Source organism: Myxine glutinosa, chromosome 11, assembly GCF_964187855.1.
Source record: "Myxine glutinosa chromosome 11, kmMyxGlut1.1, whole genome shotgun sequence".
Taxonomy (NCBI): domain Eukaryota; kingdom Metazoa; phylum Chordata; class Myxini; order Myxiniformes; family Myxinidae; genus Myxine; species Myxine glutinosa.
The window spans coordinates 82,138,798-82,282,976 of NC_136271.1; positions in this window are offsets into that span (position 1 = coordinate 82,138,798).

Consider the following 144,179-nt stretch of genomic DNA (forward strand, 5'->3'; position numbering starts at 1 on the left):
AAAAAAAGACACGAGGTCCTAGAGAAGCGGCCATCTTCTTCTCTCTCGCCCAGCTCCGACGCGAGCGGTGTCGATATTGATTAGCGTTGGGAACGTTGAGTTTGAAAAGCCCGTCTGGCGAGAGGAGTTACCTGCGTGGGGGGGATTGCCTGTTACGTGTCAGGTTGCCGTGGCTTCCTGGAAGGAACCAAGCGTCCGGCACTGTTCGCCTCGACGCCTCCGAGGGTGTGTACGGGTCGCACCTTGGGCCTCGCGTGCTTTGCGAGCCGCGCTTTGCTTTGTCCGCTTTGCTTTGCAAGGAGGTGTGCGCTGCAGCAGCTGTTTCCGGTACGTGACGTGCACGTTTGGAGCACGTCAGCCAGGGGTCCGTTCAACCGCCCGTGTGCGGAGAAGTCGACCTTCACCTTGGTCTGGAGGGGCCCAGAGGCATTGTGAGGGACAGTGACTATTGAGGGGTCGTGAGTGGGGAAAGGGGGGAAATATATGAGATGGCCATCTGAGTAATATTGTTGATTGATTGTTGATTGTTGTTGATGGATTGAGAATATATTATTAATTAATCCGGATCCTTGGTGTGGGGTTGCTTATTGACCTGAATTGTTTGTGTCTTTCATATTGATTGCATTACGAAAGCGTATAAATCATATATCTTTCTGGCGGGGTCCTCCCACGGTCCGGGGGTCACCAAGACCAGGTAGTTACCGGGAGGACCACGTAACATATGTAATTAATAGACACAAAAAGTCTGCCTCACACGCACAACTCTTCCATTTATAGTAGAGTAGCCGAAAGCACCCGGCGTTGTCCGGGTACTTTTTGAATGAATTTAATACTATAATTCAGGTTTTACTCGCAGCCGTAGAAGATTGACTACTATAATTCAGCTCAGCTTTTAATTGTGAAATGGGCCCAGCCCGGCCGAGGTGGCCTCGACCGGCCTCGCCACCTAGCCTATAACCTTTCCAGGGTCCGTCCCGACATTTTAAGTTATTTTTGAATGAATTTACTACTATAATTCAGCTTTTACTCATGGCCGTAGAAGATTGACTACTATAATTCAGCTCAGATTTTAATTGCGAAATGGGCTCAGCCGGCCGAGGCGGCCTCGACCGGCCTCGCCACCTAGCTTAAAACCTTCCCGGAGCTCGTCCCGACATTTTTAGTTCTTTTTTGAATGAAGTTACTATTATAATTCAGCTTTTACTCGCAGCCGTAGAAGATTGACTACTATAATTCAGCTCAGCTTTTAATTGCGAAATTGGCCCAGCCCGGCTGAGGCGGCCCCGACCGGCCTCGCCACCTAGCCAAAAATCTTCCCGGAGCTCGTCCCGACATTTTTTGTCTCAGAGGTTTCCTCCTATCTTTCCTTGTTCAGGAGATTAGCACGTGCAGACAAACAAACAAACAAACAAACAAAAACTTTCTTTTATAAACAGTCACGTGAAAAAGTAAGTACACCCGATGTAAAGTTATTACTTTTTCAACATATTTCAACATACAGCTATTTGATCTTCATTTCCACAATATTGAGAGATAAAGGTGATATAATATAACAAATATCATGACATTTACATTTTGTAGTCCATTGTATAATTTAAATAAACATAAATGCAAATTTCGCATGTGGAAAAAGTAAGTACACCCCATGAAATGTTTTTTAAATCTCTTTAACATATGTGGACATATCAATATTTGATCTTCATTTAAACAGTATCTATAGATAAAGGTGATCTAATTGAACAAAAAAACAATGAAAAATTGACTTTGCAATAATGTTTTCAGCAAAAAATTGATGCACAGCATGCACAATTGCATGCACAGCTCGTTTCAAATCCCCCCACAACATCTCGATGGGATTTAGATCCGGGCTTTGACTTGGCCATTCCAGAACCCTCCATTTCTTTCTTTTCAGTCATTCTTTGGTGGATTTACTGGTATGTTTAGGGTCATTGTCATGTTGCAAGGTCCACCTTCGGTTGAGCTCCAGCTTTCCGACAGATGGCCTCACATTATCCTCAAGCACCCTCTGGTACAATGAAGAATTCATAGTGGATTCTATGATGGTGAGCTGCTCAGGCCCTGATGCAGCAAAGCTGCCCCAAACCATAATATTTCCACCACCATGCTTTACAGTTGGTATCAGGTTCTTGTGGTCAAATGCTGTCTTTGGTTTTCGCCAAACATGTCTTCTGGTACTGTGGCCAAATAGCTCTACCTTTGACTCATCTGTCCAGAGCACATTGTTCCAGAAGTGCTGGTCTTTGCCGAGGTGTTCATTGGCAAACTTGTCTTGCCCTGATGTTCTTTCTGGACAGCAAAGCTTTCCTCCTGGCACACCTCCCATAGAGATAAAATTTGTGCAGCCCCTTTCTAATGGTAGACTCGTGCACTTTGACATCAACAATGGCAAGAGCTACCTGTAGGTCCCGTGATGACATTCTGGGGTTCTTAGAGACTTCTTTCAGCATCTTGCGGTCTGCCCTCGGGCTGACCTTGCTGGGGCGGCCTGGACTGAACAAGTTGGCAGTTGTTTGGAATCTTCTCCACTTGTAGATGATCTTCCGGACAGTCGAATGATCGATTTCAAATTGCTTGGAGATCTTTTTAAATCCCTTCCCAGACTCGTAGGAATCTATAACCTTCTTTCCGAAGGCCTCAGAGAGCTCTTTTGATCTAGGCATGGTGACGCCGCACACTTCAACAACAAAGAGCAAACCAAACTAAATGTCTGAGGTTTAAATAAGACAGGTTCCTCCAAGATCCTCTCTAACGATGTTCTAATCATTTGCACCTGAGCTGGTGCACCTTATTCAAATTTTAAGTATTTGAAGTAGTGATAAATGTAGGGGTGTACTTACTTTTTCCACATGCGAAATTTGCATTTATGTTTATTTAAATTATATAATGGACTACAAAATGTAAATGTTTCATGATATTTGCTATATTATATCACCTTTATCTATCAATATTGTTGAAATGAAGATCAAATAGCTGTATGTTCAAATATGTTGAAAAAGTCAAAACTTTACATGGGGTGTACTTACTTTTTCACGTGACTGTATATACAGACTTGGCATTTAATATGGAATATATATTTTTTCTTGACTTGGGTTTACTTTCTTAACTCAGTATATCAATCTGGTGAGTTTCTTTTACACTTTGGTGATTTATTTGTGAAAAGAACCATATCACTGATTGTCTGTCGCAGCAAGAAGTCAACAACAGGATTATCTCACAGGTGGCGTGGCAAAATGTACGGACAGGTGCATTTGACGATTGGCTTCACAATCGGGTATACAAGGGTTGTTTCGTTCTGCATTAGTGGAAAACAACTGCTGCATGTCTCCAAAAGTTATTGCCGCTTCCTCTGGAGATGGTCCGTCAACTCGACAATGCTGTTTGTCATGGAGTGGTGGCTTTACGAAATTACAGCATGAAAGAGCGTGCTATTGCTCGGCAGTATGGCATCACTCAAGGTCAGGTGTCAAAGATCCTGAAACGAAATGCTCAGAGGGGTGTCCCTACTCCAATACCGAGGCCAGCACGTCCCCGTAGAACCCCAAGGAGGGATGATCACCAGCTGCACCGGTTAGTCCGCAATGGCCGTACCAAGTCAGCTAATCGGCTTAGGGCTGAGTGGCAGCAACTGACAAATGTGCCTGTATCCAGAAGGCGAGTCAACCAACGACTGGTTCAAGCAGGCTATCGTGCCAGGCGTCCCCTGAGAAAGCCATGCCTGACCAGACAACACTGCCAGCGCCGATTGCAGTGGGCCAGAGAGCACCGTCAATCGCAGCCAGGACACTGGAATCATGTGATCTTCAGTGACGAGTCTAGATTTCTGGTCTATCGTCAAGATGGCCACGTCCGAGTGCGCAGACAAGTGCATGAAGCCTACAACAAAGATTGCATAGTGCCAAGAGTCCAAGCTGGAGGTGGTGGGGTGACCGTTTGGGCTGCTTTTCATGCAGGGGGCAAAACTGACCTGGTTGTTCTGAATGGAAACCTGAACCAGTTCAAGTACAGGGCCATTCTGGAAGAAACATTGCCTCCATTTGCTCGTGCAGCCTTTCGAGGAAACTTTGTCTTCCAAGATGACAATGCACAGCCTCATCGTGCTCGCATGATCCAATACTTTCTTGCTGACCATGGTGTAGAGCATATGGAGTGGCCTGCCATGTCCCCGGATATGAATCCGATGGAGAACCTGTGGGCAGAATTAACGCATCAAATCGACCACTTGGAGCAGCAGCCGACCTCTGTGCGTGAATTGCAGCAGGCTCTTGTCACTGCATGGCAAGAGATTCCTGTCCAAACCTTGGCAAATCTCGTGAACAGCATGCCTCAACGTGTACGTGCTCTCCTGAATGCTCGTGGGGGTTACACGAAGTACTGAACTGTAATTTTACTGTCGGTAATCCCAGTCGTAATTAAACTTTTGTTTTTGTTAAAAAAAAATTTGGCTAATGTGCAAAATAAAGAGATACTTCTGGAAAACGTACCGAAGTTTAACACAGTACTGTCCATGAATTGAGTTCGATATCAGTTTACATCACTTTCAAGGATCAATTTATTTGTTTCGAAATGTCAAATGTGGTTTTTGTTTCTTTTAAAGGTTACATTAACAAAATCTAGAATAATTTCAACATAATTCCAATGAACTTTTGGTTCTAAGACATCTTGAAAAGTAAGTTCACCCCCACAAAAAAAATATTCCATATTAAATGCCAAGTCTGTAGATAGATGAGACCAATGAAAATGATAAAATTGGCCCAAAGTTTAAGAAACTGGTTTCAATATGGCCTCTCAGAAGTGGCATTAATGGGGAGAACTGCCATTATTTTAATGGATTGCATAGCTCCCCTCCTTTTATTACCAAAAAAATGAAAATGAAATTTACAGTTTTTATGCCTCCACAGCCGAAAGGGCCAGAAGCATGTTTTAGGGTTGCCCATCTGGCTGTGCATCTATACATAGCAGATTTTTAACCTGTGCATCTGAACCGAAAAACGGGGTTAAGCAATTGGTTAATGTCTGTCCGTCTTATCAGTTCATGATCATCAGATTATGATCGAGGAACAACTTAATTAAATCGATTGGTATATTTTGAACATGAATCAGGAACATGAATAGGAAGACAAGTTTGGTGTAATCTTACTATAATTCACCAAATGTCCGTCCGTCTGTCTGTCCGTCTGTCTGTCTGTCCGTTCGAAGGTACCGCAAAAACAGCTAAACGGATCGCAACGATATTTTGGGTGGGTAATCCTGGGATCTACAGGAGTAAAATAGGCTATTTAGTTTTCCCAATTTCCGCTTTGGTCTCCAGCATTCTCAGGATTGGACTCCCGCATAACATTCATGTTCACATAACGTTCATTGTGACGATGTTGTTTTCCCGGGTGCCACACAAACTGCTGCACCGGTCGCTGCATGGCTGCACCGATCGGACTCGCTGACCTCGGACAAAGACCTTTTGTAAGGACACCGGTTGAATCTCTGCTTGAGAGAATTCCATTCCCCTCCCCGCCATCACGGCCGTCTCTCCAACTCACAATCCGATGAGATATCCACGAGATTTGCGGAAAGGACGACCCAAAACCAATATAAACATCATTAAACACCATTCGTATATAAACATCATTAAAAGTAAATAATGACCTCGGCCAAAGTTCAAACGACGTTTAATCTCTGCATGAGAGAATTCCACATAGCTATTTGGGCGGTGAATACGCTAACAGATCGCGATCACGATTTGAAACCCGATGGAATAATATTTACCGATATGAACAGTGATGTGGCTTTTATTGAAATTCTAAAGATACTGTTTAGATTTTGATGATTTGCGTGTGATATGATTCAACGGATGTTTATATGAATCGTTTAAAATAAAAAAAGCCTTCAATTTCTGATATTTTGCCTTTTCATTTGGGCCTCCCAATTGAAGCCCCGCCGCAGGGCGGGTACCGTTGCTAGTTAATTGTAATTTGGCTCTGAATCTGTCCCGATCACACATGCACAGAGAAGAGCGAGATAATATTTTTTACACTGTTTGTCTGCTTGGCAGTCAAACAAAATTGAAAATCATTCTCAACAGGAAAATTACTGTTTTTAAGGATGGCATGAAGGAATCAAGAGGCATGCACGAATAACTAATGTGACGTGTTTGATAGGGTGATGTAATACCCACTGTGTAAAACAGCGGTAAAACCCAAATTAATTAATTTATATGCCTTTAAACCCTTACTAAACTTGAATTTTATACTTGAACACTGCATAACACAAATCACCTTCATAATACTTCCAAGAACCATGCTATCGATCATAATATTGCTACAGCCACGGGTTTTGGTGTCTACTGTCCAGGAACTCCTTTGTCCAGGCTGGAGTTCCTCAAGGCCAAAGTGTTCTGGGCCCTGTGCTTTTTCTGGTCTTCATAAATGATCTCTCCGACTCTGAAAAATCCTCTATCTTTTTGCTGATGACTACACCCTCTGCCGCTCCATTCCTCATCCTTCAGATCAACAATCTGCAGCGTCTTCACTCTCTGCAGACCTGGACAAAATCCCAGACTGGTCAAACAAGCGGAACATGTCTTTCAATCCTGACAAATCTCACACTCTCACTATGTCTCTCTGAAAAGACCGACTGGAAAACCCTCCCATCTACATTCTCAACAATCCTCTCCAAGAAGTTCTGTCACTCAAGCTTTTGGGTCTCACTATCTGCCATGATCTTTCCTGGGAAAACCACATTTCCAAGCTGGCCTCCAAAGCCAGTCGCCGACTGGGCATCCTCCGTCGTGCAAAGTCCTTCCTTGGCACACCTGAGCTCCTCACCACAAGCAAGGCTTTCATCCGCAGCTCAATGGAATTTTGCTCTCTCCTCTGGCCTGGTGCTCCTGCCTCACACCTAGCTCGGCATCACGCTGGAGAAACGAAGGCTTTTAGAATCATTGGTATCTACCACGATGAAGCTGATTCTTCAGTCTTTTATGCAAATTCCTGTGTACAGTGGTGGTTTGGTCATCACAGTTCTCTGGATTCATGTTACATTAATTTTCTGGAACTTCATTGAAATGATTCACACACTCGTTCAACGTCTGCTACACTCGTCCTTGATCTACTGGTACTTTTCTGTTTCTTGTAACTTCCAGTCTCCTTCAACCTCTTGTACCACGCTCTGATACTCGTTCGCGATGGCAGATTCCTTACATACATTGCATGGAAATTACACTGAACTTGTGTGTCAAAGCTTGGCTCGATGAACCATTTGATGCATGGGCTTTCTGGTATTGTTGTATCATTTGTGGTACCAAATATATTAACAACCAAAGTTGTCCAGACCTTTAGGAATACTCTGTATAATAGATTGTGAATAAATTAATGCATTCCTCTTCCTCCCAGCGATTCTTGCTTTGTACAAACAATACAAGAATAAAATACACTTTTGATAGATACTTCCACCTACACAGGCACCAGACTACACCCACAGCCAGTGTCACATTGAAGGTGATGAAGCAAACAGTGTTGGTTCTCACTATCTACTTATTGCAGTTAGATTATGCTTTCCTCCAATTTGGGAGGATATTTGATGTCTGCGCAGTCTCGGAAGAATACAATGGTGGTCAAAACATTGGTGAACCAGAGCATTGCTTTATGAGCTGCTACACAAGTTGGTGGTGCCTTATATTTTGAATTTAGATCTTAGTACTACAGCTAGTTTTTTGTGAACGTGCTTCCTATCATGTAGATATAAAAAGATATATTATGGTATATTTGCATTATATATTTTTATATTATAGACCCGGTAGATAAATTAAATAGGATGTGTATGCGAGTTTTATTTTGTTCAGTCTATTTGGTGTTCCCATCTGAGCACTTGCCACACAATGTTGTTGACCCGAAGTTCAAATCCCATATACAGCACGATGATTTGCTAATTTTCCACCAATGTCCCTGCTGATGGTGTTGTGTGTGGTGTTGATAAAAGTCTTTTGATGAGCCATTTGATGTTTCTAGACGAGAAGCAGAATGGCTATCTTGTTGCAGAGGCATCTTTTCCATCAGGAATCTGGGAGCAAGTTGCTTTGATTTCCCCAGTAGACTGTTCTCAAATTGTCCACAACACTCCTGAATCTTGTTGGCTGGGGAGCTTTTCAATACAGAAGATATAGGGCAGGGCACTGTCCACTCCTTAAAATAAACTGAATGTTGCTTGGACTTTTATTACCGGCCTCTGGCTTTGTCAGGCTTTTTTTTGTTATCTAAATATTTTTTGATCCTTGCCGGGAGCGCCCGGATGACAGATTTTTTTTTATAATTTCAAATTGTTTTTTTATTGGAAAAAAATTTTAACAAAAAATATTTGAAAAGTAGTAGGTTAAAAAATTCAGCCAATTAAAAGCTTGCGTTAAAATTGGCCAATGATCACGATTCTTGCGAGATAGTACCAGGATGGAAGTTTATTGTTTAGGTGTAATGTTCGTTGGTTTAGGCTGACAAAAAGATAGATATGCTTGGCATAGCAGAAAAATACAGCCCAACACAACTTTCTTTTGAAAGCTTGAAAAGATTTATTGTCAGTGAGAATGCAGGCTTTCTGTTTATACTCGATAAAGCAACTGAAGTGTTTAGTTGCAACTGCAATTGTGAAGGCTTCTCCTTCACATGGAAATCACGTGACTTGCCATCCACATACTTTTTTGTATGTGGTGTCGAGGCTCATGGAGCAACTAGAACAAAGAACAGATCAGGCTGTAACATAATTTAAATAACAGCAGAAAGAGAGGGGGGGGGGGGGGAGGAACATGGCAACATCATGGCAGAGGAACAAAATAAAGGGAAACTTGGAGAAACAACTCAGAAAACTAGAACGGCACTCAGTAGAGAGCATATAGTACAGCGGCTAAGCTCTCATATTTTAACAAATTGTGCATTTTTTGAGAAAAGCATGAATTTTCTAGCATAGTTAGTATATACCATAATGTATATTTTCAGATGTGGAGGGAAGTCAGATTTGACCTCTGAGGACCGTGAGAGGTCAAATCCAAAATGGCCGCCAGTCCACCGGGTCTAATATTCAAACGCGCTTATAGGTGTCATTTCCAACTAAATTGGGGATGCCCATTCATTTGGTGATACTTTTGAGATCGCCAGAACTCAAGGACATGCATTTAGGTCACGGTCAAGGTCAAATTACGTTAAATATCGATTTCTATGATACTGCAGTTGGAACTGCTATTGGAAAAAGTTCATTTGAACTTTTAAAACTTAATTTTTTCAGGTACAGGGATAGGTACAGAACACCCAAAGACCAGAAATGATGAAAAAAAAGTGTTTACACTGCAAGGAATGATGCAATAACCTCTGAAAAAATAACTGTAGTTAACCAAGTATGTAAGCTTCACCAAAGCTTACATTAAATCAAGTGCAATGATGAAAATTGGTAATGATCTAAATCTAACAGTCTCCAGAACAGAAGCACAGTGCAGTGCACTTGAATGCAGCTTTGGCACACTTGCAGCGTCCAGTGCACCCTTTCTTGCAGCCACAGTCGATCAATTCATGGCACGATTTTGATGCTTCAGGAAGAGTGGTCCAAAGATGCTGCCACCCAGTTGTCTCCTTTGTCCAGCCCCAGTCAGGTGGGTCTGGCATCTCTGGATCCATGACCAATGCCTGGTTACAACAGTTGGCCTGGTAGCAAGTGCGCTTGATGTGCTGCTTGAGTGTTGCCTGGGTTGGAGGAATGTTCTCTAGAGTTCTACACTTCTGTGTGAAGAGCTGTTTCCTGGCATCATTCACTTCCGTGCTCTCACTGGTTCTATCGTACATCAGCACCACAAATCGCTCTAGCAGTAACATTGAGCCTTCACTGACCTCACTTGGCATGCCTTGGAGTTCATTGAAAGCATCATTCACCTCTGGGCATCCCCAATTTAGTTGGAAATGACACCTATAATGTTTTTCTACACTATTTGGTTCCAAAATTAAGCGCGTTTGAACATTAGACTCGGTGGACTGGCGGCCATTTTGGATTTGACCTCTCACGGTTCTCAGAGGTCAAATCTGACTTCCCTCCACATCTGAAAATAAACCTTATGGTATGCACTAACTATGTTAAAAATTTCATGCTTTTCTCATAAAATGCACAATTTTTGTGTTTATCTGCTGCACTAATACCTCTGCCAGGTGAACAGTTTACGTTTTCTTTCCCAGAGTAGACCAGAAAATCACAATACAGAATCACATTTAATCAAACTCATCCCTCCACAACTTTTTGAGATATCCTGCTTTGTATCGTTTTTGGCTCTATCTTCCAATGTTGAAGAATCACTTTTTTAAAAAATTCTCACATCCGAATCCATATTCAGATCTTCACCAAAATCAAATCGAATCGTCATTGTCAGACACCCAACCTGTCCATCAAGTTTCGTCCAAATCCGTCCACAACTTTTTTGAGATATCCTGCATAATCACTTTATGTGTTTGATGTTCCTGAGTTGTTTTTTGATAGATACAAATCTGCCATGGGGTGCCGTGCACCATTGAGCCAAGCAAGAATACCGACCCTATCGGTTTTGGCCCTTATCTCCAAATGGGGAAGAATCACTTAAAAAATTATAGTAGCCGGATCCAAATCCTGATCTTCACCAAAATCTAACCATTTCATCGGTGTCACATCTCTGCCAAATTTCGTCTACTATCCATCCACAACTTTTTGAGATCTTTTGACAGACAGAGACAGACAGACAAACGGACAGACAGATAGACAGACATGGGTGAAAACATAACCTCCATCCACCTTTGGTGTCGGATGTAATAAACATAAAAGACAAAAAACCATGTACGGATGGAATCCCCTCCCTGCCCCCCCCCCCCCCCAAAGAACACCAAACAAGTAGGAACGAATGACAGTTAGTTAGGTTCCTACCTTGTTATTCCTTTCTTGTCGTCCCTTCCTACCTTGTTTGGCTGTTTTTTGGGGATTCCACCCCTGCATGTTTTTTTTTCATTTAAAAAAATTCTGACTTATTAAACTCTATTTTTCCTGATCTGGATGCCAATGACGTTATCCAGTAAATTACTTTAAAGGGTGTTTACATGTGAAACCTCTTTCAACGATATATCTCATGCAAGTCCCTTCCCTAGTTCCCTTAATATCCTGTCCAAAATTCCCGACCTTTCTTTCTTCACTCAGACATTCTGCTACCCTGTTGTTCTTTACTTTTGACGTCATCTATTTATTTTATACGCCAACATGGCAGAATTTTCTTTACCCTCCCACTCTCCTTTCTCTGCTCCTTCTATTCTATTCCCATACTCCTATATTGTCCCTCTATCCCAAACTCTTCTTCCCTCTCTCCCAAACTCTTCTTCAGGAAGAGTGGTCCAAAGAGGCTGCCACCCAGTTGTCTCCTTTGTCCAGCCCCAGTCAGGTGTTTCCAAGCTGGCCTCCAAAGCCACATTTCCAAGCTGGCCTCCAAAGCCAGTCGCCGACTGGGCATCCTCCGTCGTGCGAAGTCCTTCCTCGGCACACCTGAGCTCCTCACCACATACAAGGCTTTCATCCGCAGCTCAATGGAATACTGTTCTCCCCTATGGGCCGGTGCTCCTGCCTCACACCTAGCTCGGCTTCACGCTGTTGAAACCAAAGCTTTCAGAATTATTGGAATCTCCCGCGATGAAGCTATCTCTGAGGGCCTTTCACTCACTCACCGCAGGCAGGTAGATGGTCTTTCTGTCTTCTACCGACTCCTCTCCGGCCTTGCATCCCCAGCTCTCTCTGTGCTCTGTCCCCCAAATATTCCTACAGGTCGCACAAGATCTGCCAGCCACCCTCTGATGGTTAAACTGCCGAAATCTCGGCTCTCTGCTCACCTTCACTCTTTCATTTCTCTTTTCTCCCGCCTCTGGAACAAAGTCCCTCACTCCCTTCAATCCCACTCCTCCCTCCAGGTCTTTAAAACAGCTGTTCACCACCATCTCTTATCTTCCCCCATCCAAAACCTTGATCTTTTCTACCCCCGCTAATTCACCCCAGATCCACCTTGTTTGAAATTCCAACTTCTTTCCTGGAAGTCCTGGCAGTGTCCATATGTTTTATACCTCTCCCACCACCCCCTTCCCATGCCCCTCCCCCCCCAAAGCCCTCGCCCTCTCTCAGATCTCTCGATGTCTCCATGTCTCTCGGTCCCTGCTCTCAAATGTTGTGTTTGTGTCCTTCCCCCTCTCTCCCCATCTTGTCTACCGCTCCCGATGTTATATGTTTTATGTGTCGGTTTGTCTTTTTGTGTGATTAATGTTCGCTCTTTCACGAGCCTCGATCTTGTATACAAAAAATAAAAATAAAAAAAAAATAAAACTCTACTCACCTCCTTTCCTTCTCCTACCATCATAAATTATCTTCTTTACCTCGACTTATTCCAAACGCAGCCACAACACTGCAGCCGCTGAATGGGTTACTTGCTACAGGTAAGCACCCTGAATGTTCCGATGGTTGGAGCCAACCACGTCAGCCTTCCACACCATCAAAGATGCACTAGCTTATGCCTCACTCATGATTCATCCAAAGCCAGAGGTGCCAACATGCCTGGTGGAAGACACGTCTGAGGTTGGTGTGGTGGCCCTTCATCAGTTCATTGATGCCAACTGGCATCCACTGGCCTTCTTCTCTAGAATGTTGTATGCCTCACTCCTGATTCATTAAATGCCAGAGGTGCCAACATGCCTGATGGTAGACACGTCTGAGGTCGTGGTCAGTGTGGCCCTTCACCAGTTCATTGATGCCAACTGGCATCCACTGGCCTTCTTCTCTAGAACGTTGAAACAAACAGAGCGCAAGTGAAGCAACTCTGATTGGGAATTACTTGCTATATACCTCACTGTCAAGCACTTCCTCAACTTCTTAGAAGCTAACCCATTCTCTGCCCTAACTGACCACAAACCTTTAATCTTTGCTCTATCCACCCATTCGGACTCTCACTCTCCTCGCACACTTAGCTAACTCAGTTATACCTCGCAATTCACCACCGACCTCCGGCTCCTCAAAGGAATCACAAACTCGGTGGCCGATTCTCTCTCGCACATTGAGGTATTGGCGTTGTCCTCTACCAACATACACTGACCATTGGTTTTAATGCATTTGCAGCAGCACAATGGGAGGACTTTGAGCTCCACCATCTACTGTCTGCGACAGGTTCACTTACATTTCGCAAGGTACCACTCCCAAGGATAAACACCACTCTTGTGTGTGATATATCAACAGGACAGTGACGCCCTTTCATTCCTGCACCATTCCAATCGTACAGTCTTCAATGTTTTTCACTCACCCACCTACTCGGTTATTCGAGCAACCCAGCGACTCATCACAATGCACTATGTCTGGCCACACATCATGCCGATGTGCACCATTGGGCCAAGCAATGTCTTCAATGTCAACGCTCCAAGATCCAATGACATACGGCGGGCGTACCACTCGGTAGCTTTTCAACACCATATAGGTGTTTCAACAGGGTCCATGTGGATCTTGTTGGTCTCAAATCACCTTCAACTGGGTACCGCTATTTACTGAATTGTGTTGATCACGTCACCTCTTGTCCGTAGGCTACACCAATAGCTGACAACAGCATATTTTGGTGTTCCATCAACCATCACTATGGAATGTGGTAGCCAGTTCGAATTGGCTCTATTTCATGAGCTGACTCAAATCCTGGGTAACGACCGTGTACAAACCACTGGTTACCACCCAGCAGCGAATAGTATGATTAAGTGTTTCTACCGCCAACTCAACTCTCCCCTGAAAGCGCATGACAACCACATGCACTGGATGGATGTCGATCATATGGTCATGCATGGCAGCTTCTAGCTGCTCTAAGTTACGACCTTGGATGCTCCACTGCAGAGCTAATGTATTATGCACTGTTTGTCTCCCAGGATAACTCTTCTCGGAATATGATTTGTTTGGGGTCCAAACCACCAAAATCCCAGACTCAGCGGATGCTCTCACCCTACAACACGGTGTCTGGTTATCAATCAGTACACAGAAGCCTTTGAAAACACAACACCAAAACCTGAAGTTTTGATTGCAAAGAAACAGAAGGTACAAAATCCCACCTTACCATGGTATGAAATATCACTTGCTGTTGACTACAAAATAATTGGATCTCCCGATCCTTCTATTTTGTCCCTCACTAAAGCTGTCTCTGGGAGTATCACTTGCACATCATGGACATGAGGTTGTTCTCTTTGTCTTCTGCCACCTTCTTTCTGGTCTTGCACGCTCTGCCCTTGCCGTGCTTCGTCACCCTCTACCGCCCGAGATTTCTGTGGGACACGTGTGGTCTGTCAATAACCCCCTTCTGGTGAAACCCCCAAAATCCAAACTCACGCTTCACCTCCACTCATTCATTCTCCTTTTTCCTGTTTGTGAAATCAGCTTCCACACTCTTCAATCTCATTCTTCCCTCCAGGAATTCAAGACAGCTGTTCACCACCATCCCAGGTCATCTCCGATCCACAACAATCATATTCTGTATCCCCATTGTTACATATTTATGTGAATGTATGTGAATTACCATCCAGGTCTTTGCTTATCCATGTGTAGTAGATTAAGGGTTGTTGTGGTTGGAGGGTCAGGAGCCCTTCTGAAAAGAGGCCGGAAACGGAAGAGGAAAAGACACGAGGAAGAAAAGCGACGAGGATTCTTCTTCCTCGCCCCGCTCCGACGAAAGGTGGGATTGATTGAGCCGTGTGGAAAAGCGGCGTTCCCGAGCCCGTCTGGCGAGAGGAGTTACCGGGACGGATACCTGCCCGGTGGACGTCAAACTGTCGTGTGGCCGTGCACCGACCCAGCGTTTGGCACCGTTCGCGACACCGTCTAAAAAGACGCGTACGGGTCGCACGTTGGGGCCTAACACGCCTTGCAAGCGGCGTGGGGCTTTTGGCTTGCTTTCCCGTACCCGCTTCGCGTGGCCACGAGGGGCTGCAGCCGTGGTGCCTGGTACGATACCTGCCCGGTGGAAACACGTCCACCCGGGGTTCGTTCAACCGCCCGAGTGCGGCGACGCCGACCATCATCTTGGTCAGGAGGGGCCCAGAGACATTGTGCGGGACCGAGACCAAAAGGGGGTCGTGAGTACCAACGGGGACACACATATATAAGATGGCCATCTTAATCATATAGGGAATTGATTGTGGATTGGGAATTGTTGATGGTTGTTTGTTGTTGATTGCTCGGGGAAAATCTCCGTGGTTGTATCATTGAAATTGTATGGTATCATTACCATTGAAATATATCCTTGAACATCAGTTTTCTCTTGGGTGGAATTCATATGGATTGCGTGGCGAAAGCGCATATATAATACAACTTTCTGGCGAAGTTCCTCTCACGGTCCGGGGGTCACCGAGACCAGGTATTCACCGAGGGGACCACGTAACAGAATTGGGGGCTCGTCCAAATTACGATTTGCGGCTTCGCAATTGGGTCTACGTCCGGGATTTAAAATTGTATAACATAATAAAATAATAGTTTTTTATTAATTAAAATTTATTAATTAATTATTAATTGGTAAATTTTTTGAGAAATTGGGGTAAAGTCTTGGGTGAAGGTTAACAGGTGTTAACGATAGGCACCATGGCGTTTGTGGCACAGAACTTTGTGGTAACCCCGAGTGAGGCACAGTTCCGAGCGTTACTAAAGTCGGACCTCTTGAAATTGGCCAAACATTTTAACTTGGAGGTCCGAACTAATTTGAGGAAGGCAGAGTTGCAGACCACGGTGATACAGTCTATGGTGGGATTAGGAACATGGGATGAGTTAGCCTGGGAGTGGCTACCCGAAGAACCAGAAGACGTTGAGCTCCGGAAACTGGAGTTGCAATTACGGAGCCAGGAACGGATTAAAGAAGAAGAAAGGAAAGCAGAAAAGGAAAGAGCAGAAGAAGAAAGGAAAGCAGAAAAGGAAAGAGCAGAAGAAGAAAGGAAAGCAGAAAAGGAAAGAGCAGAAGAAGAAAGGAAAGCAGAAAAGGAAAGAGCAGAAGAAGAAAGGAAAGCAGAAAAGGAAAGAGCAGAAGAAGAAAGGAAAGCAGAAGAGAGGAGAGAAGAGAAACAAGCAGAGGAAAGGAGAGTGGAACGAGAACTCCAGGAAAGGTTAGAAGGGAGAAAAGCAGAGGAGAGGAGAGCTGCAAGGGACCTCGAAGCAGAGGAGAGAAAAGCGGAAAGGGAATTAAAGGAACGTGACATGGAGCTTCAGCAGGAAATTAAATTCAAGGAGCTGGAGTTAATGAGAGAACGGGGAGAGGTACCACCCTTGCTGACGGGGTCGACACCTAACCAGAAAACCTGGGATGTGGGCAGACATGTGAGGCTGGTTCCACCGTTCAGTGAAAAGGAAGTCGCGAAATTTTTTCCACACTTTGAGAAAGTGGCTCGACAATTAAACTGGCCGGAGGAGGCCTGGACCATACTAGTGCAAAGTGTGCTGGTGGGAAAAGCTCAAGAGATTTATTCGGCGCTACCAATGGACCAATGTGCAGATTATGAGGTACTGAAGAAACACATCCTCAAAGCCTATGAGTTGGTTCCGGAAGCTTACAGGCAAAAATTCAGGAATGCCAGGAAGAGGGAGAGTGAGACCCATGTGGAATTTGCCAGAGTGAAAGAAAACATGTTTGATCGGTGGTGTGAGTCAAAAGGAGTCGGGAAAGACTTCGAAACATTGCGTGACTTGATCCTGGTGGAGGAATTCCAGCAGTGTGTCCACGAGGACATCAAAGTGTACCTGCAGGAAAAGAAAGTACCAAAGTTGTGGGACGCAGCCACCATGGCAGATGATTATGCCTTAACCCACCGAATAGGGGTCCACGAACCTAACTCCTCGCCTAGATCTCCGCAGGGGAGGTGGGGAACAGCAGGTGTGGAGAACGACAATACATGGCGGCGACCTCGAGAGGATTATGGGGACAACGCGGATACCCCACCTGTTCGAAATCAGAGGGATGCGGGCCCAAGACAAACTTATATTTCGGGGGGCCCAAGGCAGACCACGAGTTTTTCCTCCGGGCCTACTTGCGCTTTTTGCAAGAAACCTGGACACTTGATGTCCAGTTGTTACCGCATGAAAAGGGAAGACCCAGAGCGGAGTCCGACTATTACGACTCCAAATGCAATGGCCATTGTGAGAAATCGCCATCAAAAGGGTTACCAACCATTCATTTCAGAGGGGTTTGTGTCACTGGATGGAGCCTCGACTAACCGGAGACCGGTTAGGATATTGAGGGACACAGGAGCACATCAATCTTTAATGCTTGAAGGCATTTTGCCATGGTCCGAGGAGACGGCAACGGGGGATAGTGTTCGTTTACAGGGGATCGGGGGCGGTGTTAGTGCTCCACTTCATGTCATCCATTTGGAGTCCGATTTGGTGTCAGGACCGGTCACCGTCGGTTTACAAGCCACACTTCCTGTAGAGGGTGTATCTGTGGTTATCGGGAATGATTTGGCCGGGGGTCAAGTTTATGGTAACCGGAGGGTTGGTAAAGAGCCCAGCAGGGAAAATAACACCACACCAGCTCGGGATGGCGACAAAAGTACCAAGTTATTTGTAGGGGGACTGAACTTCAAAACAGAGGAAGAAGTTCTGACCTCTGTCTTCAACAGATATGGGCCGCTGGTGGAAGTGCGGTTGGTAAGAGACAGGGAAACGCAACAGTCAAGAGGGTTCGGCTTTGTCACGTTTGCAAGCACAAAAGACGCCAGAGAGGCAGAGAAGAATTGGAATGGCAAGGATTTGGAGGGTCGGACCATAACAGTAGGGAAGGCATTTCGTAGGCGTCGAGAGGTCTACAGGAGAGTACCACTGGGCGGTAGTTTTGGTGGTGGCCGCAATCAATATTATTATGGAGGCTCCCTGAGTTACGGCAGCTCCCGAAGGAAGGATTGTCAAAGTAGTGGCCGAGAAGGAGACCGCTATTCATGGGACTACAGTGACAAGCGGTCCCACCATAATTATTAGGGAAGTTCTGAAAAGCTGAAGCACTGAATGCGGCAGAGCCGCCGAGCCAAGATTCCTACACGGATTAACCGTGAACGCCACGTTCCTAAAGGCGTCCAGGTAGTGAGCTTTCATGCATGGACTAACCGTGAACTCCACGTTCCTCAAGGCGCCCATGTAGAGAACTTTCCTGCACGGACTAACCGTGAACTCCACGTTCCTAAAGGCATCCATGTAGTGAATACTCGGCTTGGCCTCCCGGAAAAAGTGCTATCGAGTTGCTTAACTTTGGATCTTTGATCAACCCCTTAACCTTCATTCCCAAGAAACTGACAGTCAAAGTCAGAGGGTCATGAGATGGAGTTTGGCTTGGCAGGAGTCCAATGGGAGATTGAACATGTAAAGGGCAGGGACAATGTCGTGGCTGGTGCTTTGTCCAGAGTGAATTACCTTTGAAAATCTCTGGGGGTTGAGTTATCTGGTTTGTTTCTCCAAATTGGCCGGCAAAGAAAGTTTTCGCTGGGTTCAAACTTTCTTTCTTGAAGGGGGGGAGTGTTACATATTTATGTGAATGTATGTGAATTACCATCCAGGTCTTTGCTTATCCATGTGTAGTAGATTAAGGGTTGTTGTGGTTGGAGGGTCAGGAGCCCTTCTGAAAAGAGGCCGGAAACGGAAGAGGAAAAGACACGAGGAAGAAAAGCGATGAGGATTCTTCTTCCTCGCCCCGCTCCGACGAAAGGTGGGATTGATTGAGCCGTGTGGAAAAGCGGCGTTCCCGAGCCCGTCTGGCGAGAGGAGTTACCGGGATGGATACCTGCCCGGTGGACGTCAAACTGTCGTGTGGCCGTGCACCGACCCAGCGTTTGGCACCGTTCGCGACACCGTCTAAAAAGACGCGTACGGGTCGCACGTTGGGGCCTAACACGCCTTGCAAGCGGCGTGGGGCTTTTGGCTTGCTTTCCCGTACCCGCTTCGCGTGGCCACGAGGGGCTGCAGCCGTGGTGCCTGGTACGATACCTGCCCGGTGGAAACACGTCCACCCGGGGTTCGTTCAACCGCCCGAGTGCGGCGACGCCGACCATCATCTTGGTCAGGAGGGGCCCAGAGACATTGTGCGGGACCGAGACCAAAAGGGGGTCGTGAGTACCAACGGGGACACACATATATAAGATGGCCATCTTAATCATATAGGGAATTGATTGTGGATTGGGAATTGTTGATGGTTGTTTGTTGTTGATTGCTCGGGGAAAATCTCCGTGGTTGTATCATTGAAATTGTATGGTATCATTACCATTGAAATATATCCTTGAACATCAGTTTTCTCTTGGGTGGAATTCATATGGATTGCGTGGCGAAAGCGCATATATAATACAACTTTCTGGCGAAGTTCCTCTCACGGTCCGGGGGTCACCGAGACCAGGTATTCACCGAGGGGACCACGTAACACCATCCCCATCAACCCTCGCCAAGTCCACATCCTTTCGTTGTATCGATCTTGTTAAATCCCTGTGTCTTCCTCTTGCTCTCACTCTTGCCCACGTGCAAAGTCCCCTTCTATATTGTCCCTCAACCTCACCAGGTTGGTGTGTCCAATCCTCCCCTCTCTTTCTACTATTGTTGCCCTCGCCAGATGAGAGGGTATTGCATTTGAGTCCGTTTGTCTGTCTGTCTGTTTGTCTGTCTGCTTGTCTGTCTGTTTGTCTCTGTCTGTCTGTCTGTCTGTCTGTTTGTTTGTCTGTCTGAATGTTTGTCTGTCTGTTTGTTTGTCTGTCTGTTTGTTTGTTTGTCTGCACAGAATAAATATGATTTTCTCTGCATCCGTTGGTCCGATTGACAGGAAATTTTCACCATAGGGGCATCTACATCTGTAGAATTTTGTAATGATTACTATGACGCCATAGGTCACGTGATACGGACGCCATCTTGGAAAAAAAAGAAAAACTTTGCACCTCTAAATCAATAGCTTCAAAAGCGCTGCATATAAAATAATTGAGACATGGCTCATTGTAAAGAACTCTCCATGCGGAATAACACATGTTAATGATGATGTCATATATGCCTCCATTATGGAGTCATAATTAGACAAGTACAAACCTTCATCCGATCAAGATGAAATTTCTTTGAGCGTCATCTGGGGATAAATTGGGCGAGACAAAAAAAATAACGATGACGTCATCGGGCACGTGGTTCGGCAGCCATATTTGTTTTAACACAAAAGCCTGAAAAACCATAAAAACACGTCATGGTGAGGGTCTGCAATCTCTGATTTATCTTTCTTGGTTTACTTTGATTACATCCTGATACATTCGGTGTTCTATTTCCTCCATGAGCCAATTGACACTGTATACAAAAATAATGAAAAAAATTGTGTATGTTGGAGCAATGATTTTTCAAAATTTAGAGTCAAATAAATGGCATTGCTAAAGGTTGTGATTTTCTTTTCTTTAAAAAAATTTGAATGAAGTTTTTCTTTCAATTGTTATTTCTATTTGCATTATAATATTGTTTGTGATCAGGTATCTACTTACACTACCTCTGTGTCTCCATTGTCCTTCATCGCTTGCTCTTGTCCTTTAGGTAATAAAAATATAATTATCAATGGGATGATCTCCCTCCGGTGAGATATATTTGGTTTTGTTTATTTGCTCATTCAGCTCTATTGACCTCCTGCAAAAAGATGATTGATGCATTGGTTGGCTTAAAAGAGATGAGATAAATTATATTATTATGAAGTGTATTGTAATCTATCAAAAGTGACAAGCGGAGGCTGACATGAGGCCTGTAGCTATTAGTGCATTGAGCATACTGATGTTATGTGGTTGATTTTCATGAATGGGTTTGGGAGGGGCAACGGGAGCTGCCATCGTTATTTCGTAAAACTTCTCAAACTTTGATATAATAATATGAGATATTGTGAAATCATCATTATCATCATCCACAGGTCATTGGGGGCACCTTACTGGCGTTTGCATGGTTGGAATATGTCTCCTGGTTGGAATATGTCTTTAGGATTCTGAAGATAACTCAGCCTAATTTCATTGAAATACATTGAGGAAGTTTTAATATCCACTTCAAATCAATGCTTGCAGGTTGTCCAACAGGATTGTGAAGAGGTAGCACACGCACTTCCTATATGTAGTCCTTTGATGTGGGTAATCTGGGTTGGAACTTGGGTTACTGACCCGACTAGAAACCGTTAGTTTAGTTACTTTGCAGTCAGGGCACTTCATCACAAAGTGTGCCATCCATTGAATATATGTTAAACTTGGTATCCCGTCTTCCCACGAGTAGGTGAGTTATCTCAGGCACCCTGAAAATTTAAAATTTCATGCCCAATCGCATGAATCGTCAAGCAACCGATCTTACCAGCCTTTGGCCAAAAAAGTGAAAGACTTTGGCCAAAAATGCTCTCCGGCCAAGCCAACAGGAAAGTGTGATTAATTGAGGCTGTTAGTGAAGTGCATTCCATGGGTCACGAGCTTAATTTATTCACTGTTATTATATTTTCTCCTTAAACAGTTTCCACCTTTTCCTCCAAGTATTTTCTCGTCAATTTATGTTATCTTATTTTTCTTTGTCCTCCTCTTCTTTATCTGCCTCTTATCCTCCCATCTCTTCGATTTCCACATCTCATTCTGCATGTTGTTCAACATCAACTTCTTCTTCTACATTTTGTTGTACACAGCTCCTTTCATATTCCATCTACAGGCGCTGCATGACGTCATCGCCAGGCACCGAAGGGGACCCGTTCACTGAAAGGGAGTATGCAGTTTTCACTTTGTTTGTCCGGGCGATATCTCAGCCATCCTTTGAGCTAGGAAGCTGGAATTTTGACACAATAGTGAACAAGTGCTTTGTCAAAAACGGTATTTTTAATTTTGGATTAATAAGTTAATTGATTAATGATTAATTATTATCGATTTATTAAGTATTTATTTATTTTCTTTCTCATCTGTGCAATATCTCAGGCACCTTTTGAGCTTTGAAGCTCATGTCCATACACGACAGTGACCAAGTGATTTAGCTATAGAGGGTATTTTTGATTTATTGATTAATCAACTAATCAATTAATTATGTAATTTTTCGATTCATTAATTAATTTTCAAAAGGTTACAGATTCGGATGAAACAGTGGTGGCTTTGTATGCTATGCTATTAAACAATTTATTAAGAAATTAATTATATTACGATTATTATTTATTTATTTTAATTACGCTATTTATCAATTAATCAATCAATTGTACGCCCTCTCCATTCCAATTCAGTCTCCATATGCTGCTTGGTGGGATCGCTAGGTGCTGTAGGAGCCCCAACAATGTCGCGCGCTGGAGGATATGTTATTTCTTTATTTATTTGGCAAGGGGGTGGTGTACTTTGAATGTATCTGTACTTGTTCTCATTCTGATTTCCCCTCTTCTTATTTCCCTCGGAGTTGATCAGTGGCACAGACAGACTCTGACTTGCACTGAAATACCCAAAACAAGGCTACGCTGCAAACCAAAACATTGATTTATTTTATTTTTTCTTTTTTCTTTTCTTCCTCCATAATTGTTCAATTTTTTTCCAATTATTCTGCACCCCACCTTTTTTATAATGCTGATTATTTTATTCTGCATCCTTTATCTCACTTGCTTGAATTCTAAGTTTTACTAGCCCCCCCTGTTGCAGCGTTGCTTCTCTATATACACTGTTTTTGGTTTTGTTGAATATTGCCATCTGAATTCTGAAATTTCATCTGGAGCAGCCAATTTCATCTGAAATATACATCTGCATTCTGCTGGTGACATTTCATTGGGTTCTGTGGGGAGCTAAAACATATAGTTGGCCATGTGTGAAAACTGGATCACGCAGTACACGCCAACTCTTTGCAAAGTTTGATCTTGAGCCTTATTAATGTCATGTCAAATGCAAGCTGTACTGGGAACTGGCGTCATTGCCAAATAAATGGGAAGGACTCCTCAGTTGGCTGTTTTCAATTTCTGAAAATTCTTCAATCTCCGACAATGCTGGAAATTAGCACTGTTATGTGTGGTCGTGCAATTGTTGCCTGCAGTCGTCGTTCGTTGATGATGACGGGTGACCCTTCTGTAATTTCGCACTGTTCAGCCTTGAGAACTCAGCGTTGCTTGCTAAGTTATGATATCTCCTGATGCGTATGCCATCAGTGATGTATTACAATCGGCCCATTGCAGCATTTATTGGAAGGTTATGAAAGAGTGGTCAAAAACTATGAGTGCACCATTCATTGCAGTCATGTGTAGAGAGAGGTACTGCTACCGTTTAGTCTCGAGCGTTTTTGTGCCGAGAAAATATTTGCATGGGCATGAAGGAGACCTGTGTCAATGTCAACAGAATGCAGAATGATTTACAAAACTTCTTTGTTAACCACCATTTTGTGTTGATTCCACATTCATCTGCAATTGCAAAGTGAATGTTGCATGCATGACAGATGTAAGATGCGGCGACATATAGCTGAGCATGTGTAAATACGGGCTCACACAAGTGCACTCCAATATGCTGTAGTGTTTGGCCCTGAGACTTGTTGATGGTCAAACTTGTTTGTTGTTGATAGTGAAGGCTAAGTAAACCGGAAACTGTCGACTCTGCCACTCAAACGAAAAGGTGTCATCAGTGGGCTTCAGTGCAATGCATGGGATTAATGTTCAGTCTTGTTTGTGTCTGCAATTGTTGCTTGCAATTTGGTGGCCATTGATTACTTGTTAATCCAAAAGTAGTGTGCGATTACAAAGACCATCATTTGGCACCAGATTACAGAACAGCATAATGAGCATTCCTGGCTTAAACCAGGGCATGTGAGGAGGAGGCCGAAAACATCAATTGAATTCAGGTACTTGACTGGGATTGATACATTTTTTGGCCTTCGTAACAGTATCATCACTCAAACAATGCCACTCTTCACCTGTAAACTGTGCAGCAACCTGGTTGTTGACCTCGTTGGTCATTGCATTTTGTGGTGCCAGAATTGCTCGCTCAGTCATCCATTGTGGGTTGCTCCAATTGTTAGCGAGGTTAGGGAATGTCCAATGAATGAGGGTAGCAAGACCCAAAGGTCAAATTTCCTTTGTGTTTGAGGGAAGCGGTTCAGTTTGGCATTTTTAATATAAAATAGGCAAAGCCTAGAAACAAACAAAATCCATTGGAATTACCCTTTAGAACCCTTTAGAATTATCCTTTAGAACCCTCTAGAATTGCCCTTTAGATCCCTTTAGAACTCTTTCGAATTCCACTTTAGAATGCTTTAGAATTAGCCATTAGAATTACCTTTCAGAACCCTTTAGAATTAGAACCCTTTAGAATTATCCTTTAGAACCCTTTAGAATTATCCTTTAGAACCCTTTAGAATTGCCCTTTAGAACTCTTTCGAATTCCACTTTAGAATGCTTTAGAATTACCCATTAGATTTACCTTTCAGAACCCTTTAGAATTAGAACCCTTTAGAATTATCCTTTAGAACCCTCTAGAATTGCCCTTTAGATCCCTTTAGAACTCCTTCGAATTCCACTTTAGAATGCTTTAGAATTAGCCATTAGAATTACCTTTCAGAACCCTTTAGAATTAGAACCCTTTAGAATTATCCTTTAGAACCCTTTAGAATTATCCTTTAGAACCCTTTAGAATTGCCCTTTAGAACTCTTTCGAATTCCACTTTAGAATGCTTTAGAATTACCCATTAGATTTACCTTTCAGAACCCTTTAGAATTAGAACCCTTTAGAATTATCCTTTAGAACCCTTTAGAATTGCCCTTTAAATCCCTTTAGAACTCTTTAGAATTCCACTTTAGAATCCTTTAGAATTACCCATTAGAATTACCTTTCAGAACCCTTTAGATTTACCCTTTAGAATTTGAACCCTTTAGAATTACCCTTTAGAAACCAGAATTACCCTGTAGAACCCTTTAGAATCACCCTTTAGAACCCATTAGAATTACACGTTGGAATCCTTTAAAATTACCCTTTACAAACATTTAGAATTACCCTTTAGAATTACCTTTTATAATGACCCTTTAGAATTACCCTTTAGAACCAATTAAAATTACCCTTTGGAATCCTTTAAAATTACCCTTTAGAAACCTTTACAATTAAACACAGTGTGTTAGGTTCATCTTCTTCATTTTTGATGGATGGATGAACAAATGGAAGGAAAGACAAAAGCAAATATTGAAGAGGCTTCACAACTTAAAATACATAATAATCAGGTCACAGGAAATACAGATCAGAATTGAGCATTTTAAAAGATGGATGGCCACCTTTCTTGAATATTATATAATTATGTACATTACTTTCAAACTAGAAAAAAAATGACAAAGATTTTTCTTTTGACTTCTTTTTGAAAAACCGATTCAACTATAATTCCACATTTCACTGAAATGTTTGTAAAATTGGTATGTTTTTGCAAGATTAAAATATGGTAGAGCACTGTGGCTCTCTAACAAGCTGTTGTGGTGTTGCTAAATTTGATGGCATTGTCTAGAAAATATCAGATGAATCTTGAAGAAAGCACTACATGTCACATTGTGTCGTGAAACATTTCAATTGTCAGATTTTGAGAATTCCCAACTTGACATTTTAAGACACTTGAAAACAAAAACATTGTGAACTTTTCATCACTATTTTTAGCACTTTATCTTTTGCAAAAATGAGCAACTTCACACAACGTGTTTACATGAGTGTCTACCCTTTAAGAAAAATGCATGGGCTATGATTATCAGAAGAGGTCAATTAATGGTTTTCAATCTTCATCATCAGAGTCCATTTCTTCGTCATCAGAGGCCTTGTCAAATACATTTTTGCATTTGGTACATTTGCATCGTTCCGCGCAGCCCATTCCAAGTTCGCTGCAGCAGCTTGTTTTTTTTGCTGCCGTTCTCACTTCCAAACTTGGTTCTAGCCTGCCCTTTCCTTTCCTGCACCTGCACTTCATTAGTTCCTAAATTTCATCAGGAGCTGGTGAAAGACTACATCAACCTAGTTGGAGGGTTGAAGGTGTGGTTGGAAGATTTTCAATTTTCATTTTTAACTCAACTGGACTACCGTACAGTTGAGTTCATCACATACTGATCCCTCCGGCGTCCGTCGAATGTCGTCGTCGTCGTCTGTCATCTGTCGTCCGTTAACTTTTCGACGTTAACCCAAGGACCAGGTTGGTATTACATTTCAGCCCGATCCGTTGAAAAATGGCGGACTTAGGTGACCATTTTGTTTTTGGTCATGAAAACGACGTTAACACTCTAGCGTCCACAAATATCAACCGATTCTGATAAAACTTGACATGCAGCATCCTTACCCAAAGGATCAGGTTGGTATTACATTTCAGCCCGATCCGTTGAAAAATGGCGGACTTAGGCGACCATTTTGTTCTTAGTCATGAAAACGACGTGAACACTCTAGCGTCCACAAATATTAACAGATTTTGATCAAACTTAGAATGTTTAACCAATACTACACAAGGTATGTTGCTATTGCATTCCAATCCGATGGATGGAAGGAAGGAAGGAAGGACATAGTCGAATATTGAAGCGGCTTCACCACCTAGAAATCATCTCGCTCTCTGTGCATGATCGGGATGAATTCTGAGCCAAAATGCTGCTAAACTACAGGTTTGTTTTTCGATTTGTGTTTAAATGAAAATATCATTCAATTGAAATTAAGTTAGTCCTCGATCATAAACTGACGTGTGTAGACAGACAGACAACGTGACCCAATCGCTTAACCCCACTTTTCACTTTGCGTGTATGGGGTAATTTTGATCTACTGGCTTCGAATGAACTTTCTCTGCTCGCAGCATTTTACAGTTGTGGGTGGAGTCAGGCCAGCTATCCAACCAATGGGGTTTGAGCGGAAGGCTTCAGAGCACACAGCCATCTTCTGTCGTATGTCATCACTAAATATGGCTGCCGTGTGGATTACCCCACCAGCCATTTACCTTTGCAACAAACCAAAATTGTTGCAAAGAGGAGAGAATATTTTTAAATGATATCCTTTGGAAAACCTTTCATATTTTCCAGGAGAACCTGGTGGAGTTATTCCAAGCAATCACGAAAGAGAAATAATTAATAGACATAGTTAAGGTCCAACTCATGCTCAAACAGTACGTAATTAATTGACATATGCGCAGAGGTAGATTAAGACCTCAACTCGACGAGGGTTCACCGTCGACCAGTGTTTTTCAGTTTCATATACGTACAGTATTGACAAAGATATCAAGTAAATCGGTTGAAAATTGACGATTTATGTGACCTTGACCTTTGACCTTCTGACCTATCAAAACATTAGGCTTCCAGCTTATCACTTCCTCCACCAATTGATGAAGTTTCGTGGAGATCGGAGTAAAAATGTGACCTGATGGTGATTGTCATACAAACAAACTGACAGACAAACACAAAACACTGACAGACAAGACCAATCAATACACTTGTAAATCTCCGACTTTGCAAGTACCAAACAGACAGACAAACAAGGCTGAAAACATAACCTACGTCCACCTTATGTGGCGGAGGTAATTAATTTTAAATGCCTAAGTCTATTTACCAAAAGGTGAATCCCGCCAATATGATTAACTACATGGAATTTGGAGTAATATAGAAAATTGCAGCAATAATTATATTTGTGATTGCAAAAGGTTTACTATATTTAACTTTCTGCAAGGTCTTTCCTTCCAGCTTCTTCGCCCTCCTTCCCTTCCTCTTCTCAAACTTTCATCATTTTTCTTTCTGTCTGTAGATCTTCTTCTTCTTTTTGGTATACAAGATCGAGGCTCGTGTAAGAGGACACATAAAACATACAATCAAGGGAGCGGGAGACAAGATGGGGAGAGAGAGGGAAGCACACAAGTACAACAGCAGAGAACAGGGACATCGGGAGATCCGTGGGAGGGAGAGGGCTTGGGGGGAGGGGCATGGGAAGGGGGAGGGGCATGGGAAGGGGGGTGGGGGTGGGAGAGGTATAAAACACATGGACACTGCTAGGACTTCCAGGAAAGAAAGAAGTCGGGATTTTAAAAAAAAAGTGGATCTGGGGTGAATTAACGGGGGTAGAAAAGATCAAGGTTTTGGATGGGGGAAGATAAGAGATGGTGGTGAACAGCTGTTTTAAAGACCTGGAGGGAGGAGTGGGATTGAAGAGAGTGAGGGAGTTTGTTCCAGAGGCGGGAGTAAAGAAGAAGGAAGATCATTCGTGTCGATCGTGAGATTTGATCTCCTCAAACATAATTCGTGTATTTACATCTTCTTTTCATACGAGTCAAGTGAATAAACATTTTTGAGCATTGCCAAGAAACCAGAGAAAACTGCAATCCTATCAGCAAAGCGAGAGTAGAAGTTACTCAGCAATACTATTCTACCAAGGTAAAGGCCTCAGATTACATGACATCAGGAAATGATAGGTGGGTATCGGAGCACTGGCCCAATGTGGAGGGAATTGATCCATGGCAATGTCAAATGTTTCTTGGGAAGGGTGGCAGCTAAGGCCTTGATGTCACGGAGGAATAAATCACAGTGATTTATTTGCTTGTTTATTTGTTGATATATTTATTTATTTTTTGCTTTCAGGTGACCAAAAATGCATAACATTAATAAACAACCAATATACTTGATACATTTGACCTATATACTTGATTCATATTTTTTTTATATTTAATTTAAACTTCTGCAAGTTGCATTCAAATATTTCACGAAATGATCGTTATTCATAATTTTTTTCGAATCAGATTATTATTATTTTATTATCAATAATAATATTAGTATTATAGACTGGAACACAATTCACAAGGTGCAAAGGGAATCACAAAAGAAAGATGTAAATGCAAATATACACAATTTGTCGTCCTCCCATGATATGTCGTCCTCCCATGGTGATGCATAGAGACCCGGTATGTCGGTATGTACCTCGGTCGGTATGTCGGTATGTATGTATGTATGTATGTATGTCGGTATGTACCCGGTATGTACCTCCCATGATATGTCGTCCTCCCATGATATGACGGCCTCCTCTCAATGACTCTTTCTGCCGCTGCATGTGTTGCAGACCCTTTTTTGGCTCTGGAGAGGCATGTAAATGTATGATCACATGTTCGATGTAAATATTGTGAAATTGCCATTAAGGCCCAGCCTTATGACGATGTAAAAATATAGAACAACAAAAACCGTTTAAAATGACATTCATTAAGATTTTGCGTGCAGCCTGTGGCTGCTGGTTTGCAACTGTGCCACTGATGAAACGCATTTCGTGATGAAATGCACATCTGCATACATAATAAATAGATAGCCTAAAATTAATTTTATATTGTGTGTACAACCCAAATATAAAGCATGATAGATGTTTCAATAACCATCATCAATCACTTCAATCCAGATTACTCAGAGTGGCATACATGTGGAATCGTAGCTCGGATACAGAGATTGGACACATTCACACATTGTCTTTTCCATGATCAATGGGTGGAGGGATGGATGGATGGATGAGAGGAAGGAGGAATTGATGAGTGGAAGGAGAGATGGATGAATGGAAGGAGGGATGGATGAGTGGAAGAAGGGATGGATGAGTGGAAGAAGGGATATGCGCTTTGATACTATGCAATTGCATCATTTCAATTGGACGTTGGATTTTACAGGTTAATCGGCTGTTTATACCCGCACAACTAAAAGGATGTTAATCTCCCTTCATAAATTGCTATTTAAAAGGGTAATTAGCTGTGCACGTACAACGATGTTTTTGTCAGAGTTTAAGGGTTAGACGTGTGTTACCAAGATGCTCGATAAATGCCTTTTGTAAATTCAGCCCACAGTGTCTGGGGCTGCAGTCGTAACCTGAACTGAGAGATTGGGAAAATTAGAATGGAGACCTTGAACATTGGTGGACCACACTGTGAGGGAGAGGGGACGGGAGTAAGGGATTAGGAGTAGGTGGTGCATAAGGTTCAGCACATAGTGGAGGCAACATGACATGTAGTGGGGGTAGCGGAGCACATTGTCTGTGTGAAAGGGCATTTTATTGTAGCAGAGAGACACACATTTGGGGTGGCAGGACACAGTGGAGGTGGTGGGACATGCAGTGGGGTTAGCGGGAGTGGCGACAACGTGGTGGGGACAGCAGAATCCACAGTGGGGAGCTCTGTGGGAAGCATGTGGTGTACAAGCAAGAGTTAACGGGTCGTGAACTGGCATTCTCTACAGACCAGATTTATCTTGTGGATTCCCAATTCTGCCAGATGTGTCCAGGTAAAGACAGACCTTAAGCCAAAACATCATTAACACCATCGATGGCCTGCATCATCTTGGTTTTCTCCAAACACTGCGTTTGGCCAAGGAGGAAACACCCCTTGGGGAGGTAGGACATTATTAGTATGAAACTATTACCATTAGTTTTATTAGAAGCGTCCTTGGAAAAATGGCATGATAAAGCTATCTTAACACGGCTATACACCTCAACACACACCCCATTGATGGGTAAATCCCCCTTGCAGAAGGGGTCAAATTAATTCGCTACAACCTCCATCGTGTGACCCTTAGCTCTGCTGTCAAGTTTGGTTGAGTTTGGATAAGTAACGACCAAATGCATCGCGATCAAAAATCGTCAGACAGACACCAAATTGCGTATTTTTGTGCGATATCATGTTGAGAGCTTTGGATTCCCTAACATCCATGAGGATGAAAGGTGCCAAATGGAGGCATGATCCCATATGGTCTCCAATTAACACCAAACAATTGAACCAGTTATTATATTTTAGAAAGCAAACTTTATTACCAATGGCACAGTATGTCAGGGCAGTGAAGCTAATCAAAATAAGAGGAACTTTAAAAAAAGGTAACCTCATATTCTGCACATCATTCAAATGTCAAAATAAACTGTTATGGTGTTGAAATGTTTCATTATCAATTTTAATCTTTTCACTCATTTTGTTGATATCGTAATGTTTACAGGCACGCCACATAAAGTGTTCTAAAGATGTACAATTAATCTCGCTAAAGATTTAAAGTGGATTGACTGTCCTCAGGGTAGGAGAGATAAGCTATTAAACTAACCAACCAGTACTCCGCCAGGCTGTGCAATTTACTTTCCTGAATACTTCTGCAGGTAAATGTTCCAAGCTTTATTGCAGCATTCTCCAGAAACCCTGTATCACTTTATCCTCCTAATAATTCATCTTTGCACAACAGAACTAAAGAATGTCTAAAACAACTTTTTAGATGTCAAGTTCAGTTCAATACGTAATAAATCGAGCAAGACACAATGAGAATTTTATCCTTGCTTTTGAATTCATTTTATCACTTCTCCTACAAAAGGAATATTTCTGTTCTTCTCGGAGCTCGGGAAATATTTGGGGTTTTTTTAAATTAAAGGTTTCATATTGAAAAAAGATGCCCACAGTGGAACGATGAATTTATTCAAGACATTGTCCTTTTATGACCTCGTTGAAGGTATTGCAATATGAATGGGTATTGTTCACCAGCGTACAATTTACCAAAGTTATGAATTTTCTGGTGTGAAATGCAAACATGATGTAGCTACCGTGGGGGTTTTGTCACTATAAATTTTATTTGCTCGCTGGTGATCTCTATCCACACTTGAAAAGTGAAAATCCAAAGCTGCAAGGTGATTGGGTGAAAATCCAAAGGTGAAAATGCAAGGTGAAAAATCCAAAGCTGGAGAATGCTGCAAGGTGATTGAGACAAAAGGTGCCCAACACGTTGTAAAACTACTGACCTTTTGAGATGCATCATGCTAACAATGAGAGTTATCTTTCATAAATAACTACTTCCACTACTATTTTAATTACCGCGATTACCCCGACATTTAACGTTCGACTGAAGGTGATTCGGGCAGGGATTTGTAATTTGTTCAAGGTTTCAATTATAACTCACCTACTCTTCACAAAATACCCTTTGGAACCTTTATCATCCACAAACACCGCCGGGGATATCAGACAGGTTCTCCGGCTTAATGTACTGATAGATGCCTCGCTCTGCATACGAAACACCATGGTGGCAGATTGTAGCTGGGCTGAGATTCAAACCAGTTTAGACAGCTAAATTGCGAGTGTGCATACCTCTAAACGATCTTTCTGAAAAGTCAGAAACCTGCCAGAAAGACTGAAAGTTGTCTTTCTGAAACAGGCCTATTTTTTATGTTATGGTTTGCAAACCTTTTGATATTGTATCCAACCAAACCTTGCTAACGAATTAAGGCCTTGTTACGTTAGAGGCCAATATCTCAGATAAGACAAAATATATCAAAATTTTACGTATAAAAAAGGAAGATAAAACAGTTTTGAGTTGGCTTTATCACAAAAAAATTCAAAATAATATTTTACTGTTAGAAGTATAGACCGATCCGGCGAGGGGGCCTGCTCGTCCTTATCGGATCGGTCTATACTTTTAAAGATCTGCAATGCATTTTTAGGGTGTCATGTTTTTTGACTGTGTATGTGCAGTGCATATGTGCAGTGCAGTGCATATGCACACATATGCAGTGCCTACATTGCTCTAATTTATAACTTGTACAGTTAGTGTAGGTCATGTTTTTTAGGTTTCAATTTAGAAATGCTTCCAAAGAAAGAGAAGTTCCATGTGATGGGGATATTAAAAATCGAATTGCTTTTCTTCGTCAAGTAGGCAAGACATATTCTGAAATCTACAAGTTTCTGAAAAAGGAGAACATCCCTGTTTCTCTGCCTACCACAAAGAGAATAGGTCTACAGTTCCAGAAAACTGGTTCTACTGCAAGGGAAAAGGGATCTGATAGGCCTAGAAGCACGACAAATAAAGATGACAGGCGACTGAAATTCTTAGGTTTCCAGGAAAAGAAAAAAGCCTGCAGAAACTGTCAGAGGAGTTCAGAGCTGCTAAAAACAAGACTGTTTCCAGAAGGACCATCACAAGAAGGTTTACTGGTACTGGTTTTGCCTCACGATGTCCTGAGAAACCTTCATTCTCGAAGAAAAAACTTTCAGGAAAGATTGTACTTTTTGGCCGAATATGGGAACTGTGATTTAGACTGTGATTAAAGGGGAAAGATAAAATAACATGAACTGTTTCAGCTTTGGTCTGCTGCACTCAGCTCTGGTCCAAAATGCGCTTGGGGCTTGATGGCCGCCGCAGCCCGTGCAGCCACCCATGCAGGAAATGCTTCGACAATGGCGCCGAAAACGCCCAGGCGTGAGCAAGCAGTCAAACCGCCCTTTCTCTCTTCTACTACCAAGCACAACGTGGCTCCAGGTGCCCCGAAAAGCACCACAGTCCAACTACACCCACTTCTCCCACATTGCAAAGGTTCCACAAAGCTCTGAAACGTCTACTCACAAGCGCACCCAGGACAAAAGCAGGCGAAGGTGAAAAACCAGACCAAGAGAGACCAAAATTGCCTTTTTTGCTATAATTGTAAAAACATAGGGAAAAACCACCAAGGGCAATCACATACTGGGGGAAAACTAGTCTCAACCCCTATTTAATTACCATAGGTTCACCCCTCTTGTGAAGACACATAAACAATCTCAAGCTCCAGTTTCCCCACTTAATACATCGAGATCTCTCGTACGCATCCACGGTCCATGCTACACCTAAAAAATCCTGCCTCCACTTTCGTATTTCAACATCTACCCCCACAAATATAACAATATATATAGATATATAGATATACCATTCTTGTGGTCAAATGCTGTCTTTGGTTTTCGCCAAACATGTCTTTTTTTTTTTTTTTTTTTTTTTTTTTGTATACAAGATCGAGGCTCGTGAAAGAGCGAACATTAATCACACAGAAAGACAAACCGACACATAAAACATATAACATCGGGAGCGGTAGACAAGATGGGGAGAGAGGGGGAAGGACACAAACACAACATTTGAGAGCAGGGACCGAGAGACATGGAGACATCGAGAGATCTGAGAGAGGGCGAGGGCTTTGGGGGGGGGGGGGGGGCATGGGAAGGGGGCGGTGGGAGAGGTATAAAACATATGGACACTGCCAGGACTTCCAGGAAAGAAGTTGGAATTTCAAACAAGGTGGATCTGGGGTGAATTAGCGGGGGTAGAAAAGATCAAGGTTTTGGATGGGGGAAGATAAGAGATGGTGGTGAACAGCTGTTTTAAAGACCTGGAGGGAGGAGTGGGATTGAAGGGAGTGAGGGAGTTTGTTCCAGAGGCGGGAGAAAAGAGGAATGAAAGAGTGAAGGTGAGCAGAGAGCCGAGATTTCGGCAGTTTAACCATCAGAGGGTTGCTGGCAGATCTTATGCGACCTGTAGGAATATTTGGGGGACAGAGCACAGAGAGAGCTGGGGGTGCAAGGCCGGAGAGGAGTCGGTAGAAGACAGAAAGACCACCTACCTGCCTGCGGTGAGTGAGTGAAAGGCCCTCAGAGATAGCTTCATCGCGGGAGATTCCAATAATTCTGAAAGCTTTGGTTTCAACAGCGTGAAGCCGAGCTAGGTGTGAGGCAGGAGCACCGGCCCATAGGGGAGAACAGTATTCCATTGAGCTGCGGATGAAAGCCTTGTATGTGGTGAGGAGCTCAGGTGTGCCGAGGAAGGACTTCGCACGACGGAGGATGCCCAGTCGGCGACTGGCTTTGGAGGCCAGCTTGGAAATGTGGTTTTCCCAAGAAAGATCATGGCAGATAGTGAGACCCAAAATCTTGAGCGACAGAACTTCTTGGAGAGGATTGTTGAGAAAGTAGATGGGAGGGTTGTCCAGTCGATCTTTTCGGAGAGACATAGTAAGAGTGTGAGATTTGTCAGGATTGAAAGACATGTTCCACTTGTTTGACCAGTCTGTGATTTTGTCCAGGTCTTCAGAGAGTGAGGAGGCAGCAGACTGCCGATCTGAGGGAAGAGGAATGTAGCGGCAGAGAGTGGAGTCATCAGCAAAGAGATAGAGAGGATTTTCGAGAGAGTCAGAGAGATCATTGATGAAGACCAGAAAAAGCACGGGGCCCAGAACACTGCCTTGGGGAACTCCAGCCTGAACAGGAAGAGGAGATGAGAGAAACCCATTCAGGGCCACACGTTGACGACGACTAGAGAGGAAGTCCGCCAGCCATGCGTGGAGATTTCCATGGATACCAAAGGAGGAGAGTTTGGTGAGCAGAGCGGGGTGCCAGACCGTGTCGAAGGCACGTGATATGTCGAGGGAGACAGCTCTAATTTCCTGTTTGGCATTGAGGACCTCCATCCATTGTTGAGACAGCAGAAGCAGCATGTCCAGAGTAGAGTGACCTGGTCTGAAACCAAATTGATGATCAGAGATCAAGCCATTGGAGAAGAGTAAAGATTTCATATCCGAAGCAATGATGGATTCCATGACTTTGCTGATAATTGGGAGAAGGCTGATTGGTCTGTAGTTGCTAGGATCTGTTTTTGCACCTTTTTTGTGCAAAGCGGTGATGTTGGCTGATTTCCAAGCAGATGGCAGTTGACCTTGAGCAAAAGATAGGGTGAAGAGAACAGAGAGAGGGTGAGATAGAGCAGCAGAGCAGGATTTTAGGACCCGTGGGCTGATGCCGTCGGGTCCAGTTGCAGAATCAGAGTCGAGGGTTGACAGAAACTTTTCCACCTTGTCAGGAGGAAAGGACACGGAGTCCAGGAGCAGCAGGGTACGACTGGGTATGGTGGGTACAGAGAGGGATGGGTTTGGGACACAAGATTTAGAGGCAAACACAGAGTTGAGGCATTCAGCTTTTTCACGTGCGGAGTCAGCTGTGTAGCCGTTTGAGGTAAGGGAGGGGATGGAGGGGGAACAAACACCAGAAACGGATTTGACCAGACGCCACCAGGATTTGGAAGAGGGAGACAGATAAGAGAGTTCGGTCTTGAGAACGGAGAGATATTGTTTCCTGGCTCTCCTGAGGGTGGACACACACTTGTTTCGGGCTTTGTGAAAGGAAATGAGATTTCCTTCCATTGGATTTGCTTTCCAGGAGACGAAGGCAAGTTGTTTCTGGGCAACAGCCTCACCACAAGATTCCGTGTACCATGGACGGGAGGAAGGGTATGACAACTGAAGACGAGATGGGATAAATCTGTGCATGAGAGAGAGCAATTTACTTTGGAAGAATTCCCAGGATGAGTTGATGTCAGAGGTGGTAGAGATGGGAGACCAGTCCAGATGATTGATGGCTGCTTGAAGACCGTGCCAGTTGGCCTGAGTGAAATGCCAGACTCGTCGACGCTGAGCAGGCTCCCTGAGGATGGTCAGAGAGATGTCCACTTTAACAAGGACATGATCAGATGATCCGATCGTAGCAGAAGAAGAGCAGCAGACATTTTCAGGGAAGTTAGTCATAACCAAGTCCAGAAGAGAAGATGTTCCGTTGACTGAGATCCGGGTCGGGAAATTGACAGATTGTGTCAGTCCCAGTGAGTCGCAGAAGTCCTTTGCTGAAGAGCCATGGCTGGTGAGAGAGGTACCCACACCCAGCCAACTGGCATGGTGACAATTGAAATCACCACATATGAGGAAGAGAGAGTTGGGATGAGTAGATAGAAGTTGGTCCATATCATCAGACAGCGAGATGTAGATGGAGTCATCACTGTTTGGTGGACGGTACAACACACATATGAACAAGAGGTGGGAGCGAAGGGGAACCGTACCCAGAGGTATTCCTGGGGGTGAGGTGGAGAGAGTGCAGTGCAGGGCGAGTGAGGAAGAGAGTTTTTGATAAAGATAGCAACCCCGCCTCCAGGACGAGGCTCAGGTCTATCATACCGGAGGAGGGAGTAGCCCGGGAGAGATACTATGGAATCAGAGACATCATAAAGGAGGAAAGTTTCTGTTAAGCAGATCACGTCTGGTTTGACAGAAGCAACCTGTATGGAGAGATCAGTTAAGTTTGAACGAAGGCCCCGGATGTTTGAGGTCCATACCGTTAATGAAGAGGAAGGGGGAGCATCAGATACAGAACAGGGGGGAGGAGGGGTAGGGTAAGATGTGGAAGAGGTGGAAGAGATAGGGAGAGCTGTTGAAGGTGTGTCAGAGATTTCAGAATAGCTCGGAGAAAGGGAAGGATGGGGCGGACAAAAGGTTTGATGGTGATTGGGTGAGCCACAATGAGGTGTTATTTGAGGAGGGGGAAGAGCGAGGCAGAAGGTTGGGGGAGATGGAGGTGAGAGTTTGAAGGGGGAAGAAGCGGGGAGGACGCTTTGAGGAGGGGGAGTGAGAGGGGGGAAATTGAGAAGCAATGAGGGTGGGGAGATTTGAAGGGGAGGGGTGAAGGGGGAGTTTGGGAGGGAAGGGACAAGGGGAGGGATTTGAAAGGGATGGGATATGGGGGAGATTTGGAGGGGAGGGGTGAGGCAGGAGTCTAGGAGGGGAGGGGCGAGGGGGCGTCTTGGCGGGGAGGGGTGAGGGGGTAGTTTAGGAGGGAGGGGGCGAGGGGGGAGATTTGAAAGGGATGGGTGATGGGGAAGATTTGGAGGGGAGGGGTGATGGGGAAGATTTGGAGGGGAGGGGTTATGGGGAAGATTTGGAGGGGAGGGGTGAGATTGGATTTTTGAAAGTGTACGATTTATGGGAAACGAACATTTATTGCAAAATGAGTTTCTTGTGCCCTTCGAGTTAAAAATACGTTTAAGGACGCTGGATGGAGGATGGAGTGCAGGAGAGTTTAGGGAATGTAGAAAAAAGGCACTATAGGAGATGGATTTTTTTTTTGGGATGAATTGATTTGGTGAGCAAGTCGAAAGCAGCCTTTTAAAGAAGAAGAAGAAAAAGGTGTTATAAAATATGATGGAATACATAACTTGAGGGGAAAGTGTAAACATTGAAGGTTAATGAGTGAAAACTATCTGGGGAAATGGGGGAGAAACACGTGGTCGAAGAACGAACGAACGAATAAGAATGAATAAACGAATGGGAACAGAGAAGGAAATGTTTTTTGTTTTTTTTTGTTTGTTTTTTTTTTAGTTGAGATTTACACAAGGAAGTAGGCTATGGGTGAAAAGCCTGGGAATACAGAGAACGAAAGTTATTGGATCACAAACGACGGACCGCTGAGAAAAACAAAGCCTCAAGGTTGTACAGTGCACACTGTACAAGGCCTCAAGACACGACACGGCAAACAGACGATCAATTTATGAAAGATAAACACCGAGAAACAACCAAAGTTGCACACAATAACTTCACACACCGAAAGATAAATACAGTTTCGACAAAATACAATTGTGAACAGACTTAACTTCGAAAAACGTGGAGACCGTGTGGAGCTTCGAAAATCCCTCCTACCGTCTCCGAGATCTCGCGAGACCTCTTCTCGTACTGTGGCCAAATATCTCTACCTTTGACTCATCTGTCCAGAGCACATTGCTCCAGAAGTGCTGGTCTTTGCCTAGGTGTTCATTTGTAAATTTTAGTCTTGCCCTGATGTTCCTTCTGGACAGCAAAGGTTTCCTCCTGGCACACCTCCCATGTAGACCAAATTTGTGCAGCCTCTTTCTAATGGTAGACTCGTACACTTTGACATCAACAGTGGCAAGAGCTACCTATAGGTCCCGTGATGACATTCTGGGGTTCCTAGAGACTTCTTTCAGCATCTTGCGGTCTTCCTTCGGGCTGAACTTGCTGGGGCGGCCTGGCCTGAACAAGTTGGCAGTTGTTTGGAATCATCTCCACTTGTAGATGATCTTCCGGACAGTCGAATGATTGATTTCAAATTGTTTGGAGATCTTTTTAAATTCCTTCCCAGACTCGTAGGCATCTATAACCTTCATTCTGAAGGCCTCAGAGAGCTCTTTTGATCTATGCATGGTGACGCCGCACACTTCAACATCAAAGAGCAAACCAAACGAAATGTCTGAGGTTTAAATAAGACAGGTTCCTCCAAGATCCTCTCTAATGATGTTCTAATCATTTGCACCTGAGCTGGTGCACCTGATTCTAATTCTAGGTATTTGAAGTAGTGATAAATGTAGGGGTGTACTTACTTTTCCCACATGCGAAATTTGTATTTATGTTTATTTAAGTTATACAAAGGACTACAAAATGTAAATGTTTCATGATATTTGTTATATTATATCACCTTTATCTATCAATATTGTTGAAATGAAGATCAAATAGCTGTATGTTGAAATATGTTGAAAAAGTCAAAACTTTACATGGGGTGTACTTACTTTTTCACGTGACTGTATGTCTGATAGAACTGCATTGTCACTGCATGGCTTCAGTCTGCAGAACGTGTTCTGGATGGCATGGCTGTCTTGGCAAAATCGGTAAATAATAGCGCTATGATAAAGTCAGAACAGGGTTTGCGAATGATAAATGGCCTATCGCCTCTTGCTTAGAAACATTCCAAGGTTCGTTCAGCAAACTTTGACCAACCACAACTCAGTTGCTGAGCATGTGCTGCTGGCAAAAATGATGATGTGAAAATCATAATCTCAGAATATAATAATCTCATAATCATAATCTAAGAAAAGATGGAGTTTTGCAGTCAGTGCATCAATTTTACATTGCAGTTGAAGAACGTATGGGTTTTTTTTGTCAATACCATAAAATTACAATTTTCAATCACAAAATTCCACAGGCTGTGAATGCAAATACACCCACACATGAAATGCTGCAAAACAAGATGACATTGTCAAACTTTTTTTTTCTCAACATGCTCATCATGTTCTACAATAAATGTATATGTATGTATGTATATATATATATATATATATATATATATATATATATATATATATATATATATATATATATATATACATACATATAGTTATATACAGATATATATACATATATATATACATCACATACATATATACATATATATAGTATATATACATACATCAGTATATATATATATATATATATATATATATATATATATATATATATATATATATATATATATATATATATATATATATATATATATATATACATATATATCTATATAATTATAAAATTGAAATCTTGCGTGTTTGTGTGTAACATTCGATCGGTCCGGGGGCGTGGCTTACCCCTTTGAGAGAGTAGTAATATCCACCATTTTATTAACTCGCATAGCTTTGAGACCTGTTTTGTAGGCCCGTGGTGTCTTGCTCTCTCTCTCAGTTTTATTTCAAATCAAATTCGATATATCATTTCATTTTTCACAGTCGCTAACATAGTTTTAGACTCGGTTGAAAAAAAACGGGAAGAAAATCCGATGAAAGTTTCCGTTTATAGAACGAAATGAATTCTGAAAGGCTTGTATCTTCAAGGCCATTGAGTCTGTTTCACGCCTTTATCTTCAATCTAAGTCACCATCTGATTTCATTTTTATCGATGGTTTTAGACTCGGTAAAAGAAATAATTGAGAACATTCACGCACACACGGGAAATTGCAGAGATATATTTTTAAAATCGCGCCACGTTGATATACGAAAATACACCGCCTAAAATAACAGGCATACAGTATATATCTTCGTCATTTCATTCAACATTATTACCCGAAAGTAAAATATGTTTCAGGAAATTACCGAGAGATATTTCTTCGATTTTTTAAATTATTTATATGCGCATACACTTTAAATAGGTTTATTTGAAATCTTTAATTTTCACAATGTAATTTATTTGTCATTTGATGATCGGCAAAAAGGGGGGGAAGTGGAGAGGGTAGGGTGGAGGGGGAAGGGAGGGTGAAGGGTAGGGGGGGGAGGGGGAAAGGGAGGGGGAGCGGGAGGGAGGGGGAGGAGGGAAGGGGAGGGGAGGGATATAGATGGTTACTGGCAATTGATCACATCCACAAATGATGTAATCCACACAATTTATGTACTTTACATAACGTTAATAGGAATACATGGCCGTGTAGATGGGAAATACAGTTTGTTTGAAATAAATCACAAATATCAGATGAAAGTGAAAAAAAACCTATGTGGTGTGAATGGCAATGTTCCTCGCTGAAATGTGAAAAAACTGAATTACGTGCGAACGCATAACTGTGAGATTATGGCGGCAAAGTTGGAACATCACGTGATCCTAGAAGAAGTACCCGGCATTGCCGGGTGGGGGAGGGGAGACCCGTACATTCCCAACCCATACATTCGCCCTCTCGACTCAAGCTCGTATTCGATTCGTATTCGAAATCGAAAGGGGAAAGGGGAAATCCTTCGTATTCGAATTCGTAAACAGGAAATATGAATTAAAATTTAATTCATATCGCACAAAATCGACACAAAACACGGTCGCATAAAGGTGAAAAACGCAATGGCTTTTCGCCCTGAATTACGTGCAAACATGTGACGTGTGACGGGATGGAACATCACGTGATCGCTCTGAACGAATCAGTGAGCTGCTCGCACTGGCTGAGTTTAGCGGGTACTTCGCTGAAATGCGCTGAGGTAAATATGAATAAAAAATATGGATCTCGTCAAATATTGTCTCGGCCATGTTCGTCCAGGGCTCAATGGCCATGTCAATGCCAAATATCAAGCACGTGAGCCTCTCCGTTTCGGAGTCTATCGGTAACATTACACACACACACACACAAACTGTGTTTTATATATATAGATATATACAGTCACGTGAAAAAGTAAGTACACCCCATGTAAAGTTTTGATTTTTTCAAGATATTTCAACATACAGCTATTTGATCTTCATTTCAACAATATTGATAGATAAAGGTGATATAATATAACAAATATCATGAAACATTTACATTTTGTCGTCCATTGTATAATTTAAATAAACATAAATGCAAATTTCGCATGTGGAAAAAGTAAGTACACCCCTACATTTATCACTACTTCAACCACCTAAAATTTGAATCAGGTGCACCAGCTCAGGTGCAAATGATTAGAACATCGTTAGAGAGGATCTTGGAGGAACCTTTCTTATTTAAACCTCAGACATTTAGCTTGGTTTGCTCTTTGTTGTTGAAGTGTGCGGCGTCACCATGCCTAGATCAAAAGAGCTCTCTGAAGCCTTCAGCAAGAAGGTTATAGATGTCTACGAGTCTGGGAAGGGATTTAAAAAGATCTCCAAACAATTTGAAATCAATCACTCGGCTGTCCGCAAGATCATCTACAAGTGGAGAAGATTCCAAACAACTGCCAACTTGTTCAGGCCAGGCCACCCCAGCAAGTTCAGCCCAAGAGCAGACCGCAAGATGCTGAAAGAAGTCTCGAAGAACCCCAGAATGTTATCATGGGACCTACAGGTAGCTCTTGCCACTGTTGATGTCAAAGTGCACGAGTCTACCATTAGAAAGAGGCTACACAAATTTGATCTACATGGGAGGTGTGCCAGGAGGAAACCTTTGCCATCCAGAAAGAACATCAGGGCAAGACAAAAGTTTGCCAATGAACACCCAGGCAAAGACCAGCACTTCTGGAACAATGTGCTCTGGACAGATGAGTCAAAGGTAGAGCTATTTGGCCACAGTACCAGGAGACATGTTTGGCGAAAACCAAAGACAGCATTTGACCACAAGAACCTGATACCAACTGTAAAGCATGGTGGTGGAAATAATATGGTTTGGGGCAGCTTTGCTGCATCAGGGCCTGGGCAGTTCACCATAGAATCCACTATGAATTCTTCATTGTACCAGAGGGTGCTGGAGGATAATGTGAGGACATCTGTCGGAAAGTTGAAGCTCAACCGAAGATGGACCTTGCAACATGACAATGACCCTAAACATACCAGTAAATCCACCAAGGAATGGTTGAAAAGAAAGAAATGGAAGGTTCTGGAATGGCCAAGTCAAAGCCTGGATCTAAATCCCATCGAGATGTTGTGGGGGGATTTGAAACGAGCTGTTCATGCAAGAAACCCCTCAATCATCGCACAGCTGAAAGAATTCTGCATGGAGGAGTGGGCAAAAATTTCTCCCAGTCGATGTCGGAGACTGGTAGACAGTTGTAAGAAACGCCTACTTGAGGTTGTTTCTGCCAAAGGGGGCAATACCACCTATTAGAGCCAAGGGTGTACTTACTTTTTCCACATGCGAAATTTGCATTTATGTTTATTTAAATTATACAATGGACTGCAAAATGTAAATGTTTCATGATATTTGTTATATTATATCACCTTTATCTATCAATGTTGTTGAAATGAAGATCAAATAGCTGTATGTTGAAATATGTTGAAAAAGTCAAAACTTTACATGGGGTGTACTTACTTTTTCACGTGACTGTACATACTCTTGGGTAAAGTGCCATGTGGCAAAGTAGAGAAAAAAAGGGACATTCTATTGTTTATAGAAAATGTTGAACAATAGAAAAGAAGGGACATTCAAAAAATCTCGTGTGCATGCTGTACTACCCTTGTGTTCGTAGGAGGAACAAAGTAATGTTCGAGAAAAGTTAATATAAAGGGGCGCCAATTTGATTCATACATGTGCATAAAGAAGTAAATGTATTTTATTTGCCAGATGTAGGGCGCACCTTTATATGAACTTTTCGAGAGCATTACTTGGTGGATGAGAGTCCCGTCGACTCCAACTGCACGGGCAGAGAGGGTGAATTCCCCAACGGCCAGCATAGAGACGGAGAGGAGTGGCGACCCCCCATCTATACCGCACACTTACCGATGTGTACCAGCCATTGAAAGGCAATATGATGGCACACGCCATCATTGCCCGAAGAGACTCGACATCATCATCATCATCATCATCATCATCTCGAGGTCAAAATCATGCACACGAGATTTTTTGAATGCCCCTTGTTTTGTATTGTTTGGCATTTTCTACAAGCTTTGAATGTTCCTTCTTTTCTATACTTTGCCACATGGCGCATCCCATATAAAAGGGCCGTTTCTATGCCCCTGTCATTTGATGCATTTTATATACGAACAAAATGCATTTGTTCACCATACAAGACTTTATTCAAGATGGTATAAAAGACTTGAAAAAGTTGGGCCAGCACATGCTCATCATGTCTCAGTGTATATAGATTTTATATATTTATTTATGTATATATATTTATATATATTTAATTATAAAGCAAAAACTATAGCACTTAGGTGGAATTTGTTTCGAAAGCCATTAACTAGACCTATTGGCTGAAGTATATTCCAGGTTTCCGATAGTTTCAATGTATAGTCCTTGAGATATGAGCGCCAACACATTTTGGGCGGACGGACGGACAGACGTGATTTTGAGGGTTTTTGACGTTTCTTTACAGTTGTAAGAAACACAACACAAACGTGACTTTTCTTGCATGCACGTGACGTGCACCAACGTGATTTTGAGGGTTTTCTAAATATAACTCAAGATGGAAGTTGTTGAAATTTGGAACATATTACATCAATGCACAAAGCATTTACTTATGAAATTTGCAGCCGATTTTGTCAAGTATATTTGTCAAGATTATTCAAGTATATTGGTTGGTCTTGTGAGTCATTCGTCTGTCTGTCTGTCTGTCTGTTTGTTTGTCTGTCTGTCTGTCAATCGCCTACAGGTCACAATTTTAAACTGATCTTCACGAAACTTCACCAAATGGTAGAGTTTGTCATTAGGAAGAGGGCTATTGATTTTTGAGGTCAAAGGTTATCTTCAGGTCAAATTTCTAAAATTGACATTTTTCATCCAATTGACTTTAAAGTTTAAAAATATTTGCATATTGAGTCACTAAATTGGGAAACCAACTATTTTGGAGATCAAAAGGTCAATGCAGAGTCAAACTTTTAAAATCATCAATTTTCATCTGAAAAATTGTCACTTTTAATTCGATTAACTTGTAAAATGAAACAGCAATTGCATAGTGCTTCATTCAACTATAAACCAACTATTTTTGAGTTCAAAAGGTCAAAAGTCACCTCGAGATCAAACTTCGTAAATCATCAATTTTCAGCTGAACAATCATACATTTTCATTCTATTAACTTGAAAATTTAACAGCAATTACATCGTGCATCAATGAATTGGGAAACCAACTATTTTTGTGGTCAAATGGTCAAAGGTGAAATAAAGGTCAAATTTCTAATGTAATCAATTTTAATCTGAACAAGTCAGGAGACGACGATGGTTCACGAGCAATCACAGGGTAATCAATGACGAAGCATGGACTATAACCGAAACAGGCCCAGACAGGCCAGGCCGGGAAATGTCAAAACGAAGGTTACTGACCTTGAAATGAGATAGAAAATAATGTATAATCAGTTATGAGGTTAATTAGCTACACAATACCGAAAATTCCGTTAAAAATGAAATGAAATAAAAAATATTTAAAAATGAAAAATCGAGCTCTGTGGGGCTAGACACATGACATTGGCCTAACCAAATATCGAAACCCCTGTCAGATTCCACCAAACCCCTCGGAGAAGATGTAGCTTGAACTCGATTACCCCCTAAAAAGACATCTTTTTCGGGTGTGGCTCCGCCCATAATGGGCGCAATACGCCCACTCTAGGCAGGACACAACTAGATCATGATATCAACCTCCCACCCAAGTTTCATCAAGATCGGATGATATCGGGTAGTTATGCTGTGGACAGACAGACACACACACAGACAGACGCACACACATGACGAATATAGTGGTCACTTGATAACTCGTGAACCAAAAATCATCAATTTTAATCTGATTGACCCAAACTTTGATTAATATCTTTGAAATGGACAATTTGATGTATCCATGGCAACTTTTTCTTTTGGGGAGGGGTGGATTTCGCAAGTATCGTGCTCTGCATGATGTCTTCTTGTTTGTTTGTTTGTTTGTTTGTCCACACAGAACGTGAGAATCGATATAATAATAGCGTAAGGACTCGACTTTGTTATCCCTTTTACGCCGCACCCAGTGACCCGATGCCCACGGCATTAATGGATTTACGATCTACGAACCACGCTCTTTGTTTATCACGTACAGCCATACTCGAAAAATCTGAATTAGCCGACGTTGGGGCCCAAAAGCATCCGATTAACTGCCGATACGACGCCATCTTACGACGCCATCATATTGGCGTCTGCTGGGCGAAGGCGAAGCAAGCCGTCCGCTGATTGGACAGTCGAAGGCGACAGCAAGCCGTCCACCGAGTGGGCAATCCCAGAGTGGTGCTATGCCGATTCCTATTACGAATCCATTCATTTTTCAAAAGTATATCGTAGCGTTGTCATTTAAGTAGATTGCAATAAATACGTTGTTCATATACGCACTCTTCATTCTCATCTTTCTTCCTAACTCTTACTCGGACAAGCAAATCCCCTATGCCATCCATAATGGTACACTCTATCCATACATCACATCCTCCCTTCCGTGGATGTTCCACGGGTTTCGGCTAGTGTGTATTAATGACATTAGAGCCTTTGCAACCCGAAGAACTCTTTAAGACCCTTTAGACTCTTTACAACCCTAAGATCCATAAAGACCATGAAAACCCACGAAGGCACTATGACCCCTGAAACTCTTAAGACCCTCCGAGATCCGTAATACATTTAGACCCTTTAAGTTTAGAACCATAAGACCCTTTGAGACCCCTAAGATCCTCTATAACTTGACCCACTACCATTTAAGACCCTAAAGACCCTTTCAAAACCTAAGATCCTTTAAGAACCCGAACACCCTTAAGATTATTTAAGTCCCCTAATACACTCTAAAACCCCTAACACCAATAAGACCCTTTAGACCCCTAACACCTCTTATGACCACCAATACCTTTTAGAACACTAAGACTCTCAAGACACTTTAGACCCCAAAGACCCTTAGACTCCTTTAGACCCTTTAGACCTTTTCGACCTTTTAATACCCTAGCTGTAAGTCCTCTTCGACCTTTAGGACGTTTTAATATGTTTTAGGACCCTTTGGACACCTTCAGACAATTTCAACCCTTTAGACCTTAAATTATTACACCCTTTAGAACCATTTGAACCATTTGAACCTATTACGACCCTTTAGACACTTTAGACCATTTCAACTCTTTAGACCCATTGAGACCTTTTCATACCTTTACACCTTTCAGCCTTTAGACCTTCAGACCATTTGACCTTTACAACTTTACAGACCTGTGACCATTACACATTTACAACTAGACCATTTAGACTTTTCATTTGCAATCGACAACCTTTCATTTAGTACATCCTTACATTTATTTGCCACACAAAACAAGTCCTGGCAACGGTCTGCAATCTCTGCTTGCCCTTCTTGTATCAGTCGTGTAGTGGTTTGGTTTTGCCAAATTGATTATTTTGTTCATTTTTGGTCACCTTTTTGATGAAGATTTAGCGGCATTCGAGAGAGCTTATAGTAGAGCTACGACCTTGCATAATGGTTCCAGAGATGAGGTTTTGATTCTCAGTGCATCATCAAATCAATCAATTGATGTTTGAGGACAAAACAAATTGACTTTTTCAATTGATTCCAAAAGCTTATATTCTGCTGTAATGCTTTTTCTTCAGAGGAATATAAAGAAAAGAAAACTACTCCAAGTTGTTATTTCTCGCGTTTTGTTATTATGTCAGGTCAAAACCTTTGACAAAGTAAAATCAGACACAGGTAAAGGCATCGCTGCCCCAGGCAGGCGGCACCATGTCTCGAAACTGAAAAATAAATCCCATTCATGTGTACACAGCACCAACCTATTAGTTGTAACCGATTTTGTGGGCTTGGCTATGCTACCTTCAAGGAAATATAAGGAAGCAACGCAGGACATTTGGCTCATAATGTCAATACTAAATCAACACTTTATCAACCTAAATTATCTGGGGGAGTCAGAGCAGGAACAGTGGGAAGGAGAACAGGGGGGAGGAAGGCAGAAAGGAGGGGTGGGGTGGAGAGGGGGAGGGATGGAGGCAGAGTGGTCGTGGTGGGGGAGGGGGCTCTGCGCCGTTATATATATACACATATTGTGGCAGTTTTGGAGACATACAGTTCCCATAGAAAGTCTACACCCCCCTTTCAAATTTTTCACCTTTTGTTGCCTTATAGCCTGGAACGAAAATCCATCAAATCAGACTTTCTACCTCTGCCACCGAAGGAGGTTATGTTTTCACCCTTGTCTGTTTGTCTGTCTGTCAACAAGATTTCTCAAAAAGTTGTGTACGGATTCGGAGGAAATTTGACGGAAAGGTAGTATATGTGACAAGGATGAAATGAATACATTTTGGTGAAGATCAGGATCCGGATCCAACGAGGTGAATTTTTTAAGTGATTCTTCAACATTGGGAGATAGGGCCAAAACGATATATAGCAGGATATCTCAAAAAGTTGTGGACGGATTTGGACAAAATTTGGTGGAGAGGTTGCATAGTCACGTGAAAAACTAAGTACACCCCATGTAAAGTTTTGACTTTTTCAACATATTTCAACATACAGCTATTTGATCTTCATTTCAACAATATTGATAGATAAAGGTGATATAATATAACAAATATCATGAAACATTTACATTTTGTAGTCCATTGTATAATTTAAATAAACATAAATGCAAATTTCGAATGTGGAAAAAGTAAGTACACCCCTATATTTATCGTTACTTCAAATACCTAAAATTAGAATCAGGTGCACCAGCTCAGGTGCAAATGATTAGAACATCGTTAGAGAGGATCTTGGAGGAACCTGTCTTATTTGAACCTCAGACATTTAGTTTGGTTTGCTCTTTGTTGTTGAAGTGTGTGGCGTCACCATGCCTCGATCAAAAGAGCTCTCTGAGGCCTTCAGAAAGAAGGTTATAGATGCCTACGAGTCTGGGAAGGGATTTAAAAAGATCTCCAAACAATTTGAAATCAATCAATCGACTGCCCGGAAGATCATCTACAAGTGGAGAAGATTCCAAACAACTGCCAACTTGTTCAGGCTAGGTCGCCCCAGCAAGTTCAGCCCAAGAGCAGACCGCAAGATGCTGAAAGAGGTCTCTAAGAACCCCAGAATGTCATCACGGGACCTACAGGTAGCTCTTGCCACTGTTGATGTCAAAGTGCACGAGTCTACCATTAGAAAGAGGCTGCACAAATTTGATCTACATGGGAGGTGTGCCAGGAGGAAACCTTTGCTGTCCAGAAAGAACATCAGGGCAAGACTAAAGTTTGCCAATGAACACCTAGGCAAAGACCAGCACTTCTGGAACAATGTGCTCTGGACAGATGAGTCAAATGTAGAGCTATTTGGCCACAGTACCAGAAGGTATGTTTGGCGAAAACGAAAGACAGCATTTGACCACAAGAACCTGATACCAACTGTAAAGCATGGTGGTGGAAATATTATGGTTTGGGGCAGCTTTGCTGCATCAGGGCCTGGGCAGCTCACCATCATAGAATCCACTATGAATTCTTCATTGTACCAGAGGGTGCTTGAGGATAATGTGAGGCCATCTGTCGGAAAGTGGAAGCTCAACCGAAGGTGGACCTTGCAACATGACAATGACCCTAAACATACCAGTAAATCCACCAAGGAATGGCTGAAAAGAAAGAAATGGAGGGTTCTGGAATGGCCAAGTCAAAGCCCGGATCTAAATCCCATCGAGATGGGGGGATTTGAAATGAGCTGTGCATGCAAGAAACCCCTCAAACATCACACAGCTGAAAGAATTCTGCATGGAGGAATGGGCATAAATTTCTCCCAGTCGATGTCAGAGACTGGTAGACAGTTATAAAAAATGCTTACTTGAGGTTGTTTCTGCCAAAGGGGGCAGTACCACCTATTAGAGCCAAAGGTGTACTTACTTTTTCCACATGCGAAATTTGCATTTATGTTTATTTAAATTATACAATGGACTACAAAATGTAAATGTTTCATGATATTTGTTATATTATATCACCTTTATCGATCAATATTGTTGAAATGAAGATCAAATAGCTGTATGTTGAAATATGTTGAAAAAGTCAAAACTTTACATGGGGTGTACTTACTTTTTCGCGTGACTGTATGTGACAAAAACGAATTCATTCAATTTTTATGAAGATCCGAAACCAGATCCGGTTCAGAGATTTTGTTTTGTGATTCTTCACCATTGAGTGATCGGGCCTAAAACCGACATATAGCATGATATCTCAAAAAAGTTATGGGCAAATTTGGATGAAAGTTGGTGGACAGGTTGGGTTTGTGACAAGACCGAATCGATTCGATTTTGGTGAAGATCTGAATATGGATTCGGATATGAGAATTATTTAATTTTAAAGTGATATTTCACCATTGAGAGATCGGGCGAAAAGCGATATATATCATGATATTTTAAAATGTTATGGACTAGTTATGACTAAACTATGTGGATGAGTTGATTCAGTGACAAGAACAAGCCAGTTTGATTTTGGTTCAGGTCCAAATCCAGATCTGGCCCATCAGTGGGATATAAAACGTAAACTGTTCAGCCTGGCGGATGTATGTATGTAATTACACATCATAACCCACAACTTCCAAGTGAAAAACACAATTCTACAAATTTCAGAAAATTTATTTAAAATACAAAACTAGAATATATTGGTTGGATAAGTGTCAACCTCCCTTTTAATAGAAATTGTGAGTAAATTAGCTCAGATGTAACCAATCACGTTCAAAATCAAACACCAAGTTAAATGGCCTCCACCTGTGTTAAATTGTAGAGATTCTGATTATTTCAGAATAAAATCAGCTGTTCCTGTAGGTTTCCTCTGCTGGGTTGTGCATTTCACAGCAAAGACTCAACCATGAGTGCCAAGGAGCTTTCAAAAGACCTCGGAAATAAAGTTATGGAAAGATACAGATCAGGGGATGGGTATGAAAATATTCCAAAGGCCTTGAATATTCCTTGTAGCACAGTCAAGACGATGATTAAGAAGTGGAAGGCGTATGGTACCACCAAGACCCTGCCTACATCAGGCTGTCCCTCCAAACTGGATGACCAAGCAAGGAGGAGACTGATCAGAGAGGCCACAAAGAGGCCAATTGCAACTTGGAATTGGCAACAGGCCTTTATGTCAAAGACTGGTCACTGTGTGCATGTGGCAACAATATCAGAAGCACTCCACAATTCTGGCCTGTATGGTAGGGTGGAAAGAAAGAAGCCATTACTCAAAGGAACTCACCTTGAGTCCTGTTTGAGGTATGAAAAAAATACTCAGGAGATTCTGAAGTAGCAAAAACGTTTTGTGGTCTGACGAAACCAAGATGGAGCTTTTTGGCCTAAATGCAAAATGTTAACATTTGGCGCAAACCCAACACAGCACATCACCCAAAGAACATCATCCCTGCTGTGAAGCATGGTGGTGGCAGCATCATGTTATGGGGATGTTTTTCATCAGCAGGGACTGGGGCACTTGTCAGGATAGAAGGAAAAATGGATGGAGCAAAATACAGAAAAATCGTAGAGGAAAACCTGCTGCCTTCTGCAAGAAACCTGAAATTGGGACGGAATTTCACCTTTCAGCATGACAATGATTTGAAGCACACATCCGAAGCTGCACTGGAGTGGTTAAGGAACAAAAAGATAAATGTCATTGAGTGGCCCATTCAGAGACCCGACCTAGATCTAATTGAAAATATTTGCATGACTTGCACTGATGGATAACAATCAAAAATGATTGTTGTCCATCAACACTCCCCACACAACTTGACTGAGCTTGAACAGTTTTGGACAAAAGAATGGGCAAATATTGCCCAATCAAGGTGTGCAGAGTTGGAAGAGACCTATACCAACAGACTCACAGCTGTAATTGCTGTCAAAGGTGCTTCCACTAAGTATTGTCGTGTGATTCCCCTCTGTTAATACCAATAAATCACGGATGGCAATCGAGCTTACTCTTAGGCGACGATCAATGGCAGATTTCCGATACACGCACGAGAGGAGGAAGGGGAGGAAGAAGAAGTGGGAATTTACCTGACGGTCCTGAGCAGTCTTCAAACCTGCAAAAAGTAACTCAGCCATAAACGGATTTAGAATGTACAAAAGAACAAGGCTTTAATGCCACAGATGCCGATAACAAGAACGCGACGGTAAAAACTAAACCCCTATATCGGGACGTCCCCACACCCTACTTCTACAACGGATACAGGAAGAATTAATAAAAAGCAATCGTTGTGTTCTGTGTAGTGTGGCTTATCTCTGTCTGGATGCAGCATCTGTCAGGAATTGTCCGGGATGGTCAGGCCGATTGTCCAGATGGTCAGCACAGTCGTCCAACAATGGCTCCGATTGGTGGGAAGAAAGGCCTCGAATGTCCCCCCGTTCACCAGGCCTCGATAATCCCTCTCGCTCACGCGCTGCCGGTCCAACGTCCACCGCTGCCCGGCAAGCCTCGCATCCCTGCATGATCGCTCGTGAGGTCCTGTGCGTGAATAACCAGGGAGGATAATCGTCGGCGCTCCAACGTTCATCATCGGCCAACAAGCAAGGGTCTAACGTAAAGAGAAGGCAAGAAGGGAAGAGAAAGGCGGAGGTGAAGATAGGCAGAGGCGAAGGGGCGAAGAGAGGAGAAGGAAGAGAGAAAATGTCCGTCTCCGCTCACTTCTATCAAACGTCCTCTGACGTCACTAGCGCTTCCCTTCCAATGAGCGCGTCACTTCTTGGTAGTCCTTCGCGCCCTACGCACGTCACCAGCACTTCTCCTCCAATCAGCGCATCACATCTTGCCTGTCTTTCGCACCCTCCTCAATGATTGGCCTCGTGCCTCGCGCCTTTGGTGTTGGTGTCATCGGTCAGTGGCCAATCAGTGTGGAACGTCCTTCATCTTCCCTACTCTACCAGTCAGTGACCTGCTCATTACTCGCCCCTTCCCTGGCAATCACGCGTCCTTCTGGGCGTGGCTTTCGGCCCACCTTCTCGATGTTTCATTGCCATTGTGTAATACTGTGTGGCCGCTTCCGGTCTGTTCTTCCGTCAGTTCCTTTGTTATTTAGTGTGGTGCGCTATTGGGCCTAACTAATGTATATGAGTGCATTGCCATACGGGACACTGGAATGATCACAGGTTTGACATACCGGCGAGTTAGCATAATCCCTACTCTACCTATCACAGGATCATCCTTGTATGATCACAGATATACACTTAATCCAAACAAACCGCCTAAACAAACTTATTACAGGTAAGGTTCCCTATCACGACAGCTGGAGCATAATACCTATGCACTACCCTCAGGAGTGCCAGGAAGCACTATCTCTCCTCACTCAAGAATGAACTCTCAAACCTGTCTCCTTCCTCCAAATCCTGGTGGCGTCTGGTCAAATCCGTTTCTGGTGTTTGTTCCCCCTCCATCCCCTCCCTTACCTCAAATGGCCACACAGTTGACATCGCACGTGACAAAGCCGAATGCCTCAACTCTGTGTTTGCCTCAAAATCCTTAGTCCCAAACCCATCTCTCTCTGTTCCCACCTTTCCCAGTCGAACCAAACTGCTCCTGGACTCTGTGACCTTCTCTCCTGACAAGGTGGAGGAGTTTTTGTCAAACCTCGACTCTGATTCTGCAACTGGACCAGATGGCATCAGCCCACGGGTCCTAAAATCCTGCTCTGCCGCTCTATCTCACCCTCTCTCTGTTCTTTTCACCCTATCCTTTGCTCAAGGTCATCTGCCAGCATCCTGGAAATCAGCAAACATTACCGCTTTACACAAAAAAGGTGCAAAAACAGATCCTTGCAACTACAGACCAATCAGCCTGCTCCCAATTATCAGCAAAGTCATGGAATCCATCATTGCTTCGGATATGAAATCTTTCCTCTTCTCCAACGGCTTGATCTCTGATCATCAATTTGGTTTCAGACCAGGTCACTCTACTCTGGACATGCTGCTTCTGCTGTCTCAACAATGGATGGAGGTCCTCAATGCCAAACAGGAAATCAGAGCTGTCTCCCTTGACATATCACGTGCCTTCGATACGGTCTGGCACCCAGCTCTGCTCACCAAACTCTCCTCCTATGGTATCCATGGAAATCTCCATGCATGGCTTGCGGACTTCCTCTCTGGTCGTAGTCAACGTGTGGCCCTGAATGGATTTCTCTCATCTCCCCTTCCCGTTCAGGCTGGAGTTCCCCAAGGCAGTGTGCTGGGCCCTGTGCTTTTTCTGGTCTTTATCAATGATCTCTCCGACTCTCTGGAAAATCCTCGGTATCTCTTTGCTGATGACTCCACTCTCTGCCGCTCCATTCCTCTTCCCTCAGATCGGCAGTCTGCAGCCTCCTCACTCTCTGAAGACCTGAACAAAATCACAGACTGGTCAAACATGTGGAACATGTCTTTCAATCCTGACAAATCTCACACTCTTACTATGTCTCTCCGAAAAGATCGACTGGACAACCCTCCCATCTACTTTCTCAACAATCCTCTCCAAGAAGTTCTGTCGCTCAAGCTTTTGGGTCTCACCATCTGCCATGATCTTTCTTGGGAAAACCACATTTCCAAGCTGGCCTAAAAAGCCAGTCGCCGACTGGGCATCCTCCGTCGTGCGAAGTCCTTCCTAGGCACACCTGAGCTCCTCACCACATACAAGGCTTTCATCCGCAGCTCAATGGAATACTGTTCTCCCCTATGGGCTGGTGCTCCTGCCTCACACCTGGCTCGGCTTCACGCTGTTGAATCCAAAGCTTTCAGAATCATTGGAATCTCCCGCGATGAAGCTATCTCTGAGGGCCTTTCACTCACTCACCGCAGGCAGGTAGGTGGTCTTTCTGTCTTCTACCGACTCCTCTCCGGCCTTGCTCCCCCAGCTCTCTCTGTGCTCTGTCCCCCAAATATTCCTACAGGTCGCACAAGATCTGCCAGCCACCCTCTGATGGTTAAACTGCCGAAATCTCGGCTCTCTGCTCACCTTCACTCTTTCATTCCTCTTTTCTCCCGCCTCTGGAACAAACTCCCACACTCACTTCAATCACACTCCTCCCTCCAGGTCTTCAAAACAGCTGTTCACCACCATCTCTTATCTTCCCCCATCCAAAACCTTGATCTTTTCTACCCCCACTAATTCACCCCAGATCCACCTTGTTTGAAATTCCATCTTCTTTCCTGGAAGTCTTGGCAGTGCCAGACCAGCATCCTCCAGAGGGTGCCAGACCAGACCGTATTTGAGCGTTAAGGAGCACCAAATACGTCAAATACCACCTACAAAATCTCAGGAGAATTCCATTACTCCCAATGTTCTACTTCCTTACTTCTTCCATAGCTCGAAGGAATGCAGCCTTCTTTTGTGGTTGGTTGAGGAAAAGGTTAGCCCAAGTTTTTCACAAACCTGACAGGCCTGACATTTGACTGAAGGTGATTTGGGCAGCAAATGTAATTTGTTCAGAGTGCCTGTGATAACTCGATTACTTTTCACGAAAGATACTGTTGGATACATTATATATTTATTTATTTTTTATATAAACCATCGAGGCTCTTGCAAGAGGTATAGCAGAATGGAAGGCAACAAAGTGGAAAGGGGGAAGTACCAACAGCAGATAAGAAGTGAGAGTGAGATCAAGGGGGTGGAGAAGGACACATGGGTGTGGAACAAGCTGCACACAATTTGATGAATGAAACACATCAATAAGAGGAGTGTGGATGAAACAGAAAAGGAACAAATCAAATGAGGATTAACAAAAGAAAAGGGGTGAGTGAGTGCAGGAAACAATCACAATAACCTGGAGTTCTAGGGAATGGGATTATTTTTGGGGAGAAGAGATATTGCGGATGACCTGGAGTAGTAGTTAACAGAGAAAGGGACTGAACAGACTGGGGAAGTTGGTTCAACAAGCAAGAGAAAAGAAAAACAAATGAGAGAAGTTGAGCAGTGAGCCTGGGTTTTGGGAATTTAACAAGAAGAGGGTTACTGGCAGATTATCTGCGCATTGTAGAAACCTGGGAGGGACAGATCTTCAATGGCTACGAGCGTATAATGCTTATAATGGCTACGAACTTATATATATATATATATATATATACTAGCAGACAGAACACCCAGCTTAATACCCCTCTGGTGGGCAGTGTACTTTGATATAATGCCCTTCCTGCCAAGCGCCAATTTGACAGTTTTAGCTGAGTCTGCAATCAAACACAGACTTGATGCTCAAAGCTCTACCATACTGTCAGACTGCGCTACTTGATGCATTGCCTCTTGTAAATGAAGGCCGCAATTTGGAATTTGCCTCGGTTACAGGTGCACAATGATCCACTCTTTTGGAAACGCCTTGTTAAATCTTGAAAGTTCACAAGCAGATGTGAAATCTGGATTAACGTTCTCCTTTTTATGACAGCGCACTCACCGACCGACACAGCAGCTTTCCTGCAAAGCACTAGGCCAGGATGACAGTTCATACTCGGGCAGGGAATCAAATCCAAACGAGAAAGCATCTGAGAATGCAAAGCCCTTCCATGTCCGATTGTATTCAGATGTCTTCTTCTTCTTCTGTATGGTCAAAATAACGAAAACAGTTTTAAAAATAAATACAAAATGAAAATTTGTGATTTGATGCAACTTTTACCTTTGAGCTTTAGATCTAAAAAAATAATCAGCTTCGAGCTTTTGATTGGTGAACCAATTCAGTGACCCAATGTGCAAATTCTTAAAATTTTAGGTCATTCGGATGAAAATTGATGATTTTATGTGACGCTGACCTTTGACCTTTAAACCAAATTATTAATTTGTTTTCTACATATACTCAAAATATAGGTTTGTTGAAATTTTGATGAGAAAAGTCAAAGGGTAAATTTAAATTTCAGGTCAATTAGATGAAAATTGATGATTTTAGGTGATGCTGACATTTAACCTTTTGACCTTTGGACATGATTATTCATTTGTCTTCTGCATATTATCATAATAAAGCTTTGTTGAACCTTTGATGACAAAACTCAAACGGTGAATTGAAATTTCAGGTCAATTGGATGAAAATTGATGATTTTCTGTGACTTTGACCTTTTGACAAAATTATTTATTTGCCTTCTCGGTATTATAATAACTAGGGCATGCCCGTACTATATATATATCTAAAATTATATCCCCCCCCTCTATTTACATGAAATGGTTTGGTCCATTCGCAAAGCCAAAGCGAACGGCTTGCGAGTACGGTGACAATCCCCCCCCTCTATTTACATGAAATGGTTTGGTTCATTCGCAAAGCCAAAGCGAACGGCTTGCGAGTACGGTGACAATCCCCCCCCCCTCTATTTACATGAAATGGTTTGGTTCATGAAATGGTTTGGTTCATTCGCAAAGCCAAAGCGAACGGCTTGCGAGTACGGTGACAATCCCCCCCCCCCCCCTCTATTTACATGAAATGGTTTGGTCCAATTCGCAAAGCCAAAGCGAACGGCTTGCGGAGTTTGGTAAATAAATCGCCATAGCTCGGTAACTACTTCTCCGATTAATATGAAACCTTGAAAAGGCACATCCTCAGGTCCCCAGCAATATACCTGGCAAGTTTCAAGTATATCGGACCCGTGGTTGTCGAGAAACAGCGGTCACAGACAAACACACACACACACAGACACACACACACACACAGAGATTACTGGAATTATAGATAGATAAAGCTTTGATGAAAATTTGATGACATTAGCTTAAATGGTTAAAAAAAAAGAAGTTATGGCCCGGACACACTCACACACACACACACACACACACACACACACACACACACACAGACACACACACACACACACACACTCACACACATGCACACACACACACACACACACACTCACACACACGCGCACACACACACACACACACACACACACACACACACACACACACACACACACACACACACACACAGACACACACACACACACACACACTGACACACACACACTCACACACACACACACACACACACTCACACACACGCTCACACACACGCAAACACACACACACACACGCGCGCACACACACACACACACACACACACACGCACACACACACACACACATACACACTCACACACACACACTCACACACACGCACACACACACGCGCACACACACACACACACACACACACACACACACAGACTCACACACACACTCACACACACGCACACACAGACACACAGAAGTGATTACAAAACCCCATCTCCTGCTGTGCATGGGACATGGTAACGAGACAGCTCAAAACCGAGTCAAAACACTCACTCTGGGCCACACTGTCCCCTCTGTCAAAATGTGTCCTTCATGACACCAGCTGAATTTTTTGCACTGCAATGAAATCATCTTTCACCCAAATTTATGATTTTTTCCCCCACCTAACCTAAATGAAAGAGGTATCTGCAGCTAATATAATTTACTGATAAGCCTTCGGAGTCCTCTTTGAGGGGCTCTGAAGAAGACCCCAAATAGTATTCCAAGCCTTGCAATCGCAAGAAAGCTTCCCTGTTCTTTTTCTCCGTGAACGTAAAGCTTACAGCAAGGATTTCTTCAATTTCAATACCTTCCCTATTTGTTGCAGCTTATTTATGTTCCCTTCTTCATTTGTGTTAGGTTTTTTTTCCCCCACCGTTCCGTTGTGTGAGTTTGTTCGCTGTCCTGCTGTGCCTGCATCTGGCACCAAACTGTTGTTGGAAAATGAAGAGAGCCGTGCTGTAATTAAGAACTGTACGCCTGCACCAAGGGTGGCAAGACAACCTTCTGGTGAAATGTTCACCACTTGTCCACGCCTGTGTGTCTGAATGTACTTTTTCTGTATAACTAACTTCCATCTTCTTTTTGCATATAGACTGGGATGGGAAGTTTGTGTTATCTTGTCCTAAAAGAGTGTACACGTTATTTCAGTCTTCTCTGATGGTCAAGTACCTTGATTGCTTTGAGACAAAAGTGATGAAAGACGAAGTCAGAACGTTCCACTCTGAATTCGACAACCGCAGTGTCATCATGAGATGCAGACGACAGCAAGACGATTGGCAAAAACTGACCCCTCTCTTGAGTTAAGTGCACTTTAATTGAGCAAACTTACATTTTATTGCTATTTCGACATGAATGATTGGCATTTATGATGTCAGAAAATGTTTTTTACTCCTAAAAACTCAACAGCTTATTGCATTTTCTTCTATAATCTTCTATAAATGTTATATAATATAAGTAATGTAATTTTCTACAATCTTCGAAACCATTGATGCACTTTACCACTTTAACAAGGACGCTATATTTTTGAGATCTAATTTGGACAGGATACCCAAATGTGTTGACCATGCTATGCGATGTTGTATAGCTCAGCCAGTAGTGTGCTCACTTTTTGAGATGGATCAGCATGATGCTTCACTTGCTTCCCTTTGGTTGTTATCTCCATTTGCAGGTTTCAAAGGTGAAACAGAGCCCTCAAAGTATCTACCTGTGTGCATGCATATATATATATATATATATATATATATATATATATATATATATATATATATACAGTGCATTCAGAAAGTATTCAGACCCCTTCACTTTTTTCACATTTTGTTATGTCGCAGCTTTATGCTGAAATCGTTTAAATTCATTTTTTCCCTCATCAATCTACACTCAATACCCCATAATGACAAAGAGAAAACAGGATGTTAGAAAGTTTTGCAAATTTATTAAAAAGGAAAAACTGAAATATCACATTGACAAAAGTATTCAGACCCTTTGCTATGACACTTGAAATTTAGCTCAGGTGCCTCCCATTTCTCTTGAGCATCTTTGAGATGTTTCTACACCTTGATTGGAGTCCACCTGTGGTAAATTCAATTGATTGGACATAATTTGGAAAGGCACACACCTGTCTCACAGCTGACGATGCATATCAGAGCAAAAACCAAGCCATGAGGTCGAAGACAGGATTGACAGGACAAGATTGTGTCGAGGAACAGATCTGGGGAAGCCTACAAAAAAATTTCTGCTTCATTGAAGGTTCCCAAGAGCACAGTGGCCTCCATAATTCTTAAATGGAAGAAGTTTGGAACAACCAGGACTCTTCCTCGAGCTGGCCGCCCGGCCAAACTGAGCAATCGGGGGAGAAGGGCCTTGGTAAGAGAGGTGACCAAGAACCCGATGGTCACTCTGGCTGAGCTCCAGAGATCCTGTGTGGAGATGGGAGAAACTTCCAGAAGGACAACCATCACTGCAACAACTCCACCGATCTGGGCTTTATGGCAGAGTGGCCAGCCGGAAGCCTCTCCTCAGTGAAAGACACATGACACATGATGAGGGAAAAAATGAATTTAAACGATTTCAGCGAAAGGCAGCAACATAACAAAATGTGAAAAAAGTGAAGGGGTCTGAATACTTTCTGAATGCACTGTATATTAGGTGTGTGTGTGTGTGTGGGTGTGTGTGTGTGTGTGTGTGTGTGTGTGTGTGTGTGTGTGTGTGTGTGTGTGTGTGTGTGCATGCGCAAGTTGCTGTTGTTGGTTGTTATCTCCATACGTGGATGTGTTTCAGGAGATGGATCGTAGTCTTGCTAGGTCTCAAAGTATCCACTTCCCTTATTGTGATTACTGGTGAGTACTATTTTTACGGTGAGTGCATCCATGGAGCAGGAAGTGCCACGTCATGGACCATAAATTCATTGGGGATGTGTACTTTCTTCATTTATGAAGCAATAAAATAACATGTTTGTATCTCTCACAGGAGTAAGCCTCTGGGCAGGTAACATGGCCACATGTGGATCCTTTGGGTTATTTGTGCATTTAAGTTTCTTTTTTCCAATATTTGCCCCACTTACCCGCAGGCCTTGAATCACCAATATTGAGCTGTTTTAGCAAGTGTTTTCTTTTCGTCAATGTCTTTATTTCGCATTTGGAGAAGTCGTTTTTGATTCTAACATTAAAACAAGCCCGAGTTCCTAGGTTTTGTCATAATATTCACGTTTTCATATCGACAAAAATTCCTAAGCAAAGCTCACAAAGCGACTGCTGCCAATTGGATCCCAAAAGCATGACCCTGAGTCGATTAATCTTACTCAGATCATGCCTTTGGTTCTCTCCCTGCATTAATTATCCCATGCGACACATCACGCATTTGGCCAAACCTTTGCAAGGTTAACTCGGACAAGTTTGCAGCTTGCTGCAATATTCCATTTCTTTGATTTGTTAATCAGCATATAATTGGGCAGATTTACTAGGGCCAATGGCTTATGAACCGGGCTGATAAACAAGGAAACATTTCATGTAAGTACATGAGCAAAATGAAACCTCGCTTTGTCCTTGGCTCTCTGATCGCTTTCACGGAGACATAAGTTATTCTCTGATGTTAAAGGTGCAATAAGGAAGAAATTTGACGTAAGAAGCCACATTTATTTCCAGATTTAGTGTGTTTACAAAGGCCTGCCAAATGGTAAACATGTGTCTCTGCAATGTTAATTGGGTTTTCCGGTACTAGATGTTTATGCGATAGATTCATAGAATTACATCCATCGTCAGTGAATGAATAAAATCTTAATTGGATTAATCAAGGGAATGGTGAAAATGCTCAAACGCTTCTTGCCCATTTGGAGTGCATTCTGAGTTTCTATTTTGCAGTGAGATGCAGAAGACTCCGGCCTACCGACAAACTCCTGCACACTCGCAAACTCCAGCCTCGAGCACAATTACAATAATATAACTGAACTGTGTTTAGCCCCCGTTAGATTTAGTCCGAAACGGGGGCTTTTGGATTTGGTCTCATCCATCCGTCCGTGCATCAGTGCGCCCTTCCGCAACCATATGTCGGACATACATGGACCGATTTTGTTCATACTTGGGACAAAGACAATACATGATGGTATACATAAACACATAATTTTGTTTTGCGATGCAATCAAATATGGCCAACTGGCGGCCATTTTAGTTGTAAAAAACCCGATGTTGACCACGTCCACAACCATTTCTCGGACATGCATTTACCGATCTTGTTCAAACTTTGCACACAGATAACGAATGATAGCTTACATATGCACGTCATTTTCTTTCGAGGTCACATTTGAGATAGCCGCCTGGCTGCCAATTTGTTACTTAAATGTGTCCCCAACCATTTATTGAACATGCATGGACCAATTTTGTTCAAACTTTGCACACAGATAATGAATGATGGATTACATATGTACGTCATTTTTTCCGAGATCAGATTATTTTTTGTAATTTTTTTGGCAGAAGCATGGTACATGAAGGCATACAAGTGCACCTTACTTTATTTTGCGATTTGATCAAAGATGGCCGACTGGTAAACTTGCGGCCATTTTGTTACTTAAATGTGACCCCAACCATTTATTGAACACTAGCAGATTTACCCGGCGTTACCCAGAAAATAAATAGTCAGTCACGTGTGTGTAGTGGGCTTTTTAATAGTCAGAGGAAGCCACGTCCCGCTGCCACACCCCTAGTCTAAATCTGATGCGCCCATGTTTTATGTCGTGAAAAGTTACCCCCCATTGAGCCCCGCTTCCCTCTCCCCTCTCTTAGTCACTTCCTTAGGCTGTCCATGAGGCACAACTGAACAAACAGACGTTCACAAATAGGGTTATAGATGCATGGTCTGATTTTGTTCAAATTTGGCAGAACTACAGCACATGACGTCGTGCACGTGCACTTTATTTTGTGATCTTATCAAAGATGGCTGACTGGCAGACTGGTGGCCATTTCTTTTATAAAACTGGTTTTGATCACATCCTCAACCATTACTCGAACATGTATTTACCGATCTTGTTGAAACTTGCGGACAGATAAATGAATGATGGCTTACATATGCACGTCATTTTGTTTCAAGATAAGATCCAACATGACCAACTGGCGGCCATTTTGTGACTGAAATATGTCTCCAACCATTCCTCAGATATACATGGACCGATTTTGTTCAAACTTGGCACAAAGACAATAAATGAGAGCATATATTGTTATGTCGGTGGGGTAGAGATACTTTAGACCAGGTATATTTGTGTAGGTAACATGCTCCGACTGTCATGAAGAAGAGGAACCACCACCATGTAATAGGTAGAAGACCTGTTTCGCCCGAATGTCGGATTAAGTTGTATATTTGTGCCCATTATGAGCAATGGGGCATGTTAACTAGTTATAGGGATTATGTTTACTACTGCCGTGTTCGTCATTTCATATGTAATTGATCCTTTGTACCTTATGGCATGGCAATAGACACCAGTGAGAATGGCAATTAAAGCACACTAAATGACAATAAGAAAACCAACCGGAAGCCAGTTCTGAGCACTGCCGATTGGATACCACCAGCTACACCACCACGAAGGTCAGGCAGGCTGAGAGCCACGCCCTGAGGAGCCATGATTGGCCAGGGCCGAGCAAGAAGGCACCGACTGATTGGCAGAGAGAAAGGTGAGCAAGAAGTGGCACGCTGATTGGTGGAGAGCTGGACAATGTAGTGGTGGCCTGCGGACAATGGTGGAAAGAAATAGATGACGTCACGAGAGGGTCAATAAAAGAACCATCGGACCAACATTTTCTCTCTTGCCTTTTGCCCTTGACGACCTCTTGCTCCTTTGCTCTTCTTCCTCTGCTCTTGTGCCTTCTCATGCGTCTCGTGCTGGATGTGGAAAGAGACGGTTGAGCGCTGACGATTCTCCCCCCTTGTCTTCATGTTCTGGACCTCGGTGTGGGCGGTAGTGTGCCGAGACCTTGATGGGGATTGTGAGAAGGCTGAGTTGCGAACGAAGAGCTGGGAATGAGGAACGGCGCAACAACTCCTGTTCGCTTCGTGCTCGACGGGCCCTAGTGGCGCGCGAACGGGCAGACTGCGGTCTTCGTCCCGCCAAGAACAGAACCAGGATCGGACTAGCGCTTGGGGTCGACGGCTCTTGACGAGACCCTGCCCACCAGTGATCGGAGCTAAATGCAAACACACCCCATTATTTTCCAGTTCATTTGATCTCTCGTCTGTGTGTAAATCTGGTGTGGGGGACGTCCCGTTTAGGACTTTAGTTTCACCATCGCGTTTTTCTTGTTACCGGCATTCCGTTTAATAAATCTGTTATTTTATGTACATTTTTAATCTCGCCTCGGTTTAAGTTTATTTTTTGCAGGTTGAAGACTGCCCGGCAGGATCGCTCAGGTAAGACTCTTCATCTTCTCCTCCTCTTTCTTCCTCCCGTATATATATATATATATATATATATATATATATATATATATATATATATATATACATATATATATATATATATATATATATGTATATATATATATATTGTTACGGAATTGGGCAACGGCACTCCCCTTAGCAAGGGGGGGTTAATCCCCTTGTCTTAAGCTGGCCGTCTCCGTTCCTGGGGGTATGACTTCACGCCCGGTCAGTGCTGAATAGGGTATTAGGCCAATCCTTCCTATGACCTAAGTACCAGCGCCTTCCAGTACGCGAGGAAATACTCCCGCCCGAGCCGCAGCGTAATGGATAGCGAACGAAGCGACTGCGGCACGGGCCGTTAACAATGACTAACCCGATTATAAGCGGTTCTGCCGAAATCGCGCCATAGGTACTCAATTGGGAAAAGACAAAGACGATCGGATGAGAATGAAAACCAAGAATAAGGAGGAACATGTATTTATTAACTAACTATACACAACCAAAGAAACCAAAAGAGAAACAAAAGCAATATACAGAAGAAGAAGAAGAAGACACAGCGCAAATCCTTAGAACAAGCTTATATTATACCCAGGGACAAGACGAATATAACAAACTCACGTACACTAATGGGGAATTGCAGGCAGGAATGAATGGCTGGAAGGAGAAGGTTCAGGTCCGTGCAGAACGGCAGGGCTGGAAGCGAGCAGCTGCCGACTCCCCGCACTCGGGTTCACACGGCAGGGCTGCTCGAAACAGCGTGTCAGCGCTTCACGCGGCAGGGGCTGTTTGAAGCAGCGTCTCGTAGCTTCACGCGGCAGGGGCGACTCTATGGAACCTTCTTTGTCCAACTCCAAAAACCTTGCGCGTCTCTCAGTGCTCCTTTCTCATCCGCTTCTGAAGCTCATCTCCTTGTCGTGCCTCCTCCTTGCTCATCTGCGTAAGCAGTCCCTTCTTTTCCTTTTATTGACCTTGGCCGTATCAAGCCGCCGGACCTGAGGACACGCCTGCCTGTTTGCTCACCTCGGCGCTGGTTGGCTGGCAAGGGCTCTTTTGCTCCACCTTTGGTGACGAGGTGAGGGCCACGCCCGTACTCTGACGGCTCCTCCCCCCTCCTTGGCCTCGTGCGTAATGGAGTTTGGGGCGATGCGAGCCAGTAAACACCCAATGCAACGGTGGCGAACGCTGCCTTACTGGCACTTTTAGGAGGCCACGGGGATATTTCAAGGGATCCTATCTTATTTGATTTGATGCAACGCAGAGTCAACTATTGGGAACAGGTCCTTAACTGAAACACATAATAATGATATAACTATTGAGAGGTCCTATGGTGTCCTATGTATTGTACATGGACTAACTAAGGTGCAATTATTTCAATTAACAGCCAATTAAGGGGAAATGTACACAGGGGTTATTTATAAGGGAATTTACTACTAAATTTACATGTGAAGGTTCTAAAAACCGCAACAATATATAAATCCGCTGTTTGAACTGAACGCTCAGGAGTAACGCTCATTTGCCTTCCGTGACTCTCATGGTGTTAACTGAGAGCAGTCACACGACAATATGTTCAGAAAATATTGTTTTGTAATCCAATTAAAGATGGCCGACTGGTGGTCTTTAACTCCATACAGCAAAATTACTAAAACCATGGGGGCTGTCAGACTTTATTCTTAATAAAGTAAATGTGAAAAAATGCTTAACATCGACTTATGTTCAGTGTTTGGCTTATCTCCACATTACATCCTATATCAAAACCTTGGCAGACGTGCAAATACAAGAACATATCTAAACTTTGGCTGACCTTCATGATACGGCTCTCTGTACCAGAACCATTCTGTTTATTAAACACACATTCTAATGTAATTATCCTGACAAAATGTTAATTTCTAACATGAATAAAATCCACCCAGAGTTAACCTTGACTGAATTCTGGTAGGTCGATTGTATATCTCGGAATAAATTTTCTTTTGATTTGGAGTTACTTGTGCATTTTTCATGAATGTAGTATTTTATGTTAATTGCATTTTTATTAGCAAATTCGACTCACAGCCACAACATTTCTGGTACTTATAATATTTACCATACATCGTTAGTCTGTCCAATACTTGAAGTCTCTGATGAACCGCTATTCTTTTATTGGGTCAACATTAACTTAGAAACTACCAAAGAAGAACCAATTTGTCCTATGGGGCTCTTAAGTTTAAAGCAGTTTCAGAGTTAATTGACCTGAATTCAAAGGTGGACATTAACAATGAACTGTATTCTTCAGAATATCAGAAGAAAAACATTTCCTTTGGTGTTCTTCATTGTTCAAAAAAGAAGTTGTGATTCTGTTTTGGAATATTTGATTCAATAACCACTTCAGCAATGCAGCTTTGACATGTGTTGCCAACTTTGTTATTTATACAGACATTTGCTTTTTCTTTTCTTTTTTTTTGTATACGAGATCGAGGCTCGTGTAAGAGACAAACATCATCACACAAAACATCACAAACATCAATCACAAAAAAACAACAACAAACGGACACACAAAACATACAAAAAAGGGAGCGGGAGACAAGATGGAGAGAGAGAGGGAAGCACACAAGTACAACAGCAAAGAACAGGGACATAAGGAGATCTGTGGGAGGGAGGGGGATTGGGGGAATGGTAAGGCGGGGAGGAGGGGGGACACTGCTGGAACTTCCAGGAAAGAAAAAAGTTGGTATTTCAAAAAAAAGTGGATTTGGGGTGAATTAACGTGGGTAGAAGAGATGAAGGTTTTGGATGGGGGAAGATAAGAGATGGTGGTGAACAGCTGTTTTAAAGACCTGGAGGGAGGAGTGGGATTAAAAAGAGTGAGGGAGTTTGTTCCAGAGGCGGGAGAAAAGAGGAATGAAAGAGTGAAGGTGAGCAGAAAGTCTTGATTTTGGCAATTTCACCAGAAGAGGGTTGCTGGCAGATCTTGTGCGACCTGTAATAGTATTTGGGGGACAGAGCACAGATAGAGCTGGGGGAGCTAGGCCCGAAAGGAGTCGGTAGAAGACAGAAAGACCACCAACCTGCCTGTGGTGAGTAAGTGAAAGGCTAAATAAAGTGAAAGGCTTCACATACAAAAATGCTATTGCTTCAGTGATGAGTAACAATGAATGACTTTAAATGATTTCTTCAAATATATTCCCAAAAGCAAAATTGGTGCAAATTCACCTGAGCAGAGAGCAGAAACCAAATGAGAATGAAAGAAGGATGTTGTCTGTCTCTGAAGTGCCATTGAAAGCATTCAGGCGGCAAAATAAATTTGATTCAAATGGCTTTTTCCCACAAGAAAAATCTGTTTCGAAATAAGACAGTCTGTGTTACCTCGTGATCAACCACAACAAAAAAGGTAACGTTTTCATTGTGAAACTTGATGGGTAATGGTAGCTACAGAAATGGATAAGCTTCGCCTCATTGTGCGTTGGTCATTGCATTATAAGCGACGTTAAAAAGAAGGGGAAAAAAAGTATCTGGAGGGAGATGGATGTGGACAGGGATGGGAGAATCGGTGTGTGTGGAGCTCATTGAGCAGAGGGCAATGAATTCCTTTGACCCAGGGAGAATGCAGGACAGTTTCTGGCAGAATGCCGTTCATCACACCATGCATCCCAGCCATCATTACTGAACTATGCTTTCTGCAGAGCAAGAAATATGTGTGGACAATGCATGGCTGTACATTAAAATTATATAAGCAGTCTATCAGCACAACACTTCAACATTTGGTCAAAATTGGAACTAAATTATCTTCAGTGAACATATTTATATATACATTGTACATGTATGTATGTATATATATGTATATATATATGTATATATATATATATATGTATATACGTATATGTATATATATATATATATATATATATATATATATATATATATATATATATATATATATATATATATCATATATATATATATATATATATATATATATATATATATATATATATATATATATATATATATCATATATGTATATATATATATATATATATATATATATATATGTATATATATATATATATATATATATATATATATATATATCATATATATATATATATATATATATATATATATATATATATATATATATATACATATATAAATATATATATATATATATATATATATATATATATATATATATGATATATATATATATATATATATATATTATATATATATATATATATATATATATATATATATATATATATATATATATATATATATATATATATATATGTATATACATATATATATATATATATATATATATATATATATATATATATATATATATATATATATATATATATATATATATATATATATATACAGACTTGGCATTTAATATGAAAAAAAAATTTTGTGAGGGTGAACTTACTTTTCAAGATGACTTAGAACCAAAAGTTCATTGGAATCATGTTGAAATTATTCTACATTTTGTTAATGTGACCTTTAAAAGAAACAAATACCACATTTGACATTTCGAAGCAAATAAATTGATCCTTGAAAGTGATGTAAACTGATATCGAACTCAATTCACGGACAGTACTGTGTTAAATTTCTGTACGTTTTCCAGAAGTATCTCTTTATTTTGCACATTAGCCAAAAAATTTTTTAACAAAAGTTAAATTACGACTGGGATTACGGACAGTAAAATGACAGTTCAGTACTTCGTGTAACCCCCACGAGCATTCAGGAGAGCACCTACACGTTGAGACATGCTGTTCACGAGATTTGCCAAGGTTTGGACAGGAATCGCTTGCCATGCAGTGACAATAGCCTGCTGTAATTCATGCACAGAGGTGGGCTGCTGGTCCAAGTTGTCAATTTGACGCGTTAATTCTGCCCACAAGTTCTCTATCGGATTCATATCCGGGGACATGGCAGGCCACTCCATATGCTCTACACCACGGTCAGCAAGAAAGTGTTGGATCATGCGAGCACGATGAGGCCGTGGATTGTCATCTTGGAAGACAAAGTTTCCTCGAAAGGCTGCATGAGCAAATGGAAGCAATGTTTCTTCCAGATGGCCCTGTACTTGAACTGGTTCAGGTTTCCATTCAGTACAACCAGGTCAGTTTTGCCACCTGCATGAAAAGCAGCCCAAACGGTCACCCCACCACCTCCAGCTTGGACTCTTGGCACTATACAATCTTTGTTGTAGGCTTCATGCACTTGTCTGCGCACTCGGACGTGGCCATCTTGACGATAGACCAGAAATCTAGACTCGTCACTGAAGATCACGTGATTCCAGTGTCCTGGCTGCCATTGACGGTGCTCCCTGGCCCACTGCAATCGGCGCTGGCGGTGTTGTCTGGTCAGGCATGGCTTTCTCAAGGGACGCCTGGCACGATAGCCTGCTTGAACCAGTCGTTGGTCGACTAGCCTTCTGGATACAGGCACATTTGTCAGTTGCTGCCACTCAGCCCTAAGCCGATTACCTGACTTGGTACGGCCATTGCGGACTAACCGGTGCAGCTGGCGATCATCCCTCCTTGTGGTTCTGCGGGGACGTCCTGGCCTCGGTATTGGAGTAGGGACACCCCTCTGAGCATTTCGTTTCAGGATCTTTGACACCTGACCTTGAGTGATGCCATACTGCCGAGCAATAGCACGCTGTTTCATGCCGGAATTTCGTAAAGCCACCACTCCATGACAAACAGCATTGTCGAGTTGACAGACCATCTCCAGAGGAAGCGGCAATAACTTTTGGAGACGTGCAGCAGTTGTTTTCCACTAATACAGAACACAACAACCCTTATATACCCGACTGTGAAGCCAATCATCAAATGTACCTGTCCGTACATTTTGTCACGCCACCTGTGATATAATCCTGTTGTTGACTTCTTGCTGTGACAGACAATCAATGACATGGTTCTTTTAACAAATAAATCACCAAAGTGTAAAAGAAACTCACCAGATTGATATACCGAGTTCAGAAAGTAAACCCAAGTCAAGAAAAAATATATTCCATATTAAATGCCAAGTCTGTATATATATCAGTCATTATGCGACTTCATACCATCAGTGGGGAACCGCCAGTAAGGTGTCCCATAGAGCTGCTGCTGCACCTTACTGTTGGGGCTTCAATTTAAGATCCATAATTCAAATCTGAATTTAAGATCCATAATGATGCACTGCTGCATGGCTCCCCTGGAGCTCTGCAGGCAATGTGGACATGCATGGCGATGACGTCATGACGTTCGCTCATTAGGTTGGAGAACCGAATTACAGATACTAATATATATATAGCTCCCAAGTAACTCCCAAGCGCATCCAGGTCGACTCCATATAATGAGTGGATACCAGAGATAATGTTGCCGTGTGGCAGGCGGTGCTTATCACTCCCAGTAAGGTGCAGCAGCAGCTCTATGGGACACCTTACTGGCGGTTCCCCACTGATAGTATGAAGTCGCATAATGACTGATATCAAACCCGAAAGGTTTTCAGAGTTACAAGTGTATGGAAGGCTCACTGCTTTGCCCTGATGAAGCCCCAACAAGGGCGAAACCAGGTTGTTAACTGTGGGTGTTGTATGCACTTGTGACAGTATCTGAATTTAAGATCCATAATGACGAACTGCTAGATGGCTCCCCTGGATCTTTGCAGGCAATGCGGACATGCATGGCGATGACGTCATGACGTTCGTTCATTAGGTTGGAGAACCGAATTACAGATACTAATATATATATATATATATATATATATATATATATATATATATATATATATGTATGTATATATATATATATATATATATATATATATGTATATATATATATATATACAGTATATATATATATATATATATATATATATATATATATATATATATATATATATATAGATATATATATGTATTATGGTGGTGCTCAAAATAATTTTTTTAAATTATTTACTGGGACATGGCTTTATGCTGTTCCTTTTGTTCCAAAATGAAAAGACACCAAATATGAAAGCAATCTGATTTTATTTAGGGGTGCCACATCAGCCTTCAAACTAAAGGTGTCTACAAAACTTTTCTATATATGGATCGAAAGCAAAACCAGAAGTTTGTTTTATGAAAATCCACCCTCCACTCACTTTCTTTGTATTCTAGCAAACACAAGTTACAATAGCTGCACAAATAGCACTATATTGCTATGAAAACTCAAATTCAATGATAACAATCCAAATGTTCAGTTCATAAAATGAAGAGACACCATATCACATAATATTAAAAAACCCAAATATAATGAGAAATGTAACTCCTATTTCTGGGCCTGTTTCACCACTGTTGCCTTCTTGGCATCGGGGTACATCTTCCTGCGAGCAGCAACAACTTGGAGCAGAGCTTGCTTTTGCTCTTCATCCTTTGTAAGGAGCTTATTGTAGTCTTGTATCAATGCGACACCCCTTTCTGCCCTGTCGTTCACCACGACTAAGCCACTGGCGGCTTTCTTTGCTTCCTGAAAGCTGGTTTCTTGCTCCCATGAACCAGGATCCTTATCCATCCAATCAGTTGGGGTCCCTAGGATGTTGAAGAAATGCTTGGTGTGTTTTGTTATGAGGCCAGCGATTGACAGGGCGGTTCCTCGTTTGATAGCTGGTCTCTTTGGAGAGGGGTTTTCACCGTCATTTTTCAATGCTTCAATCATATTGATCTTGCTTTCTTTGTCAATTCTGGTGTCAAAGAATGCAAATGCCACTAGTACTGGGCTCATGTACCACGTGTGGCGGCCAAGTGCCTTCAAGGCTGCCTGAGCCATCTTCTGATTGATTTGTTCAAACTTTTCCAACTTCTTGAAGAGGTTAATGTCATTCAGGGGAGCCTCAATAGCTTGTGGAGCCCGAAACCAAGCCTGTACATACATACACAAGGCAGACAAAAATGTTGAAGGCTCGGAGTTCTCTCGCCTCTCGAAGTGTCAAGTGGAACTCTGACCGAAACATGAACACCTGTAGTGAATATAGTGCTTTTGCCATCCATCTGGCTCTGTGCATTGCTCCTGGAGCCATGATCCGGATTCCACGAGGTGGGATTCCTCCCATGTAGATGACAGTCAGTTCTAGGAGTTCACGATAATCATCTCGTGGCTGCTGATCTTTCAAACACACAAGAGCAAATTCCAGAGCTTCATCCATCATGTCATTGTTCTGTGCAAACTCAGCTGCCGTATCAGGATCTGTGAATCCATTTTTTGGTTGGTGTTGGGCAATGGACGGCCACTCCGCCTGAAACCGCTTAAAAAGCTCGATGTCAGGGCCTGATGAAGGACCGAAAAGAGTGGTGAAAACATCTCCCAGAATGATTTCGTGCGCATGATGGTGGCAAGCCAAATGAATTAGTTCAGTCTGTTGCTTCTTTTCAATGAGGACAGCAGCCCCTCCACGAACACCTGAATTGCTGGCCGTTGTGTCAAAAGACAAAGCCTTCACCTTGCCCACAAGGTTCCAGCTCTTCAGTGTGTCCACTACAGCGGTTGCCATAGCTTCTCCTCCCCCGTCAGGTAACTTGGGAACATTCAACAGCTGCTCCATTCCATGGTACTGGTTGGACACAAGGATTGGAAGACGATCCACCTTCACATGCACAAAATCTCCAGTGACATCGGGAAGAAGCTTTCCATCCCAATGGACCACTAAAGGACCCTGCACATTATGATGAAATGCTTCTTTTATTTCGTCCATGGTTTTGCATCGATGCATCATGCGATTCTGCCGCACTGTCCATCGGTTCAGTGCCAGCTCTGCAGGATCCCATCCTACTGCTCTACAAATGGATGCCAAGTTGTGGACAGCCATTCGGTCACTTGTTTTCGTACGATCCAAAGAAGCTGCGACTTCAGGAGTGACAATGTTGATAGGCCTTCTTTTCTTGGGACGAGATATCCCACCATCAGATGATGAAGAACCAGCCTGTGCCGTGGTCTCAGAGTCAGAGTCTGAGTCTGTGACTTCCATAGCAGTAGCACCCTTCATGACCATTTCCTTTCTCTTATTTTCCTTCTCTGCCTTAGTCTTCTCCTTTTCTTCCCTTTCTTTCTTTCGCTTCGTTTTTGCTTCCAACACAGTGTCTACAGATCCCATTGAAACCTTCCTCTCTGAGAATTGATCGTGAAGAAACTTCCTGTCCTCGGGGTTGGTGATTATGGCCTCCGAATCTGCATGCCTAAGATCAAACGTCTTCTCCAAGGAGGCCTTGAAGGATGCTTCCTTTTTCTCTTGGGTCGCACCACCCCGCTTTGCACCTTTTTGGAGGCTCCTCCATTCTTCATATAGCCTCTCCAAACGATGGATGCAGTGCTGCTTCGTCGTTGTAGGTAGGTGAGCTTTTTCCCAGAACTTCACAACCTCTTCAATGGTGAGGGTTGCACTCTCCCGGGCAGTGCGATTCTCCTTCTTCAGGTGATGGAAAAACAGGACAAGAGATTGATGCACAGTCGGGAGCTTGGCACCTTTGATGGCATCTCCAGAAGTGGACCCAATGAGATACACATTATCCTGAGCCCGAGTTTTCAATGAAACACTGGTACTAGCACATGCCATATCTGCAAAATACGCAAGAATGTGGGTAAAATCCTGTTAATTCTTACTCCACAGGGTCACTCTCTACAAAAGAGCCACAGTCAATAAGTTAGGCCTACATATTACACACTAAAAAAGCGTACCCCTGACCCCAGGAACCTGTACAAAACATGCATGAAAATTGCCCAGATAGTGATCATAGGAAGTCTCAAAACTGTATGTATAATATATTGTAAAAAAAATAAAAAATAAAAAATAAAAAATATTGTATATTGTATATAACTATATATAATGTATAATGTGTATTTATGTATATTTATTATTTAATGTATATTTTATGTATAAATTTAATGTATATTTAATTATAATGTATATATATTGTATAACTATATATTTATTTATTATATTTAAATTTTAATATATTATATTTATTTTTTATATATTATTTAATGTATTATATTTGTCTATATTTGTATAATTGTCTATCGTATAATTGTATATATAATGTATAATATAATATATATTATTATTATTTAATGTATATTTACTATATATTTATTTTTTATATTATATTTAATGCATATATATAATTATGTATTTATTTTGTGTATATACAGCCCAAAAAATGGGAATTCCTATTTTTGCATGGGGGAAAATTCATCACTGATGTGGCACACCTAAATATTATTGGATTCCATTCAAATTTGGTGTGGTTTCCTTTGACACCAAAAGGAACAAAAATAGACCATGTCCCGGAGAAACTCTGCATTTTGATTTTTTGAAGCCCACCCTAATTATATATATATATATATATATATATATATATATATATATATATATATATATATATATATATATATATATATATATAGTATGTTTGTGTGTGTGTATTTGTATGGATAAGTGCAAATCGATTTTTGCAAACCATTTTAACATCACTAACTGAGTGTGGAATAAAAAGAACGAGGATGTGTGCGAGGATGTGTGAGAGAGTGGCCCAGGGTTGCCTTTCATGGTGCCTTGAAAGGCTCACTTTGGATTTGGAGGAAGTTTACGGAGGCAGGTAAAATTGTGTAGGTTGTGGATGACTGGGTGGTGGTTCTTTCAGCCCAAAAGGGGTATGGTAGTGATTGAGTGTGGAAGAGAATTAGTAAGGGCATTTTATGAGATATTTCACAAATCTGTTAACTAAATTGTTACCAAAAAATTTCTTCACCAATATGTTTGTAAAGGTGTGTAATAACATGTGTTAAAATGTTGAAGTTCAACTCCCGTGGGAAACCCAGAAAAAAAGCTGTTGAATTCGGGTACCGAAAAATTATTTTCGAGAATTTTTTTTTTTTTTAATCGGCCCTTAAGTAACTTATGAGGGGTCAAATAAGGGTTTTTCATGATTCTGAGTTGATTGTTAACATTTATATTTTCACTTTTACATTTACACACAAAGTAGCTTTTATTTCACATACATATATAATACTCAAGAGTTATTTCTCATTCACAATGTCAGAAGTTTCAACAGTCATTGTCTATGTCTTCTTCAGACTCAACAACATCATGACTGCAGTTTCTGCATGTAATGCCATTACAGACTCCACAGGCCGAGATGCACATGACCCCATTCTTCTTGCAGCTGCATCGGCGGTTGCTGCAATCTCCATGACAATTACAGCTCGTGAACTGCAATAGCTCCTCAGGAGCCGTGGGGTCCAGTGTTGGAACTGGCTCATACCCATGCTCATCGTTCCTATCTGTTTCCTGTTCGTAAATGGAATAATCTTTACTTCAGTTCCTCTCAGGATCTTAGCTTTGTCGAGTGCCTTCAACTTCACCCGGGGGAAAGCTGCTGTTGTCTGTGGATCTGGCAAAGGTGGTGCCGGAGAGGTGACTTCGATCCAACCCATTGAGTGAAAGGGAGTGTTTCCGTGAATAGAGACAATGTTTAAATCTATATTGTCTCCAACAAACTGAGTGACTGCATTGTTTGTTTCCCCAACCTCCATAAAGACCACCTGATCATTACTTGACAATTCACTTTCACTGGCTGGCACTTTGGCTGTCATCACTGATTGATCCTCAAGCGCAGCATCAACCGCAACCTCATCATTGATCTGTTCATCGGTTTCCTCCACAATGGTGTCAAGAGTGCCAGAAGTATCTGGAACATCATCTCCACTCCTACTATTAAGGAAGCAGTATTTGTAGTTTTGTGTCTCCGTGTAAGACTCAGTGTATCCCAGCCGGTGGAACTTGTTGAGCATCCATTTTGACCCAAATCTATGATCAAGTTGTATGGCAAGCCCCATTTGGTGTGGCAATACTCCAGACTGAGGTCGACAGGCCTTAATAAAATTCTGCCCCCAAACGGCAACTCTTTCGTCTGTCTTGACAATCGGTCTCAAGAACATCTGAAGGCTTGCAGGAACAAGTGTCAGCTGACTATCGATGTCAGTCATACTGTGTGTGGTGGGGTATGACTTTGGACCTAAATCAATCAAGGCAATATCATTGGATATGAACTTGAGTGCCGTCTTTATGATCTGAGTCTTCTCATCTCCATGGTCAAGATTAGCATGATGCTCTCGCAGAATATTGTCGGTGCCATCTTTGAGACAGAGTACATCTGCCCTTCTTTCCTGTGTTGTGAAATACAAGGTGTCTTCGTATTTCTCTAGAAGTTTTATCTTTAGCCAATGCTTTGAATAAGAAAGGCTCTTCTCTGGTGACTGATCAAACTCCTGCAGCTTTTCATCGACTTGGTCCATGTTCATTACCCCATGCTCTAATTCTGAGTCTAACCATTCGCAGAATTCAATAAAAACTGCCTCTCGCTCCTCATCAATACTCCTCTGTCCTCTCTTCCTTTTTCCTTCCTCATCAGTCTTGGACAAACTGTCACCTCTCGCAAACATAAGTTTGCATCGCAAATGGTACAGTGTTTCTTCTGCTACCAAGTCGTTGATCCCTTCCAGGCGTCCAGTGACTTCAGTGTCCCAGTCATCCCCGCGACTCCGTGCTGTCTTCAGCAAGCTTGCCTTCAGTGTATCTGCAGTCAAATTATCTGGCACTCTGTATTTCTTTCTAGCTTGTGCTGGATTATTTTTGTAGAGCTGGGCTGGTTGGTTGCAAAGAATGCATACATCCTTATACAGGAGGTCAACTGACTGTGATCTTCTAGAACTGCAGCCAGTTGATGAACTGAACTCACAAGTAGTGCGTCTTCTCTTCAACTTTGATGACTCTTTCTCTGCCTTTGATGCTTGAGCTGACTTCTTGGTGGTTGCAACAAAGTTGTTGTACAGATCATTTTTACACTTCTGGTGGTACCTCAGTTTTCCTTCCTTTTGAGCCTCCTTCATACGTTCCACAACAGTAACATTTTCGACAGTTTCTGCTTGTTTCAATAAAGTTGAGTATCCCTTTGGAGTTGCCTGTATGAGCCTTTCAGCTGGTGTATCCGAGCGTGCACAGATGAAGCAATTGAGCACAGGTGGAGTAACGTCTTCATCCATATTGCTGGACTCCATGTCCTGCAAAGTAGAAAATGAGATATATTTAGAAATTATTTTTCCACAAAGGAGTGTCTGTGGTGAAATATAAATGTTAACAATCAACTCAGAATCATGAAAAACCCTTATTTGACCGCTCATAAGTTACTTAAGGGCCGATTTAAAAAAAAAAAAAAATCTCGAAAATAATTTTTCGGTACCCGAATTCAACAGCTTTTTTTCTGGGTTTCCCACGGGAGTTGACCTTCAACATTTTAACACATGTTATTACACACCTTTACAAACATATTGGTGAAGAAATTTTTTGGTAACAATTTAGTTAACAGATTTTCATATGTTTCCCTTACTAAATGGAGATGTGCCTATGGTTCTTTTTTTGAGCAGTGTATGTTACAAGGCTAGTTGGTTGGTTGTGTGTGTATGTGTGTTTTGCATTCGTGTGTTTTTGCGTGTGTGTGTTCATTTTGCATGATACATACAGTATACTATATATTGTTGTGGTTATGAGAACCAAATAAATCCTCCCATAGTTAAAAGCAGTTATTTCATAGTTATATTGTTTAGTTTAACTGTATAAAGTCTGTGTTGATAGATCTACCTTGCAATTGTGTCGTAAGGAACTTCAAATATCATTTTTAATCATTCCATTTTTTTTTTTTTAATACTCAGTCGAGGTTCAGGTGGCAGCTAACACATATAATATACTAGTACCCGACTGCAAAGCCGCAATGAGCCGGCGAAGTCAAAGCCTCTTGCCACTATTTTACCCATCACTATGGCATAAGTAGGTTAGGTAGTTGGTAGTAGGTAGGTGTAGTAGGTACTGTAGGGCAAAGGGGGGCATTAAGCTCCAGGGGGCATGAGACTCCACTACATTGTAAATCTTGAAGGTAAATATAATGCATTTACAATGTAGTGGAGCCTAATGTCCCCTGGAGCTTAATGCCCCCCTTTTCCCTACCTGGTAAGACTTGGTAAAAGAGAAGAGCAGACAGTCCTCCCCAATACCTACATACAATAAATGTCACAAGAAGCTTAAGGAAGTAACTATACGATGTGTTAGCTTCGAGCCTATTTTAAGAAATTTTAACTGGGCTTAACATACGTTTTCACAGTATGTAGTCCATGGGCCCAGACCCAAAATTTCACGTATCGGTACCATCTGGGTGGGCAAATTCTAGTTGCCATTTTTTAATAGTTCAACATCCCTAGATTATGTTTTGATATGATAACCTTGCCAGAGAGGTAGCTTATTAGTAATTATCATTGCTTGAATGGGCACACCCTCTGGCAGAACCAAAAATGCACTTTCACCGGGTATAATCTTTTACAGCTTTTACAGCTTTTACAATCTCCCCCAAAAGTATGATATTTCTGTCTCAAATGTGTTAGTCTGTTGTAGAATACATTTACATTGCATGAAATTCAAGAACAACATCAGACATTTCCACATTTTTACTCTTTGCCTTCAAAGCACACACAAAATTAGGGTACATGTACATGGTAGTGGATTGCATTGGTGAAATTCTATTCCCAGGATAGGCCAACTTCCATGTCAATTGTTTCTACTGCAAGGCATCATGAAATAGAAGTATAGGTGCTGTGATATTTATAACTGTCTCTTATTCGCAGAATGAAATCATAGATTCAATCTCCATTGCATCACTCATCATCACCATCATCGACATCGATATCTGTTAGTTCTGCAACCAGTTCTTCCTCAATTGGTTGGTTTCCACAGGTTTTTAGTTTGCACATGTTTGTGCACTTCAAACCATTGCTGAGACATGGGCACTAAGGTAATTTGCAAGACTTCATACATTGACAGGATAAGAACTGCAATACAGCTTCTGGTGCTGGTGACCCACGCATCCACACGATGGCCAGTTTGCCATCATCATCTATGGTCCATCCATGGTCCTTGGGACTTGGTACAAGGAGTTGACATTGTAAAGATCGTCTCCAGATGGCAGCTTGATAGTTGGCACGAAGACCATGCATGTACAGGCAATCTTCACAATGTGGTAGTTGACTGGACTCTAGTTGACCATGTCTGGTGCAGAAAAGTTGGTAGCGGAGTGTATTCACATCTGATGTGCTTGTAGAAGGCACATACATTCGACAAGTGATTTCTTGCAGCTTCTGAAACTGCTCTGCAGATACATCCCATGACTGTCCAAGCTCACAGAAAACCTTCTGGTCGGTCTTTTCAGACTTCATTTGCTTTAATGTGCCCATCTTTCCACGGCCTGCAAAGGCACTGACTGTATCACAGCCAGTGAAGGCATGCATACCAATGATTGCATTGCAGACACTATCTCCCAGGAACTGACCTAGCTTAGTAATGTCAAGGAACCTTGTCCGGTTTTGGGTTCCACATTTCTGGTACATGGGACATGGTATTTCTTTTCTGAAGCCCAGACACAGAACAAGCACATCTGTATCTTCAGCAGTGATGACCACTGCCTTCTAGCCAGACTCTGCTGCATGAAGAGCATGCAAAAGCATACGGGTATTTGCTTCTTCCTGGGTTGATTTCAACTCTTTGAGCTCCTCCCAGTGTTCCTCACTGATTTTAAAGCAGGTCTCCTCACAAGTAACATACAAGGTTTTGTTCTGAAGTTTCTCTCTATATTTGTGTTCCTTCCATTCATTCACCAGGAACTTGATCAGACTGGCTTTGTTGGAAGAGCTGCTTAGTAGTTTTCTCCACTGCTGGATGTTATGGCCAGGTGCAATGCTCCTAAACTGGATGCCTGTATCTGCACCTCTGCTAGCTCTTTCAGCGTCCTTAATAGATGTCTCTTGGTAAACATCAAAGACAACATCAATTCGTTGGCTCTTGGCTCCTTCATGCAAAACCTTAGAAAAAACTGAATCTGCCAGCTGGGAGAATGTCCTGTCATTCCCTTTCATCTTCTGTACTAAGCCCATCCCATCAATAATAGTTGCTGATGATTCAGGGATGGCCTCTGCTGGTGAGACACACTTCTCCAGCTCTCGTGCTAGAGCTGCTTTGTTAGTCTTACGCAGTGTTCCATCACCATTGGCAAGAGCCCATGGCAAAGATCCAAGAGGGTGAGCTGATACTGAGTGGATACATATGATGTCCATGGTGACAGGGTAGGACTGATTAATTACTGGGGCTGGAACCCATACTGATGGACACAGTTGACCTTATAAACCTGAAATAAATATCTGAAATAAACAAAGGCTTATACTTGTCTTCCACATCCCACCCAATTCAGTTTACTGCCTGAAAACAACTTAACATCTACATCCTTACAATATTTGGAGAAAATCTGGAAGTAAATATATGATTACAGGCTAACCTCAATATATCACTATTCAATATATCACTATATTGGATATTTCACTTTTATTCAATGGATCCCAAATTGCCCATTTCCTTATTATTAGCATATAGAATCTCCCTATATATTGCTATTCACTTATAGTGTGGACCATTTTCATGGACCCCGTCCATAGTGATATATCGAGGTTAGCCTACATTATGGTAAAATAACCATAATCAGTGACTCTTGGAAATATTCTGTTAGCTGGAAATATTATTAACTTATTATGGATGGCTTTTAATGGAATATTTTCATGATATATGACTTTGCTTAATTACAAAAAAAGCGCCAATTGGCCAAAATGTTAAGATGGAAAATAAATGGACTAAGCTACTCCTGTGGAAAGGTTATCATATATTAATTTGTTCATACTGACCCCACAAACATTGTAATACCACTTAAGTTTTGCCCCAAATTTGGTACCGATTTTCTGTCTGGCCCTTGGACTAATGTGTGCAGTCTTCTAACTTCAGTCACTGTCAGGGCTGGTTCTCTCTGGGTACTGCGGCTTCTTCCACCACAAGAAGTTAGCTTGCAGTAAGATCAGTGCCGACAGATCAAACGATAGCGCCGTTTCAACGGCAATGTGTGACTGTCGTTAATCAAACCGAGCTTTCTTTCTTTATGTAAACCGCTTATACCGGTAGGTGCAGGACAACATCATAAATCAGACAAACCTACTGAACAGGGGAGCAAGGGATTGAAGCCTAATTCGGCTTTTTAGGTCTACCACTAAAGAAGAGAAAATTTTCGAAAATGCCCCAGAGTCGCGACTGTTGTCGCAAAGGGTGCACTAACCGGAAGTTATGTAGTTCCGCAAGCGCCTATTGAACATTTTCGCAATTTTTTATGCATACTTCCGCATCTGCAAGATGGCGGCCTCCATGGAGCGATTTGGTGCGTCAAAGCTTCGAAATTCTCAAAGGATCCAGCAAAATCTAGCTTTTCAACATAAGATTGTGAATCAAAAAAAGACCGGTGAAACAAACTCCGATTGAACTTTTTCGCAATTTTTTATGCATACTTCCATATCCGCAAGATGGCGGCCTCCATGGAGCGATTTGGTGCGTCAAAGCTTCGAAATTCTCAAAGGATCCAGCAAAATCTAGCTTTTCAACATAAGATTGTGAATCAAAAAAAGACCGGTGAAACAAACTCCGATTGAACTTTTTCGCAATTTTTTATGCATACTTCCATATCCGCAAGATGGCGGCCTCCATGGAGCGATTTGGTGCGTCAAAGCTTCGAAATTCTCAAAGGATCCAGCAAAATCTGGCTTTTCAACATAATATTGTGAATCCAAAAAAGACGGGTGAAACAAAGTCCTATTGAACTTTTTCAGAATTTTTATGCATACTTCCGCATCCGCAAGATGGCGGCCTCCATGGAGCGATTTGGTGTGTCAAAGCTTCGAAATTCTCAAAGGATCCAGCAAAATCTAGCTTTTCAACATGAGATTGTGAATCAAAAAAAGACCGGTGAAACAAACTCCGATTGAACTTTTTCGCAATTTTTTATGCATACTTCCATATCCGCAAGATGGCGGCCTCCATGGAGCGATTTGGTGCGTCAAAGCTTCGAAATTCTCAAAGGATCCAGCAAAATCTGGCTTTTCAACATAAGATTGTGAATCCAAAAAAGACGAGTGAAACAAACTCCGATTGAACTTTTTCGCAATTTTTTATGCATACTTCCGCATCTGCAAGATGGCGGCCTCCATGGAGCGATTTGGTGCGTCAAAGCTTCGAAATTCTCAAAGGATCCAGCAAAATCTGGCTTTTCAACATAATATTGTGAATCCAAAATAGACGGGTGAAACAAACTCCTATTGAACTTATTCGCAATTTTTATGCATACTTCCGCATCCGCAAGATAGTGGCCTCCATGGAGCGATTTGGTGCGTCAAAGCTTCGAAATTCTCAAAGGATCCAGCAAAATCTGGCTTTTCAACATAATATTGTGAATCCAAAAAAGACGGGTGAAACAAGCGCCTATTGAACATTTTCGCAATTTTTATGCATACTTCCGCATCCGCAAGATGGCGGCCTCTATGGAGTGATTTGGTGCGTCAATGCTTCGAAATTCTCAAGGGATCCAGCAACATCTGGCTTTTCAACATAATATGTACGCGTTCATTCACAACACCGGCTTTGCCGGGTATAATAAAGGGAGCGGGAGAAGCGCTGACAAAAGTTCGCGGCATAATTACATACTCGGAACTGATTCGTCTCACAAGTGCCCTGAAGGCAGCTGAGGGCAGCTCAATGTTTTGTGCCGTTCTTACTGATTTGGGTGCTCAAGGAGGTTTCTCTTTTAAAGTTGAACCAGTCCTCTCAAACTTCTGATCCCATAACTTGATAGCACGAACAGACGACACATTTCCATGACGTTGAACATTGAAATGGAGTTTGAATTGACGTTGTGCAGCAGTTGCAATATCATTATTCTTGTAAAAATCTTTGATAGGGAAAGCGCGTTCTTCACCCGACCAGTTCCACATGGTCAATCAAGAGTTTTGCCTGCAAAAAAAACAAAAACGAAATCAGTAAGAAAAAAAAAATGCATGTTATGTACTTCAATATCATGAATGAATTTATTTTGAAATACAATTTTTTATTTCCTTCACACAAATTTCAAAAATGACCATATTTATGGCTCACCCTGTATATTGTGTGTATGGATGTGTATATGTTTGGATGTGTATATATATATATGGATGTGTATATATATATATATATATAGTGGGGTCACCCGTGGGAATCCCACGGGCATGGTCGTGTGTGACATTTCGACATATTGAGTTAGATGCTGCACCTGCACATGCAGTTTCACAATAACACACACACACACACACACACACACACACCTCGTTTTTTCATTTCTGTATCTCACAATTCGGTCTCTCTCTTATTCACACACCCACACAAACACACACACACACATACACACACACACACACGTACACCGACACACATACACATATACACACATATACACATACACACACATATATACACACACACGCAAACACACATACACATCCACACACACACACACACGCACACACACATGCACGCACACGCACACACACATGTACACCGACACATGCATATACACATACACACATATACACATACACATATGTATACACACACATGCACACACATACACTATATATTGTTGCGGATATGAGGATTGAGTTTTTTTTGATTGTGTTGTATTGTATACCAATTGTTGTGAATATTGCTTTAGTCTGGACCCTCCTGCCTCCAGTGTTGTATAAAGGTCAAAGGGCGTTCCCATAGTTAGTTTAATAAAGCATACATGAAGGACACTATAATATCCCTGTTCAGTAGTTTATTTCCTTATTCTGTGTATTAGGTTAAGGCTTTGTCTTCCATTAAAATGACACTCCATTGCACCAAGTGAAATAAGATAGATTCCCTTCATTCTTCATTCCCATTCCCAAAACCTCCATTTCCCCTTTCGTCATGGCCAAGCCTCGATTGCCGATTACATCCCCTCCAAAACCACCATTGAACATGTGCTCGGGTCGGGGAAGAAAGGCGTGCCCGCCCGTCGTCATCAAGGGCGGAGCCAGAGGGTCACGCGACCAACCAGGGCCGAGGTGAGCACACCGATGGGCGTGTCCTGAAGACCGGCGGCTTGATCGCCGGAGGCGCTATAAAAAGCGCGCGCGCAAAGTGGTTGCGTTGAGTGGTCAGTGGTTGCGTTGGGTGGTCAGTGGTTGCGTAGAGTGGAGTAGTTGCTGAGTTGTGTAAAAAGATCATCGAGAGAGAACCAACTGTAAGAGAACCAACTGCGAGAGTACATTGAGATCACCCAAGGAAGCTTTGTACACAGCAACGGCTGATCAAGTGGACCGATGTTTGTTCCTGAGCTGGTGCTTTTCCGAACAGAGTCCGAGGCTGGCATGTGAGCAAAAGAACATAGAGAACATTAAGGAGATCATCATCCAGGGAAGCACAAAGCCTGTTGTAGTCCTGGCAAAGCACGCGACGTCCACAGCAGCAGCAGCAGCGGCGGCCACAGCAGCAACAACACTCAACAGCCGCTTGGGGCCTGGACGGCGGTTTTGAGCAGGACCGCGAAGGAACGGCGGCTGCCAAACGCGCCGGTCGTGCTGCAGTACCAGTGGACCTTCCTTTCCCTCCAGCCATCCACCTCCTGCCTGTCCATCCTTCTTGTGTACGTGAGTTTGTTTTGTTGTTCTGTCCTGGGTATTAATTAAGCCTGTTTAGATAAGCTAGCGATTTTCACTGTGTCTCTAATATCTTCTGTATATTATTTTATTATCTTTCCTTCTTCCTTGGTTATTTTGAGCCTGTAAATAGCAAATAAATTATATTCGTATTTCCAACCTTTTTTTCGTCGTCTGCTTCTTCTTCTTCACATCCGTGTCGCCTTAGTCTTTTCCCTATTGAATATCTGTGGTGCGATCCGGCCAACGTTCGGGGATCGGGTTAATCGGGGTAACTGTTAGGCCGCGGTGCCATCCGCTCGGCAAACCAACATCCTTAACCGCGGGCCGTAACAATTGGTGTCTGGGAGTTGAGATACGAGGCCCGAACCAAATTTTTAAAACATCTCGAAAAAAATTTGGTCAAAATTTGGAGCGGCCGAAATTTGGTTTGTTTTAAAGAAAAACCCGAATTTTGAAATCGCGCCATGGCTAGTCCAGGCGATCGGATGCAGGTGGGTGAACTAGGAGAGGGGTTAGGAGTAACCCAGGATCAAATGGAGGGGAGCAATGAGGAGGTGGTTGAGGAGGTTTCAGGCACGCAAAATGGCGCTCTCGCGCACGTGGTTGAAGGGTCCCAAAATAGCGGCTTCCCGTACGTGACGGCGATAGCCGGGCCCCCAGTGCAAGACTGGGTGAGCATTAAACTATTGCTAATCCAGATGAATGCAAAAATGGACGCCATGATAGACGAAACAAGGTGTGATCGGGGAAAATTGGAGGGAATAAATGACCGGGCCAAAGAAGTAAATGAGGGACTGGTGAGGGACAAGGCCAGGTATGAGGCAAAGTGGGTGGAAGGGGACATTGACCGCGGGGTGGGCGAAAAGGTCCCAAGGGTGCACGAGGAGGTAACGCGGGTCGAGAAGCGCTGGTTGAGCGAAGCGGAGAAAAGCGCGGGTACAATGACGGGGGTAGAAATTGCGACACAGGGTTTGGAAAAGCCAGCGACCGATGAGGTAGAGGGAAATTTATTAAAGCCAATGGTCGTCGAGGTGAGTAAAGAAAAAGTGGTAGTGGGCATTGAAATTGAAGAGACTTAGAAAACCCCGGGCGGGGACTTAGAAAACCACTCGCGGCGGGAGGAAAAGATGGAATATGTACAAAGTCCCTGCTCAAATCATGATGATGTACTTGCTAATCCAAATGGAAGTTTGCAGGTGCGCGTGGAGAAAAGGATCCCCCAGGTGAGTCGTGCTGTATATTGTGCGGGTAGATTTTGTAGAAGGATGTTTGACGACAAGAGAATTGTCGCGCGATTGGGGTCAAGGAAGCACCCGGGCATTGGTGAAGGGTCGCATGTCGAAAAAAAGTGTGCGTCAAGGGGTGAGCGTGTTACGAAGCGCGAGTGTGATACCGAGTGCGAGCGAGAATGCACGTCGGGGTGTACGGAGTGTGACACAGGGAGTGAGAGCAATACGAAGTGTGCGTCAAGGGGTGAGCGTGTTACGAAGCGCGAGTGTGATACCGAGTGCGAGCGAGAAAGCACGTCGGGGTGTACGGAGTGTGACACAGGGAGTGAGAGCGATACGGAGTGTACGTGCGAGGGTGAGTGTGACACGGAGAGTAAGGTGGTGGTGGAACGTGTGCGAGGAAGCACACCTGAGTTGGTCGTGGCGCGGGTGTGGGAGAGCCCATCTGAGCGCGGTTGTGGGTGGATGCAAGGGTGCACGCCCATGGTGAGTGGTACGGAGTACGTACCGAGGGAGAGTGCGCAAGACGGTGCACGAGGTGTGTTAAGGGAGTGTGCGAACAGCGAGTGTGCGCGAGAGGTGTGGTGTGTAACAGGGAGTGCGTTGGTGGAATGTACGGACGGCGTTGGAGCACCGAGCTCGGTGAGGGTGAAAGGGGTAGCGTATGCGTGTGAGCATGCAGGTGAAGCATCGACGGTAACCGGGTTAGCGGTTAGGGCGACGGATAGCCGATGCGAGCACTCGGGGCGCGGTGTGCTTTGTTGGATGCCAGGCCCGGCGCGGATCGATGCTGCGTCGCTTCTCTTCGAAGCGTCGTTGCCGATTCGGGCTTGGCCCCGCCCTGCACGGTCAAGTCCGGGCTTTGTCGGGCGAAGCGACCGGGCCGGTTCAAGGGCGAGTGGGAGGAAGCGGAATGGTGCCCCCTGGTGGGGGCGGGGTTCCGATCGGGCGAGCCTCGCTCATCGGGCCCGGGACTGCAAGGTGCCGTGCCGAGATGGTGCGTGGAATCTCGGCCCGACCAAACCACCTCCCTTGAACCGAAAGCCGGACGGATTCACCTGCAGGCGACCAAGCCACCCGAATTCATTGCTCGGCTTTACGAAGCCGAGTTTAATGATGTCATGACGCACCGAGGCTAGGATATAGCGGACTGTGATGATGGTGATACTGATAGTTTTTTTGATCCGAAATTTAGAAAAGTGAATAGAATTGACAGGAATTGGAAAATTTTTGGTTGGTTGCAATAGGTGAGCAAAATTGATAGTAGAAGATGCCCGATGTGGTGGGATGGCAACTAGCCCGGGAGGGTTAGGATATAATGATAGGGGCCTAGAAGATGACATTAGGTAACGTTAAGATTAGTTAGTGACAATGATACCGGTAGTGGGGACGCAGGTAGATTAGAGTGGATGATAATGACGTGGTATGTGCTTAGTTTAAAGGGAAGACGGGGAGCACTACGTTAGCAGGGCAACAGGTAGATTAGATGATGCCGTGTGAGTGTTGGAGGTGTATTCAGAAGTGTATTGTGAAAAGTGTGTGAGGAACAGGTGTGATTGCACAGGTGTGCAACTGGACAGGTGTATGGAGCAGTGTATGAGTGATTGATGGTGATGAGTGTTGTAGTGACCAAATGGTCCAGGAAGGAAGGAGGGTGCAGGTGGCACCAGGTGTGATTGCACAGGTGTGCAACGACAGGTGTATGGAGAATGGTTGTGTGGAATAAATGGTATGGAGTATATGGAGTATTGGAATGGATGGTCGTGGAGTGAGTATGGGGGAAACTGTGGAGTGGAGTGGATGGTGCGAAGGTGTGAATGGGGGAAGGATGGACCCCCATCACGAATACCCGGGGCGGGTAGTGTAAGTGTTAGGTAGAGGGTACAGGTAAATTGTGGTTGGATATTGGCATCTGTGGTGCGGGTGAAAGAATGGTGTTTGGATGGGTGCATTAGTGTTGTGGAAATGGCTGGGCGTGTAGCCTGTTAGTGTGTGTAGTTGGTTTAAGCACTCCACCACTGTGAGGATGTCAGCCAGGTGAGGCCGCAGGTGGGCTCTGGGAGCCGGTAGAGTTGTTGTGGATGGGGCCCGAGGATCCGGAGGACGGACCCGGGTAGCCCAGTGCCAGAGGGCACTGAGGGGTGACAGAGCCAGGAGGGCCTTCCCCAGTTAGATAGGTTAGGTAAGGAGCAGGTAAGCTCAGAGGCAACTACAGTGGTGGAGGTGTGCAGGTGGGTAGACCTGCTGGGAGAGCTACACGACCCAGCCCGGAAATTGTGCAAGGGCACCGGGAGATGAATCGGGGGAGTGAGACCCCAAATTGAGAAGCACCACAGTTTGGGCAATGGGAATTGGTTTTTTAGAACCCAGAGTGTAAGTTGGCCAATGGATTGGCAGGGAAGACCCCGGGTAGTGTAAAGTGTGTTAAAGTCATTAAGAGGATAGTTAGGATTGAAGTCTCCTCGCACCATCTGCATCCACTCACCTGAGATGACGTACCTCCACACCATGCCATGTTTTATTATTTTTATGATGCAAATGTTTGGAATGTGAGACGCATCATGACGTGGGTGCGACATTGTGCTTTGTGTTCCATCTCTACCTCCTTATGAGGATTGATGATGAATTGGGTGATGGCAAATTATGGATAGAGGGATTGTTGTGACGAATTTGGTATAGAAGAGATATGGGGAGACGTGACAGTAGTGACGAATTTGTAAATGTGTAGATTTTGTACATATGGGGTAAGGGCAAGGGTAGTGTAGGTGACAGGGGGGGTGACGTACGGTAGGGACGAGCTTTCTCACTTCGCTCTCCGTACGCATTTCGCCTTGCATTGCCTTGATTGATGTGTACCCTTGTGACCTTACCCCTCGCTCATCTGTCTCTCCCCCACCTTTGTCTCCCACATGAGGACCTGTGCGCCACTGGGCGCCGAGGGGAGCGTGCGTGAGTCCACCATTGTGCGCCCGGAACTCCCAGAACCAGCTGTCTGCATTGATGCACCACATTATGGACCACATGTCTGTGGCCGAGCACCACTTATGGACCCCATGGATTGGGGCATGGCCCCTCTGCTGGAACCGGCCATGAAGGCCCGAAATCTTGCTGGCGGACCTTAATCACAGGGCACCGATGCCCCACAGGTGAACCACACTAGTCGGCCCTGTGGACCATAAATAAAATAAATAAAATTGGACACGTTGGGTGCATTTTAATAGTGCAAATAGGCCGCCAGCAAAGGAAGATGACAACACCAGGAAAATAATAATAGCCAGCAGAGGGAGCCGAAGAGCAAGAGACCACCTGCAGGGTTAGGGGTTGTTGGTTTATTTTTATTGATGAACAGTGATGACTGTGCACCGATTGATGCTTGAGGGTGTATTGGTGCGTTTATGGGTGCTTTCATGGTGCATTGATGCAGAGCAGACTGTCTCCCCCCCAGAAAGAACAATCACAGGTCCTGGGTTAGTTTTGTAAATAAAGTAACGTCATTGTAAATAATGCTCCCCAACGTCAGTGTATAGTTTGAAGACCATTCCGCAATTCGGTTAGCTGTGGGCGTGAGTCTGTTAGGTAGGGTGCAATGGAGCAGCGGGACATATTTATTTACGTTTTAAAACTGTCGCACTCAGGGTCAGGTTAAATGTTGAGGGAACTACACCTACGTGTCACACTAAATTAAAGTTATAGGCCCGGGACGTGCCTAAGAAGAGGAGGGTGCAGTGTTGCGGAGGTGAGGATTGAGTTTTTTTTGATTGTGTTGTATTATATACCAATTGTTGTGAATATTGCTTTAGTCTGGACCCTCCTGCCTCCAGTGTTGTATAATGGTCAAAGGGCGTTCCCGTAGTTAGTTCAATAAAGCATACATGATGGACACTATAATATCCCTGTTCAGTAGTTTATTTCCTTATTCTGTGTGTTAGGTTAAGGCTTTGTCTTCCATTAAAATGACACTCCATTGCACCAAGTGAAATAAGATAGATTCCCTTCATTCTTCATTCCCATTCCCAAAACCTCCATTTCCCCTTTCGTCATGGCCAAGCCTCGATTGCCGATTACATCCCCTCCAAAACCACCATTGAACATGTGCTCGGGTCGGGGAAGAAAGGCGTGCCTGCCCGTCGTCATCAAGGGCGGAGCCAGAGGGTCACGCGACCAACAAGGGCCAAGGTGAGCACACCGATGGGCGTGTCCTGAAGACCGGCGGCTTGATCGCCGGAGGCGCTATAAAAAGCGCGCGCGCAAAGTGGTTGCGTTGAGTGGTCAGTGGTTGCGTTGGGTGGTCAGTGGTTGCGTAGAGTGGAGTAGTTGCTGAGTTGTGTAAAAAGATCATCGAGAGAGAACCAACTGTAAGAGAACCAACTGCGAGAGTACATTGAGATCACCCAAGGAAGCTTTGTACACAGCAACGGCTGATTAAGTGGACCGATGTTTGTTCCTGAGCTGGTGCTTTTCCGAACAGAGTCCGAGGCTGGCATGTGAGCAAAAGAACATAGAGAACATTGAGGAGATCATCATCCAGGGAAGCACAAAGCCTGTTGTAGTCCTGGCAAAGCACGCGACGTCCACAGCAGCAGCAGCAGCGGCGGCCACAGCAGCAACAACACTCAACAGCCGCTTGGGGCCTGGACGGCGGTTTTGAGCAGGGCCGCGAAGGAACGGCGGCTGCCAAACGCGCCGGTCGTGCTGCAGTACCAGTGGACCTTCCTTTCCCTCCAGCCATCCACCTCCTGCCTGTCCAACCTTCTTGTGTACGTGAGTTTGTTTTGTTGTTCTGTCCTGGGTATTAATTAAGCCTGTTTAGATAAGCTAGCGATTTTCACTGTCTCTAATATCTTCTGTATATTATTTTTATTATCTTTCCTTCTTCCTTGGTTATTTTGAGCCTGTAAATAGCAAATAAATTATATTCGTAATTCCAACCTTTTTTTCGTCGTCTTCTTCTTCTTCACATCCGTGTCGCCTTAGGCTTCGTCTTTTCCCTATTGAATATCTGTGGCGCGATCCGGCCAACGTTCGGGGATCGGGTTAATCGGGGTAACTGTTAGGCCGCGGTGCCATCCGCTCGGCAAACCAACATCCTTAACCGCGGGCCGTAACAATATATATATATATATATGTATATATATATATATATATATATACATACATATATATATATATATATATATATATATTGTCGCGTTCCTGGCTATTAAAATATTTCCAAAGAACGGATAGCCGAACAAGCTGTTACTCCAAGGCGTTCATCAAATGTGGCGGAGTTAAAACACGCGGGGAGGGGAAGGGGAGGGCACGAATTGCCAGACACGTCGACACTGAGGAGGCTCTCTGAGAATGGCCAGAGAGATGTCCACTTTAACAAGCAAATGATCAGATGAACCGATTGGAGCAGAAGAAGAAGAGCAGACATTTGCAGGGAAGTTTGTCATAACCAAGTCTCGAAGAGAAGATGCTCCATTGACTGAGATCCAGGTCGGGAAATTGACAAATTGTGTCAGTCGCAGTGAGTCGCAGAAGTCCTTTGCTGAGGTGCCATGGCTGGTGAGAGAGGTACCCAGCCAGCTGGCATGATGACAGTTGAAGTCGCCACATATGAGGAAGAGAGAGTTAGGATGAGTGGATAGAAGTTGGTCCATGTTGTCAGACAGCGAGATGTAAATGGAATCATCACTGCTTGGTGAACGGTAAAGAACACATATGAACACATATGAACGTGGGAGAGGAGGGGAAGCCGTAGCCAGAGGTACTGCTCTGGGTGGGGTGGAGAGAGGGCAGTGCAGGGAGAGTGAGGAAGGGCGTTTTTGATAAAGTTAGCAACCCCACCTCCAGGATGAGGCTCAGGTCTATCATACCAGAGGAGGGAGTAACCAGGAAGAGATACTGTATTAAGGAATCAGAGACATCTTGAAGGATGAAAGTTTCTGTTAAGGAAGTGGGAGTATCGGATACATGACAGGAGGGGAGGGGTAGGCAAAGATGAGGGAGGAGAGGGGGAGGTGGGGAGAGCTGGTGACAGTGTGTCATAGATTGCAGGAGAGCAAGGAGAAGGGGAAGGATGAGGACGACAAAAGGTTTGAGGGTGATTGGATAAGGCACAGTGAGAAGTTGTTTGAGGGGCAGCAGAGTGAAGTAGAAGGTTGAAGGATATGGGCAGCTTTGTGGAGGAGTGAAGAGGAAACTTTGAGGAGGTGGGGTTAGAGGACTAAATTAAGAAAAATGGTGAGGTGGAAGTTTTGAAGGGGAGGAGTGAGGGGAGATTTGAGGGGAGGTGTGAGGGGGGAAATTTGAGGGTGTGGGGGGAGATTAGAAGGGGAAGAGTGAGTTGGGAGGTTTTAAGAAGAGGAGTGGGTTGGGAGTTTTGAAGGGGAGGGTTGAGATGGGAGATTTGAGGGGGAAGGGTGAGGGGTGAGTTGGGAATTTTGAAAGTTTTGAATGATTAATATAAATCTAACATTTATTACAGACTGGGTGTCTTGAGATATTCAAGTCAGAGGTCCATTTGAAAACGTTTGAGGAGGGGTGGAATGAAGTTGTGTTTAGAGAATGAAGAAAGAAAGAAATGTACGTGATTGAATTTTTTTTGTGATTGAATGATTTAATGAGCAAATTGATGACAGCCTTTTGGACAGGAAGAAGAAGAGTGAGTTATAATATACAAAATAGTACAGCATGGCAGGGGGAGTTTAAACATTTTTAAACAAAACCGTGAACCGTCTGGGAAACTCTTGAAATGCAGAAGAATATGAGATTAACAAGCCAGGGGAGCAGAGAGCGAAGGAACCGGGAGGTGTATAAGCAAGTTCATAGTGCGGAAGGAGAGGCCGCGTTTTTATTTTCTTCGTTAATATATATATTTTGAAGGTTAGGTGAAAGCGGATCTTCACTGGAATTTCAACTTGGAAATTAAATAATTCTCGTATCCGAATCCATATTCAGATATTCACCAACATCGAATAAATTCGTCCTTCTCCCACATCCAATCGATCCACCACGTTTCGTCCAAATCCGTGTGTAACTTTTTGAGATATAGTGCTATGTATCGGTTTTAGCGCTATCACTCAATGGTGAAGAATCACTTGGAGATTAAATAATTCTCGTATCCGAATCCATATTCATATCTTCACCAAAATATAAACGATTAGTCCTTGTCACACACACAACCTGTGCACAACCTTTTGAGATATCCTGCTATATGTCGGTTTTGGCCCTATCTCCCAATGGTGAAGAATCGCTTAAAATTTTTACTAGCCGGATCCGGAACTTCACCAAAATCTAATAATTTCATCCTTGTCAAATACACTACATCTCTGCCAAATTTTGTCCGAATCCGTCCACAACTGTTTGAGATATTTTGTTCACAGACAAACAGACAGGGGTGAAAACATAACCTTCGGTGGCGGAGGTAAAGATGACCTTCTGTGCTCTTGTCTCGTAATCATCATTTGATCTACAATCTAAATTTCTTGAATATATCGCAATAATAACAAATTTGACTTCACCGTTTCAACACTTATGGCGGGCACTGTATTTGCGGTTATAGGCACATGTTGATTTAAACCTAACACTCAGAATTTATTAATTTTCTTTTTGTTGAATAATTTCCTTAGAAATATCGAAATTGTGGTGCATTACATTTCATTCGATGTCATTTTTATCTCGAAAAGAAGAAGTTATTTCAAGGACAGTGGCTAAAAACGTCGAGAATCTTCGTCCTGGTCGCCTTGCTCCCACAATAAAGAATCTACTCCTCCTATATTGCTTTGCAGGATGAGTGCAAAACGGCAGCCAGTGGGCTGCACTTGTTGCTGGAATATCACGCTCAGGTATCAGGACAGTTGTCGGGTGTTTTATGGCGCACAGTTATCAGAAAGTAACAGGCCCAAGCGCTTTGCATTGCTAGATTAATATATGAGCGGCTCTTCACAGTGTCATGCATTCTTCAAGGCCAATTACACATAACAAGCACGCAGTATATTTCACGATGTTCTCTTGATCCTCGGAGCAGGAGTGAAGGTCACTCGGGGATGGAGACACGGGTGTTCTTATTGTCGGGTTTATCTTGCTTTGGGGGAAAAAAGTCGTAGGCAAGAGGTTTTTTAATTTCGACAGTTGAAGCATCCAGAATGCTTCGAACATGTCAAATGGAGGAATTTCCTTAGGAAGCTGTGTGTACAGTGTTGGTTGGTATTCCTTCTTCCTTCCGTCCTATCATCGGTGCTCATTCTCAACAGTTCGCTTTCCCTCTGGGTCACGTTGGGAGATTTGGCATGGACATCTTTTGGCACAGTTTGGAGATAGTAATCGCTTGATAATATGCGAAGCACTGAGGCCCATCGGAATTGTCGGAGGATCCCTGTGCTAATAGGATTGAAGCCATTTTGAAAGTCATAGCACAATCTCATGGCCAGTGACTCAAGCTTTTAAGTTTTGCAACGAGCGTTAAAGTGTTCCCTGGGCATTGCACCTTCGTGCCAAAAGCTTTTTGTGGATGGGAATGCAGACAAATTTATTTTGTTCCTTTAAAGTCAGCAAATTGCTCTGCACTGGGAGATGACTTCCCATCTTCTTTCCAAGCATAATAATAATATTGTTTATTTTATTTTAAGTCTGTGGAGGGCATTCAAAAGCTTGGGACTCCTGATGATGTGAAAAATATTTGCTTTCCTGCTGGCTACAGTCGTTATCCCTGAACTCGTAAAACCATTCAACAGTCTTATACGTCACATGTGACCTGGTATCCTGTCTGGTCTTGCATGACCTTGAATAAACTTGGGCACTGTATGTGCTTCCAAAATATATTGTATATACCTTCACGAGCCGACCATGATCATGAAAAATCTGACGATGCACTGTGTTCCAATTGCCCATCATGCAGGTCAAGTGATTTCGACAGGAGGTTACCGAGTGGCGAACTTACCTTAAAGGTGTCTAGCCTGTGTTTGATTCCCGACCCGTCTATAAGCTTCAGGGTCGGTGCCTCAGTTAGATGTTAAGCTGTGTGTTCCGACCGCCAGCGTTTGTCGATGGTTGTTAATCTTTCCCTTGGTCTCTTTCTCGAAGAGTTATCGCAGGCACCCTGAACAAATTAAAAACGTGTGCCCTTACTCCCACTGAGAAGGCAAAGGCAAACCATCCAGTGCAATCCTTGCTGTGAAGCTGCTCTGGCAGCACTGAACTTGCCTTCGAAGAGAGACAGACAGACACAGACAGACAGACACACACACACACACAGGTGCCAGCTCATTTATTGACCTAATCTCATTTATTCAAATGGATGTATAAGTCTCTTCACTTGTAGTGAATGGATAAAAAGTTGTATTAACTTTTGAATACCTTATGAGGGGGGTAGTGAGGGTAGTCAGTGGTGAGGCAGCAGTGAGAGTAGGCAGTAGAGAGGTGGTAGCAGGAGTAGGCAGTGGTAAGGAGGTAGAGAGAGTAGGCAGTGGTGAGGCCATAGCAAGAGTTGGTAGTGGTGAGGCGGTAGTGGGAGTAGGCAGTGGTAAGGAGGTAGAGAGAGTACGCAGTGGTGAGGCAGTAGTGAGAGTAGGCAGTGGTAAGGCAGTAGCGAGAGTAGGCAGTGGTGAGGCAGTAGCGGAAGTAGGCAATGGTAAGGCGGTAGCGAGAGTAGACAGTGGTGAGGTGGTAGCGGGAGTAGGTAGTGGAAAGGCAGTAGGGGGAGCAGGCAGTGGTGAGGCAGTAGCGAGAGTAGGCAGTGGTAAGGTGGTAGCGAGAGTAGTCAATGGTGAGGCGGTAGCGGGAGTAGGCAGTGGTAAGGTGGTAGCGAGAGTAGGCAGTGGTGATGTGATCGCGGGAATAGTCAGTGGTGAGTCGGTACTCGGTAGCGAGAGTAGGCAGTGGTGAGGCCATAGCGAGAGTAGTCAGTGGTGAGGTGGTAGGAAGAGTAGGCAGTGGTAAGGAGGTAGAGAGAGTAGGCAGTGGTGAGGCCATAGCGAGAGTAGTCAGTGGTGAGGTGGTAGCGGGAGTAGGCAGTGTTGAGGTGGTAGTGAGAGTAGGCAGTGGTGAGGTGGTAGTGAGAGTAGGCATTCGGGTCATTGAGTAGGCATTGAGTACGTCATTGAGTAGGCATTGAGTCAACAACTTGCTTTCGTCTCCTGGAAAGCAAATCCAACGGAAGGAAATCTCATTTCCTTTCACAAAGCCCGAAACAAGTGTGTGTCCACCCTCAGGAGAGCCAGGAAACAATATCTCTCTGTTCTCAAGACCGAACTCTCTTATCTGTCTCCCTCTTCCAAATCCTGGTGGCGTCTGGTCAAATCGGTTTCTGGTGTTTGTTCCCACTCCATCCCCTCCCTCACCTCAAACGGCTACACGGCTGACTCCGCACGTGAAAAAGCTGAATGCCTCAACTCTGTGTTTGCCTCTAAATCTTGTGTCCCAAACCCATCCCTCTCTGTACCCACCGTACCCAGTCGTACCCAGCTGCTCCTGGACTCTGTGTCCTTTCCTCCTGACAAGGTGGAAAAGTTTCTGTCAACGCTCGACTCTGATTCTGCAACTGGTCCTGACGGCATCAGCCCACGGGTCCTAAAATCATGTTCTTCCGCTCTTTCACTCCCTCTCTCTGTTCTCTTCACCCTCTCTTTTGCTCAAGGTCATCTGCCATCTGCTTGGAAATCAGCCAACATCACCGCTTTGCACAAAAAAGGTGCAAAAACAGATCCTAGCAACTACAGACCAATCAGCCTTCTCCCAATTATCAGCAAAGTCATGGAATCCATCATTGCTTCAGATATGAAATCTTTCCTCTTCTCCAATGGCTTGATCTCTGACCATCAATTTGGTTTCAGACCTGGTCACTCTACTCTGGACATGCTGCTTCTGCTTTCTCAACAATGGATGGAGGTCCTCAACGCCAAACAGGAAATTAAAGCTGTCTCCCTTGACATTTCACGTGCCTTCGATACGGTCTGGCACCCCGCTCTGCTCACCAAACTCTCCTCCTTTGGTATCCATGGAAATCTCCACGCATGGCTGGCGGACTTCCTCTCTAGTCGTAGTCAACGTGTGGCCCTGAATGGGTTTTCTCATCTCCTCTTCCTGTTCAGGCTGGAGTTCCCCAAGGCAGTGTTCTGGGCCCTGTGCTTTTTCTGGTCTTCATCAATGATCTCTCTGACTCTCTTGAAAATCCTCTCTATCTTTTTGCTGACGACTCTACTCTCTGTTGCTCCATTCCTCATCCCTCAGATCGGTAGTCTGCAGCCTCCTCACTCTCTGCCGACCTGGACAAAATCACAGACTGGGCAAACAAGTGGAACATGCCTTTCAATCCTTACAAATCTCACACTCTTACGATGTCTCTCCGAAAAGACCGACTGGACAAACCTCCCATCCACTTTCTGAATAATCCTCTCCAAGAAGTTCTGTCACTCAAGCTTTTGGGTCTCACTATCTGCCATGATCTTTCCTGGGAAAACCACATTTCAAATCTGGCCTCCAAAGCCAGTCGCCGACTAGGCATCCTCCATCGTGCAAAGTCCTTCCTTGGCACACCTGAACTCCTCACCACTTACAAGGCTTTCATCCGCAGCTCTATGGAATACTGCTCTCCCCTCTGGTCTGGTGCTCCTGCCTCACACCTAGCTCGTCTTCACGCTGTTGAAACCAAAGCGTTCAGAATCATTGGAATCTCCCGCGATGAAGCTAACTCCAAGGGCCTTTCACTCACTCACCGCAGGCAGGTTGGTGGTCTTTCCGTCTTCTACCGACTCCTCTCTGACCTTGCCCCCCCCCCCCCCTCAGCTCTCTCTGGGCTCTGTCCCCCAAATATTCCTACAGGTCGCACAAGATCTGCCTGCAACCCTCTTATGGTTAAACTGCCAAAATCAAGACTTTCTGCTCACCTTCACTCCTTCATTCCTCTTTTCTCCCGCCTCTGGAACAAACTCCCTCACTCTCTTCAATCCCACTCCACCCTCCAGGTCTTTAAAACAGCTGTTCACCACCATCTCTTATCTTCCCCCATCCAAAACCTTGATCTTTTCTGCCCCTGCTAATTTCACCCCAGATCCTACACTTTTTTGAAATACCAACTTCTGTCCTGGAAGTCCTTGGTCTCCTTGTCCGCTCCCTCTTTTTATATATTTTGTTTGTCTGGTCGATTTGTTTGTGAAATAAATGTTAGCTCTTTCACGAGCCTCGATTCAGTATACAAAAAAAGAAAAAAAAGAAAAAAAAGTAGGCATTGGTGAGGTGGTCGCGAGAGTCGGCTCTGTATGTAATTTTGTGCCACGATTTTGTAGAGATTTTAAACTATTTACATTTTTGAAAATTTGAGAAGTTCTGAATCTGAAAATCAATGTTTCCATTTGATTTGAAAGATTTTTTGATTTCCAATTTGGTTTGATTTGAAAAAAAAATTCAAATCAAATGGAAACATTGTTTTTCGGATTCAGAACCTCTCAACATTTTGAAGAATGTAAATGTTTTCAAATCTCCACAAAATCGGACCAAACCTTAAACTGTGGACATATGAAACCTGACTACATGAGGAGCAAATAATGTAGGGAAGGTTTACTCCGACGTTTTGAAAAATAGGTAAAGGATATTGGGTAAGTGGCTGAAAGGAAAATGTTAAGGTACTTTTTTTCTGATATTCACCCAAGATTTGGAAATGGAATAGAATTGACAACCGTTGGTGCAATTGAAACGAAATTTCACCATGGTATGCGTCTACTTGTGTAATTTTTTTCGTCATAGTTATGATGTCATAGATCACATTGTACTGGAAACATCTTGATTAAATCATTTAATCGTTTGCTCAGCAACCGTTGGTGCAATTGACAATAAATTTTCATCATAGTATGTGCCTACTCCCATGGATTTTTTGTGATAATTAGGACATCATAGGTCACATCGTACGGACGCCATCTTGGAAAAACTGAAAAACTTTGGACTTCTATATCTCCAAAACCGCTCCATGGGAAAAAAATGAAATGTGGCGCATTGCAAAGAACTCTGCATCGGGAATAAGTGTTGTTAATGATGACATAATTGTTGCCTTTATTATGACGTCATAATTCGACAAGTACAATGCTTTGTTCAATCAGTTTGAAATGTATTGAGCATGAACAACATAACAATTGTATTGCAGAATGTAAATTTATGACGTCATCTGCCACATGGTCTGACAGCCATATTGGATAAAAGAAAAGAAAAAACGGAAGAGTTGGCTCGCTCCAAGTCGACTGCGTGGGGTAAGTATTCTTTGAATACCATCTCGTTTCATCTGGTATTAGTGTAGCACATGATGATGGGCCAAATGGCCTCCTACTGCATCACATTTCCTTGTTTTAGTTTTGTGACAGGCACACTTTGAGCTCGGCAGCCAGAACCCACTCTCCCCCATCTTTCCCTGAGTCTGGCGCCCCAAGTTGTCGCCTGGGTTCCCTTCCCCTAAATCTGGCCCTGTGTGCATGCGTATATGTGTGCAAATGTGTATGTGTGTGTGGGTGCAAGTTGCTGTTGTTGGCTGCTATCTCCACACGTCGGTGGGTTTCAGGAGAATAGATGGAGCGGAGACCTACCAGGTCTCAAAGTTGTGTGTGTGTGTGCGCGTGAAGTTGCTATTGTTGACGGCTATCTCTACATGAGGGTGGGCTTCAAGAGATGGACCAGAGACCTACAAGGTCTCAAAGTATCCACCTATTAAAGTCATTGTGTGTGTGTGTGTGTGTGTGTGTGTGTGTGTGTGTGGGTGTGTGTATGTGTGTGTGTGTGTGTGTGTGTGTGTGTGTGTGGTTGCTATTGTTGACGGCTATCTCTACATGAGGGTGGGCTTCAAGAGATGGACCAGAGACCTACAAGGTCTCAAAGTATCCACCTATTAAAGTCAGTGTGTGTGTGTGTGTGTGTGTGTGTGTGTGTGTGTGTGTGTGTGTGTGTGTGTGTGTGTGTTTGTGCACGTCTATTAGATTTTTGCTTTCTTTTTTTTTTTACGGCGTAGCCCATTGGGCAGATCCGTCTAGAACAGTGTTTGTCTGTCTGTATGTATGTATGTATGTATGTCCCCTCAAACGTATACCAATTAGAGCTGAGAATCTGGTCACATGACAGGGTGATTAATGTTCGTCTGATGTCATTACGGCGGTGCTGCGGCTGACTCTCCACACACCGCCATGTTGATTTATATGCCGTTCATGCCGAACATATTGTCGAACCTGTCATATATCACAATCGCCATGCTCTACCTTAACGTTTTTCATTCAGTGTGAAACACAAACAAACCGATTGTTAAAATGATCATGAAATATCAAAAGCATCGGTGTTCCGTCTCTTCCAACAATACGGTACGGCACATATAGGCCTTAGGCTTCATGCCTCACCTTCGGACCGCTTTGGACAAATTAAGCCCAGGTTTCTTTATACATTAGTGTATCGTTTCAGTAGTATAGTTTTTGTAATAATAATAATAATAATAATAATAATAATATAGTAAATATAACCATAATACTTTAATCCGAATGTCGTGAATGGAAGGTTAATGGATTGAAGCGGTGTATGGTTCATGATCAATGATCTAAGGATTCTAAGCGATGTTTGGCACTAATATGAATAACCAAGGAAGTTAGGAATTCGCCTCGGTTTTTTAATGGTAATATCATTTTCGAAATAATGATAACGTAACGTTAATATTATAGTAAATCTAATCATAACATCAATCCCTTCTTAGTCACTGCAAACGTACTGGAAGTTAAAAGAGATTAATGGAATTATAGATAGATAATGTTCTGCATATTAAAGAAGCAGCAGTTTGGTGTCCGTTATGTCATTACGTCTATGATGTCATTACGACGGCTGACTCCACCGACCGACATTTAAATTTACAAGTTGGCCTACACACGCTCACTATGGGAGCTGCAGAAAGGGTCATTCCTCTTTGGGATATATAGATTACTGTCGATCTATGCTTGGGTCTCAAGAACATTGGGTGTGTGTTCATTTTCCTCGTTTCTTGTGGAGAGATCGTCAAGTGGTTTAAGCATTCAAGCAAGCACTCCATTCAAAACCATTAAGGAACAGCTGGCTTGGCAAGCGCTAGCTAGCTGCTTGGTAAATGAGCACACCGCCAAACCTTGTGGGGTATATAGATTACAGTAGATCTTCGCTCAGTTCTGTAAGTAAAACTTACCTCACGGATGTCGATATTCCTCCAAATTTTTTGTTTAATGTTATAAGCAGCGTTAACGACTGTTTGAAAAGCTAATAATATGTGTTTGTGGTTTATAATATTTCACAAGCCCGGCTACGCCGCTGTTAGATTTTTGGTCTTGTTTCTCTGCAACCACTTGTGAGATGGATATGAAACTTAAGCATAGGAGGGACCCAAATGGGGAATTTTTTATTGAGGATTCTGATGTCACTGGTCAAATGGTGTGGCAGCCATATTGGATTAAAGGGAAAAAAAATTATTTTTCTCTGAAACCGCTCAATGAAAAAAAATTGAAACTTGGCACATGCCAAAAACTTCCCAGGCTGTATATAGGTTGATAACGGCAACGTAATCGGTGAAGTTGTATCCCAGCCATAATTGGTTGAATCAAAATCTTTATCTGAAAATTTGAAATTTCATATATCTGATCTACGACCCGATGTGAGTATGAATGAATGAATGATCGTTTTAAGGCCATTTTCCCCTGCTAGAGCAGGGGTTAGCCTTGCGGGCTCCATGACAATCATGGTTCCCTGTTTGAGGCAATGTTTTTATGGCTGGAGGCCCTTCCTGACACCAACCCGTAGTCGCCTCTTACGATGCGCAGGGATACGGTGTACCTATTCTAGATCGGGGTACACACCGGGATCATTCATCCCAGCAAGCTGGTACTCAATTTGTCGACCTCGGAAGGATGACAGGCTGAGTCAATCCCCCTGGCGTTAATTCAGCGATCGACCGGGATTCGAACCCAGGATCCTAGGATCCCAAGCCAGCACCCTAACTGCTAAGCCAACACCAGGCTAAGCGCATGTGAGTGAAGAATTAAATTTATGACGTCATCAGTCACGTGGTTTGGCTGCCATATTGGATTGAAAATAAAAATGTTTAAAAAAATCTTCTTCTCCATAACTGCTCAACAGATCGATGCAAAACTTTTGATACTGCCTCATTTAGTCAGATTGACTAACCATGGGGAATATAGTTATAATTTTTTATATTCACTTCCATTTAGCTTTAATGTGCACAAAAGTGGTTGTTAAATATCCTAATAATTAATCAATAAAGCTACGGATAATGACAATGTATGTGATGTGATAGGGTGCATGGATGATACGGGTATATATGACATAATATAGCAGTGGGCCATAATATTAGTGTTCTGTTAACGATCATATTCTTGTTCAGAATGAGCATGCGAGGCGTGACTACGCGCTCCACCGAGTACCGTTGTAGTTATTCACAAAAGAAAAGAAAAGAATTCCTCAAACGAGCGTTCGAATTTAAAATTGAGTTCAATGCATGTAAAATTTTCAATAGTGGAATACAAAGCGCAAGTCTGTTGGGTCACTGTAATGCATCATAGGTCCTGAAAATGGTTTTGCTTCCTGAGCAAAGCGCATCAGTTTGGCAAAATATTAAGTACTCACTAAGCAAATTAGAATGAATTGAAGTTCTTCTCACCTCCAAATTGACCACTTTATGTGCTAATACTGTATCTTGCGATTCATTTGCTGATCTACATACAATGTGCCTCAATTTGCCAAACCACCCTCCTGTCATTATCAGACTGATAGCATTAGTAGCTTTGACATCCAAATGAAGTCAACCTATACATTTGTTTTTAATCATTTTCTTTATCGAGGAAGAATAATGTGAGTAGGATTGCCTTTTCTTCAGTTGCCTCGACCGATTTAACACCAATCAAAGGATGTGGACAGGTGCGACATGGAGGCCAGACAAAGTTGTGCAGGCAAAACACCCTTTCCTCACTAATCATACGTGAGCATGCTGGATGTTTATCAAAATGTTGATGGTGATCTTGATAATTATTCTGGGGTATAACTGGGTTTTCTGGATACAGCAACAACAACAACAACAACACAACATGCATTTTAAGGCCATTTTCCCTGATAGAGCGGGGGTTAGCCTTGCGGTCCCCATGACAATCTTCTCCATTTTGCCCTATTTTCTGCATCTCTCCTTGTTAACCCCCTTGCCCGCATTTCTTCTTCCACCATCTTTAGCCAAGTCTTTCTCGGTCTTACCCGTCCTCTACTTCCTTCTACATTCATTTCCATCACTCTTCTCAACCAGTCACTTTCATCCTTCCTCAACACATGACCAAACCATCTCAACCTGTTCCTCTTCACAGCATCAATCACAGGCTCTATTCCCATCATCTTTCGCAATTCATCATTTGTCTTCCTCTCTCTCAACGATAATCCGCACATCCACCGAACCATTCGCATTTCCACCCTTTCCAGCCTTCGTTGCTGCTCTACATTCATTACCCATGTCTCGCTCCCATAAATCATAACACTTCTCACACATGCAGCATACACCTTTCCCTTCAGCTTCAACGACACTCCCCTCCTCATCAGCACACCACTCAGTTCCCGAAACTTCTTCCATGCACATCTCACTCCAGCAATCGTTGCCGAGTCTGATCCATCTTCTCCATTCAGCATGTCTCCAAGGTAGCAAAATGTTTTCACACCTTCCAGCCGCACGCCGTCTCCAAGATCCAACTCAACATTTCCTCCACCTGCAGCTCCCTCTGTGCACACCTTACATTTGAATGTAGCTGCCACACTGGTTAATGACCCTCCCAGACCACTACATTTTTGATGAACCCAATCAGCACACATTGTACATTGAATGGAGTTCACTCCGACACCCTTCCTGCACACAGCACACGGCCACTTCCCAGTTCTTTCCACATCATCACCTGCTTTACCACTTGCCATCACCTTCGTCTTTCCTATATTCACCTTAAGACCTTTTGTCTCCATACATTCCTTCCACTTGTTCATCTTTTCCTCCAGTCCATCCATACTTTCCGCAATCAACACCAGATCATCTGCATACAACAACTGCCACGGTAAACCCTCCTTTACGTTCTGAGCCAGCACCTCAATCACAGCTACAAATAGCAGTGGACTTAGTACCGACCCCTGATGCACTTCCACCTTCACCTCAAACTCACCACTGTTCCCGTCCTTCGTCCTTACAGCTGTGCGTGCTCTTTTGTACATTGCCATCACTACTCTGATCAACCATTCCTCCACTTCTAACTTCCTCAATGCCCATGTCAATATTTCGCGTGGAACCCTATCGAATGCTTTCTCCAGATCAACAAACCCAAGAAACAACTTCTTCCTCTTCTCCATGTACTTCTCCTGCAACTGCCTCACAATAAAGAGCGCGTCTGTCGTTCCTCTTCCTGGCATAAATCCAAACTGCATTTCGTCGATCTTCACTTTCTTCCTTATCCTCCTCTCCAACACCCTTTCCAATACCTTCATTCCATGCTCAAATAACTTTATCGCTCGGTATGAGCCACACTCCAGAGGGTCACCTTTCCCCTTGTATAGAGGGACGAGAGTACTAAGTTCCCAATCCACTGGAATGCGGTCTTCTTTCACCACCAGATTACAGATCTCTGTCATTCTCTTCTCACCCCAACTTTCTGCTGCCTTCAACATATCTCCCACAACTCCCGTCCGCCCTCCCGCTTTTCTACTCTTCATTGCTTTTATCGCTTCCTCAACTTCCTTCTCAGTTATCTTCTCTGCCGGTTATCTTTTTTTTCTGGATGTTGTAATGAAATCCTTTATACTGCCTCTTTTGATACTGCCTCATTTAGTCACCCACGACTTGAAAGAAATCATCCTCCTGTCCTCGCTCTTGTCCTGAAGCATTGCTGTAACGTTTGGTTTTCTTTTTGAAATATTATGTGAAAGTAGAGGTGATTTCGGTATTGTAGAATAAGCACAAAATGTTCCATGCACTGTATGATATCCATCAGATCACACATCTCACACAACTTCCAAGCAAGCAAGGTGGTCATTTTACAATAGGCATTCATGCTGTGACTACACAACAGAAAGATGAATATTTATATTTAAAAACAGCTTTTCCAACACCCCACAATTGCATAAACTGAAGCTCATGCAATAGGTGTAGGTATGCCTGAGGTTCTGAGAACTCTCTTTTGTAAGTGCATGTTTTGGTTTGTTTATCGGACTTGAACCACAGTGCAATGCATCATGCTCAAACAATAACGTGTTTTTCATTGAACACATGAACCCGTCACAAAAAAGGGAGAGGAAACAAAAATGTCTGACTGCGCAGTGAAACTATATGGTATTTATAGAATACTTACCCTGAGCAGTCAACTTTTTGCAAGCCAACTCTTTTGTTTTTGAACCTTTTTTTTTGATCCAATATGGCTGCGAGACCACGTGAGCAACGACATTATAAAAATATATTCTCTAATATAATTGTTGCATAGATCACGCTCAATACATTTCAAACTGATCAGACTAAGCGTTGTCCCTGTCGAATTATGACGTCATAATTATGGCACCAATGACGTCATCGTTAACAACACCTATTCCCCATATGGAGTTCTTTACAATGAGCCATGTTTAATTTTTTTCCACTAGCAACGGTACCCGCCCTATGGGCGGGGCTCCAATTGGGAAGCCCAAATGAAAAGGCAAAATATCAGAAATTGAAGGTTTTTTTTATTTTAAACGATTCATATAAACATCCGTTGAATCATATCACACGCAAATCATCAAAATCTAAACAGTATCTTTAGAATTTCAATAAAAGCCACAGCACTGTTCATATCGGTAAATATGATTCCATCGTGTTTCAAATCGTGATCGATACACTATGATCGTGATGATCATGATCGTGAATCGTGATCGATAATCGTGTTCACAATCGCTATGTCGTATGTACTCCCGATACGTGTACCAAATTCCCGATACGTGTGACTGTACCAAATCAACAGTTAAAAGGATTTTGAGCCGATAGCTGTTACGGCCTTGGCAAGATCGATGGAGACAGCGATCTGTTGGCGATCGATGGAGACAGCGATCTGTTAGCGTATTCACCGCACAAATAGCTAGGTGGAATTCTCTCATGTAGAGATTAAACGTTACGGCTGTTACGGCCTTGGCAAGATCGATGGAGACAGCGTTTATTATACTTTTAATGAAGGACACTGTCTCAAGCCCCAGTCCCCATCACGGATGGGACTCAGCGGTTTACCCGAGCCTGACGGCGAAGGGCAAGGTACACGCTGGCCCGTCCAGTGTAGCGCGCATGCGGCCCTGGACATCGAAGGGCATTAAACGTTCATTAAACATTAAACGTTCATTAAACATTAAACGTTCGTTAAAGGATTACGAAACGAAAAACATTACGAAATTACGTTCACACCGTCACGTCAAACACTACCCTGAACACATACATCGTCACAATGAAAACATTGTCACAATGAACGTTATGCGAACGCGAATGTTATGCGGGAGTCCAAACCTGAGAATACTGGAGACCAAAGCTGAAATTGGGAAAACTAAATAGCCTATTTTACTCCTGGAGATCCCAGGATTACCCACCGAAAATATTTTTGCGATCGGTTCAGCAGTTTTTGCGGTACCTTCGAACAGACACAGACATTTGGTGAATTATAGTAAGATGCAGCGGTTTTGGAGATATAGAGGTGCAACATTTTTCGGTTTTTCCAAGGTGGCGCCTGTAACACATGACCTATGACGTCATGATTATCTATCTATAATTCCAGTAATCTCTGTGTGTGTGTGTGTGTTTGTCTGTGTGTCTGTGACCGCTGTTTCTCGACAACCACGGGTCCGATATACTTTAAACTTGCCAGGTATATTGCTGGGGACCCGAGGATGTGCCTTTTCAAGGTTTCATATTAATCGGACAAGTAGTTACCGAGCTATGGCGATTTCTTTACCAAACTCCGCAAGCCGTTCGCTTTGGACCAAACCATTTCATGTAAATAGAGGGGGGGGGGGGGGATTGTCACCGTACTCGCAAGCCGTTCGCTTTGGCTTTGCGAATGGACCAAACCATTTCATGTAAATAGAGGGGGGGGATTGTCACCGTACTCGCAAGCCGTTCGCTTTGGCTTTTCGAATGGACCAAACCATTTCATGTAAATAGAGGGGGGGGGGATTGTCACCGTACTCGCAAGCCGTTCGCTTTGGCTTTGCGAATGGACCAAACCATTTCATGTAAATAGAGGGGGGGGGGATATAATTTTAGATATATATATAGTACGGGCATGCCCTAGTCATTACAATATTCTAAAGGAGGAGGTGCTCTTATGGTGAAAATTTTGTGTCCATCAGACCAACAGTTGCTGAATTTCTTTTAATAATGATCGGATGGATAAGTGTTGTATTTGTAGAATTATGACGTCATAACGAAGGCACCGATGACATGATCATTAACATATCTTATTCCCCATGGGGAGTAGTTGACAATGAGCCAGGTCTCAATGTTTTTTCCATGGAGTGGTTTCAGAGATATAGAGGTGCGAAGTTTTTCCAAGATGGCGCCTTAACACGTGACCTATGACGTCATAATAATCATTAAAGTATTCTCGAGGAGGAGGCCCTCCTATGGTGAAAATTTCGTATCAATCCGACCAACGGTTGCCGAGAAAATGCAGATACATACGGCACACGTATGCAGAAGAATGCTTAACTCCGTTTTTCGCTTCGAGAGCGCAGGGTAATAAGCATCTGTGCAGTGAAAGGAGACTTTTGGGGCAGTGTAACAGGATGATATAAACAGAAGTTTTCAATGATTTCTGTTGTTGTGTCTCTGGGCTGGCAGGATGGCCTGAAGGCACAAACACTCACTCACCTCTGAGATGTCTAGCCTGGGTACAAATCCAATCCGTCCTTGGATGAACATTAAACTGGGTGTCCCGTCTGCTGGCATTAGCTGATGGACATTAATGATCTCAGTGTCATTCGCAAAGAGTAGGTGAGCTATCACCAGCACCTTGACCAAATTCTAAATTCCTGCCGTAACTTCCTCTGGTGGAGTGGCGACCTGACACCGATTGTACCTCTTGCCATAGGAACTGCTTCAGCAGCACCGACGCTCTGCACAGAGCATGGTTCTCGATGTGATCTGTTCTGTCTCTGAGCTTTTTGGTTGGGTTTTTACCTTTTCACACCAAAAGCAGCACTGTACAGGACTATTTGTTTCATCCTTTAACTTATCATGTCACTATCATTTCACAAGCTGATTCGATCATGACACTATTATTGATCTATGTATACAATATCAACAAAAATGAGGAGATAAATAGGTGACGTTCCCTCTACATATATTGTGTGTGTGTGTGTATATATATATATAACTCCTTCAACGACCACAGTTATTCTGAACTCTTCTGAACGTCTTCTGAACAAAGTCTCTTCTGAACTGGCTAGCCTTGGCCTGACATTTGACTGAAATTGATTTGGGTAGGAATTAGTACTTACCCCGACGAGCAAAGCGGGGTAAGCATTCGGGCGAGTATGGACGGACGTGTCTGCATTTTGTTGAAAGTGTACAGCAAAGACTGTTCAACGGAGGAAATTGAAACTTTACCACATGTTACATGACTATAAGATGTAGCGCATATTGAGCGTACATCTAAAAACAATTATTTTTGAGGTCAACATTGATCAACATCAGAGCAACATCAGAAGAGTTCAAGGTCAACATAGGCCGAATTTCTAAAATCCTCAATTTTCATCCAATTGACTTGAAATTTGAAGAGGATTTGCACATTTGTTTCTTTCAATTCAACCACCAATTATTTTGGAGGTCCCAAAGGTCAACATTGGCTTAGTTTCTAAAATTGAATGATTGGGCCAAAAACTATATATATCATGATATCTCAAAAAGTTGTGGATGAATTATGACAAAACAAGGTGGATTCGAGTTGGTTAGGTGACAAGAACAAGCCGAATCGATTTTGTTTCAGATCCGACCTGTCAGTGTCAGTTTACATAAAATGTAAACTGTTAAGCCTGGCGGAGGTATGTGTGGTGAAAATCAAAGATGTCCACATCAACTCCGATTAAGAGTTTTAATCCACTTGAAGGCAACACATCTACAGAAAAAGTATAAGGCACTATTAAGCAAGCATCCTCCACCATAATGAGGCAATGGCAAGTACATGGCATATTGTTTAATCATTCTTACTAAACTTGAAGCCAGACAATAGCAGAAATGAATCCCTTCCCCTCCAACAGGTGGTTTTATAAGTCGTGAGCGGACGCGCGTGGATGATTCTCGAACTGCATCTTTAATGGGTGGTCAGGGAGGAAGGGCACTGCACGGAGATGCAATCCTTAGTTCATATCAGTATGCACTCTACTGAGTGTGTTTAACTTTGTTCTGTTTTGCAAAAGTGTCCCTCTGAGTGATTTTTACCCCGCATGTGCGAAGCCAAAAGTGTGGCTAAGCAATCAGACATGCATGTATGTACGTACGTGTTTGCATTTTGTTTAAGGGCATACATCGAAAACTGTTCAACGGAGGAAATTGAAACTTTACCACATGTACATGACCATTTGATATAGTGCATATTACTTGGATGACAGCCGCCCCCTCAGAACTTACAGGGTGAATTAAACAAAGCCAAATGCCCAGGGATTAAAAAAAACAAAAACAAAAAAACAGAAGAGTTGGCTCGTACCAAGTCCTTCTCAAGACTGCGAGGGGTAAGTATTCTAGAATAACATCTAGTTTGTTTAGGTTGCTGATGAGCACTCTCCTCCTCTTCGCAAAAGACATCGTGGGATCTTTTATTTCCATCAGTGAATGTTAACAGATGGGATGGCTTGGAGTCCACTTGAGGGGTGACCCACCTAGTGATGCAATATCCAGCCTGTGAAGCACCAATCTGACAATTTATAGTCAGGTCTATAAATCGAACTCAGACGAGACACCTAAAAGATAACTGCAATATTTATGTATTATCCCGTTAGACAATGTATGACGTACTAATTACTAATCAATGTATCACATACTATCATGTAGCACATACTAACCTTTTGGCAAGAGGTACACGTGAAGAAACGCCAACTATTATTTCTCAATCTGTAAGTACATATCATTCATTAAGAAACACTGTATATACACTACATGACCAAAAGTATGCGGACAACCCTTCTAATTAGTGGATTTGCCTATTTCAGCCACTCCCATTGCTGACAGGTATATAATCAAGCACACAGCCATGCAATCTCCATAGACAAACATTGGCAGTAGAATGGGCTGTACTCAGGCATCCATAGGATGCCACCTTTCCAACAACTCAGTTCGTCAAATTTCTGCCATGCTAGAGCTGCCCCAGTCAACTGCAAGTGCTGCTATTGTGAAGTGGAAACGTCTGGGAGCAACAACAGCTCAGCCGCGAAGTGGTAGGCCACACAAGCTCACAGAACGGGAATGCCGAGTGCTTAAGCACGTAGCGCCTAAAAATCGTCTGTCCTTGGTTTCAACACTCACTACCGAGTTCCAAACTGCCTCTGGAAGCAACGTCAGCACAACAACTGTTCATCCGGAACTTCATGAAATGGGTTTCCATGGCCGAGCAGCCACACACAAGCCTAAGATCACCATGCGCAAAGCCAAGCATCGGCTGGAGTGGTGAAAATCTCACCGCCATTGGACTCTGGAGCAGTCTAATTGTGGGGGATTCCAGTCAAATCCCATTGCCAGGAATTTCACATTTGGCCCTGTTTGAGCAACCTTTGGGCAAAGCTGGCAAGCCCGTAGCCTGTGATAACATGGCCTGCTTGTTGAAGCTTTCAGGCACCAACCTTGAACAACTAGCAGTGTGGATGAGAGGACGCTTGCCCTTACAAAAACAACTCCAGTTGACAAAACACTCCAAATACAAAACAACTCCACTCGCGTTCTCTGGAGTGATGAATCACGCTTCACCATCTGGCCGTCCGATGGACGAATCTGGGTTTGGCGGATGCCAGGAGAACGCTACCTGCCCGAATGCATAGTGCAAACTGTAAAGTTTGGTGGAGGAGGAATAATGGTCAGGGGCTGTTTTTCATGGTTTGGGCTAGGCCCTTAGTTCCAGTGAAGGGAAATCTTAACGCTATAGCATATAATGACATTCTAGATGATTGTGTGCTTCCAACTTTGTGGCAACAGTTTGGGGAAGGCCCTTTCCTGTTTTAGCATGACAAGACCCCCGTGCACAAAGCGAGGTCCATACAGAAATGGTTTGTCGAGATCATTGTGGAAGAACTTGACTGGCCTGCACAGAGCCATGACCTCAACCCCATCGAACACATTTGGGATGAATTGGAACGCTGACTGCAAGCAAATTCCCCCAGAAATGTTCCAACATCGAGTGGAAAGCCTTCCTAGAAGAGTGGAGGCTGTTATAGCAGCAAAGGGGGGACCAACTCCATATTGATGCCCATGATTTTGGAATGAGATGTGTGATGTTCGGGTGTCCACATACTTTTGGTCATGTAGTGTATTTCCTATATTTCAAATTTCTGTATATTTGTAAAAACAAAAGTTGCCCCACCCCCAACCCAAAAGTTGCCCCAGCATGGTTTTGCTTAACCACGTCATCTCTAATGTACTTGGGATCAACACAATAGGGAAGATAATTTCTCAAAGTTAAATTCATGTAAATATTTTCCACAATCAGAGGATGATACTGTGAAAATCAGGGAAACATTTCCTGACATACACTAAGTCACTAGGGGAAAAAATTACTTGTTGAGCTGCTGCTGTGGGTCACATGAACTATGATGAGGAAATGATTTCTCATCAACATCTCTTCCCCAATCTTCTTTGGTTTAGCACAATTTAGGAAACTTGGTCCACAGTCCAATGAAATAGAAAGCAAGGCTCAGGAGCAAATTTCATGTGAAAAGGGAATTTGATTTCAATACAACACAGCCTTTGGTGAACTTTGGTGTTCTCTTTGGGTTTGATGCGGTCAGTAAGATATGGTTGTCCCATCTACATTAATTGGGAAAAATTTCAGATCTCATTGCAAATTTTGCATCGGCATTTCTTCGAGTTTGGCCAGTTGATCACATGTGTTTTTTCAGAGGTGAGGTCGATTTAGAGCAAAAGCGAGATGCTTGTGGAATGGTCACATTTTCCCTTCACTGGCACTGAACTATCAATGCATTGCAATTCACCAGTGAAGCAAAAAAACAATGCACAACGCAGCACATCGCACATTACTTTCAACCTGGACAATTGTTGCTTTCAAACCTTCTGGGGGAAAAAAACACTTTAAGCAAGTTTTACTCAGGAGGTTCCACACATTGGAAAAATTGCCGCAAGAGTGCCTCCCACTATGGCGACTTTCTCTGCAGGAAGGTTTTCACTTAGCCAAAAGATTTTCGGAACTTTTGGAATTTTCTCCTGTTTTCTGGGTAAACATTGTACAACAAGATTTGGCTTTCCGGTAACTTTTATATGACTCCTGAGGTTTCCATTTACCTTAGTGTTGAGGATTTTAACACACATTCTGATTGGCACGATCACTGAAGCCAATGAACATGAAAGTAAGGCATTCATACTCTGGTTTTATCATACTATTTAAATAATGAATCATATTGAACGAGAACGGCACTCGGTAGAGAGCATACAGTACCTCCACATAACTGAACAATTTACGGTTGGATCCACTGATAGGCCGGATCTGGATCCGGTCCTTAAGCAACATCTAATCAGGTTGTTCTTGTCACCGAACCAACTCAGACACATAGTTTTGTCACAAGTAGCCGACAACTTTTAGCGATATGCGATATATCGTTTTTGGCCCTATCTCCCAATGGTGACGAATCACTTGCAAATTCAAAAAACTCTCGCATCCGGATCCATATTCGGATCTTCACCAAAATAGAATCAATTCATCCTTGTCACACACCCAATCTGTCCACCAAATTTTGTCCAAATCCGCCCATAAGTTTTTGAGATGTCGTGTTGTAAATCTGTTTTATCCCTATCACTCAATGGTGAAGAATCACGTTTTTAAATTTTCCAATCAGGATCCGGATCTTCACCAAATTTTTTTTATCAATTCTTCCTGTCACAGACCGAACATGTCCACCAAGTTCCATCCAAATTCGTCCATAACTTTTTGAGATATCCTGTTCACAGACATACAGACAAACAGACAGGGGTGAAAAATAACTGTCGTCTACCTTCGGTGGCAGAGGTAACAAGAACGGCACTCGGTAGAGCACATACCTCTGCCAGGCTGAACAGTTTATGTTTTGTATCCCAATGATAGGCCGGATCTGGATTCGGACCTGAACCAAAATCTAATCAGCTTGTTTTTATCTCCTTACCAACTCGACCACCAGGTTTAGTCATAACTCGTCCATTTTGAGACATCGTGCGATGTATCGGTTTTAGCCCTATCACTCAATGGTGAAGAATCACTTGGAAATTAAATAATTATCGTATCCGAATCCATATTCAGATCTTCACCAAAATCGAATCGACTAGTCCTTGTCACACACAACTTGTTCACCACGTTTTGTCCAAACCTGTCCATAACTTTTTGAGATATACTGCTTTTTGTCGGTTTTGGCCCGGCCCGTTTTGGCCCGATTTGTCGGTCTTCCCAATCACCCATTCCTTTCAAATCTCCCCCCACACCCCTCCGCTCCGAGACTCTCCCTCGCTCCTCCCCTCCTAGGCTCCCCTCTCACCCCTCCCCCTCAAAGCGTCCTCCCCGCTTCTTCCCCCTTCCAACTTTCACCTTCATCTCCCTCAACCTTCTGCCTCGCTCTTCCCCCTCGTCAAATAACACCTCACTGCACCTCTCCCAATCACCATCAAACCTTTTGTCTGCCCCATTCTTCCCTTTCTCCAAGCTATTCTGTAATCTCCGACACACCTTCAACAGCTCTCCCTACCTCTTCCTCCTCTTCCACATCTTACCCTACCGCTCCCCCCCCCCCCCCCCTGTTCTGTATCCGATGCTCCCCCTTCCTCTTCCTTAACAGTATGGACCTCAAACATCCGGGGCCTTCGCTCAAACTTGTCTGATCTCTCCATACAGGTTGCTTCTGACAAACCAGATGTGATCTGCTAAACAGAAACTTTCCTCCTTCATGATGTCTCTGATTCCTTGGTATCTCTCCCAGGTTACTCCCTCCTCCGGTATGATAGACCTGAGCCTCGTCCTGGAGGTGGGGTTGCTATCTTTATAAAAAACTCTCTTCCTCACTCGCCCTGCACTGCCCTCTGTCCACCTCACCCCCAGGAATACCTTTGGCTACGGCTTCCCCTTCGCTCCCACCTTTTGTTCATATGTGTGTTGTACCGTCCACCAAACAGTGATGACTCCATCTACATCTCGCTGTCTGAGAATATGGACCAACTTCTATCTACCCATCCCAACTCTCTCTTCCTCATATGTGGTGATTTCAACTGTCACCATGCCAGTTGACTGGGTGTGGGTACCGCTCTCACCAGCCATGGCTCTTCAGCAAAGGACTTCTGTGACTCACTGGGACTGACACAATCTGTCAATTTCCCGACCCGGATTTCAGTCAACGGAGCATCTTCTCTTCTGGACTTGGTTATGACTAACTTCCCTGAAAATGTCTGCTGCTCTTCTTCTGCTCCAATCGGCTCTTCTGATCATGTGCTTGTTAAAGTGGACATCTCTCTGACCTTTCTCAGAGAGCCTCCTCAGCATCGACGAGTCTGGCATTTCACTCAGGCCAACTGGCACGGTCTTCAAGCAGCCATCAATCATCTGGACTGGTCTCCCATCTCTACTGCCTCTGACATAAATTCTTCCTGGGAATTCTTCCAAAGCAAACTGCTCTCTCGCATGCACAGATTTATCCCATCTCGTCTTCTGTACCCTTCCTCCCGTCCATGGTACACGGATTTCTTGTGTTGAGGCTATTGCCCAGAAACAACTTGCTTTCGTCTCCTGGAAAGCAAATCCAACGGAAGGAAATCTCATTTCCTTTCACAAAGCCCGAAACAAGTGTGTGTCCAGCCTCAGGAGAGCCAGGAAACAATATCTCTCCATTCTCAGGACCGAACTCTCTCATCTGTCTCCCTCTTCCAAATCCTGGTGGCGTCTAGTCAAATCTGTTTCTGGTGTTTGTTCCCCCTCCATCCCCTCCCTCACCTCAAATGGCCACACGGCTGACTCCACGCGTGAAAAAGCTGAATGCCTCAACTCTGTGTTTGCCTCTAAATCTTCTGTCCCAAACCCATCCCTCTCTGTACCCACCGTACCCAGTCGTACCCAGCTGCTCCTGGACTCTGTGTCCTTTCCTCCTGACAAGGTGGAAAAGTTTCTGTCAACCCTCGACTAGGATTCTGCAACTGGACCTGACGGCATCAGCCCACGGGTCCTAAAATCCTGTTCTTCCGCTCTTTCACTCCCTCTCTCTGTTCTCTTCACCCTCTCTTTTGCTCAAGGTCATCTTCCATCTGCTTGGAAATCTGCCAACATCACCGCTTTGCACAAAAAAGGTGCAAAAACAGATCCCAGCAACTACAGACCAATCAGCCTTCTCCCAATTATCAGAAAAGTCATGGAATCCATCATTGCTTCAGATATGAATCTTCTCCCGCCTCTGGAACAAACTCCCTCACTCTCTTCAATCCCACTCCACCCTCCAGGTCTTTAAAACTGCTGTTCACCACCATCTCTTATCTTCCCCCATCCAAAACCTTGATCTTTTCTACCCCCGCTAATTTCACCCCAATTCCACTTTTTTGAAATACCAACTTCTGTCCTGGAAGTCCTTGGTGTCCTTGTGTTTTATACTTCTGCCTCCACCCCCCCCCCCTTCCCACGCCTCCTCCCCCCAAGCCCTCTCCCTTCCACACATCTCCCTGCTCTCAAATGTTGTGTTTGTGTGCTTCCCCTTCTCTCCCCATCTTGTTTTCCGCTCCCTCTTTTTGTGTGTTTTGTTTGTCTGGTTGATTTGTTTGTGAAGTAAATGTTAGCTCTTTCACGAGCCTCGATTCAGTAAAAAAAAAAAAAAAAAAAAAAAAAAAAATCTCCCAATGTTGAAGAATCACTTTAAAAAATGATACCAGCCAGATCCAAATCTGGGTCTTCACCAAAATGTAATCATTTCGTCCTTGTGACATACACTATCTCTCTGCCAAATTTCGTTTGAATCCGTCCACAACTTTTTGAGATATCCTGTTCACAGACAAAGGGGAAAAAAAAACTTACACAAAACAAAACTTTAAAATTTCAAATTCAAAATATTAAAACCGATTCATACCAAAGACTTTAAAAAATGGCGTGTGCTGCTTCCTTGTTTGATGCTCAGCATTTTTAACACAGCAGAGGAGCATGGACTAGCAACCAGAGGTTAGCAAGCATTGCGCATGCTCGACGAGCCTATAAGTACCTGATCCTGCATTGAAGTTCCTTGTAAACCACCCCTGCTTCTTCTGACCCTCACAGCAGCACCACACTCCAATTTGTATTCCTGGAATGCACATCCAAACCCTATTTTATGTATAAAATGGTCAGCGACAGTTCTAATGGAGGACCTTGGTTTCCAATATATCGGCGTGAGTATGCAGAGCTCACTAACTCGATTGAGTTCTGGTTATAGAGACAAATGCAGATGCCAGGATTACTTTGCCAAGGATTTTGTAGCTCGAAATAAAAGGAGGGGAAAATGATGTGAACATACCCTTGGTGTGTTTGAACTCGCTTGCTTCTGTTGTTCCGGTTGTTTTGAAATTTCAACCTGACAACCACACACAGGACACACCTGATCAGGCAGAAAAGCAATTTGGTGTTTCCATGAAGTGTGGAGTGGATCTTTCTGTGAAAGAGGATTAGAGGGTGGGAGCAATGGCAGAGGGAGATGATCTGCTGGCAGCTTTAATTTCCCCAAACGCCCTGTACCTTCACCGTCCGCCATGTGCATTTCTGCTGATTGCAAGGTTCTGCTGTAGCTCTGTGTATTTCTGATCCCACTGGGAATACCACGAAAGCCCTCGAGTGTGAAAGAAATCTCTCTGGCTACTTTGCGGCTTAATGGGCCTCAGTGCCTTCCGAACGGCCGCGTCCCCTACATTGCCTGTCATATACGCTCGTTAGTCATTATGCTTGTTTGAGGCATGACATGTGGAGCCCTCCTGTTTCTTTACACATAATAGTATTGCCTTTATGTCGGGATAATTAATTTTTGGATTAATAATGTGGGGGAATAATTGGATGAATTGACTAGGCATAGAGGACGTTGATGTTAGTGCAACTTGGATTTTTGGTTTGATAGGGGTGGAAGACTAGCTTATGGTGTTAGAACCTTTACAGAAACAACACTGAAAATTTAAGAGGGACTGAAGTAGATAATCGGGTTAAGGAGAGTATCGTAGCTTTTATGTAAAACAAGCAGGAGTATCCCGGCGTTGCGCGGTGATCCTGTTGGCTTTTTGAAGAAATCAATTTTTTTTCTTTTTTTTTTTGTAGGTGTGTAAAACACTTCCCAACGTGACCCAATGAGCAAAATTTATATTTAATATATCATACACATACACACACACACACACACACACACACACACACTAATCGGGGATAATTTAATATTACCTTTCATAAAACTACAAAGGCTTAGGAACTATAAAGTGATTTTAAAACTAGAACTCCCAGGGAAGCAGAACTCAACTGAACTGCCTGGACAACTTCACACACCAAGTTTGATCAAAATCCATAAATATTTGTGGACGTTAAAGTCTTAACGTCGTTTCGGAGTTGAAAACAATATGGCGGCCGATGGCGGCCATTTTGTGACGCATCGGTTTGGAATGCAATAGCAACCTACCTTGTGTGGTAAGGGTTAAACATTCTAAGTTTGATCAAAATCTGTTAATATTTGTGGACGCTAGAGTCCTTTTCATGACCAAAAACAAAATGGTCGCCGAAGTCCGCCATTTTTCAACGGATCGGGCTGAAATGTAATAACAACCTGGTCCTTGGGGAAAGGATGCTGCATGTCAAGTTTGATCAGAATCGGTTGATATTTGTGGACACTGGAGTGTTAACGTCGAAAAGTTAATGGACGACAGACGACAGACGACGACAGACGCCGGAGATAGTCCAGTTGAGTTAAAAATCAAAATATTAAAACGAACTTTTTTTTTTCAAATAATAAAATCATTTTTTTATTTTTCTTTTTGAATTTTATTATTTTTGTAAAACACTCCCAGACACTCACTGATGGACCTCTGAAAGTTTGACGAATATCTGTTCAGCCATCTCTAAGAAAAATGGTGACACACACAGACACAGACACAGACACACACACACAGGCACAGATACACAGATACAGACACACACAGACACAGACGCAAAGACACACACACAGACAAACACACAGACACACACACACACACAGGCACAGATACACAGATACAGACACACACAGACACAGACACACAGACACACACACAGACAAACACACAGAAACACACAGACACAGACAGACAGACAGACAGACACACACACACACACACACACACACACACACACACACAGACAAACACACAGACACACACACACAGACAAACACACGCACACACACACACTAATCAGGGATAACTTAATAATACCTTTCATATAGCTACAAAGGCTCAGGCACTATAAAGTGATTTTTTAAATAAAAAATAACCGAACTTGTTTTTTTTAATTTCTTAATTTTTTAATTTTTATTTTTGTATTTCTTTATTTTTCTAAAACACTCCCCGGTAATCACTGTTGGACCTTTGAAAGTTTTACGAACATCAGTTCAACCTTTTCTAAGAAAAATGGTGACACACACACACACATGCAGATACACACAGACAAATGTCTCTCTTGTAGTATAGATCAGATAGATGCAGATTTGCATAAGGGATGCAGTATGGATTGAGAAAAAAGATAGCATATATCGGAAAAAAATTTTGGGATGTTGCTAAAGGGTTTACTATAAATTAAGCATCTAGTAACACTGCATCTAGAATGTTTAATTGATTCAGGTCAGGATGTTGCCATGATAACATTCAAATCAAAATATCGCCATGGTAACCTTTGTTTCCAGAGGCACCATTTTACAAAAGAAAAGGTTTTTTGTGATTCTTTAATATGCACAGAATATGTGCTATTTTCTTGAAAAAGTTTGTTTTGCATAACAAGCAAATTATTAGACCTGCTGATACAACAGAATACTTGTCTCTGTGACGACAAATATTGGCGAATATTGACAGACAAAATAAACAATGGATTTTATCGCTGAAAGTTGATGAGTGTTTAATTCTGTATGAAACGAGGTGCAGCTGAAGTTTTGATTGCACAAGCTCTTTATCATTTTTCTTTGACAGAGTTATAACATGTGAAACATCAGTTGCATTTCGTTGGTAACAACGGTAAACATACTTTTAGCGACTTTCAGTGATAAATTTAATTAGTTATTTACTCAACTTGTTGCTGTAGTTATCTAGTGTTGTATGTTTATTTATTTATTTTGTAAAAAAAATTGGTACTTTAACATATTTTGCTCAGTCTGGCCATTTGGAAATCCAGTTCCAAGTATGCTTGCTCCTGAGCTGTGTAGTTCCAAGTTTGATTTATTGAATAACCAGATCAGATGAAAGTGATGTTTGCTCAAAGTAGCAGCATTGGAAGCTAATTTAAATTTGCAATATCATCCCCGTTGTGGTCATCATAAAGCTTCCCCCTTTTGTTTTCATTATCTCCGAGAAGAGATGAGAATCTCGGGCCCAGGTATTGAGAAGGGGTGTGGAGGGTTTGAGGGGAAACAATAAACTGACAAAAATAGAGCTAGACAGAGTAGATAATTCAGAATTTGAAATACAAAGTTTGTCTTTCCCATCAATGGCATTGGGCTGTTAAATTAAAATTGAGTTAAGGGAAGTGCTGGAATCCTGTACATCAGATGGTAGATAGTGAGCCATGATGCTGGATAGGGCATATTACAGAGAGGGCAGGAATGCAAGACTGGAAAAAGAGATGGTCAAAGGTATATGACCCATCGACCTTTCTGCAGTGGAAGAGGAGGAAGCGCTTTTCCTCGGCCTCTTTTTTGAAGATATTCGACTTCACAACGTTTGTGTCAAATGGGACTCAAAATCTACAGCTAAACATATTGAGGAACAGTACTACAAAGAGCTTGTACATTGTCAGGAGGTGAGGGACACAAAATAATAACATGGATCATTGGAAGTTTCTGAGATAGTACCTGCTTCTGTATGAAACGAGGTGCAGCTGAGGTTTTGATTGCACAAGCTCTTCATCATTTTTCTTTGACAGACTTATAACATGCGGAACATCAGTTGCACGAACAAATGTTGATAAGTTGCATGAACAAAGATCAAGTCGAAAATCCCAGTAATTTTAAAACATTATCTGCCGGTGATGAGTCATGCCTGAAGGTGTTGTCAAAGATCTCCATCGACTGCGACATCAACAAGTGGTTTTCTGCAGAAAGTGTTAGAGGGATGAGTCTTCACTTTTCCAGAGAGATAGCATGCAATTGTTATTGGTGAAAGATCCTGTTCCATATGTTATCCTTATTTTTGATTTTGTAAGGAAGCTGACACACAATTTTCACCACTCATTATTTTATGCAGATGTGCATAAGTTGTGTCATCAGCAAAGTGAAACAGGATGATGCAAGGAGAAATTTTCATTCATGGATGTATATCCATTAAAAAAATGGTCCAGCCCATCGTCCAGCTTCTGAGTAGGAGTAGATGAAAAACAGTCAGTGGAGAGTAGTGCTGCTTTGTATGTGTGTGTGGAGGATGTGGTCAGCCAGGTATGGTGTGGGACCCCAGGTGCAAGGAACAGAAAGCTTGGCAAACAAGCTAGAACGTCAGACTCTATCCTTTGCCCCTTTTGAGGTGACAGATGGATTTCATAAATCACATTATCTTTCGCAATGGGAGGCGTTTAGGCTTGTCCCTTGCCCACATAGAGTAATATGTTTAATGGCATGTGTCGGTGAAATGACAAAAATGAAAAGAAAAGTCTATCCCTTATTAGGTTATTTCTTTTCAAATAAATATTTTTGGACAAACTGAGACAGCAGAAAGATCAAGTCGAAAATACATCGCAACATAATGGACTTGAAGGTGAAGTGGATAAGAGAATAGTGAAATGTTTTGTTGATGGAGGAACATGAAATTTCAACGAGACATTGATAGTGGCTTTTGTGGCCAACAATGATCATATTATAATGAAAATCACTGGTGATTTGCAAACAAGTGTATTTGGTCGTGATTTTCCCGTCGCTTGAAGAAACAGAGAGGGCGGGATATTGTAATCGGCTCTGTATGTCTGTCTGTCACAGTATCTCCTCCTAAACTTAAGCGCAGGGGCCCTGGGGTGGGGTGAAAAGGTCAAATATCCCCAAAAAATTATTAACATTTGTTCATGAAACTTTGTATATGCAATCAACATTGGGGAAAACATTGAATGTAATTAGCCTGTCCCTTGCATAGGAGAAGATGGGGTTTTGTAATCACTTCTGTGTGTGTGTGTGTGTGTGTGTGTGTGTGTGTGTGTGTGTGTGTGTGTGTGTGTGTCCAGGCCGTAACTTTTTTTTAACCATTTTAGCTATTATCGTCAAATCTTCACCAAAGCTTTAGAAGGAAAATTCATAATTTGGTCAAAAGGTCAAAGGTCAGCGTCACTTAAAATCGTCAAATTTCATCCGATTGACCTGAAATTTCAATTTAGCATTTGAGTTTTGTCATCAACTTTTCAACAAAGCTTTATTATGAGAATATGGAGAACGCAAATTAATAATTTGGTCAAAAGGTTAAAGGTCAGGTTCACATAAAATCTTCAATTTTCATCTGATTGACCTGAAATTTTAAGAATTTGCATATTGGGTCACAAAATTGATCACCAATAAAAAGCTAGAAGCTGATTTTTTTTTTTAGATCTAAAGCTCAAAGGTCAAAGTTGCATAAAATCATCAATTTTGTATTTTTTATAAAAGCTGTTTTCGTTATTTTGAGCATACGGAAAAAGAAGAAGAAGATGTCTGAATATAAACGGACGTGGACGGGCTTTGCATTTTCTGATGCTTTCTGGTTTCTCTTTGGATTTGACCCCTGGCTCATGCCCCAGGGAGTGGTGACGTAGGATCACAGGAGTCAAAGCAAAACATTTTTTTTTTAATCAAAGTTTGGTATTAGGTCATTCCTGCTGAAACGTTATGCCATCTTTCAACTTTGCTTTAGGTGGGAAACATGGGGATTTGCTATGGTGCACCATCGACATTGCTCCAGTTTCATTTTATAGTGATGAATTAACTTAGTTTGATGAGCTCCACCACCAATCTCAGCATGGGACACGGTTGGTTCAACATTACAGACGAGACAAGCAGTGGAAGGGTAAAAACACATCTTTTTGGTGATTCGAACTGTCAATCCTGAATTCATGTTATGTATGCATGATTATATATAAGATGCCTGCCTATAGAGATAGATTCTGATTCACTTTTCTTGACTTTTCAACATGAATGTTATATCAATCTTCCAACTTTTTTGAAAATCAGTCCCAAGTGGGAATTATACTGAACAAGAAAATTATGTTCACCTAGTTTCCTGATAAGCAGAGAACCTGCAGGAATATAGCAGAAGGTTATGTAGGTATGGCATGGAATAGAAAAGTTAATGGATGAGTAGAGAGACTGGATGATGGGGTAAAATATAAATGAGTGACTCAAACTTAATAAGCTTTTCGTAACATTAAAGTACATACATTTGGTCATGCTTCCATAATTCACTGTGAATGGCACTCGGTAGAGCGTATACCTCTGCCAGGCTGAACAGTTTACGTTCCGTATTCCACTGATAGGACGGATCTGGATCTGGACCGCCAAAATTGAATCGGCTTGTTCACCCATAACTTTTCAAAATATCATGCTATATATCTTTTGGCCCTATCTATCAATGGTGAAGAATCACTTAAAATGTTTAAAACATATATTTATACAATACAAGCTGTATGCATCCGGCGTTGCCCGGGTTCTTTTTGAATGAATTGAATCTTCTGTACATAGGTCTGAAGCGAGCCCACTATCAGTTAGTGCTCAACGATTCCTTGTTCTTTCTTCTGTCGGGCCCCGACTCACGCGGAATGACGCATAAGTTTACTCAGCGGAGTTTGATTATCCGGCCGCGGCCGCATTTCTTGAATTTACTACTATAATTCAGCTTTTACTCGCGGATGTAGAAGATTGACTACTATAATTCAGCTCAGCTTTTAATTGCGAAATGGGCCCAGCCCGGCCGAGACGGGCTCGACCGGCCTCGCCACCTAGGCTATAACCTTCCCGGGGCCCGTCCCGATATTTTTTGTTTCAGAGGTTTCCTCCTATCTTTCACCATTCACGAGATTAGAGCGTGCAGACAAACAAACACACAAGAAGACATCATGCATAGCACGATACTTGCAAAATCCGCCCCTCACCCCCAAGAAAAAAAAATTCCATTGATACAGCAAATTGTCCATTTCATCAAGATTAAAATTGAGAATCTTGATCAAAGCTCGGGTCAACAGGACGAAAAGTGACGATTTTTCAGATGAAAAATGATGATTTTGTAAGGTTGACCTTGAGGTGACCTTTGACCTTTTGACCTCAAAAATAGTTAGTTACCCTATTTAGTGACTCAATTTGCAAATGCTGTTCAATTTTCAAGTCAATCAGATGAAAATTGAGGATTTTAAAAACTTGGCCTATGTTGACCTCAAAAATAGTTGGCGGTTGAATTCAGTGACTATATAAAAAATCCTCTTAGAATTTCAAGTCAATCAAATGAAAATTGGTGATTTTAGAAATTCGGCCTATGTTGACCTTTTGTCCAATGTTCACCTAAAATATAATTTGTGGTTGAATTCAGTGACCAGATGTGCAAGTCATCTTCAAATTTCAGGACAATTGGATGAAAATTGAGGATTTTACAAATTTGGCCTTTGTTGACCTTTTGGCCTATGTTGACCTTTTGGCCCATGTGGACCTCAAAAATACTTGGTGGTTGAATTCAGTGACCAGATATGCAAGTTCTCTTCAAATGTCGTCAATCGGATGAAAATTGAGGATTTTAGAAATTCGGCCTATATTGACCTTTTGACCTATGTTGACCTCAAATATACTTGGTGGTTGAATTCAGTGACCAGATATGCAAGTCCTCTTCAAATTTCAAGTCAATCGGATGAAAATTGAGGATTTTAGAATTTGACCTATGTTGACCTTTTGGCCTATGTTGACCTCAAATATACTTGGTGTTTGAATTCAGTGACCAGATATGCAAGTCCTCTTCAAATTACAAGTCAATCGGCTGAAAATTGAGGATTTTAGAAATTTGGCAAAGTTGGTGACCTTTGGCCTATGTTGACCTTTTGATATTTTGACCACAAAAACAATAGGCTTCTCAATTGGGGCGACCTATACAACTTGGTGAAGTTTCGTGACGATCGGTTTAGAATTGTGACCTGTAGGAAGGTGACAAACAGACAAATGAAAAATCGGTCAGACCGAGGAATTGCCGGAATGTACTTTTTTATCGGCCATTCTGGACAAATATGGCGGCCGAACCACGTGACCGATGACTTCATCATTATTTGTTTTCTAAACGAATTTATTCCTTGATGATGCTCAAGAAATTTCATCTTGATCGGATGAAGTTTTGTACTTGTCGAATTATGACGTCATAATGGACACAACTATGACATCATCATTAACATATTTTATTCCCCATGGAGAGTTCTTTACAATAAGCCATGTCTCAATTTTTTCTAATCAGCACTTTCGGAGATATAGAGGTGCAAATGTTTTCGGTTTTTCCAAGATGGCGGCCGAACCACGTGACTGATGACGTCATCAATTGGGCATAGTCTATTCCAGGGCAAGGCAAATATGTGTGTAAGGTTTGGTGATTCTACGTGCAACGGTCTAGATGTAGTACTGCGCACAAACAGACACACAGACAAACAAACAAACCAACCAACCAACATACTTGCCGGAATCTTTCCGGCAAGTAACAAACAGACAGTCAGACAGACAAACAGACAATCCAACCGATCAACATTTGATTTTGATAATTTGATTTTGATTTAATTTAATAATTTGATTTAATTTGATAATTGACGTCTATTCAAAGCTGTCCATGCTCACACACTTTCAAAGTTAAGTAATTTGTCACAATTGTGTTTTTGTCGAAACTGTATCTTTCTTTCGGTGTATGTACCTATTGGGGTGTCTTTAATAGGATTCTCGGTGTTGGTTTTTCATACCTGTGTACAGAATTGTCGGTTCTTTCGTGTCGCGTATTCTGAGGCCGAGTGTAGTAGGCTACCGTGTCCGACCTTGGCTTGAGGCTTTGTTTTTGGCTCAGCGGTTCTTCGATCGCACTGCAATTACTTTCGGTCTCTGGTTTTCCCGGTCTTTTCACCCCATACTTCCTTGTTTTAAGATCTCCTAAAAAAAAAAACCAAATTTTTTTTTTCCTTCTCTGTTCTTATCCGTTTGTTCGTTTTTATTTGTTCGTTTGTTCTTCGACCACGTTGTTTGTGATCACATGATCACGTTGTTAAAAAAATGTTTAATCTGTCCCATGAAGAACTGTATTCTGTCGTATTCTATAACACCTTTTTCTTTTTCTTCTATAAAAGGATGCTTTCGACTTGCTCACCAAATCTATTCATTCCAGAAAAAAATTCCATCTCTTACAGTGCATCTTTCATTCATTCCCTAAACTCTCCAGCACTCCACCCATCCTTCAGCGTCCTCAAACGTATTTTTGACTCGAATGTCTCAAGAAACGAATTTTGCAATAAATGTTCGTTTCCCATTAATCGTACACTTTTCAAAATGCAATCTCACCCGTCCCCTCCAAATCTTCCCCATCACCCCTTCCCTCCAAAACTTCCCAATCACCTCTTCCCTCCAAATCTTCCCCATCACCCCTCCCCTTCAAAACTTCCCCATCACCCCTCCCCTCCAAATCTACCCCATTGCCCCTCCCCTCCAAATCTTCCCCATCACCCATCTCTTTCAAATATTCCCCCTTGCCCCTCCCCTCCAAATCTTCCCCATCACCCATCCCTTTCAAATCTTCCCCCTTGCCCCTCCCCTCCAAATCTTCCCCATCACCCCTTCCCTCCATAACTTCCCCATCACCCCTCCCCTCCAAATCATCCCCATCACCCTTCTCTTTCAAATCTTCCCCCTTGCCCCTCCCCTCCAAATCTTCCCCATCACCATCCCTTTCAAATCTCCCCCCCTTGCCCCTTCCCTCCTAAACTCCCCCCACACCCCTCCCCTCAGAGACTCTCCCTCGCTCCTCCCCTCCTAGACTCCCCTATCACCCGTCCTCCTCAAAGCATCCTCCCCGCTTCTTCCCCCTTCCAACTTTCACCTTCATCTCCCTCAACCTTCTGCCTCACTCTGCCCCCTCCTCAAATAACACTTCACTGCGCCTCACCCAATCACCATCAAACCTTTTGTCCGCCCCATTCTTCCCTTTCTCCAAGCTATTCTGAAATCTCTGACGCACCTTCAACAGCTCTCCCTACCTCTTCCTCCTCTTCCACATCTTACCCTACCGCTCCCACCCCCCCACCCCCCCTGTTCTGTATCTGATGCTCCCCCTTCCTCTTCCTTAACAGTATGGACCTCAAACATCCGGGACCTTCGCTCAAACTTGACTGATCTCTCCATACAGGTTGCTTCTGACAAACCAGACGTGATCTGCTTAACAGAAACTTTCCTCCTTCATGATGTCTCTGATTCCTTGGTATCTCTCCCAGGTTACTCTCTCCTCCCGCTATGATAGACCTGAGCCTCGTCCTGGAGGTGGGGTTGCTATCTTTATAAAGAAAACTCTTCCTCACTCGCCCTGCACTGCCCTCTCTCCACCTCACCCCCAGGAATACCTTTGGCTACGGCATCCCCTTCGCTCCCACCTTTTGTTCATATCTGTGTTGTACCATCCACCAAACAGTGATGACTCCATCTACATCTCGCTGTCCGATAATATGGACCAACTTCTATCTCCCCATCCCAACTCTCTCCTCCTCATATGTGGTGATTTCAACTGTCACCATGCCAGTTGGCTGGGTGTGGGTACCTCTCTCACCAGCCATGGCTCTTCAGCAAAGGACTTCTGTGACTCACTGGGATTGACACAATCTGTCAATTTCCCGACCGGATCTCAGTCAACGGAGCATCTTCAATTCTGGACTTGTTTATGACTAACTTCCCTGAAAATGTCTGCTGCTCTTCTTCTGCTCCAATCGGCTCTTCTGATCATGTGCTTGTTAAAGTGGACATCTCTCTGACCATTCTCAGAGAGCCTCCTCAGCATCTACGAGTCTGGCATTTCACTCAGGCCAACTGGCACAGTCTTCAAGCAGCCATCAATCATCTGGACTGGTCTCCCATCTTTACCGCCTCTGACATCAACTCATCCTGGGAATTCTTCCAAAGTAAATTGCTCTCTCTCATGCACAGATTTATCCCATCTCGTCTTCAGTTGTCATACCCTTCCTCCCGTCCATGGTACATGGAATCTTGTGGTGAGGCTATTGCCCAGAAACAACTTGCTTTCGTCTCCTGGAAAGCAAATCCAACGGAAGGAAATCTCATTTCCTTTCACAAAGCCCAAAACAAGTGTGTGTCCACCCTCAGGAGAGCCAGGAAACAATATCTCTCCGTTCTCAGGACCAAACTCCCTTATCTGTCTCCCTCTTCCAAATCCTGGTGGCGTCTGGTCAAATCTGTTTCTGGTGTTTGTGCCCCCTCCATCCCCTCCCTCACCTCAAATGGCCACACTGCTGACTCCGCACGTGAAAAAGCTGAATGCCTCAACTCTCTGTTTGCCTCTAAATCTTGTGTCCCAAACCCATCCCTCTCTGGACCCACCGTACCCAGTCATACCCAGCTGCTCCTGGACTCTGTATCCTTTCCTCCTGACAAGGTGGAAAGGTTTCTGTCAACCCTCGACTCTGATTCTGCAACTGGACCTGACGGCATCAGCCCACGGGTCCTAAAATCCTGTTCTTCCGCTCTTTTACTCCCTCTCTCTGTTCTCTTCACCCTCTCTTTTGCTCAAGGTCATCTTCCATCTGCTTGGAAATCTGCCAACATCACCGCTTTGCACAAAAAAGGTGCAAAAACAGATCCCAGCATCTGCAGACCAATCAGCCTTCTCCCAATTATCAGCAAAGTCATGGAATCCATCATTGCTTCAGATATGAAATCTTTCCTCTTCTCCAATGGCTTGATCGCTGATCATCAATTTGGTTTCAGACCTGGTCACTCTACTCTGGACATGCTGCTTCTGCTCTCTCAACAATGGATGGAGGTCCTCAATGCCAAACAGGAAATTAGAGCAGTCTCCCTTGACATATCACATGCCTTCGATGCGGTCTGGCACCCCGCACTGCTCACCAAACTCTCCTCTTTTGGTATCCATGGAAATCTCCATGCATGGCTGGCGGACTTCCTCTCTAGTCGTAGTCAACGTGTGGCCCTGAATGGGTTTCTCTCATCTCCTCTTCCTGTTCAGGCTGGAGTTCCCCAAGGCAGAGTTCTGGGTCCTGTGCTTTTTCTGGTCTTCATCAATGATCTCTCTGACTCTCTTGAAAATCCTCTCTATCTCTTTGCTGATGACTCTACTCTCTGTCGCTCCATTCTTCGTCCCTCAGATCGGCAGTCTGCTGCCCCCTCACTCTCTACAGACCTGGACAAAATCACAGACTGTGCAAACAAGTGGAACATGTCTTTCAATCCTGACAAATCTCACACTCTTACGATGTCTCTCCGAAAAGACCGACTGGACAACCCTCCCATCCACTTTCTGAATAATCCTCTCCAAGAAGTTCTTTCACTCAAGCTTTTGGGTCTCACTATCTGCCATGATCTTTCCTGGGAAAACCACATTTCAAATCTGGCCTCCAAAGCCAGTCGCCGACTGGGCATCCTCCATCGTGCGAAGTCCTTCCTTGGCACACCTGAGCTCCTCACCACATACAAGGCTTTCATCCGCAGCTCAATGGAATACTGCTCTCCCCTCTGGGCTGGTGCTCCTGCCTCACACCTAGCTCGTCTTCACGCTGTTGAAACCAAAGCATTCAGAATCATTTGAATCTCCCACGATGAAGCTAACTCCAAGGGCCTCTCACTCACTCACCGCAGGCAGGTTGGTGGTCTTTCCGTCTTCTCCCGGCTCCTCTCTGGCCTTGCCCCCCCCCCCAAAGACCCTTTTTTTTCCTTGTATTTTTGTATACTGAATCGAGGCTCGTGAAAGAGCTAACATTTATTTCACAAACAAATCAACCAGACAAACAAAACACACAAAAAGAGGGAGCGGAAGACAAGATGGGGAGAGAAGGAGGGGAAGCACACAACCACAACATTTGAGAGCAGGGAGAAGTGTGGGAGGGAGAGGGCTTGGGGGCAGGAGGCGTGGGAGGGGGGGGGGGGGGAGAGGTATAAAACACAAGGGGACCGAAATTAGCGGGGGTAGAAAAGATCAAGGTTTTGGATGGGGGAGGATAAGAGATGGTGGTGAACAGCTGTTTTAAACCTGGAGGGTGGAGTGGGATTGAAGAGAGTGAGGGAGTTTGTTCCAGAGGCGGGAGAAAAGAGGAGTGAAGGTGAGCAGAAAGTCTTGATTTTGGCAGTTTAACCATAAGAGGGTTGCAGGCAGATCTTGTGCGACCTGTAGGAATATTTGGGGGACAGAGCCCAGAGAGGGCTGGGGGGGCAAGGCCAGAGAGGAGTGGTTAGAAGACGGAAAGACCACCAACCTGCCTGCGGTGAGTGAGTGAAAGGCCCTTGGAGTTAGCTTCATCGCGGGAGATTCCAATGATTCTGAAAGCTTTGGTTTCAACAGCGTGAAGACGGGCTAGGTGAGAGGGAGGAGCACCAGACCAGAGGGGAGAGCAGTATTCGATAGAGCTGCGGATGAAAACCTTGTATGTGGTGAGGAGCTCAGGTGTGCCAAGAAAGGACTTCGCACGATGGAGGATGCCCAGTCGGCGACTGGCTTTGGCGGCCAGATTTGAAATGTGGTTTTCCCAGGAAAGATCATGGCAAATAGTGAGACCCAAAAGCTTGAGTGACAGAACTTCTTGGAGAGGATTATTCAGAAAGTGGATGGGAGGGTTTTCCAGTCGGTCTTTTCGGAGAGACATCGTAAGAGTGTGAGATTTATCAGGATTGAAAGACATGTTCCATTTGTTTGCCCAGTCTGTGATTTTGTCCAGGTCTGCAGAGAGTGAGGAGGCTGCAGACTGCCGATCTGAGGGATGAGGAATGGAGCGACAGAGAGTAGAGTCGTCAGCAAAGAGATAGAGAGGATTTTCAAGAGAGTCAGAGAGTCATTGATGAAGACCAGAAAAAGCACAGGGCCCAGAACACGACCTTGGGGAACTGCAGCCTGAACAGGAAGAGGAGGTGAGAGAAACCCATTCAGGGCCACACGTTGACTACGACCAGAGAGGAAGTCCGCCAGCCATGCGTGGAGATTTCCATGGATACCAAAGGAGGAGAGTTTGGTGAGCAGAGCAGGGTGCCAGTCCGTATCGAAGGCACGTGAAATGTCAAGGGAGACAGCTCTAATTTCCTGTTTGGCGTTGAGGACCTCCATCCATTGTTGAGAAAGCAGAAGCAGCATGTCCAGAGTAGAGTGACCAGGTCTGAAACCAAAACCTGAGACCAGGTCTGAAACTCTTACGATGTCTCTTACGATCTTACGATGATGATGTCTCTCATCTTACAATGGTGCTCCTGCCTCACACCGAGCTTGTCTTCATGCTGTTGAATCCAAAGCGTTCAGAATCATTGGAATCTCCCGCGATGATGCTATCTCCGAGGGCCTTTCACTTACTCACCGCAGGCAGGTTGGTGGTCTTTCCGTCTTCTACCGACTCCTCTCCGGCCTTGCTCCCCCAGCTCTCTCTGGGCTCTGTCCCCCAAATATTCCTACAGGTCGCACAAGATCTGCCTGCAACCCTCTTATGGTTAAACTGCCAAAATCAAGACTCTCTGCTCACCTTCACTTCTTCATGCCTCTTTTCTCCCGCCTCTGGAACAAACTCCCTCACTCTCTTCAATCCCACTCCCCCCTCCAGGTCTTTAAAACAGCTGTTCACCACCATCTCTTATCTTCCCCCATCCAAAACCTTGATCTTTTCTACCCCCGCTAATTTCACCCCAAATCCACTTTTTTGAGGTGACTTTTGACTTCTTTCCTGGAAGTCCTTGGTGTCCTTTCGTTTTATACCTATCCTGCCTCCCCCCAGGCCCTCTCCCTCCAACACATCTCCCGATGTCCCTGCTCTCAAATGTTGTGTTTGTGTGCTTCCTCCCCTTCTCTCCCCATCTTGTCGACCGCTCCCCTTTTTATATACTTCGTTTGCTTGTTTGTTTGATTTGTTTGTTTGATAAATGTTAGCTCTTTCACGAGCCTCGACTCTGTATACACAAAAAAAAAAAAAAAAAAAAAAGGCTCTCTCTGGGCTCTGTCCCGTAAATATTCCTACAGGTCGCACAAGATCTGCCTGCAACTCTCTTATGGTTAAACTGCCAAAATCAAGACTCTCTGCTCACCTTCACTCCTTCATTCCTCTTTTCTCCCACCTCTGGAACAAACTCCCTCACTCTCTTCAATCCCACTCCACCCTCCAGGTCTTTAAAACAGCTGTTCACCGCCATCTCTTATCTTCCCCCATCCAAAACCTTGATCTTTTCTACCCCCGCTAATTTCACCCTAATTCCACTTTTTTGAAATACCAACTTCTGTCCTGGAAGTCCTTGGTGTCCTTGTGTTTTATATTTCTCCCTCCCCCCCCCCCCCTTCCCACACCTCCTCCCCCCAAGGCCTCTCCCTTCCACACATCTCCCTGCTCTCAAATGTTGTGTTTGTGTGCTTCCCCTTCTCTCCCCATCTTGTCTTCCGCTCCCTCTTTTGATATATTTTGTTTGTTTTGTTGATTTGTTTGTGAAGTCAATGTTAGCTCTTTCACGAGCCTCGATTCAGTATACAAAAAAAAAACCAAAAAAAAACATACTTGCCAGAATCTTTTCCGGCAAGTAACAAACAACCCATCAACATACTTGCCGGAATCTTTTCCGGCAAGTAACAAACAACTGATCAACATACTTGCCAGAATCTTTTCCAGCAAGTAACAAACAGACAGACAGACAGAACCACAAACGCAACCGACCAATATACTTGAAAAATCTTCCTGCAAGTAACAAACAAACAAACAAAAACTTTCTTTTATACATATATAGATATATATATATATTGTTGCGGATCTCGAACTCGTCGGCGTACTGAGGGGGGGGGGGGGGGGGTTAAGCCCTGCTCCCCCTCGAGCTTCGAGTCCACGAGGCCGCTCCCACGCGATACTCGTGGAGGACGGATTGCTGGGCAATTCCAGCCGCTGAGCCCGCAGCTAACACTTGGAAGGGTTTCCGGTCACAACCCGAGTACCTTCGACACACGCCGCCGCGAGAACGGGGGCTGAACCTCACACGAGTCACTCGGGTATGGTACGCCCGAGCGGTTTGTGCATCACGTAACTCGTGCTGTTAATCACTATGAACCCGATCGAGTGGTTTTAACTTGTGCAATGCGAGGCCAATGGTGAAGGGTCGAAAACGGCCAAGTTGGAAATAAAGCACAGGATTTAGTCACAAATATACAATGGTGATAGAAAAGGGACACAGAGGAGAACCTTAACAACCTTACTTACATTTCTCAGACAAGGGCCCTCAGACTCGTTCGGGGAAGGGGAGGAAGAGGGGGATGCGCACAAAGCGCGGCCGCTTGGTGCAGTTCGCCTGGACGGCTCGTTGGGCGTTTCCTCCCGAGGGGAAACGCGTCCATGTAACGGGAATCCATGGAGCATGTCCCAAAGTCGGCGAGGCAAAGCGCATGTGCATGGAGTCCGGGCAGAGGTCGTCAGGGCAGAGAGCGCGTTCAGAATCCCGGTACAGAGAGAGACAGAAGGGCAAATCCAGAGCCAGAGATCGTCAGAGTCCAGGGCCAGAGAGAGAGTTTGGGGGTCTGGGCTGGGTTTTATAGCCCCCGGAGCCCCACTAGAATGTTCCGCGGGCCTCCACTGGCCGCCGGGGGTCACATTTCGTGACAGTCCCTCATCAGTCACTCCCCTTAGCTCTCATTGGCCGCCGTTCTTGGCCACTCCCTTTAGTTCCCATTGGCTGTTATTTCCTGGCCACTCCCTTTAGCTCCCATTGGCCGTTCGCTGCTTACCAGCCATGCCCTCCAGCTCCTCCCTCGGGCCTCCTAGACTTGCCCTAGGCCCATGACATGGCATTCCAGGCTTCAATGAGGCCTACCCTTTCTTTACCTGCCTGAACGCATACTAACACTGGGAAGGAGACTACACTTCACATTTAATAACAAATAACTGACAAAGTGAGGCTACATGTTGTGGTGCAACTAACTACAGGGGGGTTGCCTTTATTTCCAAAACCACAACAATATATATAATAAAATATATATACAGTATATATATCCATCAGGCCAGGAAAGGGTGTGGGAGTGATCGTGTGGGAGATGTATGTCTATGGGGTGATGGTGTGCATGTGGAGGCAGGGCAGGTTCGAGAGAAGTGTGGGTGTGGACGTGAGTTTGAGTCGGTGAAAGGATTGCATGTCCATCAGAGCCGTAAGGTGGGTGAGGAGGAGGTACAGCACCACAGTGCTTTTGAAAAGGGGACACATAAGATGGCCGGGAGAAACAGCCAGGTAGCAAGCCACAGTGTTGTATGTCCTGGGGTTGTACTTCGGCAGGGAAAGGATGTGAGGAGGAGCGTGAAATGTCCAGGTATGGGGGAAAGGGAAGTATGGGAGAGAATGGATGGAGTGATGTGTGGGGCGCTTCATAGGTTGAAAGGAAGGGTGGAAGAGAGATTGAGAAACATGAATGAGATTGTGTTTGAGTGTGCATGTGTCACGTTTGGAGTGAAAGAGTGTGTAGAGAGGGGTGAGGAGGCATGTTTGAGCAGGAGGCAGAGGGAGATCCATGAGTTGAGGAGTTTGAATGGAAGATGGAAGAGGGCAGTGCAAGGGGAGAGGAATGGCCTTGAACTGTTGATGAAGCAGGTGAGGATGAGGTTGGTGAAGTTGAAGAGAGTGGAAACGATGAAGAGGCGAAGAAAGGAGAGGCAGGGGAATAGAAAGAGGTTATTTGAGAAGCCTTTTCAGTTTATGAAGGATTTGTTGGAGCCGTCTCGAGGTGGTGTGCTGAAGGTACCAAAGGAAGAGTTGGAAGGTCACCTGCGTGTCACGTATGCAGACACAAGGAGGAACGAAGTGGTGGAGGACATTGAAGGATTGGTGAGACCGACAGAGCCAGGTGTTCCATTTGATTTGTCAGAGCCAAAGATGTCTGAGATTGAGGCAGTTTTGAGGAAGGCATGGGCGGCATCGGCTCCAGGACCAAGTGGCGTGCCATACAAGGTGTTTAAGAGTTGTGAAGGCATCAGGCAGTATCTGTGGAAGGCTCTGAAGGTGGTATGGAGGCAAGGAGTGGTGCCCAGTCAATGGACTAGGGTGGAAGGAGTTTATATTCCAAAGCAGGAGGAGGCTGTGACACTGGAGCAGTTTAGACAAATATCATTGCTCGATGTATATGGGAAGATATTGATGAGTGTCTTTGCGGCACGGCTCTCAGGTTTCATCAGAGGGAATGGTTTTGTGGATGGTTCTGTGCAGAAGGCAGGAATACCAGGATCACCAGGATGCATTGAACACTCGGCAATGGTCTGGCAAGTGTTACAGGAGGCAAAGAAGCAAAGGAAGGATGTGGCGGTGGTATGGCTGGATTTGGAGAATGCATATGGGTCAGTGCCGCATGCCTTGATCAGGTATGCCATAGATTTCTTTTGGGTGCCACAGAGATTTGGAGATTTTTTGATGGCATATTATGATCAGTTTTGGATGCGGTTTGCGACACAGTCCTATGTAACAGAGTGGCAGAAGTTGGAAGTGGGGATCCCGATGGGATGTACCATCTCCCCTATTTTGTTTGTGCTGGTTATGGAGTTGTTGATACGTGCGGTGAGTGGACATGGGAAAGAAGTGGAGCTAGCCCCTGGTCAGAGGATGCCAGCAATGTTTGCTTTCATGGATGACCTGACAGTTGTCCAACAGTCTGCTGAGGCAGCAGTAGAGGTACTGCGACGACTGGAAAGGTTGATGCGGTGGGCAAGAATGGGATTTAAAGCAAGAAAGTCGAGGAGTGTGGTTGTGAGACGAGGAGTGGTGGATAGCATGCACAGGTTTGAGCTGGGAGGGGAGGTGGTTCCATCATTGGTAGAGGCCCCTGTGAAGAGTTTGGGAAGATGGTATACAGTGGAGTTGAATGATGTGGGAAGAGTGGAGGAGGTCAGAAACAAGCTTTTGAGAGGTTTAAAGAGGATTGATGGATGTGGTTTGCCAGGTAAGTTGAAGGTATGGTGTTTGAAGTTTGGGTTGATGCCACGAGTATTGTGGCCATTGATGATGTATGATAATGCAATTGGGCATGTAGAGAGGATGGAGGTTGTGGTGAGCGGGTTTGTGAGGAGGTGGTTGGGAGTGCCACGCTGTTTGACGAACATTGCCTTTCATGGTCAGGGTAGAAAACTCCAGTTTCCCTTGACATCATTAACCGAGGAGTTTAAGGTGGTGAGGGTGCGGGAGTTCATGATGTTGCGGGATTCAAGTGATGCAGTGGTAAAGAATGCTCTCCCAGAGAGGAAGGGAAGTCGGAAGTGGAATGCAAGAGCAGAGGTGGACGAGATGGAGGAGCGGTTGCAACAGGAAGAGGTCATGGGGATAGTACAGCATGGGAAGCATGGCTTGGGGTGGATGAAGCATGAGCGATGGGGAAAGGCATCTGTGAAAGAGTGGAGGAAGATGGTTGAGAGGGAGGTGAGAAGAAAGGAGGAGGAGGGGAGATATGTCAAAGCAGTCGGTCAGGCACAGCAAGGTGCTTGGACTAAGTGGGAAGGTGTGCGGGTGAGGATATTGAAGTGGCAAGAGATTTGGAGGATGGAGCCAATATTGTTGAATTTCTTGTTGCGGGCAACGTATGATGTGCTTCCGTCACCAGTAAACTTGAAATTGTGGGGGTTGTTGCAGGAGGAGAGATGTTATTTGTGTGGAGGTGTGGTAACAGTGCAGCATGCACTGAGTGCATGTTCAGTAGCATTGGCAGCAGGACAATACAGGTGTCGACATGATCAGGTGCTGGCAGTGGTGGTGCAGATGGTGCAACAAGAGGTGCTGAGGTCGAGAGAAAGAAGAGTGGAGAAGAAGCCTGACGGGGGAGAGGTGTGGTTGTCAAAGAGGGCCAAGTGGTAAGAGGTGGAAAGAGGAGGAGGTGGAAAGCAAGAGGGTTGTCAGATGCTTGTGATTAGCAGGTGGTGGCAGACCTAAAGCCAAAATTGGTATTCCCAGAGGAGATCTGTGTGACAAGGTTGCGGCCTGACATTGTCATTTGGTCAGGTGCAACAAGACAGGTCTTCTTAGGGGAATTGTCGGTACCTTGGGAAGAGAACATGGAGGAGGTGCACGAGAGGAAGAGAGGAAAGTACAGTGAGCTGGAGGCAGAGTGCCGGGAGAAGGGTTGGCGAGTTTCGTGTCAGCCATTTGAGGTGGGGTGTAGAGGGTATATTGGCAATTCCTTTTCTTTATTTCTTGCTCGGCTGGGAGTATGTGGGTGAGAAAGAAGGAGGATGTGTGACAAGGTGGCCCAGGTTGCCTTGAAAGGCTCATTTTGGATATGGAGAAAGTTTATGGAGGCACGTCGAACGGTGTAGGTTGGTTGTGCGTTTTTTTTGTTTGTTTGTTTGTTTTTACTATTATTATTTCTTATTTTGTGTATATGAGTGAGTGGGTGAGGGTGTGTGTTTTTGCATGAATTAATTTTTGCATGAATGTGTGTTTTTGTATGTTGAATGGTGTATGTTGTAAGGGTAGGTGGTTGGTTGGTTGGTGTTGTGTATGTGTGTGTATGGGTGTGTATGTGTGTGTATGAATGATCTGGTGTGTTTTGTTGGTGAGTGGTGAAGGGTATAAAGGTGGGTGTTTGAGTGTTCCACAATGTTTGTTTGGTGCTGTGGATTCTGGATGCGGAGGTGGTGTTGTTGTTGTTGTTGTTGTTGTTGTAGTCTGCGTTCGCACTGGCTGGGGGTGGGGGTATGTACGCATCCAGGTGTAGTTGCTGCATGTGGATGTGGATGTGCCCCTGCTGGCCCACCTTAGCTGACCGTATCGAGGTTGAAGGGCCAAAACGGTATGATGCTGAGGACCTCGACTGAGGACCCGGTCAGTGCGGCACACTTGTGACCAGGTGTGTTTTGAACTTATATATATATATATTTTATATATATACAGTATCTGTGCAGTGTGTGTGTTGCCTTGTGTTGTGTTGTGTTGTCACTGAACTACTCCCTCAAACTTTTGTGAAATCGTACCAAACTTCTGGTATGCACCTATCTCTCCCGTCGGTATGTCCTAAGGGTATTTATTTAGAAAATTGTTCCAATTTATTTTTGGGGGGGGGAATTTTTTTGGGGAAAAAATTTTTTTCAACTTCAATTGTTTATAAAATGTAATATCACGTATATTACAAATACATTTGTGCATTATGAATTATGATTGTTACTCCCGCCAGGGAGTAATGCATTCGATCGTGTCCGTGTGTGCGTGTGTATGTGCGTGTGTGTGTTCGTGTGATTGTGAAGAAGATATCTGGAAAAGTTCTGAACGGATTTGGATGAAAGTTGGTGGGATGATTGCACTTGGGATAAGGAAGAATTGATTAGTTTTTGGTGAAGCTGAGGAAATTATTCCGGATCCAGGAAGTTTTTTTGGGAATTTTTTTTTTCTGTTTTCCTTTAAAAACCTTTTTTTCTGCAATAATTGGACCGATTGAGAGGAAATTTTTACCATAGGAGGGACTCGGTCTTCAGAATATTATAATGGGAATTATGACGTCACAGGTCACGTGGTTCAGCCGCCATATTGTTTTGAGTGAAAAACACTAAAATCCAATTTTCTCCAAAACGCCTCAACAGATCGAGGCCAAACTTTGCAGGCAGAATCGCATACCCATGACGAACAAAAAAGTCAGCGAGAATGACGTCATGCATCACATGGTTTCAGAGTTATGACGTTTTTAAGCACAAACATTTAAAACCTAGCTCCTCCCTCATTTGTGATCCAATCGAGGGAAACTTCACAAATCTGTTCAGCATATCAGTCTACTAAAATGCCCTTTTGGAATTTGCGATAGGTCACGTGGTTTGGCAGATATCGTTAATTAAACACAAATAATAAAAACATTTATATCTCTTGAACCACTTCATTGATCGACGTGAAACTTCATACTGTATTAGAAGTCATGAAGAGTAACAAGTGTGCAAAACTTGAAGATGATTGGATGTACGGTCTGGAAGCTGGAATTTGTTAATGCGTGAAGAAGAAGTCTTCGACTCTGGACGATTAATTATTTATCACATGTACAGACTTGCAGGCATCGTTTGATACAATCTCCCGGGTTAATTTGAACCTCAAATAAAATTATAATTCCAGATTTGTCAATGGCTGAGGTATATTAACAAACGAATAAAACAGATTTGCCAAAATTCGAACTTTTTTTTAAAAGATCGCATATTCACCCAGGGTTGTGAGAGGCTGAAGAAGAAGAGACCTCGCAAGGGCTTCCCAGACCAAATAAATAATTCTGGTTCTGGCTCTGCGATTTTCAGGTTTATTACTCCTGCCAGGGAGTAATGCATTCGATCGTGTCCGCCCGTGTGTATTTGTGTTCGTATGTTCATGTGTTCGTGTGTTTGTGAACAAGATATCTGGAAAAGTTCTGAACGGATTTGGATGAAAGTTGGTGGGATGATTGCCCTTGGGAAAAGGAAGAATTGATTAGTTTTTGGTGAAGCTCAGGATATTATTCCGGATCCAGGAATTTTTTGGGGAAAGATTTTTTCCTGTTTTACTGCATTAAAGCTTTTATTCTTATTCTTAAATGATGTTTTTCTCCTCCAATTCCGAGATATATCAAAATTAATTCTCTGAAAGTAAGGGCCTACTTTCTTTTTCATTTGTTGTTTTGGGGAGAGGGGATGTTAAACAAAACGTATTATTCCAACTAAACCCACGGCGTGAGTATGCGCTCTACTGAGTGGCATTCTAGTTTGAATTATGATTGGTGTAAACCATGACAAAACAGCAACTCAGGTGCAGTCATTTATCTATATATCTACATATCTGGGCAGTGCCTGTTGTCACTGAACTACTCCCTGAAACTTTTGTTTCCGTGGTTGTGGTGTTTTGAATTACGTGGTGGTGAGGTGTTTTAAATTATGTGGTGGTGAGGTGTTTTGAATTACGTGGTGGTGAGGTGTTTTGAATTACATGGTGGTAAGGTGTTTTGAATTACATGGGGGTGAGGTGTTTTGGATTACGTGGTGGTGAGGTGTTTTAAATTTGGTGGGGGTGAGGTGTTTTAAATTACGTGGGGGTGAGGTGTTTTGAATTACATGGGGGTGAGGTGTTTTGGATTACGTGGTGGTGAGGTGTTTTAAATTTGGTGGGGGTGAGGTGTTTTAAATTACGTGGGGGTGAGGTGTTTTAAATTACTTGGTGGTGAGGTGTTTTAAATTAGGTGGGTGAGGTATTTTAAATTACATTGGGGTGAGGTGTTTTGAATTACGTGGTGGTGAGGTGTTTTAAATTACTTGGTGGTGAGGTGTTTTAAATTAGGTGGGTGAGGTATTTTAAATTACATTGGGGTGAGGTGTTTTGAATTACGTGGTGGTGAGGTGTTTTAAATTACTTGGTGGTGAGGTGTTTTGAATTACGTGGTGGTGAGGTGTTTTGAATTCCGTAGTGGTGAGGTGTAATCGTCCCAAACTTCCAGTCTGCACCTACCCCCTCCCCCCCCCCCCCCCCCCCGTATGTATGTGCTGAGGGGTTCTTTTTTGAATTTTATATATTTTTTCAACCTAAAATGCTTATAAAAATGTAATATCACAAACACTACAAATAAATTTGTGCAAAATAATTGTTTGTATTATGATTTGTGTAAATTATGACAACACAGCAACTCAGATAGTCATTATCCACAGCTAAAATAAGCCCGTTCCTAAGTAACGATGCGTGGTGAGGCGAGCGCAGCGAGCCGAGCCAAGCTAGTATATATATATATATATATTTTGAATACATTTAAAAACAAAATTTTAATATGAATTCTTAAAAGAAATTCAAAATATATCTTAAATATCATATCCAGATCCGGATTTTTATCTTCACCAAAATCGAATCGATTTGTCCTTGTCACACACCCAACCTGTACACCAAGTGTCGTCCAAATCTGTCCATAACGTTTTGAGATATCCTGTTCACAGTCAAACAAAGAGACAAACAGACAGAGGTGAAAACATAACCTCCGCCTACCTTCGGTCGCGGAGGTAATGAAATCCCCCGATGACAACCAAATGTACATCCATAAGGTCTCGCATATTATAATATGTTATTGTTATGTCTCGCATATTATAATCTCGCATAACAATAATTATTGTTATGAATTCTGTTAAAATGTCTTCTAAACCTAAGAGATGCAAACTGAGTCTCGATAAGTAATGTGAATATACATATGCTCTGTACAGAAGTCAGGAATAATGTGGTCATTAGGATGTATTGGGCACTTGGCAACGGTCTGGCAAGTATTTTAATAGGCAAAGGAACGATGCTGCAATGGCATGCCTGTCCCCAGGGAAGGGATGGGATTCGTTGGGTGCAAAACTTTCACCCTTCCCCCCACCCCGCTGTTTGCCGGTGAAAAATAAAACTTTCAAACAAAATCCCTTCTTCCAAATTTTTTTATTCAAAAATAATATCAAAAATAATTCCAATAAAAATTGTTTTTGAAAAATGAAAATTCGACTTTCCTAAAACGATTAAACGCAAACAGGCCACCAAAGTGCAGGAAATTAATTATAGAAGAAAATAAAATAATGTGGGAGGGAGTGGGATGCCCCCACATTCCCCTTGGCATTGTGCACATTTAATCCGTGGGCGAAGGATAGTCACCAGTTTACACGAGCTTTTACATTCTCACCCCCAGATTTGAAAATCCTGGTAAGGGTCTGAATGGTATAGCTGGACTTGGACCTTGGAGAATGCACATGAGTTGAATCGTGCATTGATCAGATATGTCGTGGAATTATTTTTGGTGCGGGGAAGATTTAGGGATTTTCTGATGGCATATTACGACCAGTTTTGGATGAGGTTTGTGACACTGCCATTATGTTGTGTAGGGCTGAGGTTGGGATCATGATGGGATGTGCCTTCATTTTCTTTCGGTTTGTGCTGGTTATGGAGTTGCTGATACATGCTGTGGGTGGACATGGGAAAGAAGTGGAGCAAGTCCCTTGTCAGAGCTTGCTGGCAATGCTTGCATTAGTGTATGACCTAACAATTCTCCAACAGTCGGCTGATACAGCAGTAGAGTTACTGGGGCTATTGGAAAAGTTGATGCAGTGGGCAAGGGTGGGCGTCAAGGCAAGAAAGTCGAGGAGTGTGGTGGTGAGACGAGTGTGGTGGTGAGATGAGGAGTGGTGGACACAGTCACAGGTTTGAGCTGGGAGGGGAGGTGGTTCCATCATTGGCAGAGGCCCCCATGAAGAGCTTGGGAAGATGGTATATGGTGGAGTTGGATGATGTTGGAAGAGTGGAGGAGGTGAGCAACAACCTCCTGAGAGGTTTGAAGAGGATTGATGGATTTGGTTTGCCAGGTAAGTTGAAGGTATGGTGTTTGAAGTTTGGATTGATGCCATGAGTATTGTGGCCATTAATGGTTTATGATATTGCGATTGGGCATGCAGAGAGAATGGAGGTTGTGGTGAGAGGGTTTGTGAGGAGGTGGTTGGGAGTGCCACTCTGCATGACGAACATTGCTTTTTATGGTCAGGGTGGAACACTCCGGTTTCCCTTAACATCACTAACTGAGGAGTGTAAGATTGTGAGAATGTGGGAGTTCATGATTGTGTGGGATTCAAGTGATCCAATGGTGAAGAATGCTCTCCCAGAAAAGAAGGGAAGTTGGAAGTGGAATGCAAGAGCAGAAGTGCATGAGATGGAGGAGCAGTTGCAACAGGAGGAGGTTGTAGGAATGGTACAGCATGGGAAGCATGGCTTGGGGTGGATGAAGGTCCGAAGCAAGGGAAAGCCCAGTGCGAAGGGACAGTCAGGAGCAAGAGGCCAAGGGAAGAAAAGCGAGGGAAGAGCGCGAGGGAAGAGAGCAAAGCCCAGTGAAAATTCAGCCAAGAGACAAAACGCCGGCGAGCAAGTCGTTTTGTCACTCGCGGTGTGACGTCAGCCCTTTCTATCTCCAAACCAGTGCCTCATTTCTTTGTGGTCTTTCGCGCCTTCTGACATCACCGGTGCTTGTCGTCCAATCAGCGACCTGCTTCTAAGTAGTCGTTTTGTGCCTTCCGCACTGATTGGCCGAATGTTCGCGCCTTCCGCACTGATTGGCCGAGGTGTCAACGGTCGGTGGCCAATCAGTGTTCCGCTTCCTTCCACCTTCCTCTCACCAATCAGTGGCCAGCTTCTTACCCCAACCAATCACACGTTTTCCTGGGCATGGCGATTGCTTGTTGGTTCTTCCAAAGTCATTGTGGTGGCGGGGAAATTATTTAATGTGTGGTGCGCTAATGGGCCTATCTAATGTCTACGGGATGTATTGACATAAGGGACACTGGGATGCTCACCGAGGGAACGACACACAAGGGAATTTTACCCATAATCCCAGTACTAATTAGCATTAATCCACTCATGGCGGGGACGAAGATACAAGCTTAATCCGACATTCGGGCTACAGAACTTATTACAGGTGAGGTTCCCTATCAGGACAGCCGGACACCTACCATTGCAGATCTAACTGGATCTAGATATTCCTATACCCCTAATTCATAACAATATTTACCATAAGACGATTATTTGGGTCTGAAGTTCCTCGATCATTAGTCATTACTGTCGAGAAATTACAAGAATAAAAACAAATTGCAATTTAAAAGTTCCAACATTATATTTACACTGTAGAACCACAATGTTCGCGTCATGGAGATACATTCCTGAAAAATGTCGCCAATGTCGAATCTCCGAATTTCGGGGCAATATTTCAATGGGAAAAGGGTGATCGGTGCCTGTGGTTTGTGATTAATAAAGGAAATGAAAAATGTTTTACGACCACGAATGCACATGATTACGGTTTCATTAAAATGCTTACACATAAAAAACAACAAGCAGATACTGTTTCCAATTTTTATTGAAGATATTGAAGTGCGGTGCTATGCGCACGACTTGTTTGCCAAGAAGATAAGCAACAACGCGGGTAACCTAAAAGAATCTTTATTCCAAAGCTCAACTATAGCACTGAAGTGCTCGGGGCTGCGCGCCCCGTGTATATCCCGAGGCCACGCCTACCCCTCGGGCGTGGCCGACACCCTCTTGGTGCGCGGAATGATGTCACCGCGCCAGCGAGCCATCGTGACCGCCACACGCACCCCCCCCCCCCCCCAGAATTCCCACGCACCTGAAGGGTCAGTTTGCGGGGCAAACGGATGACCCGGTCGAAGCGCCCTCTGGCGGCTGGCGGCGTCTGGGATGCCGGGATGTTATCTGGGATGCCTCCAGCGGCACCTGGGATGGGTGCAGGACCGGGGGGGGGGGGCGTGCCGGCGGAGCCAGGCGGTGCCGCAGGTCCGCCCCCCGGGGGGCGGCCCCGCCGTGGGGGCCGAGCCACTGGCGGGGGGTGGTCCACATCGAGGCGGGCCGGCTTGAGGCGGTCCACGGAAACGCGGGCAGGAGTACCGCCGATGTCGAGGGTGAAGTGTTTCGCCCTGGTCTCCAGCACGCGGAAGGGCCCTTCGTACGGGGGCCGCAGCGGTGTCCGGTGGGCATCGTGGCGGACGAACACGTACTCCGATGTGCGAAGCTCCGGGGCGACGTGCATTGGCGGGCACCCGTGGTGCGCCGTCGGCACCGGGGCGAACCTCCGGGCGGTCTCCTGCAGTGCGGAGCCGTGGAGTCGGGGAGGAACTCGCCCGGCACCCGCAGCGGTTGTCCGAAGACCAACTGCGCCGCGGATGCGCGCAGGTCGTCCTTGGGCGCCGTCCAGAGGCCCAGCAGCACCCAGGGGAGCCTGTCGACCCAGCCGCCATCGCGGAGGGTGGCCCGGAGCGCGGCCTTCAAGGAGCGGTGGAAGCGCTCGCACAGGCCTTTGGCCTGGGGGTGGTAGGCCGTGGTGTGGTGCAGCTGGACGTCGAGCCCCCGCGCGACCGCCCCCCAGAGCTCCGAGGTGAACTGGGGGCCGCGGTCGGACTAGATGTCCGAGGGTGCATCGAACCGGGCAACCCAGGTGGCGATGAACGCCTGCGC